Consider the following 136,429-nt stretch of genomic DNA (forward strand, 5'->3'; position numbering starts at 1 on the left):
TTAATGAAATTAGAAGATTTCTTGAATATTTATAATTAAAAATAAATGCATATTATAATTAATGTAATATTTAATTAGTAGATATACATGCATGACAAAGATAACCTATCTTTGTTATACCATGTCTATAACCGAAGTTATCGATTGAAAATTTTGAAATATTTGTAAGCATATTGGTTTTATTTTACTGTATTTGAAAATCACAAATACATATTTATGAGATTTTTGGCTCACAAACATGAATCGAGTTGAGTTCTTATAACACTCACAAATCACATTTCATCGATTCAATTCTTATTTTCCATTTACATTAACTTTAATTGTTAAAGATAAATAAACGCACATACACACTAGGGCCACACTTCATTAGTTTCAATTTTTATCACTACAAGAAAAGTGACTTTCCATGACATTTCTAAAGAAAATAAATTGAGAGGAGAGGATAAACCATTGTCATAATATTTGAAAATGCTTTTTTTTCCATGACAGTTATTTTGTGTCATAAATAGGGTATATGATTTTTTAATATAATTTATTAAAATAAAAAAAAACCCAATTTTATTAAAAAAAACACATAAAATCCCTAATTTTTCTCTCCATCCACAACCCCACACGCAACTGGCCGTCTTCCCATTCTTCGACCAACCCAAAGTCGGCCGACCACGACTACAAGCTTCATTATTCCGCAGATGCAAAGCCGGTGATAAGGAGTTAGGGCTTCCGATTCTTCCACAAACGCAAATAATATATTTTTTATTTTTACACTGGCTTTGATTGTTAAAAAAACAGAAACCAACTAATGGTATAAATTTTTAACTTTCTTTGTGGTTGGTTTTCGCTACCTACTGATGTACACCTTTACTTCTTTTAGTGTTTTCAATGCTCTATTATTTGACTTCCATCAACAACTACATTTGTCGCACTTCGAGAACCAATTCCGACAACCACTTTCATATGCTCAACTATGTGCGACTAACTTCGACAACCAATTTTGGGCCCTGACAACTTTAGTAACCACTTTTGTACAACCAACTCCGACAATCCATTTGTTTGTTTCTATTATCTGTAAACATGCAAATAAATTATAACGACAACTTTATATTTTGTGCATGTTCAATTCTTTCGTTTTATACTTATTAAAATGTGTTGTATGATGGTTGTAGGTAACAAAATGATGGATTAAAAAGGTTAAGTAAAAGAAAAACAAAAACTCAAAATGATGGAGAAACGTTTGGAATAAAAAGTCTTGCTTTCTCAAGCTAAGGTTTATTGGTCCATAACTTTTGAAAGTGGTTTGTATAATTTCCATTTTATATTTATATAATAACTACCGTAATTGAAGTTTACATGTATTATTTTTAGTTTCGTCGAACTTCCAAAACAATTTTCTAGATAGAAATCAATAAACAAAAAAGAAATCCAAACTCCACAAATGTTGAAGGAAATTTGATCAACGACTAATGTCTACAAACTAAATTCTAAAATGATCTCGTATATATAAAAGTTGGATTGCCAAGGTTCTTTCGTTTCAAGAATATTGAAAATTATCATGATAACAAAATATCTCTATACATATTAAAACAATAATAACATATCTTAAGTTTGTAAATATTTTCGGAAAATACCTCCAATTTATCACTTGATTCTAAAATCATATTAACAAATATATCATATATTTATGGAGTTTCTTTTCTTAAAAAGTAGAAAAATTTTAAAACTATATTAACAAATATGTCTTGATGGAGTTTTTCTTTTCAAAAAATAGAAAATTTTTAAAATTAGATCAACAAATATGTCATATATTTATGGAGTTTTTCTTAAAATAAAAAAGTTGACAAAAGACAGAAATTATTATATTTTATTTTTATAGGAATGGTAAATATTTTACCCTACGTTATATATATATATTTTTATAATTTTCCTATATTTAATCCTTTTCTTTTTTTGCTTCATACTTAAACAACAAAAAAAAAAAAATAATTGTGTATGTTTTCACTTTATTACAATACCCAATTAAAATTAAGCTAAACTTACAAATCTAATTCATAAAAATTTAATATAATTCACTAAAATTTAACAAAATTAAAATATTTTTGTTTTTTATTTTTTATAAAAAGCTGCAGCTTTTAAAATGCAATCCCCCTGGAGGAACCAATAACAAACGAAAGAAACAAAGCTGACGAATGAGTTGAGTGTTGTCCACGTGGCCGCTGAGGTGTCATTGACTGGTGGAATTTCGGTCCAAATTCTTTCATTTTAGTTGAAAGAAAATAAAAAACACAAATATCATTCAATTCAACACTCATTTTCTTTTACAAAATAGCTTCGGTGCAAAATGCAAATATTCTTTCTATATGAAACCCTATTTTAATTTTTACCCTAAAACCCAAAAAGGAGAAAAAGTTATCCATTGGCAATTGAAGAATAAGAAAGAAACAGTTTACCATTTATATATTTTGTATTTTATCGATCTTTTCTTACTTCCCTACGGAAAATTGTAGTTCACAATTTGCAAAGCTTAACCAACTGACGCCGCCTTCTCCATATCCCTCAACATCATTTCTCCGCCGGTGAGGAGAAATTTTCTCTCCCTTTTTTCTAGCTGAAGACTTGTATCCATGGCTGCTTCCACCGCAGCTGCGTTGACCTCAACTGCCTTCTTAAGCAACAAGGTCCGTATACATTGGGATCCAACTCTTTTTCTATTAAAAAACTCATTCTGTGTTCTAACATCATTTCTATCCATAGAGCGTCTATTTCTTTCAGTTTCAATCTACACTGGCTCAATCCATATCTAAACCGTCCATGTTTTGTTTGCGTTTTCAGAAAGATTTGGACGTCGCTGCTTTTTCGTCGTCGTTGCCGTTTTCCTATCGGAGATGCGAGAGAACTGTTTCGAAGAAAATATGTTCGGTCATGACGCCACAACAATCGGAACGCAAGCCCAGCGCCACTGGCTCTGTTGGGTTTTCTTCTTTGTTTCTTTATTTTGTAATCGGGATTAAAGGCAATGTTATTGATAATTACGCATCGTCTATTGATTTCAGGTCAAAACAGCCATGACCATGACAGAAAAGATATTTGCTAAAGCTTCTCAAAAAACTGAGTTGAGCCCAGGTGAAAATGTTTGGGTTGATGTCGACGTTTTAATGACTCACGATGTTTGCGGCCCTGGTTCTATTGGAATTTTTAAAAAGGAGTTCGGAGAGAACGCAAAGGTATTTTACTTCTCAAATGTTATGCTGGATGTTCACGTTTCTTCACATGAAGTTTTACTATTAAAAAGGGTACATAACAATGAAGGGTAGGGGTATCCCGGTGTAAGTAAAGGGTAAATAATGATGAAACTTAGCTTAATCAGGTCGTCTATGTTGAGTTGGTCTTTTTGGTGCTTTGGAGGAAAGTGAAGTCTTTTACTTGGCAAGTTTTACATGGGCGCTTTGACTTCATGGATCAGCTTGCAAGGATGCTTCCCTCACTTGGTCCATTTTGTTCTATTCTCGGTGCGGAAAGTGGAGGAAAACTTGGATTAGGATCTCGTTTGCTCAACATAGGGTTAATGGTGATATAATTGGAAAATTCCTTCTCCATCTGTTTTTTTCGTGGGAACGGGGACTTCTTATGGATGACTGGGCTGTGTGCTGTTCTTTTGGCGGGAGCGGAATAACATGTTATTTAGGTGGCCTTAGAGGAGTAATTTTGAGGTTTGGTCTTTGGTTAGATATCGTGTTTCTCCTTGGGCTTTGGTATTAAAAACTTTTGGTAACTACTCTTTAGGCTCTATTTTGTATAGTTGGAGTCCCTCTAAGATTCTTTCCACTTTTGCTGGGCTTGGTTATTGTCTCTGTTCTTTCATTTTTATTCCAGTGGAAGTTGTTTCTATAAGAAAAATAACAATGATAATGATAATGATGATGATGATGATGATGATGATGATGATGATGATGATGATGATGATGAGGAACTTACGACTCGTTGAAAGCAATTTTGTGGTGGCATTGGATTTGCTTGCATTCTTGCCTAGCTTAAAAGTTCTTCACTTATATCTAGATAAAATTTAGCCAGAGAATTAGAAAATAGAATGGAGAAGAAAGTGAATTAATTTTAGTTTGAGGCGTCCGTTAATGGGAACAAGGTTTACTCTATGCTTTATAGATATGGTTGGACCAAGTAACAGGTTTTATAACTTGAGTTCATAGTTTTAGCAGAATGGACGTTGTTATTATTATATTCATTTTAATAATCCTCGAGTACATGTGTATCATCCTTGTTTGAGCTTTTATTTCTACTAGAGTTAATGTGCTCATTGAATGTCATTGTCTATTTTCCTATTGAAGGTTTGGGACCGAGAAAAGGTTGTGATTATACCTGACCATTACATATTTACCAGTGATGAACGTGCTAACCGCAATGTGGACATTCTGAGAGACTTCTCAAAAGAACAAAATATCAAGTACTTCTATGATATTAAGGATCTTAGTGATTTTAGGGTATGAAAATTTACCGTTACTTATTTATCCGTAGCTGTTCTTTCGTGCATTAAATAATTGAAGTTCAATATTTTTACCAGGTGAACCCAGATTACAAAGGTGTTTGCCATGTTGCATTAGCTCAAGAAGGTCACTGTAGGCCTGGGGAGGTTATACTTTTGCCTATGGTTTACTCTTGTTTGTGCTTTTACGATAAATATCAAATTTGGGATGGTTGATGTCTTCAGGTCCTGCTTGGTACAGACTCTCATACCTGTACAGCTGGTGCATTTGGTCAATTTGCCAGTGGAATTGGAAATACTGATGCAGGATTTGTTTTGGGCACCGGGAAATCACTTCTTAAGGTCTGCCAAAATTTTAATTATATCGTTCTGCTTCTAGCATTGATGTCATAGGACCACCCTTGTTGTGCGTGCAAATTGTGTGTGCTCAGTTATATACTTATATTGGTGCTTATGTGAGTTACATAATGTAGTCTGGTTGTTTTGGAAATGTAAATTTGATTATTGAAAACCGTAGAACATGTAATTTTTAATTGCGAATGGGACATTGTTGAAGAGGTGTTCTACTTATCCGTCAAAGAGAATAACACCCATTCGATGGCACACTTGCTGCTTGGACTCAAAGTATTAAGAAACCAATCAATTCCATGTATATTTTTTGGAACATAAAACTAATGTCGTTGTGAAGTATTTGTGACCGATGTGCTTTTAATATCCTGCGATCCTTCACATACCATTCCCACATACTTGTATGATATTCTTTGAAGACTTGCCATTTGTATTTGAAGTATTGTAATATGTCCCGACAGTACATAATATTTGTTGTCTTTTTTCTGTCTTCAAATTGCAGGTCCCTCCAACTCTGAGGTTTGTCATGGATGGAGAAATGCCTGATTATTTACTTGCGAAAGACTTAATTTTGCAAGTAAGTTGAACCATACTGAGATATTTATGTTTCTTTGGATTGTCATGTGCCACCATATCGTAAGATACGGTTTCTTTACACAATTTTGTTCCTATAAGTACAATCAGGAGTTGTCATCTTGGTAGAGACATATTTAAAACAGGTCTGCACTTATATCATCGGTTTACAATTTCTAAAAAACATTTACCTGACCTATGACTACGAACTACTGTGAAGGGTTAACTTATATGTGGTTCATATGTACACATGTCAACCATATCATAATTTTAACTCCACTGCATGAGAGAGCAAGTAAAATGAATGTACTATGCTATTATATTGCATTTTGAAATTCTACTGTTAAAAATTTATATGGATTTTTTTTCTTGAAGAAATAACGTTATACTATTTATACATATGTTCTAAATGAAAGAAAGAAAGCACCGAACAAAACTATACCCTGTTAGTTACTGGAGGGGGAAAAAGTTAACGCACCACATATGATATGACCCACAAATCATTGTAATTCCTGAGAAATGTTTGAAGAGACAAGCTCCTCAACTTCGGTGATCGCATTATCTGTAGTAAACATCAGTACACTACTCTTCACATTGTACGTAGTTTATATGGATTTAGAACAGAAGTTTTCATCAACCACATCTGTAGTGTGAGAATAATTTAGTATTAATTTTTTTATAAGAGAGAATTACATAATTTAATACTAAATTGAAAATGAGATGAAATTAAGTTTGAAATCTTTCACGATGTTAATGGAGATTATATTATTCAGTAATTCATGTAAAACGTAAATACTTCCTGGGATTTCATATTCAGGACCATAAAGTTTTCCTCTCCAGTTCCAGGATTTGAATAGATCTCAAACTTTCACTTACATAGTCTTTTCGCTTATGTTATATAGTATCTCCTAGCTTTCTTTCTTTTCATGTTGCACTTATAATTTTGCCTACTATTTGCACCTTACAGATAATTGGTGAAATATCAGTATCTGGTGCAACATACAAAGCCATGGAATTTCTCGGCACAACAATTGAAAGTTTAAATGTGAGAACTCTACAAATATTTTGGATGCTACTTGACAATATTATATTATACATATATGAATTTATCTTATATAAGAATTTGGTGATTAGATGTTAATAAAAGGGTAATTTGATTGCTTGATCCTTTCTTCTGGTAGATGGAAGAAAGAATGACATTGTGCAACATGGTTGTTGAAGCTGGAGGAAAGAATGGAGTTATTCCTCCTGATAGTACTACATTCAAGTACCTTGAGGTTAGTCCAGAGAGGGAAATAAAGTTTATGCTGAAATAATTTGACGTCTCTTGGTTAGGCTATTAGCATGTCTGCAACATTCAAATGCCTCGTGGTGAGTGCAAAAGGAGTATTGAAGTTATTACAACAATCCTCCTCTTTTTAGCATGTTGCATTTCTGCTTGCAAGGAACAGTAAAGTGATACATCAAAGCATATATTAGGCCACTCAGATGTTTTCTTATGCAGCTGATGCATAGGGCATGACTGCATGGATTTATCATTTGGTTATCTAAATGGATGATCATTTGTCCGATGCATGCTGTTTACATTGATATTGAAGTGGTTTTAAGTTTCTGTATGTTATTTAAAATTTTCTCTCTTTTTATATGATATTAAGGAAACTTTAAGTTTCTTTATGTTATTTAAACAATCCTGTCTCTCTTTTTAGCTTGTGATGTCTACTGGAAGGAAGGCACAAGGTTAATAGGATGTTCTTATTAGATGTTTTAATACTATTCATTTTGTAAAAATATATTGATTATCTATTGGGGCTTCTTGTGATTATTCTATCACGTGTTTTGGACAGGATAAGACAACCAAACCCTTTGAACCAGTTTACAGTGATGAGAACGCAAGGTACTTCATTTTTCTATTGTGAATATTCTTATATTTGCAAGGATGTCCAACTAACACTTACCTTGGCATTATACACATGCATATACTTCGTTGTACCTTAAGTGCATATGTTAATTCATGCATTTATATCGATCAACTGAAACTTTATGGCTTATGATATACGAAATGATATTAAATCTGTTTTGTAATAAATAACCATCAATTTTTAGAGAAATGGAGGGTCCGGAGGACTGAGGAGGGAATAGAGATTCTATACTTAATGCTACCATTGGTCCATTTGAAATTGCTGTGGTAGTAGAACTAAAGCATCGTGAGGAATTTTGGTATTATTCCAGAAGTATTTTTAGTTGGTAGAAATCCTTGCTTGATGGGTTCTCACACTTTAAAATTATGGTTGGACATGCTCAAAGTATTTTAGTAGGTAGAAAATAGAAATCCTTGCTTGTTGGGTGGGTGACGTAGGTTACTTGGGGAAGTGCTTGCTTTTGCTTGGTTGGTATAGTCTCGTCTTCCCAATTGAATCAATGAAAAGACTCTTGTTTCTTAAAACGTGATATTGGGTAGAAATCCTTGCTTGGTTTTTGCTTGGACATTTTTCCCCATTAAGTGATTTTTTCTATTTCTATAATTATATAAAAATATTTGTTTCCTACTGAGGTCCATTTATTACTGATTAGTTATTATGTTGGATTCAGATTTCTTTCAGAATACAGATTTGATGTGTCAAAACTTGAGCCTGTGGTAGCTAAGGTTGGGGATCTAGATTGTCCTAATTCATATATTTCTGCCTATGTTTACTTGTTTTCTTTACTAAATTTTTCTTTTTTGTTTTTTCTTCCTTTCTTTCGTTTTTTTTTTGTTTTTGAAAATTTGCAGCCCCATTCTCCTGATAACCGTGCTTTAGCAAGGGAATGTAAAGATGTGAAAATTGATAGAGTATATGTTGGATCTTGTACTGGGGGAAAGACGGAGGATTTTCTGGCTTTGGCTAAAGTTTTTGTTGCTGCAGTAATTACCTCAACTCTTTTACTTGTGAATTAGATTACATACTCTTGCTTGTCCCTGCCCTCAATGTTGCCATGGTGTATTTTCTTTTAAAAAATTTTATATTTGCTTTTGTTCTTTTCAAGTGGTGACTGATTTCTTCTTAAAGAATGCCATGCGTGTTCTGTTGCGATTGTTTTTTACTTGTTAGCTTAAATGACAACTGGCTTTTTTCCTTACTTTACTATTAGCTATGTATTACTGCTCTATTGGTTTATGTACTGAAAAAATGAGGGATGTTTCTGAGTTTTCCCATTGCCATGACTCTTATTTTGTGCTAATATTTTAGCATCTGGATATATTTTGGGAGGCTCATATTATAATGTAAATCTTATTTTCAGGGAAAGAAGGTTAAAGTTCCTACATTTATTGTCCCTGCCACGCAAAAGGTCTAGAACTGTGTACAATTCTATGTTGAAATGCAATTTCACAAACTTGCAGTCAGGATTTTATATATGTTCATGTTTTTTTTTTCTTTTTGTTTTGGTGGTAAAAATGAACAGGTTTGGATGGATTTATATAGTATCCCAGTACCTGGAGCTGGTGGTAAAACTTGCTCTCAGATATTTGAGGAAGCTGGGTGTGATACACCAGCAAGTCCTGGTTGTGCTGCTTGTTTAGGTGGCCCTAGGGATACTTATGCACGGATGAATGAACCACAGGTCAGTCACACTTTTCCTGTAGTTCAATTTTAGAATAAACTTAGAAAGAGAAAAATATGGACTTATTCACGAGGTAGATCTCTGTTATTGAATTCTGGCTACCGGTTCCCTGCTGTAATTTTTTCACGAGGCAGTAATTGGATATAAATTAAATATCCAGCCATATTTTCTCAATAGTAATTAATTTCACTCTACGCAAAACGTTCTAATTAAATTGATCTACGATACTTCAATTTTTAATTTTAACAATTATGGTTTCAAGCTTCTAATTGAACTGAATGATCGAGTGTCTGACTTGTTTCTTCTTAGTTAAATCGTCAATAGGGTTATGCATCTGAGAATTTTGTGACCCTTCGGTCTGACTTTTATTATCCTCTCCTTTTGTCTTAAAACTATCCTTAAATTTCTCTTTATCGTCAGCTGGCTTTCATATGGATTATTTTGGGCTTTTGGCCAAGAAAACCAGAGTGTTTTTACAGATATAGAGAGGGGTTTGGACTCTTGTGAGGAGGTCTAGAAATACTAAATTTTAATGTTCTTCCATGTGGGGTTTTTGTGCCCAAAACTTCAGTACTATTTGTTTGGAGCTTCCTTCATTAGCCAACTAAAGCTTAGCTGCAATGGTTAGGGAACTAGAAGTATTTCCTTAGGTTTATAGTTCTTATCACCTCATAGTTGTAATCTAGGATGCGCGGACCGCTTGTTGGACATAGAGAAACATGGATGTGCTCCGGACATGTGTCTAAACTAAATTCTTTCCCCTGATTGACACGGCTTGGCCGACATGGCTATGAAAGATATTTATACTAAAAGTTAGCCAGAAAAGTAGGGTTTTTTCTTATAGGTGAAATCCTTTTGTTTTGATCAAACCTGAAGTATTAAGATGACATCTTCTCTTCCTCCAGTCATAGTCAACTAAATCTTTCTCTATGATTTAAGATTTCAAATATTGGTAATTGATTTAATTTCATATGTTTTTAGTGAAGTGTATTTTGGTTTATGTCAAATCTACAAACTTTATCTGTAGAGAAGTCTTAATGTATCCATATATACACACATTTTATTAATAAATTAAGTTTACCCGGTAGTGTCCAATAGTGGCTTCGTGTCCATGTTGCATGTGATTTTCTACTACCAAAAGATCTTAGTTTTAGATACAAGGAGGAGTTGTAAAGACTTTTTGTAATTATCGTTCCGGCAGTATCTTAGTTGGAAACCCTTTTTTTGGAGAGGTTTTATGGGCTTGTTTTTTTCTATTTTTCCCCCTTGTCTTCTTTTTTATTTTCTTAACCAAAGCGACTTTTTTTAAGGAGGGATCAAGATTTTGGGATCCAAACTAAACTTTATAGTGATAATATGTTATCAATCATGTGCTAACCATTTTGGAAATTTAAGTCGAGATTGGAATATCTTCTGCCATGAATAATGTGAAATAACTTGGGGGAGGGGTGTTTGATTGCATTTGCAGGTTTGTGTTTCAACAACGAACAGGAACTTCCCCGGTAGAATGGGACACAAGGAGGGACAGATTTACCTTGCTTCTCCATACACTGCTGCAGCCTCAGCTTTGACCGGATATGTCACGGACCCAAGAGAGTTCTTGCAGTAGATCTAACCCAATTGGAGATTACAATAATATGTATGCCCCCTGTATTATTTAAGTTGAAATAAGGCTTCGTCATGTCTTTGTTTTGTATCTTCTTAGAGCATGATTAAAAGGAAATGGTCATATCTCGTTTCTAAGTTTCATGAGATTTTGGTCTATATTAGGATTTTGAAGAAATGGATTGTTTAAATTAATTATTATCATTAACAAGTTATCTATAATTATAGATAAATGCTACGTTACGAACGCAAAAAAGAATTGAAATTGAAATGTTGAACTCTTATAATTTCTATGTTATAGGATGGGAAGGGGTGGAAATTTAAACTTCTAACCTCTCAATGGAGAATGAGAATGTTCTAAATCACTAATTAAATTCTTGTTTTCTTCAATAAACAATCACATTATAGGATGGAAAACTTAAAACAGTTTGAAGTTTCATTCTTCTTTGAATTAAACTTTACAAGTCTTGAATGAAGCATGAGACAATTCATATTCTTGTTGAATGCATTTATCTAAAGGAGGAATTAAAAGATTAAGTTTCACTAATTTTTATCATTATTAAAATTAATTTTATAACTATATTAAATTAATTAATAGATCATAGTAACACTAAAACTTAGTTTAAAATGTAAAATGTAAATCTTGAAATCTAAAGATGGAACATATTTTAAAACTTAAAAGTTAATATCAAACTTGAGAAACCTAACAACTAAACAAAAATGACCTCCTGTGTAAGCTTTTTTTAACAACTATTTTCAATCCATTAAAAATTACTTTGAAGTTAAATGTTAGAGATAGGGGTTTCTTTTGTGATTTAAAACTTGTTTTTAATAATTTAATTTTGACTTATGAAATTTCTCTTTTCGTTTTCAAAGTGATGTCATGCATCTTTGTTCCATAAATACCATATTTGAATTGGGTCTATGGTGATCAATACTGACCAAGTTTTGAACCCCCAGTCTTAATATTCTTCGTATGGATATTATATTTAAATATCTTTTTTCTTTTCCAAAAAAAGAAGTGAAACTTCAATTTAAAATGTATCACCTAATATCTTTTGACTAATCAACTTTTTCTATTTTCTTCCTCTGCCTTAAGAGTTGAACAAGATGATATTTTGTTATAAATTAATAAACAATAAAACGACATGAGTATTGAAATAATGACATGAGTACCTTCTTTTTTTAAAAAAATAAATCAAGAGTTTGTCAAGACATGTTTGGTCTCTTTTGGTTGAATACAAAAAGAAAAAAAACAAATAAATGTATCAATGTTGTTTGGTATGTATACATATATATATATATAAGTGCATGGATGTTTATATACATCAAGATTTTAATTAAAAATACCAAGAATAATAACTTAAAACAATGTGGTTGTGAGATCATGGTTTGTGAGGATTATTTGAAGTACATTGAAGGCAATAATTAATTAGGTGCATTTGCTTTCTATTTTTGCTACATATTAAAAAAAGTTTGTCATGGGACACCATTTTAGTAATGTGCAGAGTTTGCACCAAAAATTTCTTCATTAAAAAATTACGTAATGGAGTGTTAGTTGCTATTATTTTGATTTTTTGTTGTCCAAATTAAAAATAAGTATGATACCTAAAGTTCAATCTAACAAAACACGCTCTAAGAGATGATAAACTACATATAAATATCACGAGTTTGCATCTATATCCTATTCAATACAAACCATTTTGGAACATAATAAACAAAACAATTCAATTTCCTTTTTTAAAAAATTATCCCAAGACGAATTTTAATTGGATAATAGGTGGGCTCTCCAACTTACACAAGAATATTTGTTGTACCACAAACCGTTGTTACGTACATAAAGTTATGGACAATTGAGTTACTCTCTTTAAAGCATCTAAAGAACACAAATATATCCCATCATCTTCGCGCCACATTCATCATTCTTGTCAAATCAACGTTTACCTTTTAGGGATAAAAATATTAAGCTAGCTTTCACCTTTTTTCCTTCCAACGCTTCATGAGCATGATATTAATCTTATATTTTCATTTTATCGTAGAAATATCCAAGAAAGATAACAAAATAAGCAAATATCATGTCAACTGGTTTAAAAATTCTAAAATGTTAATTTACTAATATAAGATCTTCACTTTATCATATTTTCATCAATATTTTTGTAAAATTAGGATCTTGCTTGGCAATATCAACGAATGGATACACAAATAAGTAAGAATGCACTTTTTGTTTTTCTTTTTCAAAACCTTAATTATGATCCGGCCAATATGCAAGTGGAAGATTTTTTTAATTCCACATCTTAATTATCATCAAGCCAACACACAAAAGTGGACAAAAGCCTCTTGTTTCTCAAACCCAAATGAAACAAAAGTATACATATAAAGTTGAAAAGGGAACTTGATATTTCAAGGTAATTGTCAAATATCTGGTGACAAACACAAACACTAACACTAAAATTGACAATGCAACTAATTACACAATGGGGGCTAATTATATAATTAAAAGAACTTTTACCCTCTCTTAAAAATTTGTGAATGCTTTACGACTCAAATACATTATTTTTCTTTATTTGTAATTTGAAAAAGAGAAACAAAATGAAAAAAAAAAGAGACTTTGATATCAACAGATGTATTTATTAAGATTAATGGTCGGAAAGCCAACAAATGTATTTATTGAAAAAGTTAACCTAACCGGTTGTTCTCTAGAGTTTTGAGGTCTCAAGTTAATTAGACAACCTACTTGGATCGTGATTACTTATTCTCATACGAGTAATATCGGGTCATTCTTTTATAGATTACTTATTCTCTTCTTTGGAGTAATCAAATTGAGCTATTTATTAGCATGTCCTCTGATATAGGATTATGGTTACGTGTGATGATAGAGATGTCAAAACTTTTGAAATGGTCAAAGTTGCATGATCAATCGTTTATTTTCTATTGGTAATATATTTATTGACTTGATCGATTGACCTAAAGTAAAAATTCACCTTACACAATTTAGGCAAGTAGATATGGATACTTTGAGGGTGGTGGGTGGTGGTTGCTAACTAATTATTATATATGAGAAAAAAAGGCAGTGGGGGATAATATATAATGGCATCATATTGTTAAATAATTTGAATAAAGAAGAAGATGATAATGGTAACCAACCATTAACCAACTCTAAAGAAGGATCTTAAATAATTTAAAATTGGTTTCAAATTATTTTAGTTTTTAATAGGGTGGATTTATACGGTTAAGACCATTTTTATTATAAAAAAAAATTATTTACAAAATATAACAAAATCTATTGAATTTTCTACGGTTCAGTGAGAGAATGTTTGCTATATTTTGTAAATAGTTTTAATTCTATTTTTTTCTATCTATAACAAATTTTTATTTGTTTATTTTATTAAAAACAATAATTTCTTCGTAATTTAAAAAATGATTGTGTACAACAATGTACAACTTTATTTGGAATAGAGACGTACTGTTTAGTAGGATATGCAGATGGATAAGGTGGGTGTGCAATAATCATTTATCATCATTGAAGAAAATATTTTTTGTATCCCACGATACTTGTTTTGAAAATATTCACAATACTTATAAGAGCTCTCCATTGATTGATGTAGTCGATGATATGCTCTTCCTTTTGGTGGTTTGTATTTGCACATCATGCTTACACGACTAGTGCTATAGAATCGGTTGAGGAACTCTCTCTCTAGTTGTTCCCAACTATCAATCACTTATGGCTCTAGGTTTGTGTGTACCACTCGAAACCATTTTCTTTCAAGTTTTGAACAAATTGCCTAACGAGTTGGTCTCATATTGATCCTGCATTCTTGCATGTTTTGACAAAGTGAGTGATGTGCTACTTTGAATTGCCCTTTCCATCAAATTGCTGGAACTTTGAGGTCTAGTACCCAAGCGGCATTCTCAAGTTGTCGATTATTTTGATGTATGATTTAGAGTACATGAAAGAAGTTTGGGAGAGGCCTCCATACTGAGCTCTAATAGATTTCACAACCATATCCTATAACTGTTGAATTGAGAGAGAAGCAATAGAAGCTGATTATTGTTGTTGTGGTTGATTTTCCTGCACCCCATTCTTCCCTTTGTCATTGGCTTCAACAACAAGAGTTTGATTGACTCAGCAATTTCAATATTCTCTCTCAAAATTGCAGTTTAGTCGTCTCGTTCCCCAACATCTTTCACTAGGAGATTAATTTTCCTCTCCATCTTTGCCATGACACACTTAATTGTTACATCAACCATCAATGACGAACATCACATCAGGGTGTGATTCTCTCTCCTTGACCTACTAGAGACAAAATTAGAATTATCATACAGAGGATTTTCCTTGATGTCAACTCCAACTTTAAGAGATTCCATCAATTATTTGAGGACACTTCATGTGATATCAGAACCTTGACCTTGTTTCTAGATGATTTCCTTTAAACGACTACAGATGACAGATCTGTATATACGCTGTTGCTCCTAAATACAAGTTTGAAAAAATCTACAACAATATGAAATAAATCGGAAAGTTTATATACTAAATTCGTAATTATAAAAATTCATAAAGGGTTAATAAATTATAAATTCTAAAATTTTAGAAATTAGTTTGTAATTTAACCCTTTTTCCCCTCCTTCCTTCTTTCCCTTGGCAAGAAGGTGACCGACTTTCACTTTTTCCAAGTAAAATTGACTTTTGATATCCAAAGTTAGGTTCTTAAATAACTTTTTCTTTTTGTTTTCATTATTTTAAAATAACACGCTATTACATTTTCTTAAGTCTTATCACATCTTCATATGTTTGTTCATTTTTTTTTCTATTTTGAAAATTCATCTACTTCATACCTCCTTTATATATCACACAATGTATTTAGAAAATTGTTTTATCTTCCAAGTAAAATGTCAAATACTTACCAACAACATTTATTAAGGTGTCTCACTGTTCCTATACCATTATTTTATTTTGTTGTTTTAATTTACGACTTTGAACTAAATTATTATTGGGTTAGGAATTAAATTGTTTAAAATTTACCCATCGAGAAAGGTATTAAAGTCAAAATGAAGGTCTTAAAGTCCAAAAAAGAGAAAAACGAAGGTCTTAAATGCAAATAGAAAAAAGAACAAATAATAATAAATGGTAATTAAATGTTTTTTTTTATTTATTTATTTAGAAAGAAAAAAGGGGATGCATGTGAATACGTCTTCTTTTCGTCAAAGCAAATACCCAACAATTCCTCTTTTAACCGCTCGCCATGCTTAGCTTGCTTCCTGCATTTGGCAGCTCAAATCCATGGAAGAAACTAAGGTCTCTTCTTCCTTTTTCACTCATTCTTCCTTTCATTTACGTCCTCGATTTTGTTTCTGTTCCATTACTCTTTCTATCTAATGCTTCTTCTCCCGTTTTCTTCACGCAATCTCTTCATTTCATCAAACATCCCGTTTTTCCATTTCAATCTCTGTTCCTCTGTATCTGGGGTTTCTTTGTTTTTTTCGATCGTTTGCTTCGATTCTTTGTCGCCTTCTGATTTTTCTGTTTCTACATTTTTTAGAATCCAAGTTTCTAGTTGGGTTCTCCCTGTTGATAGATTTTAGATAGATTTTTTTGGCTTTTGGGATTGGTAATTGAATTCCGCGTACAATTTGACTTTTTGGGTCTATTGGGTACCCTTGTTTTCAATTTCAACTAAACTACGAGTGAGTTGTTTGTTGTTTGAGTTTCTCCCGGCGGTTTGAGTATGGGTTGTTTCTTCAATTTACATCGCAAAACCAAGATTAAGAGAGGGGGAGATTCGGTGAAGGAGCTTAATCGAAGTAATAAAGCGGATCGTAAACCTACCAATCGAGGGATTGAAGCACTGGAAACTTTGCCTACGCCCCGGAGTATACCTGAGTTGTACAAAGAAAAAGAGCATACTCTGAGAGTTTTCACTTTTGAAGAGCTCAAAATTGCGACTAATGGGTTCAGCAGGTTGCTTAGGATTGGAGAAGGTGGATTTGGGAGCGTATATAGGGGGCAGATTAGGCTTGAAGGTGATCAGGGAGAGGAAATTATAGTTGCTATCAAGCGACTTAAGTCAAATAGCTCACAGGTAATTGCTATTTCTTTGGTACAGTTAGTCTTTGAAAGAGCTTGAACAGGGTTGAAGATGATCGGTTAGTCCTTGTTTAGGATATATTTCTACGTTTCAGCTAATCTTCATAGCGTTTTTTTTTTGTTGTTCAAGGGTCACAAACAATGGCTTGCAGAAGTTCAATTTCTTGGTGTTGTTAGTCATCCAAATCTGGTAAAACTTTTGGGATATTGTTCAGAAGATGGAGAAAGAGGGATCCAACGACTGTTGGTCTATGAATTCATGTCTAATGGAAGCTTAGAAGATCATCTCTTTAGCAGGAGTAGGACTCTTTTGACTTGGAAAACTAGGCTACAGATTATCCTTGGTGCAGCTCAAGGATTAGCTTATTTACATGAAGGATTAGAAGTCCAGGTACAACTCATTTCTATATGTTTTCTTTTGGGATAGAATCATTCTTTCGATGCATTTGAATCACAACTGCCATCTGACCTTTGCTTCCGTCTAGGTTTTATGCTAAGTTGCATATTGTTTGTCTTTGTTTCCAGTTGAATATGCTCTTTTGAAGTGCCAATTCACATATCATTCTAACAACCTAATCCCTAGTAGTCCATGCTCTTTCGCAGCGTTCGTCGAATGACTTATCGTGTTGCACAATATTCAATTTTTCACCGGTAACTTGACATATTTTTGCTTTCTCTGAATGAAAAGGTGATTTATCGCGACTTCAAATCATCAAATGTACTATTGGATGAAGAATTCTCTCCTAAACTTTCGGATTTTGGGCTTGCTAGAGAAGGACCAACTGGTGATCACACACATGTGTCCACTGCAGTAAGTTCACTACTTAAGGAGTTCATGTCTGTCTTCACGAAAAGCCATTTCTTTGAGCTTCTGTTCAATTTTCACATCTAAAAAGACAAAAGTTCGCAATTATATTCTATAGAACTAGAAAACCTATGATATGATGTAAAGAACATGCGTAATATTTTTCAATGTGGTTTTCCCTCGAGGATTTTGTTAAATTGTCTTCTGTAATTGGGAAAATTGAAACATGGTTGTTTTTTTTCATTCCAAGTTACTCAAATGCTTATTCATGTCTACTCACCGGAATTAATCTTATTAGATTTTAAGAAAAGAACTAAGAAGCATCAATGTTGTAGATTAATGAGTTTGTAAAGCTGATTTCTGCTGGTTGCTCGATCACAGGTGGTTGGGACATATGGATATGCAGCACCTGAGTATGTCGTCACAGGACATCTAACAATGCAAAGTGACATATGGAGTTTTGGAGTAGTGTTGTATGAGATCCTAACAGGCAGGCGAACTCTTGAAAGAAACCGCCCAACTGGAGAGCAAAAGCTACTGGAGTGGGTGAAACAATTTCCTATAAATAGTAAAAGTTTCAAGACGATAATAGATCCTCGGCTTCAAAATCAGTATAACCTGGCAGCAGCTCGAAAAATTGCCAATTTAGCCAGTCAATGTCTCAACAAGACTGCAAAAGATCGACCAACAATGTCGAAGGTCGTTGAAATCCTGAAGCAAGCACTAGAAGAGTCAGAGAAGAATGTTCAGTTATGAGGATTGCTGTGGTGTTAACTGAAAAAAAAGCTGAAATGGTTGATGATGCTGAAACTTGTCATCTAAAGTCTCAACAACAACAGTCACAGAATAATGAAACAAATTGGTACTTGCTATCACTTTTTTGTATGGAAAAGCTTAGGGTAGGTGCCTAAGCCTTCTCTTCTTTTGTGCCTGCCAATTATATTACTCTTGAACTGATTGTTCAACCATCTGAACAATTACCTTTTGGTCTTAGCTCTTCATTCATCATCTTAAAGATAGACGAGTACTAAGGGATAGGGGGAAGTAGAAAGATTAGCTGATTGATTGATTGATTTATTGCTGTTTTAAGATGCAGAGTTTATGCCGTACATAATATAAAAGTTTAAGTTTGTTTTTGTTTATGTTTTTGTGTCAATCCTCATTCCTAATTTGATTGTCAGAACATAGATTTGATGTCTACAGTTGGTTTTGTTCCCTTTTAATAAAGTATCCAAAAGCAACTGCCACATTTACCCTTAATTTATTTTTCTTGGACTATGTGGAGCAGTGAATTGAACCTCCAATTTTGGCTTGAATTAGTAGTCAAGTTCTGTGCACTATGTTCATTTTTGGCATTTATTTCCCTGACATACCCACATTTAATATGCAATCTTATCATTATACTTTAATGGGTTAATTTATCTGATACAAGTTGGGATGCTAAATATATTATTATACAGTATGGGTAAGGTGCAATAGTCGTTGTTGAGCGATTTAATTTGTTTTGTCATCAAATTTATAACGGTGTTAATGATTATAAAAATCGTAATTTAAACTTCATTCTTTAATTAAATTTGGAATAAAAATAAATTTATATTTTGAACTCTGCGTTTAGTGAATAGATATCAATTACCATCCCAAATATTAGTTGACTCACCCTGGCAATTCTGAAACTTAGAAGGAAAAATTAAAAGAATAATAGTATATTTTTTAGAGAGTTATAAAAAATAATAAATTTGACAAGCTATTTAAAAAATATAACAAAATTTCTAATAATATCAATAAGGGTGACATTGAAGTTTATATTTTAGTTTATTTTGCTATCTTTAAAAATGTTATATTTTTTTACCTAATAAATTTAACACGTGAGAGTTATGGATGTAAGAATAAAAAAATTGACTTTTTTGGTCAAAGTAGAGCGATGGGTACTATAAGCAAAGGGCCTATGCTTCTCGAAGCCCAAGCCAGTCCATTTCCTAATGGGCCCAATCGACTTTTGACTTTTATGGGCCGAAGTGTCAAAAGCCGAAAACGATGGTCTCTGTCTGGGCCTAAACAAGTGGAAGCCCAAGAAATGAAAGAACCTCCGTGTTTCTTCTTCTTCTCTGTATCGGCGGAGGAATTCGGTGAGAGAGAGAATTGAAATGGGGAAATCCTTCACTCTGATTCAGACAATTGCGACTGCCGGAGCCTTCTCTGCGATTTCATTCTGGTGAGATTTTACTTCTCTTTCTTCCACTTACTTTTCTTGATATTCCTAATCTAATTCATCTTCCTCCATTTTTTTTTGTCAGGTATGGTTTCATGTTTGGAAGAGAGTCCGCTCGTAAAGACTTGGGAGATTTGATTCAAGATCTACGCCGAGGAGTCTCTAAATCCGATTCTTCTTCCGAAACTCCTCAGTCTTGATTTGGTACCTTATGTCCTTTTCCTCGATACGCTTAGGTAATGATTTTGGATAGGATTGTGTTGGAGAAGTCTATTGTGGATTAATGAACGAGAAATTTCACCTTCTGGAACAAGGAGATCTGTAGTTTTTGATTTGAGGCGTTTTGTGAAGTATCGATTAACTTAGATATTTGGAACCCATATCGATTTTGTACACAGATCAAGGCGTTTTGTGGGTCTCTCTTCAATCCTTCCATTTCTTTTTTGTTATTCTCATCAAATTTGCAAATTTTATTTTAGATTTTTTCTTCACGTCGATGTCTTTTTCTATTTTGGACTCACTCTCTCTGAATTACGGTCGATCTTCTTCCATCTTTGATTCCAGAAAGAGACCAAACCAAGACGAATGAAATGGTTCACTTGAAACCGTGACATGATGTTATCGCTCCTCCAAGTCGTATATAAATGTGTATGCAACACACATATCATATTCCAACAAATAGCAAAAATGTGACCCACCAATATTAGGCTACATTACACGTATATGTGCGCATAGATGATACATGTTTACGGGTGCAACCGATCATCTTCAAAACGCGACAATTTTATAGCCGAAACTATTTAATTTTTTATTGAGAGTAAAATAAAGTCTAAATATTTTAAAGTATACTGAATGAAACTAAATAAAGACTAAAACAATAGTTTAACATCTTCATTAATGAAAGGTATATTGATCAACTGTTTTTAAAAAAAGAGAAACGTGCTTGATGATATTTATTCACAATCTCATCTTTCAGTCCCACTCTTTGATTCTCCATCTCTTTTATCTTTTCCATGAAAGGTAACATTAAATCTCAATTCTAATTCAATTAGATTTAAGTGCATTTGCTGTCTCATTAGTTTAATGTTATTAGGGTTTGAATTTTCATCGACAACGTAATAGCAAAATAGGTTTCAAGCGAGTAGAGGGAGAATTGGGAGTTTAGAGAGTACCAAGATCTAATAGATAGAATAAAGTAATGAGATAGGGTTGAAACAAAAGTTTTACAAAAGTGCCGAATTGTATCTAGACTATTTTTTTTTTGTCCAACATTGCCTTTTAACATAGTAACATATGGGTAGAAATCTAAAAATTGATAGTGAAGATCGCTTTTGCAGCTAGGTTATGAGCTTATCATCTCATATCACGACATGAAAAAGATGGTAAAAGAGGTCACAAAAAGATGACTAGACTTGTTAAGGAGGATCATGTTTCAATGATTCGTGAATATGGACAGTTTCCAACAACCCTCTAATCCAAAATGGACAATATAGTAGATGCCACGAGTTTTGATTCGAATGGAAAGATAGTTGAATTCTCCATAAAGAGTTTTTGTAGGTGATAAGATTGTGTGACAGTCATCTACTCAACCAGTTCTATAAATAAAATCGTTTAAAAATTGATATAAACCAGTTTTTTAGAACCACAGAATTTTTTCTATAAGAAAAAAAAAGACGGGAAAATCTACTACCAATGAACAATCGAAGGAGGTATTATGATAACATTCTAGTCGAAACTGTCAGTCGAAAATGAAAGAAATTTGAAAGAAAGCTCAAAATAAATCAAATACAAGTTGTTTGTTAAATGAACAACCAATTTACAATGTTTTACAATAGGCACAAAAAATGATGACAAGAAACGTCGACTCTCTGTTATTTCTAAACTTCAATTTTATAGAACAAATTACACAATCTAATACAAAGGGAAGATAAGATTCTGGAGACTCAATTTCACAAACTCTCTTCCTCTATTTTTTTCTCTTCTGTAATGGATTCTAAGCTTCTAACAAATTTTCTATAGGGTATAATATTGAAGATAGAGTTGCAGAGAGTACGATGAATTTACCAGCTGTGTTCGACATGTTGTCTTTATTGATCTTGTACTTTGTGCAAAAATGATCTGCTTGACTGCAGAAGACGCTGTTCTTATAATCCTTTGTGTGATGGCTGGAAAAGTAAGTTTCGTGGAAGAGATGCAAATTGGAATATGCAATTTCGAGAAACAGCCTTCTTTGTCAACCAAATTGGAAAGTATTGGAATTGTAGAACTGCTGTGCAACCGTCAGTGATTTCCTGAAGTTGGTAACAGACTGGGGGGTTTATCTAGAACTCTCATAGGCTTCCAATCGGATTCTTCCTTGCTTTGTCTGAGAGCGACGAAATGAAGCGCATGACTTTGAATTTGGTAGATATGACACGCCCAAGGGTATGCATCTGGTGCTGACCAAATCTTCTGCTCCTCAAATACTGTCTCCTCAGTAAGAGATTCAGCCACACAATATACCAAGTTAGGCTCTGGCTCAGCAAAATCCGCGACTGCGACACATCCTGGAGCAACAAAGCCTTCTGGAGCCCTTGGATGCCAGATTGATACAGGAGTTATGTAGTCGTCTTGGCAGTTTCTCCATACCTGCACACGTTTCAAAGTCGGATCTACAATATTCAGAAGGAATTTTCGCACATTTTGTTGTGATGAATAGAATAACTTCTATTATTATGATTCCTAATAATGACTATCAAAACTGTGCATCAATCACAAATATGACATTCTTTTTGAACACTATCACTAGCAATGACCAGAGGATAAATTAAAGCATATTCTTTAGTTGCATTTTAACTTCTCATGGTCAAAACATTGGCAGGGGTTTTGACTAAAATTTCTTACCAAATCATAACCTACTGGCGGTACAAACATTCCTTCCACGTGCCGGTAAATAGCAGCGACATTTGGAGGATGGCTGCCGAGATGAGCTATATCCCCAATGGAAATGTATCTGAAATCAAACAAATCTCTATTGTATAAAAATAGAATCATGGTCTCTGTTAGCATTATCATTAATATGTCTACTAGCAAGAGGAAGGCAGAACAAAACTCTGCTTTTCTTCTCATTAATTGTCACAGAACTTTAAGTTATTCAAGAAATCACTTTTTTTTTCCACTTTCACTTTTTGCTCTAGCTAACATTGTTCTGGTCTTTTAAGTAGTGTAAATGTATCAAGCTTGGGAGTTGGTGCAGCATTGCCACGATAAAGCCCGGTGAATATTCTAAACAGAAATTTAGTGAAGGTAGGAAGCTGTCTAGGTATAAATACAAGTTTGTAATTAGTGCCAGTCCAGATTTGTGTCCATGGAATATTATGTGGTTGTCATGAATTGGTGATTTTTTTTAAATATATAGATAGAAAGATCACGCCAATTATGGTTTAGTTAAACTCACTTTGGTACATTCTCAAACAAACATAAGTAAAAACCATGCTAATTGGACTGCGACTTTGTAGGGATACCCATTTATCATCATCTCTATGCACCGTACATAGATAATTTCTTTTGAACCTAACAAAGATCTGGTTATAGTTTATTAAAAGTTGGTGGTAGTTTTGTAATTGCCAAAATGGGAAATTATCTTCCTTTTCTTTTGTGTTATTTAAAGATTGATTTAAGAGAGGTTATTTTCTTCTATTATTAGGTTCGTTTTTTTTCTTCTAGTATTAGGTTTCTTTTCCTTGTATTTAAAATGTGAAATCTTGAGCCAACTTTGGGAATTCTTGAACTCTTGAGTCAATCTTGCTGAAGATTAAACCAGGTTATGAAAGATGAAGGAGTAGTTGAAGGTTCTTTCTTTCCAGAGGGCGTGGAATTTCTAAAGTCAATACAAAAAACCCCTTCATTCACAAGAAATCCTTTCGAAGCGGTAGAACAGGGTGTTCGAACTTTGAAGAAAGCATACCTCACCGACGCTGGAAAACGAACCCTCCTTTCGAACAACGGTGAAACTCAAACTGGTTACCACAGAAAGTAGTGTGAACACGAGTAAAGAAAACGAAGAGACAATTAAGGAGAGGGAAAAAGAATTTCAAAAGTGAAGGGAATAAGGAAGAGAAAGTTGAAGAGGAGCTTTTAGGGTGGAAAAAGAAATCCGGCTGAGGTTCATTCATTGCTTAATAAAAATCCATGACTCATTAATGATGCAAACATGCTCTTAAACCCCACTCAGCCCAATCCTTCGATACAACTGTGAAGTCTATACAGCCGGCATGTGACCCTTCACTTGTTGATCCAATTTTCTCCAACAGCAGGTCACTTCCCATTACTCCTCCAAGGCCTTTGGTTCCCTTCTCCAAGGTCGGTTCCATGCCCACTAAAACTTCTTTCGGAAAAGCCCCAAATACCAAATCTTCCTCCACTTTGCATTTTTCTTCATCCCTATCTTCCTTGGCCAGATCTGGGTCAAGATCCAAGTCGAAAAAACATTCAAAACCAAAGTGTTAGATATCATATTAGATCTTCAGCTTAAGCTTTTAGGTTAAGTTGGTGAGTTAAGATGGTATCTGAGCAGGTAGCTTCAGTATATCATGGGGTTCAAGCTCCTGCATATTATTTCCTCCTCAATTAAAGTGGATCTCCACTTGTTGGACCTTTCAAAATATTTCCAATCCACAGGTGTGGTCTGTGTTAAATATTATATTCAACTTGTTTTCACACATTAGCTTAAACTTTTGAGTTGAATTGGTGATTTAAGACCAAGAAACTTTTGCTTCTACTCAAGACATTCCCAAAGCACTTTGTTAGAAGAATGAGGTTAAAGGAGGCCTCAAAACAATCTCAGAAAGCAAGGTTGATGTTAGATCAAAATCCGGATTTGTTAGAGGCAAAGTGTACCCAATTTCAAGCCCCATTTCATTCAAACAGGTCAAACCCTTAGAGATCTAGCCATCCTCAATTTAATTACTCAGTTTTTTCTTTACCAATCAAAGGTATAATTTTTTAGAGACTCTCCTAGCCAAACTCCACTCAGTGTCTTTCCAATTTTGAGTCCCCTTTTAGTGTAAGGAGTGGGGAAGCCGACCATTTGTTGAAGTTAGCTCACAAGGAGGATCAATTGCTAATGCAGGTCCCTATAATTCTATCTCAAACTTAGCATTTTGAAATTCCAGAGCATTTGAAGTTTTGTTGAGAAATGTGGAATAATTAGGGGGTTGAGTCCTTGAAAGAGGCTTGTTTTGAGCATTAGTCTCATTCATTATCATTAATAATGGTTTTTCTTTTTTTCTCCTTGCATAGTTCCCTTGTACTTCGAGCATTAATCTCATTCATTAAATGCTCGTTTCCGTTGAAAAAAATTATAGAGACAATCAAATGAATCAATCGGAAATTAGAAAAATTTCAGATCTCAACGAATAACCACCATTGAAGTACAAGAACAATAAAAAGAAAATCTGGAAGAATGATGAACTCAAGGACACGAGAGCTCCCAGCCAATTCGAGTGAGCTGGTAAACTCTCCCTAAAGACCTACTACTCCAATACACAAATTCCCAATATGACCATTGACACTATTCTGCTGATAAAAGGAGTCTCATTACCATAAAAAGCTGACAAAACACCACCCACTAATTGACCGTCCGGCGGGTGTACAAGAAAAATAATAAAGAAATAAATGAAGGAAAATAAAAGGGTTGCAAGATATATAACCTAAACAGATATAATGAAGAAGAACGACATAATGACAATGTAGGAAAAGTATTATTTCATTGATAGGGGCATTACCCGTCAGGACATATTGGTCTCCATATGGTACATATCCCTCCTGCTTCCAGGGCCTGAAAACATAAATTTTTAATCAACAGTCATTTTCAATTTCATTAACCATATTTGTCACTTCACAATCTAAACATACACAGGAGTTACTCTCTTCTAACCCATTGACTTCCTAAATGGAATCCAATCCTTGTCTAATATGGTATTAGAGCAAATACACACAGTCTAAATGAGTACTCTGTCAAAAAGAAAAAAAAAACTAATTTAAAAATGGTGGACACACATTTTAAGAAAGTATGTTGAGCATCCTACGTTGAAAAGGTAAGAGGGACCTCACAGTTTTTAATGTATACATGAGTCACTCGTCTCATGAGCAGTTTGACATTTCTGAATCATCCCAGTCAAAATCTTTGTCATAGTGTTCTCTTTTTTAAACACTATTAGGATATTAATTGGAGATGAGTGAGTTATTTTTCCTCTCTAATTATGTTTACTTTATCCCGTTAAGTTTGTACTTTTTACTTTTTTTTTTAAAACCTTGGAGCATCCTTCTTTTAAATTTTATTTTAGAAAAATGAAAGGTGTGATATAGAAAAAAATAATAATAATAAAAAAAACAATTAAAAATGATGAAAGAACACAAAGCACCTGCTTTTTGCACAATATGCAACGACCTCTTAACTCTAGGTCACTGCTCCAAACCTTTGTAAAGTTCATACTGTGTTTCACAAATCTTCCCTCATCATTTGAGAAACTGGATGACAGAATCTCCCTCGATCTAATAATAGATTTGTTTAAAATATTTGCATCTCTCCCATCAGCTTCACTACAGGAAAAATAAACATGCCTCTGGCTCGAGGGAACCTAAAATGTTCAGAAAGAATTTAGTCAAAAAGCTCAATGTTCACAACAATCAAGTGGATATAACTGATGATACTGACCTTCAGTTCAAGGCATTTCATGTCAGATTGATAATCTTTGCAGAATTTACTCACCACCGAACAAATACTAACAGCTTGAGGTTCTCTTCCCGAAATTTCTTCAATATGACACTTTATAACCCGTACAAAGTTTTCTGTCCTCTTGAAACTTCTTAAATGGATGATTAAGTGAGAAGGCCGACTGTTGGACACTTTTGCTAACTCCAGTGCCATGAGCTCTTCCCATGGAACGTCCCACAGAATCTTGCAGGGTTTCTTGTCCAATTTTCCTGGATCTGAGCACTAAATAGTAGCAAAGGAGGGCAAGTATCAAGAATGGAAGAGATTCTATTAAAACCATCAAAGGGAACAGAGCAGAGGTATTCGCAAACCTGTAGCAGCATGACTCTCTTGTTGGTCACCAAAACAATTCTTTGGTACGGTACAATAAAGTGTTCTTCATAATAATCAGAAAATGCAAATTTCGAAGGCTCCTTGAAAATTTCAGTACACCCAAAATGTGTACTTCCTTCCGCAAGATGAAGAACCATCTAACCCACAGAAAGACAAAGGAAAAGACATCATAGTTAAAAGAGGGCTTGAAATAAAGTTAATAAACACAATCCACACTCAATTTTTGAAAGGAAACAAGCTTCAATATTATTAATAAACTCTAAGTACAAGAGAGTTATACATTGAGAATAATAGAGAAGCCTAGAAATGGGGAAGAGAGAGAGGATCGGTAAGTGCACCTGAACATCTCAACTAGATTGACACCCCCATAGCACCCTCATCATATCCAAAATACAAGAACAATTTAAGGTCATGAAAAGACCAAAGTAAACACCCAAAATAACAATATAATCTACCTACGTAAGACAGAAGCAAAGTTGAAAAGTAAAAACTTATCGGTAGAAATACATATTAAAGCCCGTCAAAACTAAAAAACTTACAAAGCAATAGCACCTCTTGGTTTAGGAAGCTTTTTGACACGCATTAATCTTTGGGTTCTTACATTATGCTAGTATTCATAAAGTTTAGATGACCTTGACTAAGGTTGTCCGCATAAAAGAGTGGTTTGCCCGCCTAACCAATCCAAGCAGCTGGAATCCAAAATGTACGTCAAGTTGTGAAAGATCTCTGACTGGAATTTGATCAGTTGCAGAAGAAGTACGAGGATATTCAACAAGCCCGAAGGGTTATTGCCATTGCACCAAATAGACCATCATATTCAGTTAAAGGAAGGAACATATCCCATCAACACAAGACCCAATCGATATCCGCATGCTCAAAAGAATGAGATTGAAAAGTTGGTCAGTGACATGTTGACAACCGGCATTATCCAACCAAGCATTAGCCCCTTTTCCAGTCTGGTTATCTTAGTCAAAACAAAGGATGGAAGCTGGCGTTTTGTGTCGATTATAGGGCTTCAAATAGAGCCACAATTCCAGACAAGTTTTCCATTCCAATAATGGATGAATTGCTTGATGAGTTGAATGGAGCTTGTATTTTTTCAAAGATAGATCTCAAGTCAGAGTACCATCAGATTTGGGAATGAGATGAGGATGTGAGAAAGACCGCGTTCCGAACACACAAGGGCCATTACAAGTTCCTTGTAATGCCATTCGGATTAACCAATGCACCAACTAACTTTCCAAGCACTAATAAATCAAGTTTTTTCGGCCTTATTCGCACAAATTCTTATTAGTATTTTTTGACGACATACTTGTTTACAATGCTGATGTGGGGACTCATGTGGAGCATCTCACTACTGCTTTGGGAACACAGTTTGTTTGCCAACAAAAAGAAATGTCCGTTTGCAAAAGACAAAATTGAGTATTTGGGTCACTGGGTGTGAGTAAAGGGAATTGAGGCAGATCAAGAGAAAAATTAGCGCTACGGTTAAATAGCCTCTTCCCCAGACAGTGAAGTAGTTGAGGGGTTTTCCGGGTTTGACTGGGTATCACCGGCGTTTTGTGGCAAACTATGGCACCATTACAGTCCCGCTAACACGTTTGATGAAGAATAATGGATTTCAATGGTCTAAAGAGGCTACGATGGCGTTTGGAACTTTTCAAAAGGCTATGGTAACATTGCTGGTTTTGGTCCTCTCTGATTTCAACTTACCCTTCGAAATCGATGCTTCAGGATTTGGGTTAGGGGCTGTTCTTTCGCAAAATAAGAAGCCAATTGCATATTTTAGTCAGAAACTGTCTGTGGAACTTTATTGAAGCGTAGCACTGCGTACCACCCTTAAACTAACAGCCAATCGGAGATGGTTAACAAATTTCTGGAACTTTATTTAAGCTGTTTTTGCAGTGAGAAGCCTAAAACTTAGAGTGAAGTCTCGAATCACCAATTGACCCAAAAACTTAAGTTGATGGGTAAAGGAAAATTTAATTATATATCACTAACACTCTCCTTCACTTGTGGGCTTGAAATATATGAAAGCCCCAACAGATGGTAATCAATTTTAATTGGGGATGAAACAACAATGCAGAGACTTGAATACGACTTTCCTGAACCACTTGCTCTGATACCATCTTAAATCACCAATTCAACCCAAGACATCTAAATACCATCTTAATCAATTTTGAGCTTAGTTTGATAGTATGGGGTCTCATCTAAAAACAAATTGATAATGTGTAGCTTATATAAAAACACTTTGAGTCCCCCAAATTTTTCCATTGGGATCCTCAACATCTCAATATGCCCCTCAAGATGGTGACTCTTTCGGGTTCATCATTGTTGCTTGGATCACAATTTCGTTTTATTGGACCAAATACCCTTTTGGACTTACTATCTTAAATCACCAATTGACCAAAAAGTTTAAGCTAGTGAAGAAAGGAAAATTTAGTTATATATCAATAATATTCCTCTTCACTAGTGGGCTTGAATATGAGAAAATCGCAACAAGTGGAAATCAATATTAATTGGGGAGGAATAACATTGTAGAGATTTGAACACAAGACCTCCTCGAATCACCAGCTTTGATATCATCTTAAATCACCAATTGACCCAAAAGCTTAAGCTGAAGGGTAAACGCAAATTTAGTTATATATCACTAACAATAAGCTAGCTTGCGCAAAATATTGGTATATCATCTTAAATCATCATGCATCCATTAAGACCACTCCTTATGCCGTGTTTTATGGGCAGCCACCCGCTCCCATCATTTCATATGGACAATCTCAAAATATTCCTAATGACTCCATAGAACGTCACTTACAATACCGAGACAAATTGTTGCGACTTTAAAGCCACACTTAAGCCACACCCAATAATAAATGAAAAAGTTCGCCGATCTTTATTGTCGAGATGTAGCATATGATGTAGGGGATTGGGTCTATTTAAAGATTTGACCATATCGCCAGCAGTCTTTGACTAAGAAGTGTTATGAGAACTTGTCTCCTAAATTTTTGGTCCTCATCAAATTTTGGGGCGAGTGGGGGAGGTGGCCCATAGATTGGATCTACCAATAACAGGAAAAATTCATCTAGTTTTTCATGTATCTCAATTGAGAAAAGCTGTGGGAGACAAGCATCAGGTGCAGCTAGACATATCGCGATTGAATGACCAGGTTGAGTGGGTTTTGGAACTGAAAAAGGTGGACCAAATGCAATGGAATGAAACAGATGTTTGGGAATGTTTGGTATCTTGGAAGAACCAACCTGCCCATGACGCTACGTGGGAATCGTACGCTGTCCTTAAGGCCCAATTCCCTGATTTTCATCTCAAGGACAAGGTGACTCTTCTCCCACCGTGGGAGTATTGCAAGGCCTCATATTAAGCAAGTATATAAGAGGAGGGGTAGAAAGGGGTTTTCACCCCGACAAAAGGGTAGTTGTTGTTGTCATATGGTCTTACATGGCAAACGGGAATGCTAGTATATATTTGAGTGTTTTGTGCTAGGGTTAGTTATTTTGGTTTATGGTTTTTGTGGATGAACAATAGTTCATTGTGGAGAGTACAACCCCCGAGTTTCTTGATGTATTTTGTGCTGGAATTCAGTAGACATATTCCCTCTATTACTTGTGTGTGTTCTTGTGCTTCCTTTGTACAACAGGTGAGGCCTTGCATAAAATAAAAAGAACAAACATGCAAGCAATAAAAACTTCTCCTTTACAATATTTGAATTTAATTTTATGATGAAATAGAAAAATTAGTCCATTACTCGCACCTTAACTAATCTCACGGACCAACCTACCTAACCCTACAACATTTGGTTGTCAAAAAACCTTTAGGACATTAAATCCTAGGAAGGTGGACCCCATAGATTGAACCCATGACCCCTTATTCCTTTGACCATTTTTTTTTCCCACGACCACCAGACCAACCCATGATGGTTCAATTATTGTTTTCTTACGACATATTGCCCATGAAGTAGGGAGAAACAATGAAATGTAGAAAATAATCAGCATTACACGCAAAGCACATATATAAGTATACCTGGCCAACAGCTTCTCTCTCACAATACTCTCTAAGAATACTGTCAGCATGGATGGCTCGAGGGTTTCTAACTCTTTGAAAAGGAACCTTCTTGTTGAAAACCTCTAAACACTTGGAACAACTTGCACCAATTCCATCAACAGTCAGTGAGAAAAAATCTAATGCTCCACTGACAGGTTGTACAATGAATCCAAGAAACGCACGTCCTAATCCATGAGCCAGACCAAGTAAACCATTTTGTCTAGCACTTTCCACAGGCTTTGTTACCACGCCTGACACCCCAAAAGCCACACCCTGAGCAAGAGCTTCTGTGCCTTGGATTATACCATCACGTACACCAGTAATTCTCCGTGACCAGACCTGCCCCAATTATTAGTTAATCTTTCAATAAAGACCTATTAATTGCAAGTTACAAAATTAAGATACCTGCTTCGACCGTAATTGCAAAAACTGGCCATCAGTTGAAAGTTCAGCAAACCCTTTGCTAAGGGAAGCCAACGTTGAACTTGCCATGCCAAGTACATCTAATGAAAATATTAGGTGTAAAGGATTATGAATAAAGTCCCTCCAGATACGGTTTCCAATGGCAGGAACAATTGAACTTTCACGCATGTATCTATCCCTGTGCATCACTCTTCTTAGATGAACCTGAAATGACATGCAGCAGTATATTTTCACCATAGGATTTCTTGCAACTGTCTCACAAGTAGATTTACGAATGAATGGTGGAATTACTTTTTACGATAGTTAATGACTTTTCAACATAGAACTATGGAGGAAGATTAACTCAACCTGTATCTTGAATGCATTTCCTACAGCTGACAGTATGGGGCTCCATATGCCTAAAACTCCATGGGGTCTTTGTGCTGGTGCCGGCTCCAGAACCACTTTCAGCTTCACTTCAGAAATATCTATTAGGCTAAAGAAGTAAACAGAACCATTAGAGTCCTGGTAGAAAAGGTACAAGAGTTTTTAAAAGACAAATACAAACAACTAATATGAACTTGGATCGAAAAGAGGAACTAATAAAACATAAACTAATTTGTACTACTATGGAAGGTAAAAAGTTAAATGATTTATTTAGTCTCCCTAAAATAATCCCGAAATCATGATAAGAATAAAGCACGATAGAGATATGGTACATTTAATTATATTAATACTTCAATGCTCTCACTCATTTGTGGGCTTGAAAATATGTCAGAGCTCAACAAGTGGAAATCAATGTTAAATGGAGAGAAAACAACCCTATAGGCTCTCAGACACAAGACTTGATCCAGAACTACGTTAAATCTGTTAGTGATATAATTTATCTTTACCCACTAGCTTAAGCTTTTGGGTAAATTGGTGATTTAAGAAAATCATAGTCCAAAAGCTTAAAAGAATGGGTTACGAACTTACGATATATTTGATTATAACTTTGATTATTTCCTTTTTTTTTCTTTTTATTATTAATATTTTCAACAATTAAAACCACATGCCTACATCCTCTTGCAGGGAAAAGAATGAAAATCTTACTTGATGCGTATTTCCGGATCAACTTGGGTGATACTAGAACTTTGGGGTAAACGACCTAGCTGAAGATTATTATAAAACTCAACGACAGCCCAAATGAGTGGTTCGTGAATGTTAAGCCTCCAAGATTTCTCTGTAACCTTTCATGACAAATAAGGTTTTAATGAGATAATGAAGGATTCTTACTTCATGATTTTAAATATTAAAATCATACATTACCTGAACACAAATGTACGGGAAAACTCGGATTCCAACAATATTCTCATTCTGCATTTCTATTGTCATTCGAAATGCTGGGTGATTTATATCTGTGGTCTGCTCAGGAGCCAACAGCACTGGCATCAATGTCAGGGGGAGTTGATTATCAAACTGCAAATGACCAAAAATAATCTCGAACCTGCCAAGTAAAGTTTTGTCAGTCTGATTTATAAACCTTGTAACCTAAAACATTGTCACCTGAAATTAAAGACATCATCCACAAGTGTTGAGTAAAGAATAACGCACAGAGAAATCCAAGAAAGCTAAGAATACATGTCAACTAAACAAAAAATGCACAAGGAAAGAAATGTCACGGTGCAAGATTAGGTCGCCATTCCCAGTTAACATGTCAAAAGGGATTATCATGAAGAGGATAGGAAGAAAGTGTTCACATACCTATTTGTTGTTCCACCATCAAATCCAGTTGAATATGAGATAAAAACTCTCTCCAAGTACATATAAGCCAGCTCTTTTGGCCTGTGGTCTATAATAGAAATGCCCACAACTCCTAACTCAACTATCAGCTCAGTAGGTGCTGCTTCACTATCCTTCACCGGTTGCTGCATTTGAGACCTCCAATTTCTTGCCGCTGTTAAGTATCCAATCTCTTCATGAAAGTCAGATTCGAAATGTTGACTGTCTCTGAATCTAACTACTTTAATATCACCCTCTTTCGCCACATAGCAACATAATTCTGTTTCACCATCCTCTAAAGAACATAGTCCAGTGCTCATATTAAGTTTCCAAACTCCAATACTACCATCACTACCAATTTTAGTATCTAATAAGTGGTGACTGTACGGATCCTCCCAACAAAAATTTGTTGTTGAAAGGGGTGACAACATAATCCAAGCCTCTTCACCAAACCCACTCTGACGTAAGCTGATTGTATTGTCGGTTCTGTTCTCGACCCTGATGAATCGAAGTTTTAATTAGTTAGTCAATATACCAGAAACCAAAATATAAACCTTGACACAACTATTAAGCATGTAAGTGCCTTATCGGGCCATCTGCGGATCCAACGCGAAACACGACGATAAAACGTGATCCTTCTTCATAGCCACGAATTTCCATCCTCAGAAATCTACGGATACCATCATATCTCCTCAAGACCAAAAATATTGTATCTTCTTTCATAATTTGAAGAGGAAGCGACCAACTGGTATCGTCTAAACGTACCTATAAAGCCAACCCGAGTAAAATCAATCAACAAAGCAATTTTATTACATCAGTCAATAAGAGTATTACAGCTATTAGATTCTGAATTAGTACGCTACCTGGAGTTTATCATGTCCACCAGTTTTCCGAAATGCAAACGAAATTCTTGAATCACGCGGATGAAGAACTTTTGGTTCATCTTCGTCGCTTAACTTAATGAAGATGTCATGCCCAAGCCGATTCGTAAAGGTCATGAACGGACGGACTAAAATCACCTACAATACAAAAGACTTTGTTACACTAGCCCTGAATTCAAGCCATTTCATAAGTTTCTAGCAGCTTCAACCCAAGAAACATACTATCAGCAGCCCAAAACAGATACGATGGTGCTTGTTTGTCCCAAGTAATACTAGCTGTAATAATCATGCATTTATATTAATTGTGTTCTCCTTTTCTTTCATGCAATGCTTTTATTAAAATCATCGATTGACTCAAAAGCTTAAGCTTGTAGAAAATTTAGTACTATATCAACACTCTAACACTCCCCCACATTTGTGGGTTTGAAATTTGTTGAAGACCCAATAAGTGGAAATCATTTAGGGGTATTTGAGGTGCTGTGTTGAGTAATGAAATTTGAAGTTAATATGCCTATGGAGCAGGAAGTTTGTGTTTGGGGGTGAATAGTTAAGTTATTAAGTTAGGTGCATGTGGACAATATTTTTGTAATCTAAAAACATATGATTTTCTTGTGGTTATTATTACTGTTATTATTTGCCTTAACTTTTTGTTTAACCCTTCAATTGTGCGAAGCGTGCACACACACACATTTTTAAATTTTTTTAACATTCAATTGAGATCTCTGACTTAAATCTTCACATATATTTTATAATTGATTACATGTAACCTTTGGACTTGAAGTTTCACACAAACAACAAAATTATAATATACTTTCACATTAGTGGAAAGTACGAGTTTAATATGCACACACAAGAAAAGGCAGGCCATTAAGGGGTTTAGGGTGGGGCCTTTTATAGCAGATATATCAAATTAGGTTAGAGACTATTATACATATATGTTGATGATCAAAGTCTCACATTAGCTAGATAATGAGATGATCATGAGTATATAAGAAAGAACAACTATCATCAATAATATTGAAGTCTTTCGAATGAAACCAAAAGTGACGCCACATGAGTATAACCTACTATATAAGACAACTATTAAAAACCATGAACTGATAATTTCAATTTTTGAGTATATGTTTGGTTGAGTTGGTTGTTAGAGTTGTTGAAGATGATCATTGAAGCTGATGTTTAGAAGTGGTCACTAGAGGTAGTAGTAACGAAGTTGACTGTTTTTTTTTAAACAAAAAAAAAAAAAAGCTTCTTCATCAATAAAATGAAATGACACTAACGGTGGAGTTGAGATATTTAATACTGACTTGTGAAGTTGGGGGACCAAGCAATGAGTTGAGCCAACTCAAGTCAAGTCAATCCTCAAAACACCCCTTTTAAATTAGGAGGAAATAACATGATGTTAAATCCTTGATTGACAGTAATTATTTCTCAATGTAATATGGAAATACAGAATCTTAGTGATGCATTCTCCTGCACTCCAACAAATAAGAAGTGATATGATATATATTTATATTAATGTCTACTATCATAATTGTATGTACGGTCTAGGGTTTCTTTGTTCTCTATATATATATATGTAGCTTTACTCTAATTCTAATGAATGAAACATACACTTTTCTCTGAATTCTTGAGTACATGGTATCGGAGACATTAGGGTTTGGAATATCGTAGTTGGTGGCTTCCTTCTCCATTAGGGCTTAAGTTTAGGTCATCTTCGAGTGGCCGTTTGTCAACACCTCCCAGTTCATAAGAAGAGCCACCGTGTCTACCGTTGCCGATCGTCGGGAAACTCCGCGCATGAGCTTCACGTGCCGACGTATGGGAGTGCATGCTGCCTCCATTTTAACCTCCGTCTTTTGGGCTTGTCTCGAATCCTCTTTTCCGGTTAGTCTGTGCAGTTGGGTCCATCGAAGATCATTCGGGTTTGACAAAGATTGAAGGCTACGACCTCGTTCTAGGGTTTGTGGTTGGTTTTGTTCCAATTTTGCAACTCTTTGGATTGATTTTTTTTGTTTGTGTGGACTACAATAAGTGTGTGCCTCCGGTATGGCCAAGATAAAAAATTTGGTAGTTTCTAATGTCATTCCCTTAGTCTCTAAGATCACAGAACATAAGTTAAATGGACCTAATTATTATGAACATAAGTTAGATGGATGATCATATGACCGAAGATCCCCAGAAGATGCAAAGAAGAAGAAGGATTGGCTTCGTGATGACGCTCGTCTATATCTTCAGATCAAAAACTCCATTGAGAGCGAGATAATTGGACTGGTTGATCACTGTGAGCCTATTAAAGAATTTTCGAAATTTTTAGATTTTCTATATTTAGGTAAAGAGTAAGTACATAAAATGTTTGAGGTTTGTATGTAGTTTTTTTTGTGCTGAACAAAAAACAAAGTCTGTTACCAACTTCTTTATGTGCCTTAAGAAGATAACTGCGGAGCTTGCTTTGTTGTTACTCTTTAGTCCTAATGTTAAAGTTCAACAAGCTCAACGAGAGAAGATGACTGTTATGATTTTTTTGAATGGACTCTTACCTGAATTTGGAATGGCGAAGGCACAAATTCTCTCTAAGATTCCATCATTAGACGATGCTTTCACTTGTGTCCTTCGCATTGAAAGCTCTTTGACAGGTGTGTCTATTCCTCAATCCGGTAGTGCTCTCATTCGCAAGAACAATAACCCCATGGCACCTCGAGCGATAGATAGCAATTTTCAGAGGAATAGGTATGATAATTGAAAACCAGATTCTGTAGAGATTGTTTATAACTACTGTCGTAAGCTAGGCCATACGAAACGTGATTGTCGGAAATTGTTATATAATAATAGTCAACGATCTCAACATGCTCAGATAGCTTCCACATGTGATATGCCAACTAAATAATATGGATTCAACAACTATTATCTGAGATAGGCTTCAGTATTACAATGCCAGCTAAATTATGGTGTGATAATGAAGTTGCACTTCACATTGCATCGAATCCAGTATTTCATGAACGAACTAAACATATTGAGGTGATTGTCACTTCATTTGTGAAAAAATCCAAGAATAGTTGGTGTCCACAGGATATGTGAAGACTGGAGAACAATCGGGAGATATTATGACCAAAGCTGTAAATAGAGCAAGAATAAGCTATCTGTGCAACAAGCTGGACATGATCGACATATTTGTTCTAGCTTGAGGGAGAGTGTTATGATATATATTTATATTATATGTCCATTATCGTAATTGTACATACAGTCTAGGGTTTCTTTGTTCTCTATATATATATGTAGCGAAATGAATGAAACGTACACTTTTCTTTGAATTCTTGAGTACAAGAAGCACCAATTTAGAGTGAGGCTGTGCTGCAAGTATATGGGTAAGATTCTTATAATATTAGTAAGGGGTCCTAGGTGGTCACTAGGGTGTCTTGGTAATAAATAGAGGGTGTCAGGGACTTTAAAAGTGTGGATCATTTTAGTGAAAGTTCCCATGGCAGGACTTCGGGAGAGAGATAGCCCTCTCCAGAGACTAATGGTATATTATAATTTCTCTTGATATTGCAATATATTACTATCTTTGTGTTCTTGGCATTTCTTTGTAAGGTGGTATCCTAACAAATGGTGACAGAACGCACACATTTTGAAGCATCAACAGCCATGGATTATGGACGTGGTGAAGAGCTTAGGTTGACTATACGGATTCCTTTGGCAGAAAGCTGCAAACGCTTCAAAGAAGAAATGCAAAAACTGACGAAAGAATTTCGTTCATTGTAGTGAAGAAAGAGAACAGAAACACGAGGCATCATACTCAAGAAAGGAAAAAGAAGAAGAGTGAACAAGTAAAAGAAACAAGGTAAGATTCCGTTGATGGGGTGAGTGAGAGAACCAAACGGAAAAAGGATGACTGGGTCTAAGAAATACAAATTCCACTCAAGTTTTAAGTCTGTTGAGAAGGAGAGTAGCAAAATGTGGAGGTTGGAAGGCAAAGGAAGTTTAACAATCACAAAAGGTGGGTCAGAGAGAAGTAATCCAAGACAGGTCAACTTGTATTCTGTCGAATTTCAGAGATCACACACAAATGGACTGATAAGATCTTTGACACGCTGATGATAGATCCATGATAATAGCTGAAAAATTGCTAATGAAAAATAAACAAACAGACAAAAACATCACCATGAACAAGTGGAAAGGTAAAAAGCGTAGTGAATGAGAAAAATTAGAAAAACAAGTCTTTGGGAAGGTGATGCAAGAGAGGTGCGAGCTTCACCAGACGCATCCTCAAATCTAGATATTACCTTAGTGGGTATAGATTGATAGGGACATGGTTTTGTTGAAATGAAAAGCTGCATACGCTTTCCCTCATCATCATCACAAGCATAGAGATCTAAGGATCCATCCTGCAGATAAAATCAAATAAATAACGAAGTCCGTTCCATTTGAAGAAGATAATAGACTCATAATTTGAAATACTTACCATGTCGCCGAGAGGAGATAGATCTTCAACAGTTACACATTTGTTTGTCCCAGATTGATTAATTGACACAGAGAGGCCCAATGAATTGAAGTTCAGAGCAGAAGCGATTGTATAACCTTCGTGTATTTCTTCTGCAGTTATTTCCTCAAATGTGTCGGTATCAGTGTTGGACTTAAACCGGTGGTAAATCTTTCGGGATTTTTTTCTCCCTGATCTGTCTACAAGATGGAGTGTGAGAGGAGGGCATCTAGAAATAGAAAACCAGTAGGGTGCATAGAATCTGATGATCTTCTCCAGAAATGGATGTTCCTTATTATGATTTTGTTCAAGAATAACTTGAACAACCCTGCACAAACCACATTCACGTTGGTCTCCATGAAGATAAAATGAGAGACAAATAGGGCAGGGATAAAAAATGGAACCTTCCAGTAATTGAACTTCTCAAACTTAATGTTCTTGATGGAACTCCATGAGGATGGGATATAAGAACTGCTTCCTGTCAAAAAGGAAAAAAAAAACAGAGGTTTAAAAAAAAACCCATGGATTCAGCAAATTCTCTCATAAACAATGTAGCAAGATGAAAGAGAACTAAATTTACATGTACAGGAAGCCATCCCCTCTGTGGGAGGAGTGAAAAGAACAATGGATTTCTGATATCAGCATCGTAGACCTTCACAGTTTTCCCTGGATGAAGGATTGCTCTGCAGCAATCAATGAAATGGCCACTTTTCTGTTTCTCTAGAACAGAAAATTCTGTAACAAGTGGAAGGTAATTGGCAATAGATAATGGAGCCTTGATAACAAGATTCCAGTCCTGAATGGGGTCAGAGTGTATATCTTTGGCAATTTCCAATGCTTGTATGCCTAAACAAAACCATAATATATGGGAACTACTTGATGAAGTTCCACTTGTCTGAACACAGTACAACAACTCCTCAGATTCACTTAGGGTTGAAATACATATTTCAGAAAGAATATCAGGCCCATTAACATCTTCTTTATTAGGTTTATCTACAACTGAACTCCAAGAGTACTCATCACAATTATTAAGAGTCGCAGGCCTAAAATGAAAGATATAAAGTCCAGAATGTTTCAGCACTGATAGAGGTAGAGGAACTGTATCACCTGGCTTCAACTGCCCAATGAATACTTCCTTCTTTATATTGTTTACGATCTGTCTCCTATTTCTGACCCACCTCCTTTGCCTTGCATGGTTTACAGATTTTGTGTCAGAGGAATCAGGCCATTTTAAACTTTTGACATCTGGAGCATAAACCCAACCATCAGCAGCAGTATGAGGTGTCTTGTCCAAATGCCAATCATCGATCCATTCCCAACCTGATGGTAGCTCAACTCTTGATGTTATCTGTTCGATTGAACAATGGATTAAAAGGCATCAAAATAAGGGATATGAGCCATACGAATGTATATTGACTTTCAATAACCAGAAACAAGAAAGCACCAAAACGTCCAGAACCATTCCTCAAGAACAATCAAGGGAAAAACAGACTTCTATAAATCATGATGCAAAACTGTTATAGCATTGAAAAAAGGTTAGATCGCAGAACTGAACCAAACATTGAATATCAATAGAAATATTTTCTCGAGACAGGCCTTTATCAAGTCAGCCCAAATATATGTATAGATATGTGTTACTTCAAATTTCATTGATATTATGAAAAGAGACTAACGCTCCAAAATGCAAAATCACCAAATAGAAGACAAATATAAGAGAGAAACAACTGAAGATGAAGAAGACTACAAGCCAAATAGGACGAAAATCCATCAACCAAGAAACTGATGATTGTAAATAAGAGAATTAGCTGTAAAATTACCAAATATTTTATTCTATTCTAATCGTAATTCTTTCCTTTTATGGTTTGAGCCTTTCTCCTATATAAGGAAGCTATGTATCTTAGAATTAGATGATTGGAATACAAAAATACTAGATTCAATTCAAACTTAGAGAAACACAAAAATTTAGAGAGAGAGCCCTAAAAGATCTAAGTGACAGACTCAACCAAAACACACTACACCAAAATCAAGTGAAACAACAAACCAATAATTGACAATATTGCATGGCGAAAGGCCAATAAACCATCATAAAAAGGCAACGAGACCCAGGGCAAAAGGGACGACACAAAACTTGAAAGAAGAGAACTTCAAACAATTCATAAAAAGGCTATTATCATCTCTAAATGACCAATGATAAAACCATTAAGGTGTAACTTTCAAAAAACTAGAGAGAATTGCGCATAGCTGAAGACCGCAAATCTCGACTAAAGAAGCGAATCTAGTATTTTTGTATTCCAATAATGTGTTCCCAATGTGCCGTGTAGTGTCTAACTTATTTGAAACTTGACGTGTCGCCGTGCCAGTATCGTATTTGTATTATGCTTCTTGGTTTTTTTTTTCGTGAGTGTTTGTTAGTTAAACACTCAGAAAAATTTTGCATAATGAACTTTCATTGGGAAGGCCATGTGTCTATGTTTCTTCGGTGAAGACGGAAAGATCTTCCTTTGCTTGTTATCCTCTTTCTTATAGCTGAAAAACAAGAGTTTTTTTCTTTTTTTTAAGAAACAGCCTCTTTATTAATATATTAATAATAAGACAAAAGCTCATGGTACAAGAGAATTATACAATGAGTGTACAAACCATAGATCAGGAGGTGCATCTGGATATCTCAACTAGGTTAACACCCCCATAGCACACTCATCATATCCAACCAAGCTAAAAACCAAAACAAAGGAGTAATGTCCAAAAGAAAAACAAAACCAAAAGAAGTACAAAGAACTACAAATAAAAAGACTAAACAGACTAAACATCCATCTAAAGAAAAGGCAACCGATTAGGCTTATATCTCGCACTGGGTCAATCTCGAGATCCTTGGAGAGGGAAAAGCACGAGAAGGCTAAAATTTTGTTGACTCCATCGAGGTCTTACGCTGAGAAGCTTGCTCTGAGAAAATCTCTAGATTCTTCCCAAACATAATTCAGACACAATACAAACAAGTTGCGAATGAGCAATAAAAAATGAATACTGTGAAGAGTCATAGCGGCAGTCATATAGTGCAGATTGAAGGAGACAAACAGTGATTGTACATCTTCCATTTTAACCACCCTGAACTCCAGAAGCCAATTTCCAAATTAGATTATTGATTCGACATGGACTTCTGTATTTCCATAGTGATTTTTCCAGCTTTTTATTCAGAGGAATGAATGAACTCAAAATTTTTTACAGGACCAACGACCACTATCTTTGGTCGAATATGTCCCTTACTTTCCTGTGTGACTAAAGTCCCGTAAGATTCTGAAACTCACTCACTTCTTCAACCAAAGATGAAAAACAGGAGTCATCTACAAAGAAACATTAAGAGTTCAATTCCGATGCTTTGGAGGAGTCTTGGACATGTACACTATGAGCAAATTCACGTCCAGTAGACAATTCACATCCTTTACCTTTTGGTTCAAATTTCAGCCTGTCCGTCATTCCAAAAGCAAAACAAAACCAAAAGAAGTACAAAGAAATACAAATAAAAGGACCAAAAAGACTAAAACAGACTAAAGATCCATAGAAAGAAAGCCTGTCCATCACAAAGCAGTTTATACTCATCCACCTCCTAAAGATAAACTCTCTAGTTACAAATCTGATGGACACTGTGTTAGCAGCAAGGATATTATAGACTCTCTATAACGTTTGTTGAGGAGAATTCAAAGGTTTACTTTGCAAGTAGTTTAAACTCCGTTTGGCAACTATTTTATTTTTTAAAATTAAGCCTATAGGCACTACTTCCACTTCCAAATTTGTTCTTTATTATCTACTTTTTACTAAAAAACCAAGCCAAAATTCAAAAACCTAAAAGAAGTAGCTTTTAAAAACTTATTTTTGTTGAATCCCCTTTTGTAAAGTCCCAAGTTTCAACCCATCAGCCGATTTGTTTTCTTTTTCTTCCTTCTCTTCTTCGGCCAAATCAGAGAAAAGAGCAAAGGCTAAAAGACATTCAAAATCAAAGCTTTCTCTGACCCTTTTAAACCATTTCCGAAACACTTTGTTAGAAGAAAGACGTTGAAGGAGGCTTCTAAAAAGAGATTTACAAAGGTAAGTTGATTGCAGATCAAAATCCTGCCCTGTTAAAAGACAAATTGTGCACACCTTCAAGCTTCTCTCCTTCAAACAGATCAGTTATTCAAAACAAGTTCCATCCACATTTTAATTACTCTGTCATTTCTTTTCCTAATTCAAAAATAAAGTTCTTGAGAGGCACTCCTAGCTTATCTCCGGTTCCCTCATCAATAAAGAAGCCTGCTTCAGAATTTGACCTCCACTTAGTGTGAGCAGTGAGGAAGATGATCATTTGACAAGATTAGATGAGAAAGAAGATAGTTGAAGGACCCCTTAGAAACCGATCTAAATTCTTTGTTTCAGACTTAGGAAGATTTAATTTTAGAAAAACAGACCTCAGGGATTGCCTCCCAACCTCAACAATATGGTATTCCAGATCACTTGAAGTCCTTTTATGAGAAATGTGGGATAGTCTTGGGCTGAGCACTGAAAGTAGACAGGCTTTCTGGTTTTTCAGGCATGTATTCTTAGAAATTGTATGAATACAGTGATTCTCAGGGCGTATTCATGGGGTTGTTCAAGCAAGTTAAAGATCTTTGTTAAAGGAGAGATTTCTTGTTTGGCATTTTCCTTTATATTCCTGTTTCTTCTTCCTCATTTCAGAATTTTAAGTGTAGCTTTGATGGGTTTCTCAGCAGTACATGTGCAGTTTTTATTGATGATATGAAAGATTTCAGTGAGTCTTCCAGGGCACAGGATTACATTTTTATTCAAGTTTGAAGCAGCAGGTTGCCTACTCTTGGTGTCTTCCTTCCCATCCATCCATTAAGTTTTTCAAAGCAGTTTGTGATCTAGTTTTCAGTTTTCTTGGGGCTCCTTGTTGAAATTTGTTTCATTTTGCCATGTTCTGCTGGGGTTTTAGAGGGTCCTGCTCAGCTCATTGTAACTTCTTTATGCTCTCTCTTGTCTTGGATTATATTGTATTTGTTCTCTTAGTCCTTTTTGCTCTTGGTATACCTCTCTTGTACTTTGAGCATTAGTCTCTTTTTTATCATTAATAAAGAGACTCGTTTCCATTTTTTTAAAAAAAATTATTTTTGTGTTGTTTTAAAAAAAACTTATCTTTGTTTTTGAAATTTAGCTAATAATTCAAGATGTAACTCATGGTAAGAAATAGAGACGAAGTGGATTTAATTGTCAAAAACAAAAAAACAAAAAAACAAAAAACAAAAAACGAAATGGTTACCAAACGAAGTGTTAAAAGACCTTGTTTCAAAATGGTGAAAATGTGCCAGCAGAATTTCACCCATAATTATGCTAAATTCTCTGATTTGATTGAAAAATGTGATTTGCAGATAAAATCAATTCTACCTCAATCTCATTCAATTAAAGTTTAGCTCGGTGGTTTAGGCTAGGAATTGAACTATTATTGTGGAATTCTTGTGTTTTTGCAACTAAGTCTTACTGTTTCGCCCTTAAGAAGTTGCATTGTTTCCTAGTAGTTGCAAGCTTGGAAGTGACTGTTTAGAAATTGGTTTGCTTTGTGGTTTGATCCTCGCACTCTTTCAGTCCTAAAGGACTTCTTTCATCGTGTCTTCATTGGTATTTTGTTGGCTTTGGCTTTAAATTATGTGTAATCTAGCTTTGGTTTCTTTTCTAGAGCTAGTTTAGCTTGTTAGGTCTTAAGTGTTTGCTTTTTGATGTCTTCTCTCCTTTGTACCTCAATGGTATTGCTTCTTTTGTTTTCTCAGTTTCTCTTTTCTCTCGAAGGTAAACGTACGTTTGAGTATTAATCTCTTTTCATTTTTTCAATAAAAACTTTGATTTCCTTTTCAAAACAAGTTGTCAATAGAAGTATCTCTACACCAACTTGAGGGGATTACATTAGCTGTAATTAGAATGTAATTATTGTGGTGGGATTATTTCCGTTTATGTTTTAGGTCCTTCTATTCAAGATAGACCTTTGTGTTCTTCTAAAGTAAGAAAGAGGAATTATTTAATGAAATTCAAATTTTATCAGTCGCACAACAGTTGAGTCCTCCCACGGCCAGAGATTATAGAAGAGTGATTCATCCTCGTGTCAATTAAGCATAAACAAAGCATTCTGACAAAGAAATTTAGAAGAAAAATACAACACATACATCACTAGATATTAATATTACTAATTAAATTATACTAAGTTTTAAGGGCACAACCAGCTAGAATTCAACCAAACACGTAACAGATGAAGTTCTTTTTAATAAAATTATATGAAAAAAGAAAGTTCTTCGTTTGATTTTAACCATTTACTTTTCTAGATGATCATAATTTGAATTTATCTTTACTCTCTTAGAGAGTACGATTATTACCTCCGGGATAATTCCTTCTGAAAAATCCCGACTGAGTTTCAGGCAGCTAATCCAGCCAGCAGTGGGGATGTACTTTTCAGTTTCATAGAACTCTTCTACAACTACCATGTTACTACCGGTGATTGAACCATCAGAGTTACCAGTTTCATCCAGGAGATGTATGCCTTCCTTGTAATGTTTGGACATGAGGCATACATCAAGTATAAAATCAGTATTGTTCTGCACTGAGACAAGAGACCTTATTGTCACGTATCGGCTGCTATCCTTGACAGTCACTTGGCTGGCAATGACATCATTCCCCAAGCGCCAACAGGCAGCTGGTGTAGCATAGTTTAACCTAACAGTAGTCCAAGGCCCAGTCCTGCTCGGACTTATTTGAATCGATCCAGATTTTCTTCCTCCTTTTTTAGATTGATAAATGTTCTCAAATTCCGGTTTGGGCGACAAAAGCACAGTACAATTTAATCTTCCACTCCACTTGCCTAGTTTCCCCTGTGATATAATTTTTAGAATTTAAATTAGAAATTGTGATAGTAACATATTGGCATTTGACAATTAATGTAACACTTCCAGATGGAAGGCAAACAGTAACATATCATACAGGAAGAACAAGACCTATTACCAATTCTGGTGAAGCAAGTTCTATACTGCTTATCCTATTTACGTGATCATGCAAATGAAATTCATCCTCCAAGATCTGTGCTATCTGTATTAAAGGGGCAGAAAAGAATCCAGTAGCATCCCCTGTAGAATTGATATGGAGGGAAGATTACAGTGACCTTGGTAAGATTTCATAATGGTTTACCACTTGAAAAGTACAAAAAACTTAAAAGGAACAATACTCTTCAAAACATTTTGCTACCAAGCAAATGAATAAAGCAGAATCAGACAAATTAAATGAAATGTGACGTTTTAGTCTACAAAATATTGCTATCGAACATTAGGAACACCTGTATTTTTATTGAAAGTTGAAACAATGATACTTACTAGAAATACGAGTATAAAACTAATTGGAATATAGGATACAATGTACACATGCACTCAACTGACAACCCTCCTGCACTATGACCCCCAAACAACCAGAAATATCTCTATCTTGTTGTCATGATCCTTGCACCTCAAGTAATGGGCTTATTGGATCATTTTAGAACACTGATCAATGGAGATGGGGTGATGCTCATGAGGTAGCAAGGTACCTTCTAGGTGTTAAGTTCTACATTTTTAATTCATCTTTCCCCTTCTATTTCGAATTAAAAAAATTTAGATAAGAAGGTACCATGGTTTATTTTTTAGCATTGCTACTATGTGCCGTGTTATATTCTCAAGTGAAGAAAAAAAATTAAATCAGCGCATTAATGTGTGCAAGAATTTAATTATACATACCCGACACTGTTGTGATATGAATAACAAATAGAACCAACTAGAAATAAGAGTAAGTATCATTGGACGAAATTTGTAGGTCATCCCTTCATTCTTCTATTATTTAAGAGAACTACTAGCACTCTAAGGTACCTTTTCCAACATCCGTTACCATCAACTCCAGCATATACTTTTCCTGTGTAATTTGAAAACCGTGAATAGCATCAGGGAGGCACAAAGAGATGGTATCAACAGAAACCAAAAGCATCCATAAAGCATCCACAAAGTCTGGAAAAATTCAGAAATCTTCTCATGCTAGGAGAAAACTTATTTCTTATTGAGTTCCTTTCATATGAAAAGATATTTGGTATTAGATACGTAAATCTTAAAACGTCGATAGACCCTAAAGCTTAAGTTGATAGGTAATGGCAAATTTAATTATATATCATCCAACTAACACTCTCCCTCACTTATGGGCTAGAAATACAAAGAATACCCAACAAGTGGAAATGATTATTTATTTCCTTGTAGGGGCTTGAACACAACATCTCCCTAGATCACCTGTTATAATACCATCTTAAATCGTTGATTGACCCAAAAACTTAAGTTAATGGTCGAAGACGAATTTAATTATATATCATCTAACTAATAGTAAATGTCACAGATTTTTATATAGAAGTGAAAATGTCCTCGGTCATTATTTTAAGAATCAAGACTGGTAATTTAGTTTATAAACAGCACCCAAAAAAGGATTATAAATAACAATGAATAAAACTATGGAATAGGCATTGATAACTATCAATTCTTCGAATACTTGTACAAATGGGGTGAATAAAAAATTGAGATAGAAAACAAGAGTCATCAGCATAATTGTGAATGCATAAAATAAAGATAGTCATGGGTAGTCCATAAAAAATGCAGACATGTTGAATGAACAAGTCCATAGTACCCACCGGTGATTCAACTTTGAAAAAGAATATTTCGTTCCAGTGAACTAAGTCAACCTCAGCGGATAATGAATGGTCTGAGCTACTTCTGGATGTTCGTGCACTCTGCTGATGTTGCAATTCAGCAAAAACTCCTTGTACGGGAGTAAGACGAACAGCTACAGTATATTGGTGAACAGCTGGTCCTTCAACCCTTGGCAACTGTATCAAATTGTCCAAGTAAAAGATGACCGAGTTTGAATAATTGTTCATAAATGAAACAATATATGGAAAGAAATATTGAGGAAAGAGTCTTCACAAAGTAGTTGATAAAAATTATATGTTATACCTGTCCATCAGAAATTATTATCGTCACCATTCTCCTATCCTTCTTAAAACGTTTTCCTTCCAAATGGGAATCTAACATGTTCTTTGAAACAGGAACTTTTAGGGGCTTCATGTCCCCTGAAGGCATCCTAATTACATTTTGAAGACCACGTATTTCTGTAGCTCGGATGTAAATGTCCTGCCCAAGTTTGTTTTGTGGGATGATGAAATAGTCTCTCTTGGCATGCACATCACCGATACTTTTTCCACCAGAAGTGGAAAACAACGAGTCCTAGATGACAGCTCCCAGAAAAAAAGAAAAGGAAGAGTTGATCAGCTATACATTACATAACACGTTAACTAAATGTGATCTTGACTACAGAGGTTATCATCCTCAAAATTATCATTAGAAGAAGCAAATGTACTCTTGTTTTGTTATGCTCCTGAACATGCGTGAGGTTGATCCAGCTTGCATATGCTTGAATAAGCATATTGATGCTAGATGCTGAAATATTCATATTTAAATCCCTAGCGGTGGTAAGATGCAACTGAGAAGCTGATCCAGGGGCATTTTGATCGTAGTGGTACCTGAATGGAACCAAATTAAGTCAATCATTTAAACGAGCAAACTTATATTACTAAGTGGAGACATCATCCTGATTTTAATAAAATTGTGTGAAAAAACCTTTTCTTTTATTATTACTTTTTTTTAACAAGGAAACAAGCCTCTTCATTAAGAAAACGAATAGAGTAATGTTTGAGTACAATGAAGGGACGAGCTCAAAGCCAATAAATGCACCCGTACATCTCAACTAGGTCGATATCCCATAGCACTCTCATCTAAATTATAAATAGAAAGACGAGCTATTTCTTCTTTCTTTTATTATTATTATTAGTTTTATTTTTTTATTAAAAGGAACAAGAGCTATTTTATCTAAAGAGAGCAAAAGGGGGAGCTAAAAGAAGCTCTCCAACTAGTTTGGGTAAGAAATAAAACATATTTACGAGTCAAGATTCAAGAGCCCAAATAATGTAGTAGGAATGAACAAATGATTAGTAGTTAATCTTGGTTAATTCCTTGTTTAATTATTTTTAGTTCCCTTTTAGTATTTGGATTACTTTGTTTTAAATTCTCTAAAAATATAGAATTCCTCTCTTGTATTCTACAACCTTTGATTCATAATAAAGATTGGTTATATTGAGAGTTATATCTATTATGCTAGACCAATTTGGTAGTAAACCAACCATCTAGAGCAATGTTGGCTAACACCGGTGGAAGATGGGAAACTTTGGTTGACGACTAGTCTCAAAGGGAGCTTCACAAGTTGTGGTTATTACTCAATAGGCTACAACAATTTAAAAAGGGGATACCTTCTAGAGTATACTCCTTCAAGATTTGAGAATAAATTTCATGTACATTGCAAGATTAGGTATTATATGATGAGAGTGTTTTGGAGGTTGCCAACCTAGTTGAGATTTTCAAATGTACCCACTGATCCTTAGACTTCAGCTTTTGTTTCCTCATTGTATTCTTATACACTCTGTATTGTCTCATTTCATTATGTCACTTGTTTCCTTTTTCAGTAAAAATAAATAAAACAACAAAAAGGTCCCGGAACATACGCCAATTGGTAGAGACAAAATATCACAACACAAATTCAGTTAGCCTTGGACAAAATTATCACAATACAATTTCAGTCAGTCTTGGAATTTCAAAATCCAACAATTTACAAAAGAAATCCCAGCACAATAATTCCATCGATGCTTGACCATCATGAAGTAACTTTTCCTTTGAATTTGAATCACAGCTGATGGAGGTAGAAATTGAAGGAAAAGCTATCAACACAATAGTTCCGCCAATATTTGACCTTTACACATGAACTTTTCCTTCGAATGTGAAACACAACCAGTAAAGGTTGGGAGTAGGAGGACCGATGGTTGAAGTTGGAAGAGATTAGGAAAGGGTTGATTGACATCCAGTGGGTAATGGGACATTTAGAATGCTGAATGGAGAATCATGTAAGCAAAATTTTAAAAACTAAAAGCTAGGATTTCCAAAACCAAAAACTAGCGGGTTGCAAAAGAATCAAAAGGTTCGCATCTTCCACACTTTTACTATGTGTGTAGCACAATTTGGATTAGTTCTGAATTATATAGTTTGTGTTGTCAACAACCAAGGAGTGGGCTCATTAAACATCTTTTGAGTTCCCTGAACCAAACAGACCTAAAATGTACTTCAAAGTTTTAGAAATGTTATCAATTCTAGTGCAACAGGTGCAGTGCATACTTATACTTCAGGCTATCCCTAGTTTCATAATCATTTTGTTTCATGAAAGAACTGGCATAAAAAGAAGCATCCCCAGGTTGTTACCTCAGAAATCCATCTACTGGTTCAACAAGTGGCTCCCAAGATTCGTACTTATCATTATATGATCTGGCAGCCAAAAAGAAGTTCACAACGGAATTTAAATATCCCTTTCTTCCATGAAGACTAAATCCCAGCCCGCTAAGCGATATATTAAATAATGGAACCATCTGCCAAAATCAAGAAGAGAAATTATACAAATAAATCAATAAAAGAAGTCCCTATGTATTTACAATCTATAATAAACTAAATGACAATACAAGGATGGTTCATACTTCAAAATGAAAGAAAGAAGATTAAGAAAGCTCAAAGCTTTCTACGAGGGTAATGGAGTGTTGGTAGAATTTCAAAGAAACAAAATTCCAAGGTACGTGCTAAAAGTGGCACATGATGGGTCATAGGGAAATAAAATAAAAGCCGTCAAGGAAGAATTAAAACAAGAACGAGAGGTTGCACAACAATCTCAAATGAGGGGTAGAACACAAACAATATGTTGCACAAAACTCTCAGATGAGGGAATCCTACAGGATCTGCCAACTCTCATGTATATGTACTCCATAATTTTATAATCAAATCAATCCATCTCAGGTGAAAGAGTTTTTTCATTGCATGAGGTTTCATTTAGATCCTCTTCAAGAAAGAAAAAGATATATAAGAAAAATAAATGTCAACAAAATGCAAAAAATAATACTAGACGAACATTTTTATTATTTAACAAGAAACGACTTCATTGATATACGAAACAAAAGAACAAAAATTTGAGGACACTAAATCGGCTATCATAATGTGTCCACCTATTTGAAGCTCATTAACCAGGTGACCAAAATAAATATTTGTTTTAGAAAGGGAAACAAGTCTCTTTATTAATAATGTGACAAAAGCTCATAGTATAGGAGAATTATACAATGAGCAAATAATAAATATCTAATATTTATCCTTCAATAAAACTAAAATGGAGCAGTTTTCTTACCAAACCAGCATAGTCATCAAAGACCGCTATAGAAAGTGTTCTCACTTTTGCATCAATTACAGTGTTATCTGAACCACTTGTTACATGTGATTCTGCCAGCTTAAGATTGAAGCTCCTCTGAGGCCTCTTAGGCCCGCTCCGCACAACAAAGGTCCCTAACTCAATACCAACTATCCATAAGCTGAATGGCTCAGTTATTAGCTTAGCATCTGAAGAATCCCAGGCACTTTCCTCCATGAGCTGATCCCATGTTACCATATCCATCCGCATGCATCCCAATGCACTGAAGTCTTGTAGTTTAGGCTTATGTTTGCATGCAATACAACCCAAGGAAACAAACCCTGGAGGAGCTTGTGGCAACCAGAAAGATATATCTTCCATTCCTCTTTGATTCTTGATTTGTCCCACAAGTTGGAAATCTAGTGGAGACTCGTACAACTCTTCATCTCCAGTATGATGAAGAACAATAGACGTACTTGGACGCTCAAATCTGAGTCCAGATGAAAACCACGAGTTAACCATGAAACTTAGACTTTAACATACTGACCAGAAAATAGAAAATGAAAGACACAGACCCTTTGATAGCAACATCACCAAAAAAAATCTTTCCCTGAGGAACAACTGGACGCCATATTGATAGTTTCTTCTTGGAATTTGATCCTCGATTCCACCATATCAACTGAAAGTCAGCAACAGCCTCAAAACGCTGACCAGAAGTTACTATAGGTGATTTCTCCAAATGTGAGGTCTCAGTTTGACCAGGCAAAGCATGACTATCTGAACTCTTAGTCACTTCATGATACACATCAGGAAACCCAAAAATTGTGCGACGCAGTTCATATGCAGTACCTCTCACACTAAAAGTTGTTGGATCTGCTGGCAAGAAAGATCCAGCAGCATTGTCCACACGCCATAAAGCAAAATCTGAATGGCACCTGCAACTTATAAACAAAATTGTATCAAAAATAATTTTAGAGCAACAAGTGCCTAAATTTAGTCAAGATAAGAGATACAAAAATTCACTGAACTCTTTTAAATGTGTATGGGATTGAAAAGTACACATGATATATTAAATAAGAAACCCGTTCAGAATACAGCTCCTAGCATATACAAGACTTATCCAATACAACCATCAATGTCCAAATGGGAATAAAGGTGGAATACTCCCAAGATTTATGTGCCGCACAAAATGAACATAAGAGAGATTCATTAGTTTGATATTTGACATACGGTACACTGGTGCTGATACTTATACAGTCCCTCAAGGAACAAGCAGAAACTAAGGAAGAGGCAATGCAGAAAACAGCAGATACTGGCGGTTGCGTATTTCCATTGGAGACAACGCAACCAAGTGCAACATATCCTTTGGGTGCTTCAGGAAACCAAATGGAATAAAAGCAATCCTCTTGTCCCAGATTATCATCACCAGGTGAAGAATCATAATTGTTGATGTGATAACTAGAAATGTCTTGAGAAGCTACCGGTGGCCATATTAGTCTGAAAGATATAGGTCGCTTTAGCCTTGCAAAGTTGGTATTTACAGCTAGAACTCCTTTTGTTGGTGGTTTTTCACTGCCATTTTAAGAGTGTTCACATCAACATCAAAAATCAACTGGCAACATAATGCCAAGGAAACAGTATACAAAAGAGATTACTGACGATGGTGTAACATAGTCGCCCAAAATGGCAAAACCAGGTGGAGCCTTAGGCCTCCAAAAAGAATATACTTGATCGCTGTTCAGACCTGGAAAATGAAGATAAGTGCTGAAAGGATTCAAATTAAGATATTTCTACATATACTGGCAATAAGATAAATAAACAGTGTAGTGCATACTTTTGATTGTTCCGACTTTGTCAAACTCGGAGCATACTACAGTCATTTTCTTCGACGTCATTCTTAGAAATGCCACAATGTCCTCTTCAACAGCTAAAAACAGCCTCAAGATGCTGAATGAAAAGTTTATAAATATATCTGAAACAGATAAATGTATATTCGTCTTTCCAGAAGCATTCGAATAATTTACTGAGGAATCAAAGGGCTCCAGAATCCGGATTCCATTACTCTCCATGGTCAAACCGAGTGCATTTGCACTAAACTCAGTTGTATCACCTTTCAGAAGAAGCCTATAGGCATGATAAGCATGTAGAACATTACTAAAATGGGAAACCGTGAAATAATCCATAATGATGCAATATATATAGATTTTTCAATGAAAGAAGATATGCATAATATATGACTTTGCACTAGCATTTCCTTCAAGTGGGGATGCATGTCGGTATTCTTCATTGTTCTTTCAGCCAGATCAAGCTTTCTGTTGAGTGTAGAGAAATTACATTTACCTGCAATATACATCCAGTTGAGCATGCAAAAGTTGGTTTTGGAGGATTGTTGATTCCCCTACTTCCCTTGACGTGTTGTAGAAAATCAGCTCAGGGCCAATTGCCTGCACGGAGAACATAAATTGAGATGGGCTACAAATGGAAAGTATGAGTTTTTGCAACATAGTGAAAACAGTAACTTAAAAGTAGTCGTCTATGACAAGCACATGCTACATAAGTCTTCTTGGTGGAAACAAACCTCCAATATATATACAGTGGTATGATATTGTCCACTTTCGACATAAACCCATATGGCTTTTTGCTTTTGGTTTCACCCTAAAAGGTTTTATGATCATCCTCCTATTCAAACGATGTGGGACTCTGATCGCAATTACAATAATCCTCCCCTCAAACAGAGACCACTAAACATTCCCTCAAATAGTCACTCATCCATCTAACTTTTATCTAGACTAACTCCCCTTCACCAGAGCACACTGCCTATCCAATAGAGTTCAACCACGAATCACACCATAACCTACTTTTCAAGGCTCCATTACACCTTTGTTCAACACCTGATGATTCTACTGACATGACTCAGTTAAGAACATGGCTTTGACGCCACTTGTTAACAACAAAGACTCTCCAAATATAACTACAATGGTATGGTATGATATTGTCCACTTTGATCATAAACCTTCATGGTTTTGCTTTTGGTTTCACCCTAGCAACAAGGGAATCAAAATTGCATTAGTATCACAATAATGAAATATTCAGTCAATAAATAAAGTGAAAAGATCATGTGTCTGAAGAAAAGCTCGTGCTAACATATCATCCCCTTAACATAAACAAATATGGGACCTGAAAATTCTGGACTTAAATCCCTGTAAAAGCCTTTTTTCCACCTTTGGATGATCCAACAGGAATCACTTTCAATACATTAAACATCACGGTCTTCGACAAGGGCCTGCATTGGCCAAATGATAACATGGTCTCCCTCTTAATCCTAAAGCAAGGGAGCTATGTGTCTGGAATGTTAGAGTGCCTCTTTTCGTACCTTTGATATTTCTTCACATAATGAAGATAACTATGTCTAAGAATGACGGTTTTGACCATCTTAGCACTATGGCAGGTAACAGCAAGTATACACCCGCTAATAGAAGCAGTGCCAGTGAATGGGCACTTCTTATCAATGTAGATTCCTTCAATCGCATCTCTGGGAGTTTTAAACCCCAAACCAATGCTCTTCCAGAACTGATTTCCTTCTTTTCCTGTCCTCTTTCCTCTGCCCGATTTCTTTGAGCAAAGGAACACCTTAGGCTGCTCCAGGAAAGCCTTCTCCATTTGTTCTGCCATTGTTAGGGTTTGAAAATCCAATAGAAGCCAAAGCCGTATTCTGATACGAAGTAAGAACGCTAGAGGCAGTAGAGGAAAGCCCCATACCAATACCAATAAAAATAGTTGTCTTCATTTATATACCATGATCATCCCCTTATTTGATCGATGTAGAACTTTGGTCACATTCCCAACAACCCAAGATAAACCACTGGCCGATAAAGAAATTTGAATGGGGAATATTCAAGATCATCGACATGAAACATAGAGCTTATGTTATGCTCTTTGAGTTTGGACAAATTCACAATGCATGTTTTATCATTGATCGTTTTTACTTTTAGGTTTAGGCAAATCCATGTTTCTTATGTTTAAACTTTGTCCATTTCAACTTAAATTGCAAAAAAATAAAAGCACGACAACAAAAGCTCAGTCCTTGATGTATCTTATTCTCCTAAGTCCTAAGTTTTACCAGAAGCTTCCATGCAAGTTTTCAGCTCGTAAATGTTCAAATAACTTCTATGTGCATTGTGCATTTCTAAATTGTTCAACCATATCAGCTACTTCAAGCATCAGCCAGAGGGGAAAAAAGGCAGATCCAAAGCTAGATCAAGGCAGATTCATATAGAGTAGTGATGTGCTCCAACTATGTCAGCTATGTGCCCTTTTAAAGCATCTACCTGTGCCACCATCCTGCCTTACAATTTTTAAGGACTCCAGAACATGAAAGTCGCATGTCTTTATTCTATTCAAAGAACTTCAGTATATTATATTCAAATAAGTAGGTTTCAAGGAAGTAGTGCAAAGGCAAAAATAAGAATACATAAGGATAGATCACAGAGCAAGAAGGAACTTATCAAGATTGTTTAGTACTCAACCTGCAATTCAATAGTATACTCAGTAGACTTGTTGCTGGTAATATCTTGAGATTGTACATCTTGAGAGCTTCGTTGGACAACGTTATCCCCCAACTCCAAGTACACCTTATCTTGCTTAGATGCTGAATAACTGCTGTTGGTACCCATAAAAACACAGGAATCCAAAAATTGTCCACCCTATAGTAGTCAAAAGCATTGTCACATTAACTATGAATTTCAATGATTAACAGAAAATTATAGGCATGGAATCATACTTTGATAGTGATGTTTTTGAACTGCAATTTCTTCCCATTTCCGACATATATCATTGCCTCCTTGCTAGGTGCTGAAAGATCAACTCCGTTTCTATCCGTTAAATGCATTACTCCACCATTACCATCATAGATGAAATGATCAAAATTTTCATCATCAGCTACTAACGGTTTTCCTGGAGATATATACAGTTTGGATGATGGCTGCCTATAAGGTGACTGATCCAAGATAACAGCATCAGTAACATGTAAGTAGCTCTTATCTTCTTCATCTGACAATATATTGCCAACAGTTGGAACAAAAAATTCAACAACGGCCAGGAGAAAATCAAGTGCGACAAGAAGTTGAGGTTTTTGAACTGATAATGAAACAAATGTTGACAACTGTGTGAATTTTGCATCAAGGATAAGCATTGCAGGAACTGCTTGAGAAATATTTTCTTCTATGCTACTTGCATCAGTTGAAAGTTGATTGGGCTTATCAGTTGGTATCTGCAGCCAAGCTGTACTGATGCTGTTAGCAACTCCAATTGCCCGCCTGAATTCCAGTTCAGTCCCCTCACGGTCATCAAGAACAGTGAAACCCTTGAGTGTTGCTGAAAGAAAACCTTCACCATTTGTATTGGAGTTGTACAATACCCATGCATTACTAGCCTGGAAATGCAATTTAAAAACAGAACACAAAGAAGAATTCCTAGTTTAAGAATTGAAATATAGAATATCCTTGGGTTACTAAAGGAAAAACTGAAAACTTAGACGTCTGAAACAAAATAGATAGAAGAGCAAAAGAAATACTTGATAGATGGCCCTACATAGCGTATGTTTTACTAAAAACATAAAGGAGTGGGATATATTTATTTTTTTCTTTTTAAAGTAAGCTTTCTAAACAATAGAATTTTGGTAGCCCTTGGATATTTTCCTCGTGGACTTTCATTTTGTTGTTGTTTTGTTGGACCGTTGGGACTTATTAGTGCTGTAGTCCCCAGATCCTTTAGTTTTTTGGCTAATTGTTTCTGACTTTCTTTTTACATCTTTCTTGTTTGTCATGCTCTTGTTCAAGCTTCTTGTTTAGGGAGTTTGCTCCCAAACATTTCCTTGTTATTTAATTAAAAAGCTTTTTCAAGTTTAATTTGTTTATTTATATTTTTTTTATTTTGCTAAAGCTTGTTGTATAGTTAGTTCATTGTCATCTCCTATAAATAGACAAGGATAGTCTCTTATACTAAATATTTTGAACACTGCACAATGCCTACAGTGTTTCCTTGTTTGTTCCCTGCTTGACCAACTCATGGATGACTTTATTATTTTAACTACTTTACAGCATCAGGGCCCAATAATAAAAGATGCTTTGTATTTATCCCTTTTCTTTACACCTAATCCTAACAAGCTAGCGGACCCTTGTATAATTGGCCAAGTCTTCAACTTATTTTCTTTTTTCAGTATATCATCGAGTTTACTTTCTAAAAAAAATAAAATAAGGATTTTGAATACTGCTTAAATTACAAGGAATTGAAATTTAGCTGCAGGAAGGAAAATTCAGTTAGGGATACAACACCTGCACAGTGGCTAAAGATGCATCTCCGGATATTCCTGCACGCAAGCACAACTGAACCAGGTCAATAATAACAGAGAGTTTCATTGACACTGAGAATGGTTCACTTGTTTCAGGTTCCGTCCCATTTAGAACCTGGTGAGTATCAGGTTCTATTATATCAGTTGAAGCAGCAGGAATATTTTTCAATGGAGGGACAACATTTGCTGTCTCGGAGATATTTGACATTGCACATTCAGTGATGATCTGGTACTCTTTGTTTGAAAGAACTGCTTTCAACACTCCTATCTGATAAAATGACAGCCAGAGAAAAAAGGGAACGATTCAATTGCATCTGTGAGCAGACTAATTGTAGAAGCACAATGAGAAATGGAATAGTTATATGGCTACCTGAATTCCAACTTCTAGACTTGGTATTTGATGCAACAAATCCCGAAGTGACCTGCGGATGATCACTGAAACCCCCTTAACATCTTCAATTATGCTGTCCCCTAATTCCGCTCCCACAGCAACATTTAAATTGATGTCATCAATCTGAATATCATAAGGTGGTCAGACAGATACATTGTAACAAACTAACCCTATTCAAAAAACCAATTTTTTTTAAGAAAACAGGAGTTTTCATTGATATAATGAAAAGAGATAGGCACTCAAAATTACCAGAAAACGAAAATAAAAGACGAAAAAGAAAAACAACAAAAACACTATAAGCAACCACAGTCCAATACAAATCAAAGATCAACCATGAAAGAAATTGTTTCCAATACAAACAAAGGACTTGAAAAAGAAGACACAAAAAAGACATAGAAAGACAACACCAAGCATCCTTTCAAACCACAAATCCGAAAATTTATCATTGCAGAAACCTTTTGCCATTCCAAAATTAGTTCAAAAGCCATTTAACACATAAACCTCATCCTGACCAAAAATGTCTCAACCAAATCCCTAAAGGTTCTCACCAGAACAGTTAAAATTTCCAAATGCACAGCGCTCATGTCTGTTTTACTCCCCGAAATCCACTGAAATGTGTTCTGAATGGTAATATGGACAATATCAAGCTTCAAATAACTGCCGAAGAAAAATTAGAACATGCAAATAATTATTACCAAGGAAAGATAATGCCCGCTAATATATATACATGTCATACAAAATTTTAAAACGATTACATATCCATTAAAACTCACTCAAGACTGTCTGTTCTTCGGGGCATTAATATTATAGGCTTTGAAAGAGAAAGATCCAACTTCAAAGCAGGCGAACCTTCTATTTCAGTAGTGGTAAACCACTTCTCTGAATTCGTTACTTGATCTTTTAACTTCACAACACCCTCAGTATTTTCAGGGACGAGACCCACGAAGTAACTAACAACCTACAATAATTTCACAGTTTTATGAATTATAAAATCACATAAAACATTGAATGAAGAAAAGACAATAATCAGTATAAAGATTACCTCCTGGACAAATCGATTCAAATATACAATGCGTACTTCTGAAAGCTTCCCCAGAAGACTGTATTCATAACCATTGTAATCTTCATCATCGACATTGAATGAAGAAAAGAATAGCTGCAATATGTAGCAAACTTCAAAAAGAGAAACTTCATAATTTGTACAAAACTTCAACGGTAAAATGCAAGAAAAAATTTTCATACTTGCATTAATTTCTCAAAGCACACACTAAATGATACAAAATTGAAGAAGTCAGAAATCTACAAGAAAACATCTTAATTGTTGCTAATATCTTGAAAAGAATAACCCGCAGACGCTTAGAAAGAGAATTCCAGCGAGATACGAGTTCCGTAAGCACACCAATGATATTTAACTTGCTTTAGAATCCTATGCTATAAATTGTAGTTTAGGTTACTTTCTTCTTTTGTCACTTATACCTTTTAATGAAGAATACAATTCTTCTTTATTCCAAAACATAAATATCAAAATACAAAATTTCAGGGTAATACCCACTCGTACTCTTGGTTTCTTCTATTCTCCTCAACACCTGTTAACTTATTTCCTATTCTGAATCAATTTTAGGAAATTTAAAGTTAGAATCCTATGCTTTACAAATAATAACTGTGAGATGTCTGTTCCCTAGCTGCATATAGCTCAAAGACGTTCAATCCTAAATTCTTTTTTTGAGGAGAAATATCATAAATGGAAAGAAAAATCACAACCGTGTAAATTAATGGAAGGCCAGAAGAAAAAAAAAGAACAAAAAGTCGTCTCACATGACAATGCAAGTTTACCACTAGTGAGAGAGAGAGAGAGAGAGAACCTCAACAAAAGAACTGCCACCAGGATTTCTCATATCACATGCCCAATAATACATGTGGCTGCTTGAAAGACTATCATCACTTATTCTCAGATTTCCAAGAGCAGCCTCTATACTAAAAGAGGACGGAAACACCTTAAAGGGAGAAAATGAGAGATTTTAATAAGATTACAATTTTAAGATTCAATATATCTAGTAGAGTATGGTTAAGATCATGAAACAAAACCTTGATATTTGCAAGCAAGTTGTCCTGAAACAAACTTGCTAGATTACTTTCATTTTCCTTCACTAGAAAAATTTGTGCACGAGACATCTTCAATTCTAAACTGAATACAACTCTAGACCTCCCTTTTCCTAGCAAACCTTTCACAATGCCATCCTCCGTGTTCTTTGAAAACTGTTCATCATCTTCCATTTGAATATCATGCTTTATGATACCTGATGATGAATGATCACTGAATGACTCACAACTTTCTTCCTCCAGGTTAATGGCATTGGCAAACTCAATAAGGGCTAAAACTGTAGGTCTACGACAGAAAAATGACAATGTAGCCAAGGTAACAGAAACCTGGGACAAAAATTCGATATTTTAAAATCAAAATCCTTGTAGGTAAAATATAATTAAGCAAGAAAGATGGGGCACACCTGTTTGTCTACATCATAGTATCGAGGAGAATTTTGGTCATAAAGAGCTATTTGAGCTTTTATAAAATTATCTAATGTAACAGATTGCTCATTATCCACACTATGAGTTTCAGAGCCACCAGGTGGAAGCAGACCAGCAATGCGTGAAAAGCTGGGGGGTGCAAAATTTTTCAATTGGAGCGAACTTTGAGATTTTACATACTCAAGACCTTTTCTGGGTGATTGTATCTGATAATCAGTGTAGTCAACCAAGGTTTCGGGTGCCTCAAAGAATTTATCATCACCTTCTATTTGAGTTAAATCACTGTTATCAGAACCATGGTTTTTTAACAAAGGTGTCTCTTCCCCATGAACAAATGATCTTGCCAAATAACAAGATTGGGAATTGGTCTTTGAACAAACTAAGTCTTCAATTTCCAAGGACTTCAGTATAGTGCCAATAAACATGTCATTTGATCTCATTGACAGCTCGACCTATATTGCACAAATTACACTCAGAAGAGAATCCGAAAAACATACAAAGAATCCAAGTATAAGCAGTCAAATTAGCAATCTGTACCTGACCACCAATTGCCCGGAACTCAATCAAATTTCTTTCTTCTGCAAGAAGGACCTTCTCAAAGTTTTGGCCATGCTGGAAAGGCAATAGAATAACATATGTCAAACATGTAGTGAGGGAAATTCAAAAACAACAAGTTTTTCTAAGGTACCTGATTACTAGAACTGAAACAGACTTTAAGTTCATCAAGAGAACCAGTCAAAAATACACTCTCGATAGATGAATCCATGGATCCATCACTTTCATCCGGTTCCATTTCTGAGTCCTCAGAGTTTGAGGAAGTTTCAGATAGACCCAAAATAGGAGCAGAGGCCTGCATAAATATTAAGGTAAGCACTTCTGAAATATCACTATAAGTTCACTTCAAAAAATGAGAAAGTAAACTTCGTAATATCAGTTGATTTGTTTTGATTCACTGCTGATTTAGATATTGTTTTAGTTAATTGGTTGGCTAGTTGGTTTTTCTTTAACCAAATAAATTGATTAATGAAACAGAACAGATAAGAAAGTTGGAAGGCTGTACCTTCTACAAGGAGTTCCAAAATTTAAAATAATAATAAAAATAACTAAATAAAATAATGTAGGCACTATACAAGTTGTTTACGGTTCTAAGTTCTAACCTTCCCTGCACTCGGTAAAACTCAAACAATCCAAGAAATAGGGAAAACACCCTCTGTAAATAAACTCAACGCAAAGGGGAAAATAAATTAGTCTTAAACTCCAAAACATGAAGGTTCACAACACCCTAGGTTAACCAAAAAGAGGCCCCTACTTCACCTAATATTTTGATGCCATGTTTTTTTGACAAGAGATAGATACTTTTCATTGATGAAACGAAAAGATACCAATGCTCAAAAATAAAAACTACATAGGGAGTGAAGATAAAGCAATAAAAAGGACAAAAAACCCTAGTCTTCATAACCAACAAACCCACAAACCCCTTCTCCTCATTCTCTCCCAACAAACCCTAGTAATTCACAATCTCCACATCACCTCTTCCTCATCCAAAACCCTAAAAAGAGACTCCATGTCCGAAATTCTAAGAACACAAAGGTCCTAACTTATTTAGAGGATGCATTTGGTAGGAACTTTGTCCCAAGAATCTGCCCCTCACATAAGCTTAGATATGTAATATTTCAAGTAGAAGCTTAAGGAGTGACTAATCCCATTTAGGATTAGTATAAATAGGATCGAAGGATCTAAGGAAAAGGTTGTTATTTTGAGATTTACTAAGAAAATACTACGTGTTGACCTGATTGAGGAAGTCACCAAGCGAGAAGAAGGAAGCTGAAGTTAGGTGTTCAAAGGAAGGAATGGAACTTAGTGTTTTGGTGAGTGATTTTCCAAAGACAAACAAAGATTTTTAAAGCTTTCTTTCTAGAGTCTCATGTTGTCCTGTACTGTTGTAATACATGTGAACGTTAATCAGAAAGCATGATTTCTAAAGAAAAGCTTTTAAGATATGTTTTCAAGCTAAAGTTTCATGATGGTTGATTGTATGAATTGCTTGTATGCGAGTAAACCATTAGCCTTATTCCTATCAATGAGCTAGCTATTATGTGCACATAACGAGTCAAGACAACCATGGGTCTGTGGAGACATGGCTGTAAGAATTTGACCAATGCATTTGAGTTAGTCTGAGCAACAGGAAATTCTCTATGGGATGTTGATGATGATGCGGTCATCACAATAGTCTATGCATGGGAATGGTTCACGTTCTTGGTGAAAGGAATAAGAGAAAGCAAATGTGTGTTTACATTTTGAATGAGGCGTTGTGAGCATGTTTTACGAAAATGAATTTATGTTTTAAGTTTCCCTTACCCAGGTTATTATGCGTTGAGGTCAAGTTGAGAAGGGTAAGGCAAGTTGCTACGCGATGAGGCGATGGCAATGCATTTAAAATTGTTTCTAAAGAAGCTGCGCTAGGCATTGGAAGCCTTTTCTTTTAACTTTGTGATAAAAAAAGCATGTACTTTGTATTGGAACACATCTTGATTAAGTAATAAAGAGAAGTTTGTGTTAGTATCTTGCACTGTGAAAATTGTTTATCGCTTAGTCGTTTCAAAGTTCAAGTTAGGCATCAAGAGTAAGGGCTTAAAGTTGTAAGACCGAGTGTTCTGGCGTTTCATTTGCATCAGGGCTGCTCAAGTCTCGTTTTCGTGCCGCAACGCGAGGGCCACGACGCGTTGCGGGGTGAGGTGTGACATCTTTCCACCTCCATTTCTAACTTACTCGCCGGAAAACTGAAATCTAAGAGGGTCGGAAGAGGACGGGGGGAGAGAGGAGAGAAAACCCTGTTTCCTTTTTTTTAATAGGAACAGAACTTTTCATTAGTGATGAAATGAAAAGAGTGCAAGTTTCCATCTTTAATCGAGCTTTGTGGTCTACAAATGCAGGCAATTCCTTCATTTAATTCCAAACAAAACTGCTAAGAAGATTCCCATGGAATATTTGTGATTCAAAGAAAATTTTGTGTCGGAATGATCATGGTTTCCCCTTTGGAGTATGCTGTCTGGGGAAATCTTCTTGGTTCTTAAATCTCTTGATATTCCAGTCGTCTTCTTAACTGGGATTTATTGACTGTCACTTTCCAAAAAGCTCTTTTGCAGAATAATTACTGAAAAGTTATAGAACATTAATTTCGCATTGTTTCAAAGTAGAACTAATTATTTCATTGACATTGTTGAGGAAGATATTTGGCTGCACTTTTCATCAAGGCTTTCCGGCTTCAGTCTTTCATCAAGAAGTTATTTCGGCTTGCCTTATTTATTGGGATTTTTTGCTTCTTTGCAAGGCAGAATCTGTTGAGGCTTTCTCGTCCAAATCAAGGCAGCATTGTTCTTGCTATTGGTTCATGATAGTATTAATTTGGATCATTGAAACTAGCAGAATTTCTCTCGATTTCTCCATTTGATACTGCATTAATTGAAAAAATTTATCTTTTTTGGAAGTTCAATTTTTTTTTTTTTTTGGCATTTCTCCTTTCCATATATATTCCTTTCAAGGAGCTGTGCATTTAATCTTCCAAGGCTCTCTTCTGAGAGTTATTTTCAACATGTCTACCGTAGTCAAATCGGGAGGAGAAGCTTCTTTGTCAAATAAGGTTCCTTAACAGGAAGATTCAGTAAAGGTTTGTGGTATCTCTATATTTCTTCCTCCTTTCTCACTCCTTTTGGAGTTGGGAGTTTGTATCCTTTGAGCAATACTCTCTTTTCATCTTTTCAAAGAAAGTTATCTCTGGTTTAAAGAAAGATGATCTAATCTCCGCTCATCAACCCAAATGAAGGATAAACACAAGTAGTGACAAATAATAACAAATAATCACATACCGAAGCACGATATATGGCTCCTTGCAAGCGGTTTTGCCAAACTTTCCTTGAGTCATCGGAATCAAACCTCAGTATGAGGGCACTAGTATCCTCCACAATCTAAAAACCCAAAGACAGTTATAAAGCTGAGCGAGCATGATTCTCAAAAGAGCTTATTCATCTACACAAAGCATAAGACAAACATAACCTTGCTATTTGCTCGTGACGCATCGTAAACAGCCAAAACATGTTGCACCTCGCCAACCAACTCTGCCGGCAGTTGAATGGTTTGTTTTCCTCTTAAGCTTAACCAGATCAATGAACAGGACTCTTAATCAGAATATGTAACTTTATCAAATAAAATTAAAGACAATGCTAAATAATATAGCTAGTTGACTGTTGCATGAAAAGGCAACACCAATAAGCCTGATATAAATGTACTTTTCCAATCAGTCATATTAAATATTAAAGACCGGGAAACAAGAGATTTCCCCTAAAGCCGAAAACACCATGCACTTCGTTTCTTCTGTTTTTTTCTTTTTGTTTTTTTTTTTTTTTTCAAAGGAAATAAGTCTCAATATTCTTAATGTTTAAATATAGAGAGACAAAAGTTCATTGTATAAAAGGGTTACACAATGAGCAAACAGAGAGACAAGTTGAATCACTTATTTAGAGGAAATAAGCACAATGCCCATACAGTACATATAGCGATACAAACACCATGCACTTTGTTGAATCACTTATTGACATAAAAGCTTATGCATTTTGTTTCTTTATCTTTCTACCATTTTATCGGTTCGATTTACATTTATTTTGGGCTATAATTCTTAGATTGGAGCTTCTTCGTCACATATTGTCTATGGATTGTAGAGGCGATGATTTCTCTAGTTAGGGAGCAAGACTTATGTATATTTCTTGAGATTTCATAGTGAATGGACTGAATACTTGTTCTGCATGCTTCTTTGAGTCTATTTCAATTTCCAATTGCATATCTGTGTGGCTTTTTCTTCATGAATATGCGTTACCCTTGCTAATAGATTGATGGCTTTGTCACATGCATTCTAGGATGTCTAGCTATAATCGTTTGAACAGCAATTAGTTAAACATGTGTTTTGTAGCCTAGCTTGAATGCATGCAGCTAAAATTGATGAATTGATTCAGGGCTTACCATTAGCTAATCACACAATGGAATCCTAAAACTTAATGCACATGTCGAAAATTTTGTATGATCTCTTTTTTAACCCAACGGGAATAAGATGTATAGTTTAATTAGGGTTTTGCTTAATTGTCTTGGTTAAAGTTAGGATGCTTCCTTGGTTTGCTCTCACTAGTTGTCTGCCATTGTGGAGGCTACTTAAGTTGAGTAAAGCAAGTCGTTACGCATGAAGTGTAAAAGTTCAATCAATAATAACGATGATAGATTGCATAAGATCCCTCTTGCTCTTGAAACAAGAACTTCTAAGAGGGCAATCTACTATAGAACATGCAAACATAAAGGGTTGAAACTGTATATAAGATAAGTCAACATCATGTCTGAGATAATTCAAAGATATCTATGACATTAATTAGACCATTGAGTTTTTCGTCCATTGACAACTAAATAGAATGGGATCATCTTTCAACTAGACCATCATTGGTTGGTAATTCCCAAGTCCCGAGAAGTAAAAAATTGTAAGTTCGTATTTCATCTCCCATTCATAGTCTACTCATTCAGTTTGACTGTAGTAATCAGTCATAAATGATTTTCCATAATGAATAAAGTTCAATCAACTAGGATAAATCGTTGACGTTGCAATAATTTATGGGGCCCACAGCATCAGCATGGAACCCTTACATATTGCAAGCTTTACTCTCAACTTTACTTTACAGAATGATTCTTGTGAAAACAAGAAAATCTTGGTCAAACTCAAGTGATTTTTCAAAAATACAATAAACATACAGATTTGGGGTTCTTAAAAACAAGCTGATTTTTCTAAGATGAGGCTAGATACTCAAAACAGCTCCAAAGAATTACTACAAAGACATCGCAAAATCCATCATCCTTTCTCGAGTTTTTAGATCTCTTTTGGTTTTTCTCTCTGCCTCTTGAAGCTCTCTCTCTGCATCTTCCTCTTCCTCAACCTTTTTTTCCTCAATTAATCATGCAAAAGTGCGCTCAGCAACGTTTTGAATGTCTTAATTGGAAATACTTCCCAACAATTGAATATCAAATGTTTTTAACTGGTAAAGTTTCAAATAAAAAAATGTTTTTAACAGGTAACGATTGATGAGGGTACTAAAGGGGTGTCAACCTAGTTGAGATGACCGGATGCACCTCTTGATCCTTTTTTGTTCTCGCTTTTGCTAATTGTATAACCCTCTTGTACTATGAGTTTTTGCCTTATTCTTTATTAATATACAAGACTGTTTCCTTTTCAAAAAACTGGTACGATTGAGATACATAACACTCTCTGAGAAACCAAACTCAATACAGATAGCCATTATCAATTCACAGCTCTTAAAAATTTAAAATTATATCTTAGATGTGCACACAGACAGTGATAACCTAATTAGCATAATAGATTATTTGAACCTGAGATATTGATTGTATGATTTGGATCCTGGGCTTTCAATTAAGTAGAGATAGGGCCCTACTAGACAACAATATCGCCGTTGCCATTCAGCCTCCCTATTTCCAACACCCTGTTAACAAAATGGGAAACAATGAAATAGATTAAAGCTTGATAAATGAGCAGAATACAGGAGCTAATAAATAAAGAGATAGGAAGCACAACCTTCCTAATAAGAACGGATAGCCACCCCTCAAAGTCAGCTTGATTCCACGGTTGAGGAACATCTGAATTTGTATTATCCTCCTGGAAGATCTTCAAAATTTTTAATAGTCGATGATACCTTGCTGGCGAAAAGTGAAACCCTAAAGAAGGCAATCGCACTGCAAGTCTTGTTGAAGGGTAAGACGGATTCTCCAACCGAATCTACATAGAATAAATCGTGTCAATTTTAAAAGTTAAGTATGCATAATGACAGCAAATATAACAGGCAGTTCAGAAAAGAAACGCAGACAAACTAGACGAAGATTACCTGTTGCAGTTTTAAGATAATCCCACATTTATCAATAACAGGCATGATGTTAATTTCTGTTACACGGGGAGATTTGTGAGTATCTTTGCCAAAAATTTGATTCCAGTTGTAATCCCCATCAACTAAAAAGGCAGAGACATCACTCAAGACCACATCAAATTGCAAATACATATCCAACTCTTGAGAAGACACGTTTTCCAGGTCATCCTGCAGACACAAACCAAATGTAAAGACAAGTAATCAAAACTGCAATAAAATAATTTGCCTATTCAAATAGTGCATGGTTTTTATGACAGAAAAGGGTTGCTTCCCAAGTTCGCAAGCGAAGTTGTCAGTAGATGTGAGAAATGCCATGTACAGCGTGCTTGGTGTCACAATCGTAACTTCTCAACACGATTGTGCGACACTTGTTTAGCTCGATCAACAAGTCAGCCGTTCGAAATTCGGAATCCGCGGACAAACTCGCGGTATGACGTAGCCTCCCTTCACGTTCTTGAAAAAATGGTTTTATAAAATGTGAGAAAGAAAATAAATTGTTGAAAACATCATAAAAGTGAGCATTGAAGACTGTCAGTTGCAAAGAAAAAGCTTAGTTTGCAAAGAGTGCGACAAGGCTCGGCGGGGGTGCGACTACTCATGTACCCCCTATAGTACATATTGAGATTTTTGGCCTTGGCAGACTTGCATATGAAAAAGCCGAAATATCACACTGTGGCTCGACGACACGAAAACGAAAGAATTAACCTAAACTACTTTCAAGACATAAAGATAAAGCGATTTAGGGGAATTCGGGCATACGGTCATAGATAAATAATACCTTGGACAAGTATGCCCTTGACATTCTCCCCCACCTAAATGGTTGACGTCCCCGTCAACTGGTGAAGCTTGAAATCTTCTATCTTCTACTTTCACGCTTCAAGATCTTCGACACGTTCCCAGCTGGTCTCCTCCATAGGAAGGTTCTTCCACTTTACCAGATACTCGTGGATCCTTCGTGCGGGTCTTCTGCCCCTTCTTACTCGCTCGGCCAGAATTTCTTCAACATCTTTGTCTTCCTTCTGACTAAAGTCGATAATTGGGCGAGTTACGATATTCCGTTGCAGGTCCTCAGTGTCTTGATGGTACGGTTTCAGGTTACTAACATGAATTACTGGATAGATTTTCATCCATGTGGGCAATGCTACTCTATAAGAAGTATTCCCTACCTTTTTCAGCACTTCAACTGGTCCTTCGTACTTCCTGACGAGACGCTGGTCTTTGCGTCCTCGAAACCTGACTTGCTCTGGTCGTAGTTTGATGATTACCTGGTCTCCCGCCCGAAACTCAAGAGGCCGTCGCTTCTTATCTGCCCACTTCTTCATCCGCTTCGACGCTTTTTCTAAGTACGCTCGGGCGATGTCGTTTGTTTGTTTCCACTCCTTCGTGAAATTGAGGGCTTGAGGGTTCTTCCCTACATAGGGATGATCAACAAGGTGTGGCAGTACTGGTTGCCTCCCAGAAACAATCTCAAACGGGCTTCTCCCTGTAGATGAGCTTGTCTGAGCGTTGAAACAGAATTGGGCTACGTCCAACAGCTGGACCCAGTTCTTTTGCCTTGCGTTTACAAAATGGCGCAAGTATTCCTCGAGTATGTAGTTGAATCGCTCAGTCTAGCCGTTGGTTTGGGGGTGGTAGCTTGAGGATATGTTCAGACTTGTCCCCAAGAAGGAAAATAACTCCGTCCAGAAGGAGCCAATGAATCTACCATCCCTGTCACTCACTATACTTGTCGGGACTCCCCACAACTTAACAACATGCTTAAAGAACAATTGAGCTGTCATTTCTGCTGAACACTGCTTGGTGGTGGGGATGAAGGTGGCGTACTTTGAAAAACAATCAATGATGACTAAGATGGCTTCAAAGTCGCCTACCTTAGGAAGATGGGTGATAAAGTCCATAGAGACACTCTCCCAAGGTCTTGTTGGAACCAGTAGAGGGTCAAGAAGTCCAGCAACCTTCACTTCCTCTACTTTATCTTGTTGGCAGATGAGACACGTCTTAGTGTACTGCATGACATCATCTCTCATATTCGACCAAAAGAAAAGGTGATCGATTAGGCTTATATCTCGCACTGAGACAATCTCGAGATCCTTGGAAAAGGAACACCACGAGGAGGCTAAAACGTGATACAATTACCCTCCTTAGGAGAGGAACAACAAAATGGATAAAAAGGAAATGACACCTGTGCTGAAACCAGCCTCCAAAAACACCAAAGATGGGAAGATTGTGGTCAAGACTCCAACAGTTTCCAAGAGGAAACGAACTCCTGTCAAAGAAAAAGAGTCTAGAACCAGGGGTTTTGATGAATCTTTGGTTGGTTCAAAGATAAAAGTGGTGGCCAAAAGATCGCATGTTTTATGAAGGTCTAGTTGAATCTTTTGATCGGGGAAAAAAGAAGCACAAGGTATTGTATACGAATGGAGACCAAGAGATACTAAATCTTAAAAAGGAGAAACGGCAATGCTAGACCTCCAATCACCAAAGTTTACCAAAGGAAGGGTAAGAAGGGTATTTCAACATAGACAATATGGTAGTTAGTATTGCCAGTGGTCCTAACATTACGTGGCAGCAGCAGCAGGAGGATATATATTTGGGTGTTTTGGGCTAGGGTTGGGCATCTGAATATTTTGGGTGTTTTTGTATGAACATGGTAGTTCATTAGGGAGAGAGTATCTTAAGGAATTCTTTTGTGGTTTGATTATCTACATTGAATATATATATATATATATATATAGTATATTGCCTCCTCTTATTGAAGTGTGTTTGTGTGGCTGGTTTATTGTTCTGTGTTGTGTGCTGGATTGTGTGGTGTGCTGGTTGTATTTGTAACAGGGACCATGAAGCTTAACAGGCAGTATATTGATGACGAGTCTGAATCCGAGTAGGAGGAAACAGCAGATTTAGTGAGGTCAGAATCTGCAGTAGAGACACCTCAAAAGAAAAAGGCAAAACTAAATGCCAAAGAGTCTGCAAGCGAGGAAAGATGGATGCTTCACCCAAAAAGGGTGGAGTGACTTCCTCCAGCAAATCCAAGGGTGCAGCTACAAAACTAGCAGGAGTAGTGGCAGTAAAGTTGAAAGCAAGTCGAAAGAGAATACCCCTAAGGTTGGAAGACAAACAGCTGTTACAGGTAGCAAATCAAAGGATCAAGGCTCCTAAAACTGGAAGTAAACTTGGTAGCACAGCTCCTAAAACCGCCGGCAAGTCGAAGAACGACGATGCTGAATCCAACGAGACTAACAAATATAAGGATGATGAAACATCCACACCTGCCGCTGTTCCAAAGTCCAACAAGCAAGATGTATCGGAGACGGGGAAGTCCAAACAAGAAACCCCAAAAATTCTTGTTTCTTAGAACTCAAGGATATTGATGTACAACCTATAGAACAGATCCTGTTCAAGTAAGGTCGTACCGAAAACTCCTGTTTCAAAAGGCAAGTCAACCAAAACAGGCGTTAAGTCTAATAATACCTCTCTCTCCACCAAGGTTAAGTTCACATCTTCAAAAGCAAAAGAAAAAGAAAGTGGAGATGTGAAGAATTCATCTACTTCTGGGAAAACAATGGAGGACTCAAAGGGAAAGTCACTAAATTCATCCAATTATCAGGGTAGTGAATCCAAGTCAGGAAAGAAAAGAAGAAGAGAGTCAAAAGGTTGATCACCACGTCTATTCCAAAAAGGTTGGAGTTGTCTGTTTTTGCCTCGGTTTGCACCGCATATTTGCAAATTCTACAATGAGTAGTTCTTGGCAAACTTGATCTCTGGATCTGATAATCTCATTGGCACATTTTCGAGATTGTCGAATATTCTTAGTTAGGTAGGTTAGCAGCAGTTCTGAGTATGGCAGTTCTCTTTGTAGTTGTTTGCCGCTATTCATGTAATCTGTGGGAGGTAATAGTAGAGGATCCTTAAGTTAACTTTATGTATTACTTGGGCTTTTCTGAAACAAAGATTGCCTTATTAGAGAAAGGAAAGCCATCAGATTTAGAACTAAGGCTTTTTTAGGCCTTTCTGAATTATTTTGTTGTCTTACCCTTTTTAAACTCCCTGGGTGATTTTCAGAGTAATTGTTAACCTAACATCATCATCATCCCGTATTTGATTAATCGTTTTGGAAGCTTAAACTTATGGAGCATTTGGGTCTGTATAGCTTATCTTAATTAGAATGCTTTAGTCTGTCCACTGTAACCAAGTATTATTTGCCTAATTTTGCTTATTTTGCCATTTTCTCCTTCATTAGTGATTATAACTTTGAGCATTAATATCTTTTTATTAATCTTAAAAAAAAAAAAGGTTTAAATAATATTATACAAGAGCGGAGGCAGAGGTGTAACAGAATAACAGAAAATTAAATTTTTGCCCTTCAATTCTTTAAGTAGGAGTAAAACGGACCTGTGTTCGTATCAGCAAATTACCCAAATCAATCAGAAGCTTTATCGAATTGATATCATCAAGATGAAACTCCGCAGGAATTGTAATCTTAGGAGCTGCAATATCCAAGTCCAGCAGAAACCTACAAATAGATAAACATTATATGAGATAAAGTTTACAAAATGGTCTGACGCATCCATAGGATAACTTGCATCTAAACAATTCAGCAGCATTTGATTTAGACATCCCTATATAACTCTCGGTCTTTAATTCTTTTTTTGAAAAGGAAACATAACTTTCAATTGATAAAATGAAAAGAGACCAATGCTCAAAGATACAATTACAATGTTCAAGGTAATTTTTCATTTTCCTATTAAATCACTACTCAACTTAAAAGTTTAAATCGACTGGTTGTAGTATATTTTATTTTCTTTTTTGTATGACAATGAAAAGGGGTTCAGAGATCAATTACCCTCCTTAGAAGAGAAGAACAACAAAATAAACCAAAAAAAATAGATAAGTGAATGCTATTTCACATTTTTAAACATTGCACATGATAATTCATTAAAATAAAGAAAATTTTAAAACATGGACAAGAAGTCAGTAAGGGACAAATTCAACTCAAAGTTTTTCGCTAACCTCGAACGATCTTTCAATGCTCTATTCACTTGGTGCTGAGCACTACGCTTAACTTCATCAATTGTCATCTGCAAAACAATGAAATAGTTAACACTCACATAAGTAGGATGGAGCTTGCTAGGGATTTATCCAAGATATGAATGACAAGCTATGAAGCACAGATAGGATAAGAATACGTAGGATACTACGATAATAAAATAATAAAAAAAGAATCTAGGATATATGTAAATTTAGCATAGAGATACTACTACATGTAATCCACTAAAAAGCATAAAATGTCAAGTTAATGACAATAGCACAAAATACAATACAATACAAAAATAACATCAAAGAAATTGAATACAATCGTCAATAGAATAAAATAGAAAAGGTTGGTGGCACACGGATGTCCAATTGATTAGGGAAGAAGATTAGAGGCAAAAGTACAAAGATAAATGAAGAACTTCTTTGTTAAATTGTTGAAGATATTCAAATGAGTTGTTTTTTACATGACATGGTGGGGACTCAAGCGTGAAGATGAAGATTAGATGATACTGGGATTTAGTTTTGGGCTAGAACAATGGGCTCTTTAAATATCTTGCTTTGTAGGTTGGGAATTTATTTTTTTATGAAAAGGTCCACAGTGACCCCTTCACGTGTTTGGAAGGAGATGTGCATATAAGATATTTATACATATAAACAAAATAGATTTGCCAATTCTGTATCAGATACATATCTAGAAAGCATCTAAAATCCCAAAAGAATATCAATTAAACACGTAGCTTCCAAATAAAGATTTGTGATTGTATATGAAACTGTCTTTTTTTAAGGAAACACACTTCTCTTGTTTTGAAAAGGAGACTAACCTCAAAAATAATTTCGAAAAGGAGACAGCCTCTTTATAAATATCATTTTTGAAACGGAGACAAGCCTCTTTATTAATAATAAATGAGACTAATGCTCAAAGTACAAGAGTAATATACTAAGAGCAAAATAAGAAAAAGACAAAGTCATCCAAACAAACTAAACAAAGATGAACACAGATAAAATATATGGGAAACGACCAACAAACGATCACAAAGTAGAGACAACGAAAGAACCAAAGCAACTAAGAGTTGAGACACTAGTAAAGATCTTAATACAAAGAAAATATAAACTCTTTGATGAAAAGCACCCACTTCAAACTGAAATTTTGAATACCACATGCTTCAATTTGAAAGGAGAAGGAAAACCAAGAAGAGGCTTCAAAACTATCCAACCCAAATAAATTTTTCCAAAGACCTTTGCCCTCCACTAAAAATCATGATGACGAAGACAAAACGTCCAAGAACCTAAAACTTTTAAGCTAACTGCATTAATAAGAAATTTTTGCTCTTTCTTGAACATGAGAAAACTAGTTATGAATAAGTGTTCAAAAGACTTGAATCCCAACATGATGCCACAATCATTGACTAAGGGCAGCAGATCCTAAGGCAATTCCGAGGGAACTTTTATGGGAACAACACTGGCTTCATCAAATAGAGAAGAGAGATCAGCCCCATCAACTTCTTCATCATGCTTGAAATCAAAACCATTTGGAAACCCCAAGGACTCCTCACTGCTGACACTAAATGGAGACTCCAATGTCTTAGAGGATGGTTTGACAATGTCGGCACGACAAGGGGAGCCTCACAACATTTTGGTAAGGTTGCAAAAACCAATCTGGGTACATTAAGTACAGGTGGGAAAGAGGAGAGATCACACCCCTCGTAAAGCAAAGCTTCTTTTACCCTCAGCCGGTCAATGGAATTGTTATAAACGTCTTGTACACAGGAGATTTTCTGGAAAAAGGAGGATTTAGAAACTCAAAATCTCCAAAATGTAGAAATATGTTTCCCTTCTTTTGGTCAGAAATTTCGATCATTGAAGGAACGAATCCACACTGGTTTTTCTTGACCTTAATATGAGCTTCACTACAATTGGTAAAATTAAGGGTTTCAGTGGTTATTTCTATGAGTCCTCCAAAATGGTCTCCAATTGATTCGAAAATACTTCTACACCAGAAATCAAGAGGAAGGTTCTTCACTTTAATCCAACTTCAATAGTCTTTCAACACCAGTGGCCTACTATGTTTTGCACTGTCCCATTTTTCAAATTTTAGGTCGAAATTGCCCCATTCCTCCCATTTACCTACAACACCAATGAAGTCACTAAGGGAACCTTGATTAAGGCTGAAAAGGGCGTTGTCATCATAAAGGGGGTTAATAACAATTCTGAAATGGAATTTCAATTCTAAAGATTTGCGGATCAATCCCCGACCATTAGAAGCGAAAAGTTATGATATATCCAGAGGTTATCAAAGTTAAGCTTAGCCACCTCATGGTTTTTAATCAACAATTGTTTTTTAATTGAAGGGGGATGACGAACTAAGTCCTGAGAATGAACTTTATGATTGGAAGTCGGGCGAGGTTCCATTTTTCCTGATCTAGGTACTGATTGGTAGGAGATTTTGGATTTAACAGTAGCTTGTTTTTCCATCGAAGGTTGGAAGGGAGCTTTAATAGAAATGGCTGAGAACAAACGGGAGTAGTCTACCATGTCTACATACTTTTCCAGCATTCTACAAATGGAGGACCAAACTTGCATATTGACTCCTAAGCAAATTTTAAGGGTAAAGTGACCTCCTGAATAAAGTCAAATGTCACAGCTGAGGATCCACCCCGAGTTAGCTTGGAACTTGAAGATAGGATCCGAGTTGGCTTGGAACTTGAAGATCTTCATTCGCCCTCTGTCAATTTCACCATCTTTCTTGAAGAAACAGTCTACTGGATTATTGAGGAGATCAGAAATAGAATGCAAAGTCCATCAGAGTTGAGCTTCGGAGATTGATATGGATTTGTTAGCTTCCACATTTTCACCGATAAAATTTTCTGTCTCTTTCCAAATACAATGATGAGATTGATTAACTTTGCAGCTGGCTTGCGAAGCTTGCAAATTTCCATTTTGCACAAAATATTATACAATAACTTTGCAGCTGTTTCCTTTTCAAAAAAAAATAGAAACAGACCTAAATGCATTGTTTCAGATTGATGAAGAATTGGACGTTGAATTGAATGTCAACGGGTAAGTGTTAGGTCTGTTTCTAAGGGCTCCATTTGCAACTACCCCTCATTTCCGTCTGTTTTTTCGAAGTGTTCATATTCTTCACTACTCAACTTTGAATGGAGAATTGGAAGTTGTCTCGCACTTCGTTTTGGATGGAAGATTGGGATTAGGATCAATTTTTATGATTAATTAGGATTAAAATTTTCTCAGTTAATTAAGATTAGACTTAGTTTGTTTTCCAATTCTCTATAAATAACTGTTTTATTGTATTCACAACTTAAGATTCGTAAGAAAGACTTTGATTAGATTCTTGGGCTACATCACCTACAATTCCCTCGACACCACATTGTTTGGAACTATAAATATCTGAACTTTTCATGTCAATTAACATTCAACCGTACTTCAATGTCTAGAACAACTGATTTTCTCCGTTGCTTGTCATATTAATATAACATCTCGATTCATATTAGAAATGTTTTTGACATCTTCGACACTTTCTTATTCACGTACTTTTTCATCTAACCTCCCAAAAATGTGGATTGTAACCAATAAATTACATCTGCAGCAGTTTTCACTCAATTAAAACATATAGTTAGAAGCAATATGAACAACATTTAAGCCATTGGCAACGATCAGAAAAAGACCTGTAAGGCAGCTGCTGTTTCCAATGCCACAGTCTGACCAAGAGCAGTGCTGCTCTCGAAGAAGTTCATAATTTGTTCGATGGCATCTTTGAGATACTGGAAAAAGAGGCTAATGAGCAGAAAGACGTGAAAAAAGAATTAAAACTGCAAAAGTATCGAGCTGGAGCTTACAGTCACATAACAAGGAGAAGCCTTCGCAACCAAGCTCCAGTCCACTTTGGCATCAAAAGGCTTGTACCGGAAGACACCAACCAACGAATCATGAACAGCAGCACTCTACAAAACAAATGTTTCAGTGCTCCACTGCAATCAAGTTATTTTGGCGACCTTTTGGAAATATCAACTATTTGCAAGTAAGAGCAAGGGTTTGAATCAGACCACAGCAAGGAGACCACTTGGAGACGATAGTTGATATGACCCCAAATTGATGTCAAAAACTTTCGTTTCTGGAAAAAGTTTCATGGAACAGTTAAGGTCTTCACATGACAGTTCAGCAAGACAATGTTGGGCCTCATCGGTAAGCTTTGAAGCATTACGGTTCATGTGAACCTCCAAAGAAGTAAGAAGAGTGTCCACTTTGCCAACGTTTATGGACAGTGAATTTTCATCTTCCTTGTACCCTATAAATTTGTTCAGTTGTTCCCAGTCTTCTTGACTAAAAAATTGTTCTTCTTCATCTTTAAATGATTGATTATTCCTGGATAAATGCGCACACCAATGAATCACTGAAATATTTACTATTCTGACTAATATTGAACTTCTTAAAATGAAAAAATAAAAATGTACAATAATGGCCGGCTGTTATGATTACAAAGTGAGTTTTTGGTGGTAGATTCATTATATAAAAAAAAAAAAAAATTGTTTATGATTGTTCCATAAAACTCGAAAAAGATTATAGTAGGTCTATGAAAGATGTTATTTCAGTTATAAAGAGAGAACTAGATACCATCCAAATGGCCACCAAGATTTTTTCGCTTTTGCTTTCTTCAAGTACTGGTCAGATTCCACCGACTTTTGAACAAACTTGTGAGCGAGCATCCTACAAAATTAAGAGAACAGAAAATCTCATCAACAAATGAAGCTGAATAAATTACATAGACAAACTTTTCCTTCACTAAATCAAGAGAACTAATGTATAAAATAGAATTAGTTTGCCGGTTTCTTAAGAAGGAGAAGAAATAATCTTACAAATATAATCATATAGTAATAACAGCTGATCTTTTTTAAAAACGGAAACAACCCTCTTTATTAAAGATAAAGAATGAGACTAAAGCTCAAAGTACAAGAGCATTATACTAAATGCATAAGAAACTAAGAGAAAATACAGACTAAAACTAAAAAATAAAAGAAAATAAAAAAAAAGAAAGAAAGACAATACAGGCAGCATAAATATGAAGCCAACCAAAAACGAACCCAAACAGAAAAATAACAATCTAATCAAAGCCACTCAAAGACAATACGACAGCAGAAAGTTAAAAATGAAGCAGAACTTAATCGCTCTCTCAAAAGATCCACTCGAATCTAAAATCTTGAACACCCAATCCTTCAAGATGAAAGGAGAAAGAGACCCCAAGAAGATGCAAACAGCTGCTTCGAGACTAGCTTGCCGAAGCGATCCAATGCAAACAGCTGCCATGAACTGAATCAAAGCTTCTTATTTCACTTCTTCTCTGACATCGCAAATCAACTTAATATCACATGCTTCAATGAACGAAACCAGGTATCGGGGAATGCTGTTAGCCTCTGCCTTGCCCAACTCCTTTTTCTCTGGTGAGAGAAATAAGTTAGCAAACTCGGATCTAAAAGAATCTATGCCCTCTGCCTTTCCACTTTGAACTTCTGCTTCCTCTATATAAAAATCTTCTTCTGGCAATAATTCTTCACTACTTGCATTGAACACTGATTCTTCATCTTTGGACTCTTCCTCTGCTGCCCTTGAATTTGTTGAGGAACATGGAACACCTCGCACAAGAACACAATCTGAGCCTGGGATTTTGAAGGGAGAATTATGAAATTGATCATTTGAAGAGGAAGGGGACGAGCTAGCTGACCTATTACTAGAGAAACGGGGTGTAAGAATCTTCATGCAGCTTTATTCCGAGAGATCTGAATTTGCCTACGCTGTCCAAGCATTGCAGAAGGACGTGCACCCTTTTCTGAAGAACTTTAGGACCTGAAACTGTAGGGGATTCTTCTTGATTGAAGTCGAGGAAGATTTGTTGGTTGAGGTTTTTTTTTAGTACTAATTGACGCACTCTGGTTTCAGGAAAAATCAATACAAAGACTTTCAGAAATAATTAGCACTGAAGAGGTCTTTGCTAATGCTGACTCTTCATCTGTCCCGTTTGCATACCAAAACCTAGAGGTTTCCGCAATAAATGAATTATTGTCTGTGATCGAACACTTGGCAATTTTTGGGGACCTTGGGAATGTCACGCCCTACCCCGCACGCATCCCAAACTTCACAATGCGGCACGCAACGCAAGCTGAGTAGCCCTGACGCCTCAAGATGAGATGTCAGAACGCTCAACTTAAGTCTTTGTATTTGGCTCTATCACCTAGTCAAACTCAAGTAACCTAACAACCTTAAAAACTTAAACATTAGGCTATATGATATACGTATATTCACATCGCAGCGTAGAACAACAACTTCATTTTATTGCTATAATCATGCGGTCCAGATATACATTTACACAATACCTTAAATACAAGATATCTAAAATTTAGTTTAAATTGCCTTGTGTAGCTTCCTACCCTTCAAATGCCTAGATAGCTCATTATGGTTGCTTTTACTCATTATTTGCGCATAATAGCTAGCTCATTGACAAGAATAAGACTAGTGGTTTACTTGCAACATAGTATACAATCATCAAACATAAAACATAACTCCGGCTTTCTTTAGAAATTCTTTCTTTTATAAACATTAACATATGAAACAACATTACAAGTCAACAAGGAACTAGAAGAAAGCTTTAAAATCTTTAAACAATTTTAGAAAATCACTCATTAACTAATCCCTTCTTCAGAAGGCCTGGTCCCCCAAAACCTTCACCTCGCCTAGCTTCTTTTCAGTAGAGTAACTTTAAGATTTTCAGCATCACCTCTTTTCTACCGGATTCCACCCCTTTTTGTACTATTCCAAAATTAGATTAGTCAGCCTTAATTTTCCCTAAGCTTTTCAGCTCCTACTTGAAGTAATACATGTGTAAGCTTATTCATGTTTTCAAACCATGTTTAACCTTAATTTTAAACATAAACAGCTGTCAAATCAAGATTAGATGCTTCCTCGCCTAACTTTATCTTGCATTGAACTTCAAAACGCCTAATTATTTGCATTGAACGTGTGTTCCCTCAATGCGTCGCCTCACTTCAATGCCAGCCTTAAAACACATACTTCTTCTCAAAACGCCTCTTCTTTACACTTAGTCAAAATGACCCTTCTATTCCAGACACGGGTCTCACGGGGAACTTCTTGATTGGGCCAAAACGTTGACTATTAGGATCAAAAAAAATTTTGCAGAATTAAAGCCTTGGTCGCCTATATTCCCTCTCTTCAAATTCCCCCTTAAATGATCATCTAAAAGAAACGGTTGGGCTTTATCACGAGCTTCAACTAAAGGCACCTTTTGCATCTCCTTCCTTATTTCCGACTCTTCCACTACCAGACTTCTCAAAGAAGAATCAGGCGTTCTGAGAAGCTATCCACCAAGGCTTTGGATTTACCTTTCAGCATCAGCAATGAGGAGTCTATCGGTTTCCTTAATGGCTTTGATCACAAGAGTAATGCAGAAATTGAAGGGGCTGACCTTACTGCCTTATTTGATGGAGCTGTCCCCCTTCTAATCAAAGTCCCCTCGGAATTGCCTAAGGATCTGCTGTCCTTCGTCAACAACTGCGGCATCGAATGCGGCATCATCTTGGTTTAAAGAGACAGCTTAGTCTTAATTTCTCTCATCCAGCCCCACAAAGATCTTTTCTTGGAACACAGATTGCTGCGAGGGCCAACAGGTAGTTCCAATCAAGTTGAATTTTGGTGGGCATGAAGGTGCTGGACAGTATATCTGGTACAGGACAAGGCATAAGCTGGAAGAATCTGAACTAGGGGACTTGTAGAATTCTTGCGAAGACGCTGTCATATGTGAAAGGATGCTAACATATACTCCATCTCTTGATAATGTGGGGACATATTTGTCCTTGTATTGGCTTCTCACACAAGTAGATGGCAAATGTGGAAAGCGATTAGTTGCAATTTCAAGTTCACCTGTAATCTCAGCCTTACCAATGATTTCTGGTGTTCGTGTCAAAGAATTGTCATTTGGTACTTATTCTGAACAAGGCAAATATTTTGGTGGTTATGTGGGAGCAAGCCTCTTTAGTTGGTATCTAGAGAAGATTGATGGAACGATCGTTCTCATTAAGGGAGCAACATCTTTGACCTATAAAGTCAATGAAGCTGATTGTTACTGTCATTTGTTATTTGAGTTCACACCAGTTCGTTCAGATTCTCTTGTTGGAGATCTTTTGTTGTATACCAACAGGCATTATTCTCCCAGAGCTTCCTAATGTGGAAATGCTTGCTCTCACTAGAAAGGAAATCGAAGGTGAAGTCCTAACTGCAATAAAAGTGATCCCAAAGGGTGACCATCAGCAATTTGTCTGGAATAAGTACATAAAAGAAGTAAAGTACCAACGGTCCAGTTCAACTGAAGTAGGAGATACCAAGTCTTTAGAGGTTTTACCTACACAACGCTCGTGTTCTTACAAAGTCCATCTTGAGGACATTGGTCATTGATTAAGATGCGAGTGCATTGTGATAGATTCCTTTGGTAGATCAATTAAGCCACCCTATGCTGATCAGTGTTACCCAGCGTCCCTCAGATTGATAAGCTGGAGATAGAAGGCAGAGGTTTTCATACCAATTTAAGCAGTTTGTGGCACTTATATTGGAGGAAAAGAAAGGAAGAGTAGAATAGAGAGGCTTAGGTCCACGGTTGGAAGCCCTGATCTTATCTCTATCCCAGAACGAAACTTAGCAGCTTGGTGCTCTCGAACCAAGGAGTTTGTGAATTACTCCACTCAGGATCTTTGTCTCAACTGGTTAGTCTTTCTCTCTCAACCAGTCCCCTAGGCCTAGTTCTTGTTTTGGTGACTTTGTCTGCACTTTTACAGCTTCGTATTTCCCCTCTTCGGCAAGCTTCTTTGGAGCATAGCTTACATTTTCATTTTGTTTTGTTTTCACAGTAGCTGTTTTGTTTTAGGCTCAATCTTTGTACTGTTCTGCTTCTATTCTCTTCCTTTTCTTTTCTTTTTTTTTTTTGTAGCTTTTTTTTCTCTTCCTTTATTTCTCTGTCTCAACCCTCTGTATTAAGCTAGACTTTGTTTCATTATTTGGCTTAAATTTTATTCTTGCTTTATTTTGGGATATGTTGTTTTGGTGCTAAGGGGGTGCCAACCTAGTTGAAATGTCTCGGGTGTACCTTCTGATGCCCTTTGCTTATCGCTCTCTAGGCTTTTCTATTACGCTTATTGTATAACTCTTTTGTATTTAGCGCTAAGGGGGTGTCAACCTAGTTGAGATGTCCGGGTGCACCTCCTGATCCCTATAAGACTCTCTTGATTACTACTTCTTTATTGCTCTCAAATCTCTTGTACCTTGAGTTCTTATTAGTAAAGAAGTTTTTGTCTCCGTTTTAAAAAAAATTATTAATAAAGAAGTTTTTCCCCGTTTCAAAAGAAAAATGAATTAAAGAACACTTGATGTTTCGGTTTTGTCCTTCATGAGGTATGTCCACATTAATCTAGAATGGTCATCAATAGAAGTTATGACCAACATCAAGAAGGCCCTCAAATATCACTGTAGATCAATGCAAAAGGTTTTGAAGATTTGTAGGGCACACTTCAATAAGGATTCTGGGTATGTTTGGACAGTTGGAAATTTTCACATTAAAAACGACTCGATTTTTTATTGATGAATGAATAGATGAGGAATCAGCTTTCCAAGATACAAAAAAATGGACAATCAAGGCAAAAATACCATAATGTGAATTGATTTTCACTGGACAAAGACCTAGAACTGGAAGAGGACTCAGATTGGATGAAGAATCACACCTAAGGTTGAAAGACGAAATTGGAAGATGTTTTTCTTGTAAAAGATACGAGTCACCCGGCACCCGGCTGCTTAGTAATCCCAATCACCTTTCCCAAACCTAACTCCTATAACTTGCAAAAATTTGAATTAGACTTAGATATACAATTCAAGTCACTCACACAAATTTGAATAAGACTTGGTATACAATTCAAGTGACTCATAAGTTTGCTTATCGACAGTCGACACCAAGTTACAACTCGATGTAGAAACATAAACACCATTGGAGAGTGGAAGTCTACCACTGAATTTGCCTTTTCTTGTCGTCTCCACTCATTTCATTCTGTAGCTATTAGTGTGGATGTCTACCGCTGAATTTGGGTTTCTAATTGAAAAAACACTACTTTTTCTTTGTAGTATTTTCTCCCTTTTGGCTCGAGATCTAGTTTGGCTTGTTTGTATTGTTTTATTTTTATTCATCTTTTAGTCATCCACTCCTTTTTGCTCCTAGTATAATTCTCTTACACTTCAAACATCAGTCTTTTTTATTATCATTAATAAAGAGGTTTGTTTCTCTTTCAAAAAAAAAGTGAAGAACATCTGAGAGTAAGAGATCATTTAATAATTTCATGATTTTTATCGACCATGTTATCTGCAATTTAAACTGAGAAATAGTAGGGTCTGTACCACAATTAATGATAAATTTGTAAAAATGTACCTCCATTGGAGAATCAGCTCAATATCCAGTTCACGATCAAGTTCCTCAATATGTTTGTCATCATCAACAATTGCACGAGTAGGATCAGATTTAAGCAACGAAGCATATAAAGAGATATATCTCTTACGTAAGTTGGCAAACTTCAGAACCTGCTCCCATGACATTTTTCCACTGCATTAAAGCAAAGAATGTAATTGTAGAAAAGTAAAAGAATTCACAGCCTCAAACAAAAGATTAAGAATTTGAATAAATAAATAATAAGAAAATTATTTTAAACGATAAAACTGCTGAAAATATTTACAAATATAGAAAAATATCAGATACATATATAATAGTTTATTGTCGATAAACTATGATGTCTTTTGCTATTATTGAAAAGAAGAAAAGAAGACGAACACAAGGTATACGTGGAAAACCTTAGTACAGGGAGAAAAAACCACAATAAAAGCCGCTCTTATTATTTTCTAATAATCAAAAGAGTACAAGGAGGAATATATAGGCTAAATAAGCCCTAACAAAAAAAAGAAATAAAACTAAGATACAATAAAATTACACAAATATCCTTGGGCTATAAACACTCCACTAGCCCCCAATTTCCAACACTCCCCTAGCGCCTAATTTCCAACACTCCCTCTCGAGTTAGAGCGTAAATGTCAATTAAACCCAACTTGCTAACACAAAAGTCAAAGCTCTCCTTGAGTAACACTTTGGTGAGAACATCAGCAATTTTTCTACTAGAAGGAATTACGCGATGCAAATACTGTCATTGTCAATTTTCACCTTTATAAAATGTATGTCTACCTCTACATACATGTTTCATTCTGTCATGTTGAACTGGGTTATTGGCTATGCTTATAACAGTTTTATTGTCACAGAAGAGCTTCATAGGTAACTCACAGCTCCGGTGAAGATCAGGCAAAACTTTCTGCAGCCAAATCTCTTCACAGAGTAGTTTGCAAGAAAAGGAACCCTTTTAGTCGCTAGTTGAGCCATCAAGTTTTGAAAGTCCAAAATCTCATTGTCTTTAAGAAGCCTTCTAAAGACTATGAACCAAGAGGATGTCAAGTAATCCCACTGAGATGCTATAAACCTTTTGGTAAGAGTGCAATCCTGATGGATATTGAGTGCAAAGGGGAAATGCCCTATCCAACCATCTGAATCCTTGTACCATCACCAAGTTTAAAAGAGGCTAGGGTCTCCACCTTCCTCCACACTCCTGAGATACTAATACAAGGGCCTTTTAGACTGTAACCAGAATCTCCCATTGTGTGTCAGTTGAAAGGTTCTTTTCCGTGGATGCTTCATGAGATTTATCTCCATAAAGAAGTTTCTTCATTAATAAACCTCCAGCCCCACTTAGCAAGTAGAGCCGTGTATTTTGCAGCACTTCCAAACTCAAACCTCCATCAAGTTGAGGCTGAATAACTTTAGCCCATTTTACTAGATAATTGATTTTGCTTCCTGTGTGCCCTTCACAGAAAAAACTCCTCATTAATCTCTACAAAGAAGATGCTACATTAACCAGCATTGCAAACAAACAAAGGTTACCCAAATCGATTGTCCGTGTTAGTAGTGAAGAGTCAAGTTGGATTCTCCGAAAACAATGGTTCCGTAGCTTTTTTTTTAGAGGAAATCATTGACCATTTCCCTTTTCAAATTCCATCCAAGAATTGAAAGGAATTCATTGATCATTTCCTAAAACACCATCCAACCTTTTCTAATCATGCACAAATTTTGCTTCCTCCTGTGGAGGGTCAAACAGAACTCTCAAATTGCCAGCTAAGAGATGATCCGAATTTCAATAAGCGGATGACACCAAAATCATTTCTAAATTTTCTTTGAAATAAAGAATGAACTAGAAGTTTAAGAAATTCAACTAAAGCACTTCACAATGCAGAACATCGTGCTTATTTGGTAGTATTCTTTTGTAGTTCACTTTTTTTTTTTTTTTCCTTTTTCAACTTTTCTACTGCTCATTTTAATGAAATGATTGACCACACATTAGCAATAGCGCACAAGTTATTTACTTAACCAGAGAAAAAGGAAAACACCTAGTGTTCCTATACATTCAATCATCTTTAGAAAAGGTTACATGCAACTCAAATAAAAGTTCCATGAAAACACCATTCTACTTTTTTTTCCCACGGAAAAATAACTCTTCATTAAATTAATAAAAAGAGATTAATGCTCCAAGTATAAGGAAACAAAATATTCCAAGTAAAACATGAGACAAAAATAATATCAAGAACAACATTCTAAGACTTGGCATAAAATAAGCTAAGCTGAAAACACAAGCACCCCCAATTCAAACAAACATCTTGGATGGAAAAATTCGCAAAGAGCTTAGAAAGAGAGCACCAAGTAGAGGCATCGATCCTTGCAATATCAAATCAATCTCAATTGAACATACTACACATCATCTAACCCAATTCAAAACTGTACCTTAAATGTTTAAAACCATTACATTTATTGTCAAGAAAAGCAATTTCAAATTGATCTCAATTAAACATACAACATACCACCTAACTTAAATCAGAACTGTATCCTAAATGTTTAAGATATGTAAAAATAATACATTTATCATTTTCTCGTGCTTCTTGTATCACATGAGAAGATTTTAGTTCAACAAAAGGCGACGCATCATTAAGAGAAAACAGCACAACTAGTCCAATTACCTTCCCTTCTTCAACTGGTCAGAAATTGAATTAAAAGCATACTTCCACCAGGAACTAGGATCAGTTTTCACAGAAACGTGAGGTCGATAATGAGCATACTTCAATCGCTGATTGAATGCAGCAAAATTATCGATTAACTTTAGAATATCCCTATACCCGTTCTGCAAAAAGAAATACAAAATAATCATTCATAAAGACTGTTTCTGGTTAAATTTTTTCTTGTTTTTCTTTTGATATCTCTCTAGGCTTCCACAATAATAATAATAATAATAATAATAATAATAATTTTTAAAAAATAAAAATAAAGAAAGCAAAACAGAATGATCCCCTATCATATTAACAAAATTCCTCTTTTGAGTTAGGATTGCTAATTCCGACAAGCACTAAAGCATATCATCAGTTCTTTCATGTCCAACAAACTTTGTTTCAAATCCAAAACTAAAGTTTAGGAGTTCCAAACATATATTTATAACCTTTGACAAACAAAGTGTCACGTCATCCAAATATACTGATGCTTTCTGTAGAGGTTCATGGCTATCTGCAAGATCATTTTCCCGCAACTTTGTATACCTTGCATATCCAGACACTGGTTGCAAGATATACCCGTGCTTCTTCGTAAGACCTTCAGCCGGTTTCCCATTTTTGGTACCGAAGCGAAATACCTAAAAGGAACAGGATATCAGAAATGCAATACTAGTCCAAATTAAAAGATACCAACACTAGTGAGGAAGGGCAAGAGGAGTACTTTGTCCCACTCCGATGGATGTAAAGCCTCCCACGGTTTATCTAGATACCAAGGGGATATATCACAATCAAGGTAAACTGCTAACTGGTTGAGTTCAACAAACTGTTAACAAGAAACACAACATAAGCAATAACTGAATTAGAAAAAATGGAAACAAAAAATAAAAATTCAGAAGTTGAAAAGAAAAAACAATTTGGCCTGAATCAATGTGCAAGTTGTTGTTCTCAGGCTGAACTAAATCTTTTATAGTGCTATTGACACCATACCATTCTATTTGGCCATGAACCCCAGGCCATTCTTGTATTATGAACTTTATTTAATTAAACCATTGCAAGCACCAATAGAGAGGCAATATATTGATAGAACTTTAGAGATGACTATGAGCTTAGAGTGCATGGAAAATGATGGAACCAAGCATCAAAAGAGAAAAATCTTGATAATCATTTAAAAAGGAAACATCTTGATAATCATTTAAAGGGGTTTTCTATTATTCATCATTCATCAAAGGAAAAATCACTCCTCTCTCATCCCTGGATGGGCCGGGGCTCAAATCCAGTGAACCTTAGGCATTGTTTGGGCCTGGATGGTGTTAGCCCAACCTTCACATAGCCGCAGGCCCATAACCCAAAATGCTTGACAAAGATTTAACTAAATACTTTCCTGAAGAATCCAGTGCTCAAATGCGAGAATCATCACCAGCCTCCATTTGCTTTTCTTTTCTTTTCTTTTCTTTTCTTTTCTTTTCTTTTTTTTTTATTTGAAGGGGAAACAAGTCTCTTTTATTAGATAAAAATGAGACTAAAGTTCATAGTACAACAGAGTTATATACGAACCTAAGAACTAGTAAATGCACCCAGACATCTCAACTAGGTTAACACCCTTTGACACCCTCATCATATCCAAAATAAACGATAGCAAGCATGACTAAAAGAGCAAACGAACAGTCTTTACAACATAAGATACTAATACATGGAAAATAAAGAGACAATCCTTGATAAACAGAAGACTATCGAATCTGTTAAGGGAAGATCAAAAAGCAAGCAAGACGACCAATCAACACCAATTCATAATTAAGCTTAAGAGATAAAAGCACTCCAATTTAGTTTGAACTCTGAAATGTTGAAGCCGTCAAAATCTTTAGAGAGGATACATCACGATGAAGCATTTATGTGAGCAACTTCGTAACGATCTAGCCATCTAAGAGATTTGTCATGAAAAACCCTTTGATTTCTTTCAAACCATAGTTCCGCCAAAATTACTTCTACCGCATTAAACCAGATTAATCGTGAAGTCTTATTGGAACATGGACCTCCTAGAAGCTGCCTTATCAAATCTCTACAGACCTCTTTTAACACCCATGACATATTGAAAACAAAGAACAAAGATTCCCAAAACTTGGCAGAATATGGGCACGAAAAAAAAAAAAAGAGATGAACCGAGTTTTCTCCATGTTGAAGGCAAAATGGACAAATTGAGGTAGAAAGGTAACTAGACAGCAATTTGCGCTGCAAAACTGAAGATGTATTCAAGTCCCAACCAGCAGAATCCAAACAAGAACGTTAACTCTTCTTGGGCTGTTAGAGTTCCATAAAGCAATGGGCAGCACCTTATCCAGTGGAGAGGATGGGGAAAGATGAGTTGTCTGAGATTCTACTGAAAAACTTCCACTACTCACTAAGGACCAAATTCTTTTATCAGAAGCCTCTGAAAATTCTTCATGCTGAAATTTTACCAATCAACATGATCAACACGATCGAATGCTTTTTCTTCTTTTTTTTTTTTGAACAAAAGTTAAATATCTGTTGTTTTATGCTTTTTCAAGGTCGAGCTTTAGGAACATCCCTTCTTCTTTTCAGCCCTATACTCCTCTACCACCGCATTGGCAATTAGGATTCGATCCAAGATTTTCCTTCCTTCTATAGATGCACTCTGAGTCTGAGCAATAATGGATGGCATTACTTTTTTCAGTCTCTCGGCTAGAACCCTGGCAATTATTATGTAAGACAAAGTAGCTAAGCTTATGGGTCTGAAATCCTCCACGGCAACTGCTAACTCCTTTTGAATTAAACAAATAAAATTTTCTTGGGCACACATATCCAATCTCCCATTCTGATAAAACTCTTCGAAAAGAGATAGGAAGTTTGCCTTCATAAGATCCCAAAATTTCAATAGGAATTCAGCTGTAAAATCGTCTAAACCTGGGGCTTTGCTTTTACCAAGCATCTTGATCGCTGTCTTGATTTCCCCCTCTGAAAACTGTGCTGTGAGTGCAGAATTCGCCTTGGGGAAACACCATTCCATTCAAAATTCTACTTAAGATTCTCATAGAAATCCAGAATTAAATCTTCAATCTCTCTAAAGGATTTAGTTGGCACACCTTGTTCATTAACCAATTCAGTGATCAAATTCAAATAGACAACTTCTAGAGGCCGTGCATTCCCTTATGATTGGCAATAATGTTCCCAATATATTTTAGGGAGAAGCCATTCTTACTGCAATCCAAGAAATTCAAGGTTTGAAAAGAAATACTCACCAAGCCTCCAAGGTTTTCAACAATGGCTTCAAAAGTAGAACAAGTCCAAAAAGGCAAATGTAAGTTTTTCAGTGAAGACAACCTCATAAACACAATAAACTTGTGGTTTGAAAGGAATCAGAGTCTTCCACATTTAATTCCATTGGTTAGATTGCTTTGAGCTTGCTCAATTAAATGCATCTTCTTGGTGGACGCTCTTCAAAGGTTTTTGAAGGCTACTCAATACAAGAGCTCAATTTGAATTGGCTGGCTTCCATCTTACCTCCACAATAATCACCAGTTTTATGTTTACTTTCTAAATTTTTTTTAACTTCAGGGTCATTTTGTATTTGTAACACTTTTGGATTCTCCTCAGGTTCTTGGTCTCATCGATAGCTTAGTCCTTTATTTTGGTCATTGCCTGTATTTCTTTCAGTATTTTTCCTCGTAATTATTGAGACTAAGTCTCTTTTCGTTGTGTTTCCTTTTTAGAAATAAGGATAAACTTCGGATGAAAATGTCCTTTGTTTTTTTTTCTGAAAAGGATACAGGCTTCTTTATTATTAATAAACTCAAAGTACAGGAGAGTTATACATTGAGAATAACAAAGAAGCCCATAAAGGATGGGAATGTCCTTTGTAAGACCAATTTTCAGATTTCAAATGAAATATACCGATTTCCTCCATTGTCCAGCAAAGTACAGATCAGCAAAACTATGATCAAGTTTAAATAATGCCTTATCGGCCATAAAAATCTAGAAAAGCAATAAAAATAGAAGATTCAAGAATATCTTTTTTTTTCCCTGAGAAGGAGACGGTCTCTTTATCAAGATTCAAGAATATCTTTGGATAACTTTGATATATTTTTGAAAACATGTTCATTTCTCTCTTCCCAAATCTTAAACAAAACCGCACAAATAAAGGTAGTTGATAAGTTTTCCTTGTAACCCTTGAAGGGGTTGTCCAAAAACATTAATGGATCCAATCCATAGTGTTATGAAGGTCTCTTTGCTGAACATTCATTTTTAGTAATATGTTCATCTGGTTTGCTTTTAATTATTCTGAAAATTTGTCTCTTTATCATAATCTGGTTTTAGCCTTAGATTGGTAAGTTCTAAGTTTTTTTTACTTCTGTTTCTTCTTATGTACTTTGAGCATCAGTCCCCTTTCATTTTTTCAATTGAAGTTTTGTTGCTGTTTAAAAAAAATAAAATAAAATAAGAGGGAGACAAGTTCCATCTAAAAGCACTGAACTGAAGAAGTTGTTTCTTCGATGAAGGGGTGGTCCAATAACATGAATCAATCTGTTTCTGGTTAATTAATTATTCGTTTATTTAAAAAAACACGCACACACACAATAGTGTAACATCGTACTTACTAGTTAAAAGTTTGTTTTCCTACAAACAAATAAAAATTAAAGTAGAAATGAACAGTTAACAACAATAAAAGGTTTGCAAATTGAATGCTCCAGACGCAATCTGTGTATTGGATCTTATCCAATAGTAACACAGAGATCTCATTTCATGACCGGTAACAAAGAGTTGAAAGGGTCTAGGACATTAGAGAAATGAAATATGTAAGAAGCAGACCTTCTGAATACGATCAAGTGCACCACCAGTTATGAAAGTCTCCTTCCCATCATCATCTACTGTGACAGCTGAAAGTTTTTCTAAACTTACACCAGCTGCAAATGGATGTCCAGGATTGCTGCAAATGAAAACTTATGTTACAAAACAGACCAATCAAGCGAATGAAGTACAGACATTTATTTTTTTACCTTTCAATATCCTCATATCTGATGTGAATATTTGATATGGAAAGCTTTAAATTTCCAATTATTGTGCTGACCAGTGATCCCAACCACGAATTATTCTAGAGAGAAGAAAAAAACCCAGAAGAAAAGAGAAAGGGCACTAGAGTCATGCAAATCAAAAATATTTCCCATCTGGTTGCACTAAAAATGATCAATTGAGAGGAAGGAAACAGGAATTTTGAAGCTAAGTTCAACCAGACACCAAGTATACATACTTGTTTTCACACAATTAAAAATGAAATAACCAAATGAATGTTCTTTAATTTTCATCAACTAAATAACGACAACCCATATTTTGAAGATATTTGAAGTTTGAAGATAACTGTATTTATGATTAATGTTGAACCATATTTTGAGTTCTATTGCTATAACTAACTACTGACCTAGTGACTTTTGATATTTCTAGTTGTCATTACAATTCTTTTCTTCATTGAACAAAACCTACATGCAATCCAATATTTCTACCAATATAGAACAATATTGTACTTTTCAATAATAGACAAAGGCCAGTATTTTAAAAGGCTAAAGGCCACCTTGATAGTTTTTCTCTTGAAGAGGCGAGGCCCTTAGACGGTACTTTCGTTGATATAGTGAAGTGAGACTAATGCTCAAAGTATAAGAATATAATAGGATAGGGGTTGCACCCACAAATCTCAAATAGCTTGACACCCCAATAGCAACCCTATCATGTCCAAAAGTAATTTTCAAAATAATATACGAAAATGTACTAGATAGAAACAACAAAACGACAATACAAAGGACAAACTCATCCTAGGCCGATTTCCTATCATGGACATTGTATCAACCTAGTTGAGATGTCCGGGTGTGCCTGTTGGTTCTTTGGTCACCCTATTTTTGCTCTTTGTAAAAACCTTAGGTATCTTGAGCTTTAATGTTATTTGTAAGAGGTCGGTTTCCTTTTCAAAAAAAAAACTCATGATAGAACTAAACAAGACATCTCAATTCTATCAAAGTCACATAAAAAATAAAAAAAGTAGTAACCATTAAAATTGCCACAACTCAAACCTTTATATTTCTAAGCATGAGACAAATCACTGTTATTTTTCTAGCCATCAAACGAGGTGTAGAGATTTTAAGCCTTAGTGTGTTTCACACTCTCACTAAAGCGTAAGGGGGTGTCAACCTCTCCTGATCCCTCTAGGACTCCCTTGATTACAACTTCGTTATTGCTCTCTTTGTATCAATCTCTTATACTTTGAGTTTATATTAATAAAGAAGTTTTTATCTCCGTGTCAAAAAAAAAATGCGTAAGGGGATGGCATCCTAGTTGAGATGACCGAGTGCATCTGCAGATCTCTTATACTTTGAGTTTATATTAATAAAGAAGTTTTTATCTCCGTGTCAAAAAAAAATGCGTAAGGGGATGGCATCCTAGTTGAGATGACCGAGTGCATCTGCAGATCCTAAATTTCCTTTTGCTCATTGTATAAACCTCTTGTACTATGAGCATTAGTCTCACTTATTATTTTTTGAAACGGAGACAAGCTTCTTTATTAATGTAAAACTCAAAGTAAAAAAAAATTATACATTTAGAGAAGCCAAAAAAGAGAGAGGAGGGAGAGAGGAGGGGATCAGGAGGCGTATCCGTACTAGCTTTAATCTCACTTATTATTAATAAAAGAGACACCGGTTGGCCTAATGGTAAAAAATGAGACATAGTCTCGATAACTAAGAAGTCATGGGTACAATCCATGGTGGCCACCTACCTAAGAATTAATTTCCTACAAGTTTCCTTGACACTCAAATGTTGTAGGGTTAGGTAAGTTGTTCCGTGAGATTAGTTGAAGTGCAAGTAAGCTGCCTCGGACACTCACGGATATCAAAAAAATAATTATAAAAAAAAATGTTTCCTTTTCAAAAAAAAAACAAAAAAATTAAGGCTTAAGCCTCTTGTGTTCGGCGAAGGCGAGAGTCAAATTAAAAGTTAGAGTCTTGCCTCGAGGCATAAGCCTCAATAGCATTTTAGAGCATGCAAAGCCATTTGGTATGGTGATGGAAAGGTAACTTTGAAATATGTTCCAAAGATTTTGTTCCGTCTTCAAATACAAATTTGAAAATATTGTCTTCATTCAAATGAAAAAATACCCATATTTGTATACTTTGTGGACTTCCCTTTGTGGCTTATTTTCTTTCTCCACACACAAACGCAAAAAAGGCCATATAAGTTAACAGCTGTTTCTTTTAGTGTTAACACCTGAAATGACTATACTCCAATATCTTGGAAGACTTGGGTGTGTCTTCGTGTGCCAGTGTCGATTAAAGGAAAACAAAGGACAGAGTTTCCTTCCTCAGGCAAATGAGCTGTTTCTACTTGTTCTTCATATTTTTTTTATAATTTATACTCTGGAAGTGGGTTTTTCAGGTGAACTCAGCAATATTTAACCACCATGGGCGTGAGCCTGACAAGTAACAACCAATATATAAATAAATCACAATATAACTTCGACATATTTAGCATGAAAATTAATGCTTGAATGTTTTTATACCCCTATTTCGGCTAGGAACTTTATTGTCACCCGGCTTCAAAAAACATTGCAGCATTAATTTTCATGCTAAAAGTGTCGAAGTTGTATTGTAATTTATTTATGTATTGGTTGTTAATTGTGAAGTTCACAGTCACAGCCATTATGATTAAAAAAACTCATCAGCCTTAATGTTTAGTCGACACACATTAGCAGATTAAAATTCACCAATCCCTAGTGGAGAAAATTCGATCAAAACTTTTCATAAGAAAAAAACTTGCATCCCCTTTACGTCACTGGTGTAAAAGCTTGCAACCACCATATAAGGGGAAACGAAATGACTCCTAGTGCTTATAGAAGACTTACCATTTCTGTCTTTGTTCGCTGCATCCTCTCCAAAAGCTTGATTTCCATTTCCTGCTCCATGTTAAGAGTGAAGAAATTAGAACTCCATTTGTTTACCCCCCCCCCCCCACCCCACACACACACACACACACACTGACACACACACAAAATATAATAATAAAATAACTTACACGAAGTCTAGTTTTCTTGACCTCTTGGATAACATCTTCGCTGTGTCCTTCAACTTCCGTAGCAGGCTCAGCTAATAAGAAAATTCGATCCAAATACACTATGACAGGATCTTGACCAAGTCTGCTCCATGGAACCTGGTTTGGAAAAACGTGTTAATGACATAAAAACCTTGTTGCTCTAAAACTCTAAAGTCAAAGTGGAAACAAAATGACAAGTACTCTTTCAAGTAGCAGTAAAGCTTAACCGAGAAAGGTAAATGAAAAATAACAAATAAAAAAACTTTCCTACAATATCCATCAATACCAATATTTCGGTAAATTTGAGAGCTTCACATTTTCATCAACAACATTTCCATTCTTGTTTACAAGATGTTGATCACAATATTCAATGGTGCATCCTAACTCAAGAATGATGGAAATGGAGGATGGCTAACAATACAATAAACTGAAGCAGTCAAGCTGCACCAGCCATGGAAAGGCAACTCATCCATGACTGCTGCACATGTGCAGAATTTTGACAGAGCAGATTCAGCCAAAAAGTTATGAACAGCTTCGGATTATTTCATCCATCAATAAAATTGTTTCTTATCTAAAGTTTAACACGACAGAGAGTGAAGACAGTAGGTCAACACACCCAGGAATTTATTCCCTAAGCGCCAACAATAACTCAGCACAAGTTGGAAGGCAACAAATAGGTAGCTTACACAAAAGAAAATAGATGTGTCCACTTGACAAGCTAACTGAATCTATCACAGCAGCTCAAAAGGCAGACAAGAGAACTCACTCAGACCACTACAAGGTTCAATTAGGTCAAGAAACTGAATTCCAATCTCAAGGGTAATCTTGAAAACCAAAAAGATTCCCGCATATCCAGAACTCAGCATTTCACTCTGATAGCAAAAAAACACTCAACTTTTGCAGTCATACTCAAAATCAAGCACCAAGAAAGAAGTCTCGTATAAGAATTCAAACAATGGGAAGAAATTTAGATGACAAGCTGACACTGAAAGAAAATAATATTCCACATAAGCATTTTACAAAGCAAACCACAATGAGGAAAGTGAAGGCAGCGAAAGAAAGAAGAAATAGAGTAGCATTTTATTTTTGCAGAAAATAAATGCTTTCATCGAGAGAAGAAAGAAAGAATACAAGGGCAAATTCAAACCCCCAAAAACCCCAGAGAAAGGGATTCGGCAATGTAAAATATAGCCCAGGGAATAATTACAAAAAATCTTTGAAACCAAAACCCAACGAAAAACATGAAGCCTCGCCAGGGACCAAACCTCACTAGGTCTCTCTCCAAACCACAAAACACTATGGATATGTTTGGGGTGGGGTTTTAGGGGAAAAAGGATTAGAAAATTGGGTCAATTTTTGTTGGCCCAAGGGTTATGATAAATGGGGATTAGGATAACCCTAATCCCAAATAACCCTATCTTCTCTTATCTTCTCCTATCTTCTCCTATCTTCTTATGTCATCTCCTATCTTTTTCTTTCTTACAATCCTACATTAACCTATCCAAATAACCTAATCCAAATTCTATTATTGTTTTTTAAATTACTACAATCATAATCCTTCCCCCAAACACATATTATTATAACACTATTATCATAATCCTTCCCCCAAACACATACTATCATAACACTACATTTCATATTTCTTCCCCAAATACATATCACCATAACACTACCAATAATAACCTTTCCCCCAAACATATATTATCATAACGCTAGAATTATCATAATCCTAGGTTTATTATAATCCTTTTCCCCATAACTCTTTCCCTCTCCCAAACGCACCCTATGTTTTTCTTCTCCCTCCAAAGATCCCAAAATAAAGCACAGACTCCCACAAGCCAAAAAAAAGGGTCTCTCTTTGAAAGGCAAATTGAGGAGCAACTCCTTGGTCATAGAACGAACATCCCTCTACCAAGCATGCACAAAATCAAATTCATGAAAAAAGTTATTCCACACAAATCTTGCCTTTTAACACTCGCAGGGAAGGTGATCCAGGTTTTCCTCTACCTTCCAATAAAGGATGCAACACAAAGGACCGATTAACGAGAACATTTTTCGCACATCTGTCATGTTCGCACATCCAGCGTGGGGTTCTCAACAATAAGGAGTTTTGGTTTCGTGTTATTTTTTAGTTGTATCTTGGTATAAATGTTCTCCTCTCCTTCACCGCTCTTGACTCTAGGTATATTTCTCTCATTATCAATTGGAGAGGTCTTATGCAACTCCATGTGGGCATTGCCCTACTTTGGTACTTCAAAAGAAAATCTCAATAGACTGAAATTAGAAATAGCTTAACAAACTTTCTTAGCAAATATATTGATGATTAGTTACAGCCAACACAAATGGCAATAAAAGCTTCTCAATTCTATTATAAGCAGATTTAATAATTCATCTTTATGACTTTGCCCCAAAGTTGAATTGTGGAAATAAGTCACTGAGTAACACTTTTTATACAAATAATTAGAACACAGTCTTGATGCGTTGTTTGAAGTCCGCTTTTCTAATCATTTCGAACTTTAATGACCATGCAGTTGAAGTACAAAGTTTTTAAGTTCACTCTTCAGCTTTGAGTTCCCTTCGTTTCTGATAAGTAGGTTTTGGTACATAACCTTTCCAAACTGGGAGTCAAAATAATTGTAAACATATTTGAAGCTATTCAATTTTGTATGGAAATCCCAATGTGAAACATGATCATAGACTGTCCTGGTGGAAATTTCACAAACCTTAATTTTGACTGATCCAAGAAAGCCGGCTTTAACTTTCACTGGCAACTTCAATGCATTGAGTGCCTCTGGCTTCAGCTGCATGTTTGTTAGCTCGACATCACCTAAGAGGCAATAACATAAACAAGGTGAAAGCTCAATCAAAACCAAAGGAGTTCAAATACATATATTGTAACAAATAGAGTTCGCACACATGCAGCTAGACAATGCAGTGCCCTATAATTATTTTGATAGTATTCAAATCCAGATATTTTGTGGAAAATACTCAACCCATAAAAGTTTCCAGCTCATAAAGAATTCATTATGCTCTCACTGGAACCCATAACCTGATGCAGGCAGAAATCATGTAGCTGACCTCCTCGCCCACCTTTTACGGTTAATATTCATAATAACACTTAATCCTACTACCGTACTCAACAAGTCAGTTCTCGTTTTTATTTACATATCATTCATGTTAGTGATATATAATTAAATTTGCCTTCAACCAGCAGCTTAAGCTTTTGGATGAATTTGTGGTTTAATATGGTATCGGAGCAGGTCCATGGAGGTCTTATGTTCAAGCCCACAAGTGGATAAAATTGATTTCCATTTGCTGAGCTTTTCAAATATTTCAAGCCTACAAGTGAGGGAGAGTGTTAGCGGTATATAATTAAATTTACCTTCAACCACCCGCACTCGAGCCGGATGCAACGCCTTACAAGTTATATCCATAGTGGAATAAAAGTTATAACTCGCTAATCATCTTCCTAGCAAACTACATACTATCCTCTTGCACGAATATGAATTACAATTTTTTTCATATTGCACGAAGTTAAACTCAAACCACCTAATACTAAAAGCTCAATATTTGTTAGAAAGTTAGCAGAACTTCAAAAACTAACACTCATGCGATGGAGATAGCAGAAGTAACAGGAAGAAAACGAAACAACAAGTAATGCAGGAATTGAAATGAATCCAACCTTGCCATACACTGATCTTCAGAGCCTCCTTATTGAGTCCTCGTACATAATTCCCAAGGTACCTCTGCAATAAGTACGCCACTTGATCCTCCAACATTTTTGCTCACCTCTCGATCAAATTCTTGTTACGTTAATCTACAAACCAAACAGCAAGCAGAAGAAACTTAAGATGAAGAAGAAAAAAAATAAGAAGAACGAAGAGCAATTCACAATCAATTCAATATTCATTCTCAGAGCCGGAATGATCCGTTCCAGTCACTTCTTCGTCTCTGTTGAGTATCTAGAAGAAGAAAAGAAAAAAAATCGCCATTGTCGACATGTCGAATACACATTTCCTTATGGGATGATCATTACAATTGAAGCAATCGAACGGATTCTGAGTACTTCTAACAGCGTTTTCAGATCAACGCCACGTGATCTGCACGTGGTCAACATTTAATGGAAAAGTCAAACCTAATGGTAGTGTTAGTGGGTCGTAGGACGGAGCATATTGTGGTTCCGGTTGCATGTGATTTTTATCCGGATTACTTGATCGTTACTCCTGAGACTCAATATATTGAGTGAAATTACGCAATTGCCATTTAGGAAAGGCGGTGAAGGTTGTCGACGTGGGGAAACGGCCCGAGTCCAGTCCGAAGAACCGAACGTATGTGGATAGTTTTCTTTTGGCCCTTTTAGATTTATGCGTGATATGCACGTGATGGGTTCTAATTTGTTAGATTTATTTATTTATTGGGGTAATAAATAATTAAGCTTATGATTTAAATTCTACGTTAGTGTTTAAAAAAAAAAAACAAATTTATAAGATGATGCTTAGCAACAAAAACTTCATTTTATACATTTTCCCAGCGAAGATTTTGATTAGTGTAACAAATAAAGATTTTGATTGCAAACATGTATGGTAACATTGCCAATTACATGAGTGAGAAACGTGAAGTATTATGAGCAACAACAGAAACATAATTTGTTTTTAACAAAACCATTCCAATCCTTAGAACAGTGAAGGAAACGACGTAGAAACAATAAGATAGAGAAGATTCAACCTACCTGTACTTTTTTTTAATTCTAAAGTTTCACCTCACATGTTTTATTCTCAATTACAATGAAATTGGTATTTAGTTTTTTGAATCGATGGTGACTCAAAAGTTATATATGTTGAATTAGTTAAAATATAGCACCATGAACTTGAAATGGACATGAAGAAAAGTGTCTATTTCAAAGCTCGAATTAACGTATTTGAAATGTGTCTTAACCTCGCTAAATGGATAATAGGACGCGTATGACCCAAAGTACACTAAGATTGAAATGGACCCATAGGAAACTCTTTAGCCTCATTCAAGGTTGAGGTTAAACCTAACCAAATAAAATGTGAAACAAGACATACCCTACAACATGATAAGTTATATGACATCATTAGAAGCAATGGACAAATTCAAAACCACAATGTTACACAAGCAATAATATGGAAAGTACTTAAAGTATAGATTTGCAATAAACTATTTGCGAAACATATGTTTTAAAAAATTGATATAGTTAGAGGGTTATTTGTGGTAGTGAGTAAGTATGAATGCATGGTGTTTGAATTTTCAGACTTACTCTGAACGAAAATTATACTTGTTAAAAAAAATTTATAGGTGTAGGCTCTTGAAAAATTAAAAGTCTCCGAAGCTCTTTTGATACTTTTTAGAGACATTTCATCTCGTAGAACGACTTGTATTTACCCTCTTATTCATGTCATCTATCACTAAACAGAAGTCTTTCTTTTTGAAATGTCCTAGAAACATCATAAATCAATAAATAAAAAGCAAACTGTCGATTGTTTGATACATCTCAACACAAAGAAGTTAAGTGCACATACATATAAATTTAGGATAGCTCTATTTTCAAAATTTATCCGAGAAGAAGATAATACATGGTTAGAAGAAGATGGGAACATGTGCATGAGATTTTTGCTATAATATCATGAAATCTTAATTTCTTGTCATAATTTAAATTTTGTTATACGATTCAATTTTAAAAGATTACAAACCACGTGCCACGCACGTGTGAATGGTTTTCAAACATAACCCTCAAAGGCCAACCCAAAGTCCCATCTAGGTAAAGCCCAAAACCCTTATAATACTTGCAAAATTAAGGCCCAGATATTTGAAAAATAAAGCCCAAATACCCAAGTATTGTGGTAGAACTAACTTTACTAAAACTTCCATTTTATTCTCTTTCAGGAATTTTATTTCTACCAAATATATACACTTTTTTTTATGAAAATAAAAAAGTAATATTGAAACTTTGTATTTGAAATATTTATTTTTCATAAAGTATCATAATAATAGAAACTTTAATTTCATAATTTTAAATTTCAATAATTTAGTCTCCAATAATTGTATATAACAAGGCAAACAACTCCATTCATTAACATGTTTCAATAATTCTTGAATGATTCAATAACCAGTCAATACATTATTAATCATATTATTCACGCATCAAATTATCTAGACATGGAAATAATTATTTTTTTTATACAAAGTGGTTGTTTCATTTTCAAAAAGAAATCGTCAAAAAAAAAAAAAAAAAAACCTCAAACTATTTATCCTTTATATAATTTTTTTTTTTTTTTTGTCTTTTAATAGTTTTTTGTATTAAGAGTAAATAGTCTGTGTTTTTTTTTTTCAATTTCTTTTTGGAAAAACACCTATTTTAAGTAGAAATGAACTAATAGAAAACAAAACCTAATGCATTAGAAACATAATTTAATATCAGTTAAAACAATATCACACGAAAACATATCATTTTAGAAATATGGAACCAACCACTTAATTTGCAATTCTAAAATTTTAACTCCATATCAGACATAAATTCCTCCTTTATTTCCTTTTTCTTTTGAAATCATAATTATATTACTTAATTATTGTCTAACAAAGTAAAACAACTTTATAAACGCATAATTTTTGAAAATTAGAAACAAAACTGTCATATTTGTAACCTCACAGTGTAATATAGATTTGAAAAAAGAACTTAACGACTAAAATCAGTACAATTGTTCACAAATTTTAGCTGTGGAAAAAAAATCATTAATTTCAAATAATTTCAAATTAAGTGAAAGTTGAACATAAAATAAAATTTAAAATACTTAAAAAACACTCCCAAAATTAAGAAGTTTATTAGATACAATTTCAAAAGAATAAACCTCGTAGTGAGAATACAATAAACTCAGTTCATATATTATTTTATAACAAGATTTGGTGATTACTTTAATTGTTCGAAGATATTTTATTTGCTTAGATACTCTATTAGAATATTTCGTCATTTTATCATTAATATTAGTTATAACTTCCAAGGCATAAATCTATATGAAAGGGAGGAAAATTCTCCCAGAAACAAAGAAAGAAAAAGGAAGACATACTCCAAAAAAGAGAAAATACAATAAAACTAACTTTTCAAGAATGGAGGCACGTTTTAGAAAAATACAATTAGTCAGAGAAAATTTATACTTTCTTACCATTTTTCTTTTTATCTCTAACACTACTTAGTATGAATTATGCTACTTAGTTTAATTTAGAGTATTAAGTAGAATAATATTACACCTAAAACAAAAATTATAGATCAACATAAATAACTATTTTATTCTTTATTCCTAGACAATTGAACACAATCTCTCTTATTTTATAGAATGGGAAATCTAATCTCTGAATAAAAGGATTAAATTCGACAAATCTATCTTTAAATAAATAAAGGAAAATTCCTACAAAACCAAACATTAAATTCTTAAACAAGTTTAGAGGAAGAAACAAATAATCTTAGTCTTAGAAAATTTATATTAATTTGGCAAACATGTTTAAAAAAAAGAACTAAGCTTGATTTTAAGAGAGATTTTCTTTACATATTTTCGGATCTTAGCAGCATGTGGTATAAGTAATTCTTGACGTTAAACTCTATGCGATTGAGAGGGAGTTTTTCTTTCTTGTAGTGTCCATCTAAAGAAACCAATACAACAAAGGTAAATGAAGGAGAATTCATAGGAAACAAGTGGGCAAAAAGCCAAATCATATTGTTTTCTCATTAGTCATTTCATTATATCATAATATACACAAAAAAGAAAAGGAAAAGGAAAAAAAGAAAGTGAGCAAATCCGAGTAAAAAAAAATGAACACAAGACTTCCTCACCACCATCGACACAACTTAATTCACAGTTGCATAGTTTTCTCCCCACAATTTAAAACCTCCAAATAAAACAAATGCAAAAATTATAATCAAAACCAACTCTCTGCTCTTCCCGCTTCTTCTTCCTTCTTCAAACTTCACCTCTTTCCCGGGAATGTTCTCTATATATATATATATGCGGTTTTTTAATATATATATATATAATGATTATTACTTGATCTACGCTGCTGCCACCGTACCGGGGCGAAAACGGCAGTCGTGGTCGGCGGTGGATTTTCCCGGAGAGGTTGATTTTCTCTGATCTTTTTTCCTCATTGCTTTAATGGACGATGATAGATTCATCTTTTTCTCTTTCGCTTCGTCCATATCAATTTGCCTTTGCCTACACTCTTCGCTGCAAAATGGAGTGTCTCCTCTGCAGATCATAATCATGAACAATATAATCAGAATCAAATCAACCACAGTCCACAGATCTAGTATTCATTCCTCTTCTTCTTCCCAATTGAAACAGATCTCGAAATTTTCTAAATATTCATCAAATATAAGAAAAGAAAACATTATTTAATCAAAACACATCGATTTCTATTTCTATTAGGTTTCTTTCACTCAAATCAAACCATTAACACAGATTCTCCGAAATCATAAATTCAAAACTCAAAATCTCCACAATTAAGATTTAAATAAATAAATAAAAAAAAGAACTAACCTGTACATGAAAATGTCTTTATTATCAGACAGCGGTTTCTTGCAGAGAAAACAAGCTTCCAAGAAATGGTGATGGTGATCTTCAAATCTAGCATCGTAAAACCTCGGAGAGATTCTGGAGGAAGAAAACGAGAGGTTTCTGGTGGTTCTCCGGTGAGCACCGCCGTGACAAATGATCTTAGGGCGGAGAACGAAAGGGTGAGGATAATGGTTGTTATTGTTGTGAAGGTTTCCAGAAATTCCAGCTTCCACATCGATCAAAGAAACCAATCCATCGTCTTCGTCAATGAAATACGGCCTTCTTGCAGTTGCAGAAGAATCCATTGTTCCTTCTTTCTCAATCTGGAGAGCTAGAGAGAGAGAGAGAGAGAGAGAGAGAGAGAGAGGAGAGGGGGAAAGAGAGAAAAAAGCGAAAAGAGGAGAGTTGGAAATGCGAAGGAGTGGAGCGGAGTTTTATAAAGGGAAAAAAGTGGAGTGAAGGAGGTGAGAGAAAAATAAATAAACAAATACAAAAAGCGGTCCACAACCAACGGCAGGTTTTAGAGGAATCCATTGGAACAAAACACCTCGGCTTAAATAATAATAATATTTTTAACAATTAACTTTATACATCTCCCCCTAATCTTGTTACTAATTACGGTTTTAACCTAAGTAAGGTACTATGATTTAATTACAAATTTGGTCGTATTCTTTTTTTAAAAGAAAAATAAATTTAAATTTTTATAATTCACAGTCAAGAGTTTAACTATTAAACCTAAGGAGTATTTTATCAACTTATAAGGATTAATTTATAAGCTCTAAATTTGTAGAAACTCAAGCTTCAACTCTCTAAAAATGTCTAATTTAACCTAAATTTTCAAAATAAAATTTCAAATTTAAGCAGTTTTTTTTTTTTTTTTTTGATTTTATATCATTTCCTGTATTTATAGGTATTTTGATTAAATTTGTCATTTACTGTGATTTTTGAATGCTTAATATTTAAGCACAAGTTAAGGGTTTAACTTAAATTAAGGGAGAAACCTTGTAATTAAAGTAGATTTTGGAATTAGATTGAGAGAGTGGTGTATTTTGTAAAATTGCGGTAGATTAAGGGTAAAATGGTAGGGAAAAGTATTGTACCTTAGGGCAGCACCCACACGTCGCTACCAAACGGGAAAGACTCTTGAGCTCCAAGTCGAGACGTCAATATTGTTAGAATAAAAAGGCGGTGCTCACGCTCCCACGAGAGAGTGGATCTCGCTCCATACTCTTTCTTATTTATTTATTTACTATTATTATCATTATTTAAAAAAATTAAAAATTATTTTTTTATTTCTTATATCAATTATGAAAGATTTTTTTTTTTTAACTAATTCAATTAAATATAAAAACATATTTTTAACGTCTAATTTCTGCAACGAACATTACATTATTTTGATATAAACATTTTGTAAGTTCTGAATTGAACCTCAAAATTCTTTTAAGTGTTTTAACCCAATTTTTAAATACAACTTAATAATGTTTTGGACTTCTATGATATTGCGTCAAACTTATAAATGCTTAATTGAAACAATTATATTGATTAAATTTTGTTACTAAAGTTTAAAAGAGGATATTAATTGATATGAATTAAAATGCAATCCTACAACTTTGAATTTTGGAGATGTAAATTGATTTTAAAAAAAAAAAAATATTGAAACAAGAATCTTTCTTCTTTGTGGAAAATCTCCATCAAATAAATTCAAATATAAATTTAAGAAAAATTTGTAATGAAAACTTTGATATTCTCGAAAGAATCGTTAATTTACATATAGAAGGAAGGTCTTATTAATGATATATATTAGAGATAATATAATTTGAGTCCTTGTAAAGATAGGAATATTATTCGTAATGGGTCATATTCAAATAAGGACTTTATTTTTAAATTAGATTAGGGTTTCATTTTTAATATGTATCTTATGCATTTATTATTATAATTATTATTTGGCATCGAATATATTTTAGTGATTAAAATATCAGTATATGTTAATTGTATCTTCGTATATCTAATGTATTAAAAAAGTTTTAATATTCTTTTTCATGAATTAATCAAACTATTTTCTTTACCTAATACATGAAATAAAAGTTTTATTTTTCTTTTGACATAAATGATCTAATAATGTTTTCACGATTAAATAAGGAAATCCTACAAACCCTATAAATTATACGTTACTAATAATATAAAAATAATTAATAAAACTCAACATTTAATTAATTTTCATTCATGAATTTAAGTACAAAATGTTGCACTGTTATATACTAGACCAAATCTTTAAAATTTTTTAGGTCTAAGTTAAATTATATAACATGCATGTTCCGATTATACCACTAATATTGCGAAAGAAATTAAATTTTTATTATTTCAACTTAAAAAAAATCTCATAAATACAAATAATGGAAGTTAAAATGATAGTTGACGTGCAAAATTAGTTCTTATTTTAGAGAATGTTAGGGTTTTATCTTTTTTCTTCTGGTTGTTTTTTTAATTTTAAAAGTCGGAATTTAATATTTTTAATTTGATAAAATCTCACAAGTAGTTCATACCTCCCTGCTGCTAAAGGAAACTTAAACTATAATTCAAATAAATATGTTATTTAACTATTTTTAAAGGTAAAATTATAAATTTAATTTTATAATTTAATCATTCAAGTTAGATAAAATTAGACTCCGTAAATAGTCTTTTTTTTTTTTATTTTCCTAAATAGTTTTCAGATATAAAACTACTCAAAGAGTCCAAAAAAATTTCATGACATGGTTTAATTTACTCAAGATGAAAAAAATTTCATGATACGGTTTAATTTATTTTAAAATCAAATCATATAGATTACAAATTTTATCAAAAATAGAAAACAATTTAACAAATTACAAAACTACTAAAACTAAAATTATAGTGTAAATATTTTATTTTTGACAATTAAATCTTAATTATAAAATGAATTACAACTTTGTTTAAACGTAGGACAAATGTTAATTTAATTTAGTTCAGTTAATTATAATTTATAATTTTAATTTAACCCGAAAAAGCTACTCCAACTGGAAGGAAGAAAGGTAGGCGTGTGGAACACGCGCTTTAATACGAGGGTCCCCACAATCCGGCTAACAATAGTGGTCGGATACCTCCCTCAAACCCACGGTTTCTACTACATTCCTCATAAAAGAAACCCGACGTCATAAATCCACCTCAAAATTTATATCATATTAAAACTACAAGATTCTTTTGTCGTTTTGCTAGTCACCACTACTACTACTAACTACTACTTCTTCTTCCCACGGCCCAGCCCAGTTTCCTAAGTCATTGAATGTGGGACCCACTTAAACGGCCCTTTTGGAGTCTATTATTATTTATTTATTTATTTATTTTTAAATTACGAGGGAAGCTCGCTTTCCGAGGTTCTTGTCCCCTCTGCCCATGAATCAACGGGCAGAAATGACACAGTGCATTTTGCTCTTTGCTTTTTGTTTACACGTGTGGACTTCTTTCGCCCCCTCCGTGGCGTTTGGCTTCGATGGTAAATCACTGCCACGTGCCACCATTTAACCCCGTGTAAAAAATAAATAAATCAAAGCTACCTCTCGTTAGACAAATTGGAACGCCCCATCCTGATTCGTCGTCGTTTCATGTTTTTATTTGCCGTCCGATTCGATGAATAGTCTATTTTTAATATTAAATTAAAGTATAATAAAAAAAAAAATTAAGATTAGTGATTAATTTTTTTTTTTTTTACTTTAGTCAATTTTAGTTTTTTCATTTCAAAGATATTTGAAAAAAATTAATTTATCTATTAAAAATCAAATAGAAATGAGCGGAAATTAAAAGAAATAAAGTAAATATCTTTAAGTTTATAAACTAAAATAAACCAAATTTTAAAATATATAAATTAAAACAAAAAAATATATAATAAAGACTAAAATAGGATTTAAACTTGAAATACATTTTATATAAAATTAACAAATTCATGTAAAATTGATTTTATCGGAATATTCAATAAACTAAAAAATTGATTTTTAAGTAGTAGGACTTGCAAAACAAACATAAAAAGTTAAAAGAGTAACACTAACAACTCTATTCTTCCAAATTCTAACTTTTTCAGGCCAAAATACCTTCCATGTTTGAGAAATAAAAATCATCTCCAAAAATAAAACTAAATTAAACCCGTAAATAAAAAAAAATAAAAATAGAAGAGGAAAATAAGAGAAAGAAAACACATATACCCTCTCATCGTAGTTGTCATTTTCCAAATTAAAAAGAAAGAAAAAAATATTTTATTAACAATTTTCTACACTACTTTAGTAATATTTGTATTATATATACAGCCACAGTCGTGAAAGCGTGGCTGAGAGGTCGATGATGAAATTTCATTGGCCGTTTCTACTTTCTGTTTACATCGAGATAAAATGGTAAACAACAAAACTCATTTAATTTAATTTTAATTTTTTTTTTATATATTATGGTAGTAATTTATTATATGATATTCCATGTTCACAAAATATTAATTTGGTCACGGAGAAAGTGTGCAATTATTAAAGACGTGTTTAGTACGCAATTGGAATTAACCAAATGTTTGCATCATACCTTCATTATTTTATTTTATTTGTTTTTAGAAGCAACATATTTGTCTTTGAAAACCGTCGAAAATCTAAATATACAACGTGTTCACAATTTAAATTAAAATTTTACGGTAACTATATCATTTTTGAATTAAAATATGTATATTAACAGTTAATACCATTTTTAATCTTACGAACAATGGTAATATGAAGTATAATTTTATTTTTTTTTTCACGGAGATTATTGTTTTCATTTTATTCTTATCTTACCAATTAAGATTGTTTCAATTAGGAGGCTCGGTAGCTTCTTGTGTGTTTTCTTTCTTATATCCTTTTAGTCTTTACAGACGACTAGACGTTAGAAGCTAGATATTGATCGATGTAGTTTGGTTGGTGAAGAATTATTGTTGAGATAGACTTGGTTAGATTACTGTTTGTGATCATGCGGTTGGGAGCAAGATGATTGTTGGTGTGGTTGCAAATTCATCCAGAAGAGTAGGGTAGGGTTGTCACTGTGTTAGCTTGTGGGAAGTCGAACTGATTTTGGAGGACTTACATACAATTGATTCGAAGTGAGATATGATCATCACAATCCAATTGAAGTGTAGTAAGATTAGTTGGAAGTCATTAATCTTCTCAACACAGTAACTAAAGATCCTTACCGAAATCATTCTTTTTGTTGATAATAATGTTAATATTGATTTATACGAGGAGATTTTGACATTCACTTATAATGATTCTTTCATAAGTAAATATGTTTTTTAAATATTGTTCCTCTCCTCTTGCTTATTTAGTTGTGGTAATTAGACAGTTGGCCATGGTGCTTGTCAATTGTTTGAAGAAAAAGAGCTAAAAGAGATGGAAACGATGACGTTTTAGTTTTGATAAAAGTAGTACACTAACTATTATTGGATATCACTTTCTAAACCTTCTTTTTCTCCTTTCATATTCTAAAATAAGAATTGTCAATTAAATTGAGAGGTTAGTTTGAGAAATAATATAAACTTTTGTGGCATGCTCTTAGAAAGTGGAAAGCCCATTCCATGGTTTGGGGCAACCTCATTGCCTCCTCCCATCTTTTAGTTGTTTTCCACTTTATTTCTTTACTATTTTTATTCTTTCTTTTTAATCATTGTTTCAAGGTGAGTTTATTTTCCATTTTACACTTTTATCAATTCCCTTTATTCTTTCCTAAAAGAAAAATATAGTGGTTACTTGTCAATTTTTTTTTTTGACTAATTTCGAATTTGAACCTAAAACTTCCGATGTGTTTGACGTATCTTAGTTCTTAGGTTTTATGAATTTTGTTTCAATCTCATCGTTAGGTTTTATGAATTTTGTTTCAATCTCATCGTTAGGTTCAAAACGTTTGAATTCCATTTATGAGATTTGAATTCTTTTTTCCAATTTAGTTTTTTAAATTTTAAGGATTTATATTTATGAATTTTGACTAAAGACTCGCTTTTCGATCTTTAGTGGGAATGTTTATTATCTAATTTAAATGAATTATAATCAATTATATTTCACTATTTTCTTCGCTATTAAAATTAAACGTAAAATTTTATTTCATAATTATTTTGAAGTCCCTCGCGAGGTTTGAAGAGATAGATGGGAGAGGCATCGAAGAGAACTCTACACTCTCTCCTCTATGGGATGACTTCTCCTGAAATGTTCTATTAAAAGTCAAATACTGACATTGCTGTATGTTATAAAGATAAGCCAGTTATATAGTTTTCTTGGATCTCTAAAGATTTACAAAATATAAACTATAATTATACGTTGTTTTTTAGGCCAATTATCTAATTAATTTTGAATAAGAGCTTGATTTGATCACATGCTAAAATACATGTACTTTGTAATCGATAAGCTTACTATACCAACATGAGGTTTAGAATACACTATTGTGATTGCTTGAAGGGAGAACTGACTAGTCTTGAGAAAAAGCCAACCCATACTTAGTTGAGAGTGCACTTAATTTAATTGAACAAAGCTCTTTAGGTAGGTCATTCAACTCGATGCATCAATTCACGTGTCAAGAATATAACATTTAATTATTTCACGTATGCTTAAGACGATTAACTCATTGAAAACCTTAAAAAATAAACAAAATGAAAGAACCAAATAGTGATGGTGATGGTTGATATAATAAGTGAGATAAACACCCAAAAAACTTGTTAGAATTCTAAACAAAAAAGTCTCTCTATGTGCGTATAGGTGTAGACAAAGAACCACCCATGGATTTACAATTTAATTTACAAGAATATAATTGGCAAAGTAGGTGAATCACCAAATACCATCATATATATATATATATTCCTGCTCTTTATTTTGGGGGAATTTTATATTTTGATTTCTTGAATTTTTTGGGTCTTGTCTTTTCCTCTCAATAGCCCTTTCGAATATTTTGCCCTTCATTTCTTGTTTTGGGTTCCCACGGTTTCATTCCAATCAATTGACGATTCCTTCCCATAATTATTCCTTCTACCAAACAAATATAAAATAATTGAGCTATTAATTATTTCCACATTTTAATCTTCCTTCCTAAGTAATTATATCCATTTCTTATTTTCTTAGCCTAACATGCTCTCTAACATTCCAAATTATGCTTTCAAAATTTTAAACTAAATTTAAATTAACAGTCGCAAAATGATGCAAATTTACTCATTTTTTTTATCATTTTTAAAATTACTTTATAACATGTTTTAATAGTTTAAATTTAAATTTGATAATATAAAATTACATTTAACAACATAATTAATTTTTAAAACGTGTTTTAAAGTGATTACCAACTTTAACTAACCATTTTGAAAATGTGTACAGAAAATTCTTCACTATGGAAGAACTTCATGATTTGACCATGCAAAATGGACATTTTTTTGATTAAATATTACGAGATATTCGATTTATTGATATATGTTGAGAAGATCTTATTCTAATATATATATATATTATATGCGTCTGTTTTTTAAAAATTCAATTTAATTTAGATACAAAATTGAAACTTAATTTAGTTTCATATTAAACATAAATTATATAGAATAATAGTTAAATGTATAACAATAATTATAAAAAAAAATCAAATATAACAAAATCTATTGAATTTTATTTGCTATCTATTTTTAGATTTAAGAGTTAAGGAATATTTTGATAATTTAACGTAATAATTTTCAGTTGAATTCTATTAATTGTTAAGGGTTTCATTTACTTGGGAGGTTATAGTTAAAATTTTGAAAAAAATTACCTTTTTGATCAACAAATTTTGAGTAATAAGTGAAGTTAGTTCGGATTTTATTTAAAAACTCTTTATTGTTGCAAAATTATTTGGGAGCTTAATTAATAGTGTCCCTTTTGCATATAAATTGTAGAGAATAATATTATCATAAATTTACAATCGAAAGAAAGAAATGCCATTCTTTTTATTGAAATTGATTTTGGATTTTTCTTTAGACAATCTTCAACATGGATTAAAATTTGAATTTAACTTAGTTTAAAGTTAATCAAATTCAAAATATCAAAATTATCTTTTGATTTAGATGCAAATCCCAGATTACTAAACCTTTCTTTAAATACATCAATGAAGTTAGACATAGCGAAAGTCATTCTTGTTGAGTCATTTTGTTCAATCTCCAAATTCTGTCTAAAAATGTAGTCCTTGAGTTTGGTAAAATTCTTGTATTTTTAGAAAAATAGGTTCATTTAATTTGTCTTACCTGATAAGAATGTATTTGTATTTTACCATAATAAAATTTAGGTTTAGTTTTGTAATTTGATCTTTAAATTTTAATATAGCTTTTATTTAGTTTCCAAAGTGTCTGTGGCAATTTTTTTATAAAATATAACCAATTATGAATTAATGTATTAGCATCTATTATTAATAAAATATCTATAATTAAATATTTGAGTAAACTATATAATAATAGTGGGAGTGGACAAACCTCGTGATAAAAGCGATTCCGAATCACATTTTCTTTGCACATAAGAAGTAAGATGCATAGAACTTGTCCAAAAATGACACGTGGACAAACAGTACGTTCCCACGTATGTTTCCTTACGAACCAGCATGTCCCCTAAATTAAAGGCCACCCTTCCCTTAATTATATTTTATCTATTACTTCTTATTTTAATACACATAGTAAAAGTATTACAATATGTCCTTAAGCAAGGGAGGCGTCAGCGGCAAAGTGCCCTAAAAAGAATAATTACAATAATTTAAAAAGGGAGAAAAAAGAAAAGGTAAAGTAGAATAAATTCTCTCGAATCATTATCATTTTTTTTATATATAATTTATAGATAAAAATAAATGCTATATTTATTTACTAATAATATTTGATTCCAATTCCAAGATCAGTGCCACTTCCGTCAAAGTCTACGTGACACGTTTTGGGGCTTTTGAGACACGTGTGTGTGTGTCAATTGGCACGCTGCACCAGGAAAAGTGAAAGCAAGTAATAAACTACAGTTCCGAATCTAAGCACTAATTAAAATGATTTCTTTTGTCTATAATTTTAATTTCTATTATATGTCTCTCACTCTTATTCTTTAGAAATTTTCATTTCAAACTCTAATACATTGATGTGTTCATCATTTCAAGAAATTAAATAATTATCTAGGAATAGTTAAAAGTACAAACCTTATAAAAGAAACATGACCATCTTTCGTAATGTTAGAAAACATCGTTGGAACTAAAGCCCCAATATCTTATAATATTTACACACAATTAAAAATCCTCATTTTAAATTAATACGATGAAAAATATAAGATATTTTAAAAAATATTAAACTAAATATGAAAAGCATTTAAAGGAAATTAGTATTAAACATTTCTCTCGTCCTTGATTTTTTTCAAAAGAAAATGAATGATAACGCTTGAATTTTAAATTTTAATTTTAGGTATTTTTAATATTATTTTTCGTCAATTTCAGTTTATGCATAATTTAAGATATTTATAAAAAAGTTTTTACCGATCAAATTTTTTATACTTAATTTTTCTACATGATAAATTTTCGTTAAAAAATGAGGTATATACGAAGTAAAAAGAAAGCTTAGGGACGTTTTTGTAATTTACGTTATTTATTTCGTTAGCCACGGATCTTGTTTATCATTCATGAAGAAGGGCCGTTGATAGACGGTAAAGTGGAAATTCCAATTATGGGCGGTGCTTTTTTCTTTTCCTTTTGTTTATTTTTTTTATAAAGAAATTATTTATTTACCTTAAAGAATAGTAAATTTGGTAAATTTGTCAAAAAGTGCTTTGGTCATTGATGTGACAACTTTTAGTCATTGTTAATTTAAGAAGAAACGAGAAATTCAAAAAGGTAAATTTAGAAAAAGCCGGTGATGATGCCAATAAATTACCATTCATTTATTTCACCACTCCCCCATTTGTTCAACTTCCAAGTCTTCAACCCTAATGAGCAAACAAAACCCCTAATTCTTATTTATTAGGAAAAAAAGAATTGTAAAGGAATAAACTTTACTAGGGTAGGGGTTGTAGGGTTGTGAAATGTCACTTTTTATATTAATTTCAAATCAATCATCATTATTTGACGACGATGCTTTTGTTTAAGTCCGAGTGTAGCACCTTCTTACGACCATCGTGTTAGTTTATAATAATTAGACCATGTAGCAATTTTGATAATTTTTCCATTAGTTAATTCATAATTGAGCAAACTTGTATACAACGACAAGTCGAGTAGAGTCACATCAGTATCCTATCATATCTCTTTTCTCGGTTGTCTATCACTCCTTAAGCCAACACACTTACCTTAGTCAATTGTAGGACAATAGATCCTTGAAAGCTAATAAAAGCTAAAATAAAGTAATGTGCTTGAGCTTGACTAATGTTCATAGATTTAGACATGATTCGTTGAGGTTCGTCCATAGTTTAATTTGAAATTACATAAGCTATAGCTAGATAGCTAGCCAATAAAGAGTGATAATTAACCTTTGGTTTATGACTAACATTTCAAAATTAACTCATTATTACTTAAACCTAGCAATTTATACTTAATTTACTAAAAATACAATTAATTAGTATATATATATATAAAAAAAAACCAACAAGGTGTTTTGTTTCTAGAAATAGAAAAGATTAATTATAAAGTACCTTTTCAATGAAATAAAAAATGAGAATAAAATAATCATAAGTGGTAAATTCGAATCTCCTCTTGCTATATATATATATATATATATATATATATATATATATATATATATATATATATATATATATTAAAAAAATGTAAATAGAATCTCTAAGTAAAAATTGAGAAATAAAATAATAATAAATCAAGGACCTACATTTACACATCCCCATATAGAAAATATCCAACATAATGGGGATATAGATGTTTAAAAATATTGATTTGATTTAATGTGAAATGTATAGAGTATCCAACTCCATTATAATGCTCGATCTTTTGTTTTTTTAAAAAAATTCAATTCCTTGTAGCAAATAATCATGTTCTTAATTAACTAGACACCACTATAATAAAGATTAGAGCTTGGCCTAGCTAAGCTTAATGATCGCTACGTACTTAATTAGGCCTTTTAAAATTTAGTTGATTATTATTATTGGTTGTTTATTATATTGGTTAGGTGGAGATCAACTACTCTTTATTCCTCATTTCATTTCAATAATGCATCTTTATATCACCTTTGTTTAACCTAATAATCAACATCAAAACTCAATTATAAAGCTAAAACCAAACTAGATAGGGCCCTAAACCCCTATGCCCAACCCATACACCTTTTAGCTTTGTCATTATGTCTATTCAATATTATTTAATTCATTGCTCTTTAGGTGGCACCACGTAAACACTCCCTCGTGGTTTGATGTTTATTGCATATTATTATATAGTTTGCATGCATCACACATATGTGTATGCCTAAAAAGTTGAAGTGATATATCATACAATTTCTTTTATAACGTGTGATGTTAATGTCTCTGTTGATTTGGAATGTGGTTTATAAATGGTTAAACTATTCTTGTTAGGTTTAGAATTACTTTGAAATATGTCAGAAATATATAGAAATTCATGAAATAACAATAGAAATATATTAGTTAGTAAACTAAACACTATGAAATAAAAGATAATAAAATACTCGAAACTTATGTATTGAAACACGTTGATAACACTGTTCATATATTAAGAATATATGGCTTCACTGCACTCCAACCCAATATGAGGATACAACGATTGTTTAAGAGGTTCTTAATATGATAAAAATTGTGATCTTAATAAATATATATTAGTAAGAATTTTTTTTTGATCTTAACCTAAAGAGAGAAATACTAAAAGTCGTAGAAAAATGAATGGTATTGTTAAAAATAGTAAATAATAAGGATGGATACTTAAAAGTATATACTAAAAAAACCCTAATTTTAAATATTGAAACCAATTTTGATATATGAAAATCAAATTTAAAATGTGTAAAATCAAACATTATAGTAATTCAATAAATTTTTTATATTCTCTTCTTGGATGTAAATTTAATATAAACCTATTTAATTAATTTCCCCAAAAATATATATTTGAAATAAAAAAAAATGTTTCGAAAATGGGTTCAATTTATTTAAAAGGCTGCTTTCTCACAAAAGATTAAAAAAAAAAAAACATTTAAAAACATATAGTGATGAATCCAATTGAATTGGGTGTCACCAAATTAATATTAAAGACAAATGAGAATAAAAGTCTCTCAGATTTCAAGATCTATAATCTTAATTCCTACACTAAATGCTCCCTAAAAGCCAATAATAAGCACATGAAAGTGATTATAATAATATTTATCACTCAAGTGGGCTGCGGTAGACAGCTAGGAAACAACATTAAGTTGTGCAAAATACATTATGATTAGTATCTACTCATACACTATATATCATAAAATATATTTTCATTCATTAACATTATAATCATTTTTTTTTTCTGTGTCTAAAAAAGTTCATTTCCCACTATCTCCAATTATTACCATTTTTTTTTTCATTATCGTCATTATTATTATTTTCTTAAATGAGATTCAGTTGACAAAAATGGTAGAAAAGAAGAAGAGAAGAAAGTAGTCCAATTTTCCTAAAAATAAAATAATTTCACAAATCTTGGGCTTGAAAGGCCCACAATAAACATGGGCCTCCAATGACCCAATTTCTTTGAAACAGATCTTAGCTAATATATATGGCCCAAATGGCCTTCTAAACTTTTCCCTAGGACTATGACTTTTGTTTTTCTTTTTCTTTTTCAAATGTACTTTTGGAAAATACATATACTATATAATATATATTTAGGAATGGACATGGTGATAGAGGAAAAAGAAAAGAGAAAAAGAATAGGTTGAGTAAACTTACACTGATTATAAATAAAGAAAACTTAGATTTAGTTTTCTACCGTTAAAGAGCGATTCGTATTGATTTAAAATATTAGAAAAATTAAGTTAAAAAGGAGCAAAAGCGTCAAAAGGGGTACTGCTTTTTTAACTTCATTTTCTAATACTCTCTCTATTTGGCAAATTGTATAAATGGATGAAGTTCAAATATTGAAGCTCAAGGGACGAAGAACAAGATTCCAACTGCAAGGTAAAGACTTCAAAGTTTGTGAGGAAAAACAATAAACAATTCAATATATAAAATGATAATGAGAGAAAATAGAGATCAAAACTACTCTAATTGACACTTAGTAATATGAATCGATTACGAACATATAAGTTTCTATATTCACTACTCTGTTGATAACTTGATAGGTTTGAAGTTTGCCTAATTACATGATTTTAACTAGGAAAACAAGAAAAAGATAGACTAATTTGAATCACCCAATACATGAATGAACCAATAAAGAAATATTATATATCTTCGATCACAATTTGACCACTATATATAGATTAATTTGTAATACAAAAAGATCAAACAAAGTCTTCTTTGCTTCGGAATTGTTAAGATACATGTTTTGTTTTAAAATTTTTTCTCATACTTTATTGTTCTTAAAAGTATGAGTCAGATTTTCATTACCCTCCCACATTTTATTTATCAAAATTCAAACGACATATTTACTCGTACTCAACCAACAACATACGACATTGTAAAAATGTTTAAGTCTAAGGTCTAATGGAGATTTCATTATACCATTTCTTCTTGTTATAACCTATATATATATTTTAATTGAATGATGTAGTTTAACAAATTAGAGGAAGGAAAAAGAGCATAAGGGGACATTGAAGAAGAAAGAGAGGAAAAAAAAAAAGAAAAAAATGTACGAAATATTTTTAGGAACAAGACTGAACGAAAATTTGTATGGATCACATAAAAAATGGTTCAACTGCTTGTGTCAACCGTGGAAAAAAATACATAGTTAACTCTAAAATGCATGCAAGGTCAGAACTTCCACGAATCCTTGATAATTTCTTTCACTTCGAGTATTTTACTCTTGCACTTCGATCTTGCTCTAGCACCTTCCTCTCGCTTACTAGTCTCACTCTATCTTTGGTCATGCTCCAACTTCTTCCTCTTGCCTAAATTTACTCTTCGTCTTTGAATCAAGAGAAGAAGAAGTGCAATGTAGTCGAGATGCCTCTGAAGACAAATTGGAGGGAAAAAATCAAGTGCAAGAGAGAGAACGGAGAAAAATGTCGATTGTCAGACCATCATGCATATTTTAAAGGTAAATTAGTACTTTCACGTGTGACTGACATTAACAAAATGGTAAATTTCATTTGTTTTTTTTAACATTGGGTCAAAAACCATTTAATCCTCTCATAAAGGTTTTCCGTAAAACTTTCCGAAAATAAGAGATCTAGAAAAGGAAATTATTAAAGTATAATTGTATAGATGAATAGTAAATTTAAAATGAACATTCAATTCACAAGTTCTCTCTCTTTTCATTTTATGATTGATTATTAAAAATATTTATGATTTAAGTAATAGCTACTTAGCTTGATAGATTTAAATAATCACTTATTTATTTATAATTTATTTTGCAAAACTTATCTTAGCTTGGAACATTTTCAACGGTAGAAAACTAAATCAAGATTTAGCAAATTTTCAAATTTTGTAGATTTTCTATTGATGTTTATCGTTTATCTTTATTAGAATTTAAAATGTTATTATATTTTACAAATATTTTAAACATTTTTTTCGTTTACAATAATTTTTCTTTTAATTTTTATAATTTGAAAGTTTTTTTAAAATTTTTTTGAACAATAAAAAAATAGAAAGAATAAAACATGGTGTTGCAAAAATCTTTGTTGGCAACAACAATAACTTTGTTTCGAGGGGGGAGAAATGTGACTTGCAAAACAAAGAAAACTAAACCATTATTATGGTGCTAGCTACATACACTTTGATACTTCAGTTAAAAGAGTGAAATATTGTATAACTTCTAGGATTTGAGAGCGAAAATTGAATGAATTATATTGAAGCTATAAATGACGTATTTATAGGAGTAGTTAAACTCATAAAGGTTTGGGTTTGGACTACATTATGATAAGGAAAATTATTTTAGATTATAAAACTTCTGAAAGTATCTACAAACATAACACAATATCACAATCTATATCTAATAGAACATGATAGATTACTATTTGTGTTTATTATGACATGGATAAACATACATAAATAGTAGTCGATCTTGGATTGTGAGATTTTGCTATATTTTGTGAATATTTTAATTTATTTTATTATATTTGAAAAATAGTTGTTATAATGACTCTTTATTTTCTCTAGTCGAGACACATACCATTTTGCTAAGCTCGTCCTCAATCATGGTTGTGAACAATCTTCACTGGGACCATTTTGGTCTTAAAACGATGTTCCTAATGAGGAGCATTCACACACGTTCCATTAAGCATTTTGTTAGGCTTAGTATTAGCTAACTTTTAGGTTGGATACATCGACTTGTTCCAAGCTTAGCTAGGCTCGTTTGGCCCTAGGATACTACATTTGACTTTTTTAATTTATTTTCCTAGCATTGTCACTTTTGTTCGTATTTTGTCAAAATTTCCGACATCCAAAAGCACTCTATCAAAGCAAATATTTACAAAATACCCTAGTTTGACAAAAAAGAAAAAAATCATTAGATAATTGGAGTCAAAATATTTTTGATAAACATTTAAAAAGTCAATCGAAACCTGAGACATGCCATGATATTGTATAAAACTACAACACATTGTTTTCCATTTTTTGCTTATGGTAAAACAAAACATTTTTAGGGTAGAATATTTTCAAATATAAGAAAAAAAACAACTAAAATATTTACAAAATATCGTGATAAACATTTATAGATTAATAGTATCACAAGTTTTGTTATATATTTTATTAAATATTTTCAACATTTTTTATTTTCCCTCCTAAGCTCTCTCTCTCTATATTTTTTTTTTGGTAATGTCGTCCACTTTGTACCGTTGTATAAAATCCAAGTAAATTTAAGAAACAAACCCTGTGAAAATTAGGAGAAACAAACACAAAATTTTAAAAACAAAAATTAAAATAGTTATTATAATGTCAATATCTTCAAAGCGATGTTTTAAATGCTCGCCCAAAAATAGATGATTTTGGAAAAAGTTTTAAAAAATTTATTACCTAAATAACTTTACACATCAAACATCAAATAGAAATTAATGTAAAACACAATCGAGATTATATCTTTTCGATCTCCATTGTCAACTAACTGAGTTTGGAAAATGAAAAAGAAACCAAATAAATAAAGAAAAATGTGGCCTAAAATAATTATTATGGATTTTCCATTTCTGAAAAAAATTGAACAGATAAATGAATGAAATTTCATAAAAGTAAAAAAAAAAAAAAGGGAAATCCACAATGTGGCCAATGTACATTACTTCCATGGAGATTTCAAAGAAAAAAAGAAAGAGTTCTCGGTTGGTCTATGAGAGTATTTCTAAAAAAAGAAAAAGAAAATTTGATAATAATAAAAAGGAAATGTAATTCTTTTATTACTTAAATACTTTTTTTAAAATTTTATGAAAAGGAAAAAAGAAAAAAGAAAATCCAAGCCCATTGATCTGTCCGGGCCAGTTAATGGGCCGGGAGAACCTGAATTGGGGCGTGGGCTGGGCCGTGAATTTGGGCCCTAAGAGAGATAGACCTCTACACTGGAACTTCGTTTGGAATGGCATAACGGGCAAGTCTGAGCCACTTGGTCACAGTCTGCACAGAGGCAGAGATGACGGCACGGCAAAATCAGCATCGAAGCCAACCGTTTTCTACACGCTTTGCAACTCGGTCCCGAAATCACGACTCGTTCCGGGTCAATATGAGCCGACTCCGCGTCATCGGCTTGTCCTTCCACGCCCACGGTTCCGCCGTCTCCTCCGTCGCATCCACCGCCGGACATCGCTTGTTGCAGTTGTGCTTGTAGAGATACGGCGGTGGCTTCCTGTGCCCTAGCCTTTGCTTGCCAGACCTGTGCCTCGACACTAAGCTGGGCGGCGCGTGCTTCTAACTCGGCATTTCGGCGCGTGGCTTTCTCCACCTCCGCCTCCCTCTCTCGTAACCTTCTGGCTACCGATTCCTCCACCGCATCGAGGAGCGCACGATAGTGTCTCTGTCTTTTCTCTGCTAATGTGCGCCGTAGTTGCTCTTCCTGTGACGGATGGAACTCCTTCAGAAATTTAAAATCAAGACGGAAGATGAAACTGGTTGTATGTTAGGGAGTGAATTAGCACCTGCGCTTGAAGGAATTGGTCTATTTCTTCTTGTTGCCGTTTGAAATTTGAGGCGAAATCCTCTGTTAATAGCGGTAAGAAAGCGGATGATGATTGACGAACGAGATTGTGGTTGTGATTATGTTGTTGCTGTTGCTGTTGCTGTTGGTTCTGTTGATGATCACCGGAGGAGAGGCGGAGGCCGGTGGAGACGACATTGTTTTGATGGTTATGGAGCTTAGCAAGGTCAACAAGAAGAGGAGGATGAGGCTGGTGCTGTAACGGAGATAGATTGATTGGAGTCGCGACGGTTGTAGTAGCAGTAGAGATTTCTCTTCCTCTCTTCCGAGAATTGCTTCCTGGTTTCATCAGAAATCCAATTGATTAATTGATTTCTAAAAGGTACATCCTCTTCTCACAACTCAAATTTATCTCAATACTTTTGTCTGATGTTTCATAACTAGAATAGAACAGCACAAAAACCTAAAGAAATCCATCCATCCATCCAAAAAAAAAAAAAAAAAAAAAAACAATGTACAAGAAAACTCACCTATATTATTGTTGAACATCATATGAGTCTGGTCAAGAAACCCCCCTGGTTGTGGCTGTAATGAATAATCATGCCCTTCTTGACCATTCCTAAAATCATAACCAAAAAATCCAAAAAACCCATTAAAGGATTTGGAAAAACTTAACAACAAAAACAAGAAAAGTAAGTAGAAAATGTGTAAATACACACACCTGTTCAATAACAAAACATTAGAAGGATATTGGGCCTGAACAGCCATGAAGAAAGGAATGATTATAGATTGAAGATTGAAGAAGATAAGGGAAAGAAGAAGAAGGTGGGTGAGGCAATGTGAAGAAGATTAGGAATGAAGGATAACAATAATAATAAAAGGTAGCATAAGAGAAGCATGAAAGACAAGGAAGATGCTCTTCTTTCAAGTCTTTAGACTAGACGGACTCTTCAATAAGAGAGAGAGAGAGAGAGAAAGAAGAAAATGGGAGTTTTGTTTGTTGTAACTTTGTAATGTAGAAAAGAAAAAAAGAAAAGAAATGAATTTATGTCTGGTAAGAGGGCACCACCATTTTCATCTCCACCTTCTTCACCTTCACCATTTTTCTTGCCTTCTTCACCATCTTTGTCACCTACCCTTTTAGTTTTTTTTTCCTTAAAAATTAAATTATTATTATTTTTGAATGGTAATTAAAAATTTTGTCTGTGATATAAATAGAGTGAGAGAGAGAGATGCGATTGAAACGAATCAGTCCAAGAGAGAGAGAGGGAGGGAGAGAGAGAGGGAGGGAGAGGGAGAGGCAGTGTTGCCCTTATTATTCTGCTTTTTTCCTTTTTTTCATTTCCATCTCCTTCTCTTCCTCTCTTCTCGTGGGGTTGGAATCGGTGTTGGCTTTTCTCGAGGATGACTCTCTTTCATCTTTGAAAAAATCCTCTTTTTTTTTTTCCTATCTATTTTTGGAGAATTTTTTTTATAAAAAGGTGGTTGATGGGCGTGCAGCAGTGGTTCTGTAGCCATCTACACGTCTTGTGTTGGAGTTGTTTGTAAATGGCCCATACCCTTTTTCCCCCCCCCCCCCCCCCCCTTCTCTCTTCTTGTTCTTGTGGGACAATGGCTTGGCAAACTGTGCCAACCATGAAGGTTCTTATTTTAAATTGGATTTGTACCTTTTGTGTCAAATGAGTTTTCTTTTCTTTTTTTACCCTTTCCTTTACCAACAATTATATTTCTACTTCTTTTGTTCTTTCATTTTTAATTTAGTTTTATTACAAATTTGGTCCGTTTGTTCTATAAAAGTTAAAATTTAATTCATATAATTATAAAGTTGGGATTTAATTTCAATAATATTTTCATACGTTGTCTCTACCCAATGGATTGTTTACGAGTAATTTATCCAACAATAATAATAAATCATGTGAGCTAAATTCTAATTTTATCTAATTTTTAAAGACCAAATTTCTTTGTATTATGATCCTTTAAACTTTTAATTTCTATGCATTATCATCACTGTTATTTTTAGAATATTACTTTTAGAAAGTAAACTTACGTGGAGATTGGAACTTATAATCCATTGGAGGAAGTATAGCTCCAAACTTGTATTTTCTAGTGATCGTGACTTGTTAGACTCTTATTACTAATTTGAGTATAGTTTAATTGGTTTATTACGTTGACCAAAAAATTTGGAAGTTCAAATCTTTTTCAATGCACGTTGTATGCTATTGAATCAAGAAAAAAAAAACGAGTAGAGAATATAAATGTAATGCATAAGGTTAATAATTATTGAACTGAATAAAAGTTTAATTTCATAAAATTCATTTGCTAGGTTGAAAATTAATGTTTTACCTAATCTATGTCAAGACATGGATTTTAAATGAAAGTAAGAAAACGGTAACGAAACTTTTAAAAAAATGTAGGGTTCAAATTGAAAATATGACCAAAGTATAGGGATTAAAGTCAAAATTTAAGCTTTCTTTATTTGAATCATGTTCATTGAGGAGGGGGATTTTTATTTATATATTTCTTTATTTATTGCTTGGTTATGAAATTTTCAAATCTCCTTGAAAATCTACCTTTGTTTTAAACTTTCCATTTTGCCTATTGTGAAATTGACAAGACAATAAACACACTATTTATGGCCTTAGTGGTTAATTTCTCTTTTTGAGGGAAAAGTAAAAGAGAGCTAAGTGTTTGATTAGGAATTCTTGTCTAAAAAGAGAGCTAAGTGTTTGATTAGGAATTCTCTCCACAAACTCAACCAAAAACAAAATTAGCCAAATAGGTTGCTATGATATTTTTTTGAGGTAAATAATAAAATTGTTGAAAAATTTAATGTAATGAATAATTTTATTAATTAGGATTTAATTCCATTATTCAATGACTTTTCTAGTCATTGATATTTCTTATCTTACTTTTGATGACAAATTTTGTAAATTTTGATTTCTTGATGAGTGGTTTCTTAAAGTTAAAAATGCATTTTCTAATATTTGAAGTTTTATTTAGCTAACATTCTTGTCTAACAAATAGTTGGCTCGTATAAATTCTACGAAAAAAACACTTATCGGTTTTTAGGTTTTGAGTTTAGTATCTATTTGGTCTCTAAGTTTTAAAATGTCACACTTTTACTCTTGATTTTTACATTTCAAAATGTAAATTTTTTATTTTTAAGTTTTGAGTTTAATCTTTATTTGGTTCCTAAAAATCTATATCTAACACTTTTACTCCTTTAGTTAATTTGTTAAAATTAATTATGTTGTTAATTAATTAATAAACATTAATTCAAATAAAAAATGAGTATGCATGAAAAATCAAGGTTAGAAGTTTAAATCTTGATGTCCCAATATCAAATTTAACCAAAATTAAAAAAAGTTAAAAGGTAAAATGTAATGGAAACCATAGACTTGAAAGTATTATTTAACATGAAAGTATATATATATATATATTGGTTTGGATGCATATCCTTCCAACTTGTTGAGACATATTGAACAATTGACCTAAAGTATTATTCAACATGGGGCGATCATAATAATACGTGTTATATTAGTTTATTAAGGGTTATTAAATTTGTACAAGTTTAGAAATTATATTGACAACCAAGATTCAATTATTACATTTTTTAAATATATGAACTAATCTTGAATTAACAAAAAAAATCTTTCCTATATCAGGTATTTTGAAAAGATTTACACTCGTATTTAGGAAATCAGAACTTGAATTTATCATTCCGATTTAAATTTCATTTCATGATAGTCAAAACTTCAATTTGTTGTGTGCAATTTTTATTACATAATGAACCATCATTTCTTCTCTTCTAAGCATTACCTAACTGTAATCAAACATTTATTTGGTATACTTTTAAATAACTTTCCCTAAATAATTGGCCATATTAAAATTGATTTTAAGTGTAGATTATCAGATTTTCTTTTGTTTATAATTTGATATGTTCAATTATATCTTATATCTTTGTACTATATTTTAATTTTATATATATATATATATATATATATATATATATATATATATTTATTTATTTATTTATTATTTTGTTGTGTTTGAATTATATGTCGACACGCATTAAGAGTAGGGACTATGAAAATATAGACATAATTTTACTTTATAATGATCGCTTTTTTTTTTTTTGGTTTGGGGTGGGGTAAGAATTTTACATTGTATACTATTTTATTTATGGATATTCTAAAATTGTGTGAAGTGCGAGCTTTTGCTATCGTTAGAACACACTAAAAGTGAGCTACTTATCCTTGCGATGAAGGTTTAGGGTTGTGAGTGTGCATGAGTGAGTGTAATAAATTTTACCATAAGAGTATTATTATACGGACAAACTTAAATTTTACATCCAATAAATGTGTGCAGGGTAATACAAATAATTAACACACTCTTAGTGCGTTAAGAGACAACGACAAAGGTAATACTTCATTATTTTCAAATTTTAAGACAAAGAACTCCATGATCAGGAAATTTTGGTCATCGGTTGAAAAAGAAAAACCTATATTCAAAGTTGTTTAAAATTGATATATATTAGATTTAGGGGATTGTATTATATTGGTAAGACAAAAGACGAGGGAAGAAATGGAATAAATCCACCAAGAAGAAAAGCATAGAAGTTGGTGTGGTTGATCTTTTCCAAAACCCATTTTGGGAGTTTTAAACCTAACTTTGATTAATAGATGTAAAAAGACAAAGAAAAGAAAAAGAAAAGAGGGATTAAAATAACAAAATAACAACAACAACAATAATAATAAAGGCCACAAAAGAAGAGAAGTGAAAAAACAAGTGCTTAGAATTGGCCTTCAAGCATTTTTGTCTTTGCTTAGACCCCACCAAAAAAAAAAAAAAAAAAAGGTCTCTTCTTGCAGGCCAAATATGACTGTTTTTTTTTTCTCTCTCTCTCTCTCTCTAACTCATCTTCCAACTCACACCCCATTGTTCCTCTCATGAAATTTCCTTTAAGACAGCCTTTCCTTTTCACTCTATTCTCTATGAGTTGTATTGCTTTGGTACCATTTTTTTGTATTGTTTTCTTAAATGGTTAAAGAGAGAATGAGAGCCCTTGTTTGCTTCTCACTTTAGTTTCCTTCTCATTAATAATTTCAAAAAATAAAAAAAAATAAAAAAAGAAAGAAAAAAAAAAAAAAGAAAAAGAAAAAGAGGAGAAAGCTCCAACGTGTGAAATACGTTGATAGTTGCAATTATACCCTTAAATTTTTAATCGTAAATATTGAATTGTTAAAATTAGACCCTCAAACTTATCTAATGTATGTTTGATAATTTAATTTTTACACTTAATGTTAATAGCAAAAACCACTCCTATGATGAGATTTGCAATTATATCCTCAAACTTTCAATCGTAATAATTTGGCACTTGAACCTATACAAGTGTTGAAATTGAACTTTTAAACATACATGATTATAGAAATTGTAACAATCGTATAAATTTGAGGGTTTGATTGCTATTATGACCATATTTTCGGTGTGGTTTTTGTAATTTGCCAAAAAAAAAGAAAAAGAAAAAGAAAAACATCCCTTTCCCCTCCCTCTCAAACCCTATATCCTTTTCTATCATTCACTAGATCAATCTTATATTCTCGCATTACTATTCCCCTAAAGCAAAATATTCCTTCTAATTACCATGCCCAAATTTCTTTTGACCATTTATATTGTATTTGGTTTCAATTTCCATCCCTATACTTCAGATACATCTCTTATATATGAAAATGTGAAAATATTTCACCCAAAATATATATTATAACTTATTGAGATATTTTAGAGCCAGTTTAATTTAATTTTTATTGTAAATTTAGTTGGGAAGGTTTTAATTATAAAATCATTGCACATTAGAATCATTGGTGTAACAAAAAAATAAAAATAAAAAAAATAAAAGAAGTTATAGGAAACATACACATCTGAAATTGTCAGAATATTATTATTTGTGTTTGCAGGCAATTATCTTGCTTTTCTGTACATTAATCCCATTTTAAAATTTATTTATTTTTAATGTGTATTTTGACCAAATGGTGTCTATAATTTTATATATGGTCCACATTATTAATTGCATTATTAAGAATCTATTGAAACCCACACAAAGCACTATTTTTCAGATCAAATCTCTCATTTCAAGCACTATATATTAATGTTAAAAAAAAAAAAAAAGGAAAAAGAAGACAAATTTACTTTTAATACAATAGATGCTAATCCACTAATTAAGCATCTTAATTAATCTTTCTAGTCAATTTTATCAAACACTTTTATCATTTTTATAACTTATTTATAAAAATTTTAGATTGTAATTTTTTCTTTTCTTTTCTGGAAACATCTTTTCTCTTCATGAAAATACAAGAACTACTTTTTTAACCATGTCTACATTTTTCCCCCCTCTCTGCCATTAATGTCAGATATTAACAAAGTGCTCCCTGCAATGTTTATGATTCTTCCAAAGAATGGCTTTGTAAGTGGGTCATAAGTGCAAATTTAATAAATGTTTGGGGGTATAAATAAATGGGATAGATTAATATTTAATTAGAGAGAGTGGATTAAGATGTTGATTAATGTTAAATGGCACTCACTCAATATTACAACTAGAAGCATCCAAACATCATTGACCTAATATATTTTTGACATTTTCTTCCATTTTGTTGTTGATTCATTGGTGAAGCACACATTGCACAATGTGAGAGGAACTTTTTCTTAATTAAAAAAAAATTAATTTAATAATAAACTTTTAGTTTTAAGCTAAATGTTTGTCGTTCCCAATGAAAAATAGATCAACTAGTATAATGCATATAATATCACGCTCAAATTAGAGGTCAATTTTCTCTTTACAATACTTTACTTTAAAACTTATAACGATTTTAGTTTCTATTGTGAAAACTAGTGTTAGATTTTGAGGAATAATTGATGAAATAAAGAGTTAGGAAGTGTACAATACATACACCCCATTAGTACTTTAGAGAACGAATTGAGAAATTGAAGGTAAATTTTAATTGATATTAACTCACATGATTCAAGCCATTGAAAGATATACACAAGGAAATGGAATATCATTGAAAACATGAAACTTGTAATTTTCTTTTTCTTTTTTTTTTTTTTTTTTTGTAAAGAAACATTATAAGGAGGTTGGGATGTATTTATGATGTGTCAGAGTAAAGGAGCCAAAGTACTTTTGGTGGTTTGTGATAGTGAATTTTTTTTCTTTCAAATTCCAATAATAATGATAATTTAAAAAGAATAAAGAAAGAAGAAGAAGAAGAAGAAGAAGAAGAAAGAGAATGGGGGTAACATAAGAGTGTGGGTGAGTTGTTTTGGTATTTGGTTGTGAAATAACAATCAAAGCTAACTCTTCAAATCCCCATTCCCCTAAACCTATATTTATATATATATATATATATATATATAATGTCACATTTTGGGCACACAAACTCACACACACTAACTTTGGAGTCTTCTTTCATTTCAATCTCAAGTGGGTTCCACTCCAACCCTTCTCCTAATTTTCTTCTTAAACCTCAGCATTATCAAAATATTATATAAGGAAAAAAAAAGTTTATTTATGCTTTAGAGTTTGGAGTTGTATGGTTGGTTTTATATTTACTCTCACTTTCTAATAAAAAAAATTATTAGCTCATAAGTCATTAATTACTTAAATAACATTAAGAAAAAAAATATATCATTTGCTAGTTGGGTTTAGTTCTAAACATTAACTCTCTTTGAGTAATACAAATATCAAATACTATATACTAAGCTAAGCTCAAATTTTAGAAGTAAAAATACCCGTAAATTAATTTTAATTTTTTTTTCAATTATAAATATTTTATTATTACTATTTGTTTTTTTTTTTTAATGATTTATCTTAATTTTGATGGTAGATAAAAGAACTAAAATAGAGATTTTATAAATTTAGAGATAAAGTTGAGGAATTAAAAGATACACTTTTTCTTTTCTTTGAGAAAATTTAAATATACACTTAAAACCTACAATCAATCATTTTCTTTTCCTAATATATATATATATATATATATATATATGTATGTATATTTTTATAAATTAAAATAAAAGGAACTCAAAAATAGAAACTAGAACAGTGAACACGTGTGAATTGAAATTTAAAATTAGAACTTTTATTTTCCTTACGTGTTGAATTTAGAGAAAATAATGTAATTGAAATTGAGAAACAATTCCAAAAAAAAAAAAAAAATTCCTTTTCTTAATTTTCTTTTAAGGATAAACAGAAAATTAAAAAAAAAAAAAAAAGGAAAAGGAAAGACAGAAATATTGTTTTCTAAGTATTGAAAATATATTATTATAATAACAATATTAAAAGTATTCACAAACCATTGTTTTATGTATAATTTCAATACTAATTTTTTTCCATTTTTGTATAAATTTTGGTATTTTCAATTTGAAGCCAACAAATTTTTCTTATTTAAATTGCTCCTTCCTTTCTTATCCACATTTCGTATTGTTAGGGACTGTTTTTAAAAAGAAAAAAAATAAATAATAATAACTTGTTTCGAAAACTATTTTCCAATAAACTTATTTTCTCATTATTCTTTTCTATTTAGTAATTTAACTTCTATGAACCATTTATTTGCAAATAATAACAACAATAACAACAAATTTAACTATTTTCGTACAATAAGGGAAAAGGTTTTTAAATGTCATTTTGGTTGGTATTTGAGTTTCATTCCATTTTGGTTCATATAATCTCATTGGTCTATTTTATATTATTTTGATTTAAAGTCTTTTTAAAAAATAAAAAAAATTGACCGAATATTTACCCTTCAAAGAAAAGAATTACTAAAAGACAAAATTTATTAAACTTAAAAATATTTTTATCAAAATGTTTTATTTTTTACATTAAAAAAAACGTAAATTAATATCATTCATAACATTTTTCACTTATTGCTGTTTCTTACAAATTATTATTATTACTTAACCAAATTTAGATATTACAATTTAAGATTTATTAAGAACATATGTATCAAAATTAAAGTATTTTAGATTATTTTATTTATTTATTTCATTTTATAAAAAATTCACAATAAACGTTAGGTGTGAGATGAGAACTCTTTACCTTTCTATTTCAAAATCAAGAAAATTAATACTAAATTGATCTTGTTCACAAACTAGGGAAAATGTCTCGTGGTAAATGACATTGCCTACCTAGATTGATTCAAGAAAAAAAATGTTTTTCAAAAATTTATTTTTATTTCAAAAATTCAAAAATTCATTTGAAGATCTCTACTGGATTGCAAAATTATAGATAAGTATTATTATTCCAAACTCTAAATTTTCTAATGTTACATTGGAAACCGATAGCAAGTTTGTCCAAATCTCATGTTATTAATAATTAATTATCAAATGAAACATGATACAGTTGTTTTGTTCATTTGTCTTCTTTGGTAGAAGTGTGTGCTCTAAAAAAACTATACTTTCACGTTGGGCTCTTTGAGCTTAGTTAACAATTAAAAAAAAAGATAAATCATGAATTCTAGTGTGAGAGTCAGAGCTAACGATGCACGTGAATTTGAACTTAAAAATTAAACTAAATGCTAAGGAATAGACCAACGAAGATAAATCTAAAATGAAGTGATAATGAACTCAAATAAGTTCAGGTAATCAAATTCAAATTCTAAGATAAAAAGATAAATTTAGGGTCATTCTTTCTGTAAATATATTATCATGACTTTTCATTAATGATCTTAATATTGATTTTGAACTTTATCTAGAATTGAAACTTTTTACTTAGATTTTTACTATTATCATTTGACATTAATTTTTTTTAAAAAATATTTTTTAGGTTCCAACTCTCAAATTACAACTTTATCGACAGTAAAAGTTATACATGTTTTTCTGTTTTTAAATTTTGGTATGAACAGTAGTGATAAAAGAAAAAAACGTGTGATTGTTATATTTGAAAACAAATAAATTCAATATACTAAAAACCCACTATAATTCTATAATTTAAGTGGAGATAAAAGAGATGATTAAGGTGGTTTGAAACTAGAAACTATAAAAATCATAAGAGAGAAACAAGTTAAGATTCTAACTTGGTGAGCTCTTTGGACCATGAACTCATCCTCCATAATTAGTTTTTGATACTATAGGCCACCTATCTTGTCTATAAAATACTGTCCTATGTCCCCTCATAAGTTATTAATTTTTGCCTCCTTTTTCTTCTCTTTTGCATTCAATATATAAATTCACAATAAATAACTAAGAAACATAAGAAAATTAAAAAAAAAAGAAAAAAAAAAACACAACAATTCACCGTTTTTGCAACCTAAGTGTACCAATAAGTGGAAGTAATGCTTTTACGACGAAAGCAAAGATACGATCAAAATTAAGTACCCTAGGTCCGATGCACGCATGTAAAAGGAAATCGAAGGTGTACCTATTCTTTAAAAAATGAAAAGAGAAAAAAACGTATAGTACTAAAAACTTAAAGACTTTAAATACGTAAAAACAAAACACACGTATTCTTTAAAATTGAGGAAGAAAGAAAGAGAGTAGGTATGAAAAAGGGATTAGGGTTGATTGAAATGTAAAGTTGAAGAGTATTCCTTTCTGATGTAATTGGGAAGGAGGAAAAGAACACTAACAAAGCAACCTCACCACAGCACAATCAATGCCAAGCAATTTTGAGCAACAAAAATCAAAATCAAAATAAATAGTAATAATAATAATAATAATAATAATAAAAACAAAAATTAAATGAATAAATACATAAGATCAGTGGTCCCCTGATCCAACGGATCACAGCACAGGTTTCACATCACTAATAATACTACTGCACCCATCACATCACTATCATTTTTTTTTTCTTTCTAATTAATTTCCATAGTTTTTTTTTTTTGTTGAGAAAATGGGTTTGAGAATTCTCTCATTTAGTTGCCAAATTTGATTAATTACCCTTAATTTAGGGCACTTAATTACCATTAATTGCAACTCTAATTGGCCCCCACTATTCCAAAAATCAAACCTTTCCCTATTAATTTCACTTTTATTATAACTACTAATTCCCTTCTACCATTCTCCCCTACCTCCAATTTGACCAAATTTTAGGGTTTAATATTAATATTGTGGATTGAGATTTGAATTCTAAAGTATATGCACGTGTGAGAGTAAGATGTTAGATGATATAAATATTAAATTTATTTTCACCAATCAATTTAAGTTTTGAGTAACTTGATGGTTTACGATTAGTATTAAAGCACATGGTTCGAGAGAGGAGCTATTGTATCGGAAAAAGCCTATACAATTTTTAATGCAAGAAATAAATAGGAAAATAATGGAGAAATTAAAATAAATCGAAAAAAACAAGAATTAACATGAAAAACTTCGAACCTGAGAAAAAACCACAAGTCCTAAAGAATTTATTTTGTGAAAAATTGTTCATATAATCACAAAGAATAATTCTCTCTTTCGGTCCAATTACAAGAACACACTCACAAAACTTTTATGTTACTTTTTTTCTCACTCTCAGACTAGTTAGAGAATACAAAAGAGAATTTAATCAGAGATAGCAGACTTAAACTTAAAAGAAATATGCTCATTTTATAATATTTGAAACCACTTGAACGTTTTCGTTGTAGGATAACTGCATTTCTAATAATTTATCAAAAAATTCTGACATTATGTTCAAACTCGTTTTAGGTCATTTAAGGTAAGAAAGTACAATTTTTTTTTTTTTTTGTAGTTCATGTGGTTACCTAATATCATGAGATTAGTTTGATTGTTATTTTTATCATTTTTAGGGTAATTATAGTTAATAAGGTTATTACTCTTATATATATATGTGTGTGTGTGTATGTGTGTATATATATATTTATTGATTGAAACATAACATAATTTTCAAATTTAATTGTTGTTGGTCCCAACTATGGCAATTCAACAACTCTTAGTCCCCTCTCTTCATCTAGGGTTTGTTTATTTTGAAATCCAATGGAAACTTATAATTTAACTTTTAAAAACAGAAGGTTTTTGTACCTTAGATTTCCCTCCATTCAAATGAGCATTTTGGTATAACAAAGTCATTAGGTTTATTCAAAAATAGTGAACAAACACTTAGCTTAGAGTACAAGCACACACAACAAAGTTCTAATTGTTTCGATTCTTGACCAAAAAGATAAGAACCAACAAATTAAATTAAGTTCCCATTAGATTAAATCTTTTTGACGTTGTATGAAAATTTTGACGTGTTTCTTTGAATTTTTTGTGAGTTGAAAAAGGGTTTTCTTATTTTTGATGCTTAGGGACCATGTAGATCAAAGGCAAAAAAATGGGTTCGCATTTTTCTTTTGGGTGGAATTGTGTCAATTATAGCACAATTTTTTGACTTTTCGAAATCTCGAATCATAAATCGTATAAATTAACAACCTTGTTTTGAACATTTTAAGTTGATCCCTATTCTTCTTGTTCAAATCGAATTCCTTTTCTAATACTATATTTGATCAATTATGTGAGTTATTTATATATATATATATATACTACTCTCTATAAGGAATATCCCATGCATACCACCACCAATGGTCAAAATCATTTAGGAACAATTTTCTATTAGATTATGAAAACAATTTCTATATTTATTAAAGTTAGAGTTGGGTATTATTTGTAGAGGCAAGATGATAACAATTTTGAAAAAAAGAAAAAAAAAAAAGGGAAAGGCAAAAGCAACAAAACCACAAAGCCTTTATCTAACTTTTTTTTCTTCTTTTTTGTCTATATTGAGAAAAAAAAAAAAGAATTCCTATTCCTTTTCCATCAATCATACTTAATTTAATTTTGCTACAATCATACTCATTTTTGTATAGGTAGGGATAATCACACCCACTAACTTTTCTATGGCAGCCCATTTTGCTTCAACCAATCATAATCTTGATTGCTCTATAAATATTTATATATATTGAAGCAAAGCAACTACCTTGAAGTTTCAAGAAATAAATTTTAAGTTCTTAAAGAAATATTCAAGTTATAATATATATATAAATCCCTGTTTTTGTACTCATACTTTACATTTATTGTAAAGATTTGGTTCTTCATCTTTTTGGATTAGGTTTAATTCTTCTTAAAAAAATATTAAACTTTGTTTGAAATATTGATTATTCAAAGAAGAATATGAATTTTGTATAGAGAGTATACTTCAACTAGTTTAGATTATATATTCTCGACTAATAAGATAAAATGTTCAAATGTCTTCAACTACACACATTATTAAACTTATTAAAAGAGGAACTTAATTCCTTGTTTAATTAAATGAGATTTGGTTCCCATAAAGTTTTTTTAGACTACAACATCGTTGTATGTTAATTCAAACATTGCTCAACTGATTATATAAAATTAACTTTGACTACAAAGTTAGAGGTTCAAATCTTCATCTCTATGTATTGTTGAACTAAACAAAGCAAGCTAAATTATTAAATAAGTTAGTAGAATACGAAAACATTATGGAAATTTAAGTATAAGTACAAAAAGTATATCTCCAAAAATTACAAGAACGAAGATCAAATTTCTTATTTTAAAAGAGAATACATGTCAATTATCGTTCAGCTAAGTTAACTTTAGTTTCTTAACTCACTTTGACACACAAATAATTAAACCCTAAAATCACTCATTTCTCATCAATATTCTATTACATTTTGAAGAATCACACAAAGCAATTCCATGGATGCATACTCTACATGTTCCCTTTAAAGTTAAGAAAAAAAAGATATGTATAAATATAGAATATGTTATATAAATAATTAAAGCAACAATAATTAAATTAATGTGAATGTGTGCATAATTTAATTAATTTGGTTGGTCTTGATAAGATTTGGAATTGGTAAAGACCAAAATGGGATTGTGATGTTCTTCAACTTCTCCAATCTTCAACTCTAACATAGAAGATTCTCTATCCTCTCATTAGTAAAATGTGCCATTTTTTTTTCAAGTGGGACACTAAAGTTTTATTCCTTTTATCATCTTTAATTTTTATACATATGTTTGGCCATGATTGAAATTTTAAATATGGAGAGTTTTAATCATTTAATTAGTAGATAGCTTGTTTTAAAATCACAAGCCACTCTATATTCACATGATATTTCTTTATATTCAAACTTATCGTTGGGTTAGCAATTTGATTATTAACCACAAATAGAATATGAATTGAGGATTAAAGATCACTTTTCAGAAGAAGACGATGAATTAATTCTATGAATTTCATTTTCATACGTAAGTGTCTGTACTAAAATGATTGCATATCATTGACATAAAATGTATCTATTAGATTAAAGAGCATATACATTTGAAGAATCATGTCTTATGCCGAAGATTTATATCCATCCCGTTGATATTAATTCACCTATTGGGCTCAATAAACACGTACCCTCGGAATAGTTATATTCTATTTAGAAAGGGTAAAAGAGGAAACAAAAGATTCTTCTTCTCTAATTCCCCTATATGTGTGTTCAAAATATGGAAAACATCGTCAAAATTTCATTTGTAATTTTGAACCAGTGGTGTGTTTTGATTTCGTTTTTTGTTTTTGTTCTTCTCAATTTTCTAATTGCAGTTGCATGTTTGTTAAAAAAACACTTGGAATTTCAAATCAAAATCTAAAGGAAAAAAAAAAAAAACAAGAATCTTGAGAACTATTTTTATAGTTTACAAAATTTGAGTTGTTATTCAAAAAACATGAATAGAAAAAGTAGATAACTAAACATAGACATTCCAAGTAGTGTTTATAAGCCTTATTTTCAAAATTAAATGGTTATCGAATGAGATAGAAAAAATCAAATTATAAATACAATCATTCAAATTTAAGGATGATTTGTACTTAGTCAATAGATTATGATCAATAGGATCTATAATGAATCATTCAATTGTATATCAAATTATAATTTTTAAAACATTTATAACCTTTATATCTAATAGCTCATTCACACATTCTACAAATTTTTAGACTATAAATTTAGTAGACACAAGTGACATTTACGAAAGATTCAACCAAAACATTAGCAAAACCTCAAATAAGGGCAATAAATAACTTCATAGCCACAACGTCCACCATCTTGTTTACCCATTTACTAAGTAATGAAATTTAGGTTAAAATTTCTAACTCTTTTCGAAGGTAGCAACGTCATTATTGCACTTTAGTCATATACTTTCAAATGATTTAGTTTATATATATAAATTTATAAAGAGTTTGTTGAACATATCTCAATATGCATGGAATTTGGAACAATAATTTAAATAAAGAAAATAAAATTAAATCTTTTTATGTTCAAATATATTCAACAGCTGATTTAATCAATTAATCAAATCAAGGAGAGAGCCACAAATTTGATTTAATAATCACAATCTGATAAAAGCTTAATTAAAAGAGACACATAAGATTTGGTAGCAAACTCATCAGTACACCATTTTTAATTGAATAAAGAATCAAAAAGAAAGTTTGAAAGCACACACAAACATTTCTTTGGGAAAGCTATAAATTGCATGAAAGAAAAGATAGTGTAAGGTTTGATTGAAAAACAATTCATGAAAACAATTTTAAAAGATTTTAACTTTTAAATCCTTTTTCCAGGCCTTGATAGTAAAAGTATACTTGGGTTGTGAATTAATTATAATGATTGTAACAATTTTTAAAGGCATTATTCAAGTCATAATTTTTAGGATAATGATCAATGAGGGAAATTAAATGAATGAAAACAAAACGTTATCAAATTTGAAGTGATAAAAAAACTTCGTTGATAATTTTTTTGCATTTTAATTTGGTCTGTTTGTTCTCATTATAAATTGAGAAGGTTCTTTCTAATCAAAGATTGATTTTCCTTTTGTCTTCCTTTTTCGTATATGATGATTCATCACTTTGGAAAATTATTTTCTTTGCGAAATTTTGTCAAATTTGATGCTTTTTAATTTTAAATTTTAGAATTTATTTGATACCCAATGTAAATATTAGTGTAGAATTCGGATAAATGTAGAAAAAAAACTAAAAATATCTACGTGAAAAAGTGATTGGTACTTTATTTATTTTTTAAATAAATTATTTTCCAACTCAAAATTACATCGACCAATATTTAATTTTTTTATAAAGATTAATTAGGATACTAATGTTAGGTTTTTTTTAAGAGTATTATTGAAATGTTTGAATGAAATATTTATAAAGTAAATAATATTATTGAAACTTTTAAGATTTCTACTTGTAGAGTATATATATATATATATATATATTTTATAATTTAGGCATCAATTATTTTTTGGGGTTATAATTAAAGAATTGTGATATTGTAAGAGGTAGATTGATGAAGATCACATGCATCCCTTGAACCAAATAAGAATAATAATAATTATAAGAACATATATATATATATATATATATATATATATATATAAATTCCTCTTCAATGCAATTACATCTCTTGACAATATTTTTACGTATTATGAATTTATGAATGACGTGTCAGAATTTTTTCTTTTTCCTTTGCCTTCACGTTTTCTTGTCTTCTTTCATTTCTCTCTCCTTCGTCGAATTTCATATTTACTCTTCAAATTGTTGTGTGTTTTGATCTTTTTTTTTTTTTTCTTTTTTAAAATCTTCTACTTTATATTGTCTAAATTTCAAAAAGTTATATTTAGTTGTTTATGTTTAAACTTTGAGATCTGTTTTCTTAAAATTAAAAGTTAAAAAGATACCTTTGATATAATTTTCAATGTTATTTACATGAATTATCAAAATTATTTTAACAATATTTTTCGATTAAATAAAATAAATAACGGTGACAACATTCTTAATTTTTCTGTAAAATATTTGTATAAATAACATTACGTATATTCTTTAATTTTTACGTATCCCTACCATATCAATTTTTATCATTTAGTTTAATGTAAAAAGTTCATAACAAAATTTCAAAATGGAAAGTAAAAATGAAACGTTACGAAATATATGTATATCATTCTATATCCTAAAGTTAACGATATTTGGTAACTTTTTAACTCTTTTACAATTTCTTCAATATGTTTTCCATTTTGATTAATTGTCATATTGAACTTAAACATACAAATGAAAGTGTTATTGTTGTTATTATATGTTTTTCAGCTAAGGATGTGTAGCGATGATCGATCTAAAATTGAAAACTATATATATACTAAGTTGAAGAAAATTAAAATAGAAATTTTGAATAATGGTAATGATTTAACATCATAATAATAATTATAATTGTATCGATTATCAAATTAACAATTTTAAATTTCATACTTTCTTTTCTTTCGAAATTAATCGTTCGAGACAAACACAAACACAAATGAAGAATATTTTATTCAATTAATTAAATTTATTGTTAGAAGAAGTTAGGTTTAATTTAATATTATTCCATTTCACATGGGCTATATGTTTGAATTGAAAAGGA

General features: G+C 33.3%; 6 protein-coding genes, 1 long non-coding RNA gene and 1 pseudogene across 9 annotated transcripts; 3 read left to right on the forward strand and 5 right to left on the reverse strand.

The window, feature by feature from the left end:
- The first annotated feature begins 2,367 nt into the window (after positions 1-2,367).
- On the forward strand, positions 2,368-10,765 carry LOC103503487 (3-isopropylmalate dehydratase large subunit, chloroplastic). Its single transcript, XM_008467688.3, has 15 exons — positions 2,368-2,672; positions 2,827-2,961; positions 3,048-3,218; positions 4,338-4,490; positions 4,571-4,639; positions 4,718-4,834; positions 5,343-5,417; positions 6,381-6,458; positions 6,595-6,690; positions 7,258-7,307; positions 8,003-8,057; positions 8,184-8,315; positions 8,693-8,740; positions 8,855-9,013; positions 10,482-10,765. The coding sequence occupies exons 1-15, from the start codon at positions 2,619-2,621 to the stop codon at positions 10,620-10,622; spliced, it is 1,533 nt and encodes a 510-aa protein (XP_008465910.1). The 5' UTR covers positions 2,368-2,618; the 3' UTR covers positions 10,623-10,765.
- Positions 10,766-15,764: 4,999 nt separating this feature from the next.
- On the forward strand, positions 15,765-18,647 carry LOC103503488 (probable serine/threonine-protein kinase PBL19). The gene is made up of 4 exons (XM_008467689.3): positions 15,765-16,695; positions 16,831-17,091; positions 17,389-17,511; positions 17,887-18,647. Exons 1-4 carry the CDS (start codon positions 16,342-16,344, stop codon positions 18,259-18,261), a joined length of 1,113 nt encoding a protein of 370 aa, XP_008465911.2. The 5' UTR covers positions 15,765-16,341; the 3' UTR covers positions 18,262-18,647.
- A 679-nt stretch (positions 18,648-19,326) lies between these two features.
- LOC103503490 (uncharacterized) lies at positions 19,327-20,205 on the forward strand. The gene is made up of 2 exons (XM_017048071.2): positions 19,327-19,717; positions 19,800-20,205. Exons 1-2 carry the CDS (start codon positions 19,650-19,652, stop codon positions 19,912-19,914), a joined length of 183 nt encoding a protein of 60 aa, XP_016903560.1. The 5' UTR covers positions 19,327-19,649; the 3' UTR covers positions 19,915-20,205.
- Positions 20,206-21,491: 1,286 nt separating this feature from the next.
- Positions 21,492-97,295, reverse strand: LOC103503494 (uncharacterized). Of its 2 annotated transcripts, none has more exons than XM_008467693.3 (64): positions 96,935-97,295; positions 95,976-96,079; positions 93,235-93,369; positions 93,065-93,115; positions 90,180-90,274; positions 89,992-90,109; positions 85,892-85,993; positions 85,620-85,808; positions 85,147-85,307; positions 82,472-82,642; positions 76,615-76,707; positions 76,047-76,365; positions 75,840-75,944; positions 75,669-75,764; positions 71,962-72,029; positions 71,344-71,464; positions 66,913-67,119; positions 66,606-66,806; positions 66,404-66,513; positions 64,040-64,136; positions 63,853-63,951; positions 60,675-60,836; positions 60,524-60,598; positions 59,965-60,438; positions 59,546-59,887; positions 59,323-59,454; positions 58,503-58,616; positions 58,234-58,418; positions 58,009-58,117; positions 57,440-57,583; positions 57,053-57,337; positions 55,501-56,151; positions 55,247-55,423; positions 53,061-53,164; positions 52,555-52,844; positions 52,380-52,464; positions 51,951-52,292; positions 51,296-51,655; positions 50,721-51,210; positions 49,757-49,920; positions 47,811-47,973; positions 47,408-47,677; positions 47,086-47,280; positions 46,286-46,328; positions 45,396-45,517; positions 44,774-45,265; positions 38,962-39,729; positions 38,786-38,859; positions 38,364-38,709; positions 38,185-38,286; positions 33,887-34,042; positions 33,607-33,788; positions 33,006-33,521; positions 32,571-32,748; positions 32,355-32,491; positions 31,632-31,758; positions 31,266-31,487; positions 30,840-31,199; positions 26,783-26,941; positions 26,412-26,693; positions 26,119-26,334; positions 25,480-25,532; positions 22,598-22,706; positions 21,492-22,342 (listed from the first exon to the last, which is right to left on the reverse strand). In XM_008467693.3, the coding sequence occupies exons 1-64, from the start codon at positions 97,029-97,031 to the stop codon at positions 21,995-21,997; spliced, it is 13,044 nt and encodes a 4,347-aa protein (XP_008465915.2). In that variant the 5' UTR covers positions 97,032-97,295; the 3' UTR covers positions 21,492-21,994. The 2 variants fall into 2 exon arrangements, with proteins under 2 accessions (XP_008465915.2, XP_008465914.2); XM_008467692.3 differs by having other exon boundaries at positions 51,296-51,661.
- On the reverse strand, positions 53,177-55,230 carry LOC107992226 (40S ribosomal protein S11-2-like; annotated as a pseudogene).
- LOC127149008 (uncharacterized) lies at positions 78,562-82,432 on the reverse strand. Its single transcript, XR_007820179.1, has 2 exons — positions 80,408-82,432; positions 78,562-80,281 (listed from the first exon to the last, which is right to left on the reverse strand). It is a non-coding gene; the product is annotated as an uncharacterized LOC127149008 (long non-coding RNA).
- A 3,663-nt stretch (positions 97,296-100,958) lies between the features above and the next one.
- On the reverse strand, positions 100,959-102,330 carry LOC103504340 (FCS-Like Zinc finger 2). The gene is made up of 2 exons (XM_051083466.1): positions 101,799-102,330; positions 100,959-101,507 (listed from the first exon to the last, which is right to left on the reverse strand). Exons 1-2 carry the CDS (start codon positions 102,119-102,121, stop codon positions 101,312-101,314), a joined length of 519 nt encoding a protein of 172 aa, XP_050939423.1. The 5' UTR covers positions 102,122-102,330; the 3' UTR covers positions 100,959-101,311.
- A 15,942-nt stretch (positions 102,331-118,272) lies between these two features.
- On the reverse strand, positions 118,273-122,642 carry LOC103503495 (BOI-related E3 ubiquitin-protein ligase 1). 2 transcript variants are annotated; one of them, XM_008467694.3, is made up of 4 exons: positions 119,749-122,642; positions 119,558-119,646; positions 119,029-119,366; positions 118,273-118,946 (listed from the first exon to the last, which is right to left on the reverse strand). In XM_008467694.3, the coding sequence occupies exons 1-4, from the start codon at positions 119,793-119,795 to the stop codon at positions 118,434-118,436; spliced, it is 987 nt and encodes a 328-aa protein (XP_008465916.1). In that variant the 5' UTR covers positions 119,796-122,642; the 3' UTR covers positions 118,273-118,433. The 2 variants fall into 2 exon arrangements, with proteins under 2 accessions (XP_008465916.1, XP_050939424.1); XM_051083467.1 differs by having other exon boundaries at positions 119,558-122,642.
- Between the last annotated feature and the right edge of the window lie 13,787 nt (positions 122,643-136,429).

This window comes from Cucumis melo, chromosome 4 (assembly GCF_025177605.1).
Source record: "Cucumis melo cultivar AY chromosome 4, USDA_Cmelo_AY_1.0, whole genome shotgun sequence".
Classification (NCBI taxonomy): Eukaryota; Viridiplantae; Streptophyta; class Magnoliopsida; order Cucurbitales; family Cucurbitaceae; genus Cucumis; species Cucumis melo.

Coding starts and splice junctions, on each gene's coding strand:
- LOC103503487 (XM_008467688.3), top strand. CDS start 2,619: ATGGCTGCTTCCACCGCAGCTGCGTTGACCTCAACTGCCTTCTTAAGC. Junction 2,673..2,826: donor CTGCCTTCTTAAGCAACAAG/GTCCGTATACAT, acceptor TTGCGTTTTCAG/AAAGATTTGGACGTCGCTGC. Junction 5,418..6,380: donor CGAAAGACTTAATTTTGCAA/GTAAGTTGAACC, acceptor TGCACCTTACAG/ATAATTGGTGAAATATCAGT.
- LOC103503488 (XM_008467689.3), top strand. CDS start 16,342: ATGGGTTGTTTCTTCAATTTACATCGCAAAACCAAGATTAAGAGAGGG. Junction 16,696..16,830: donor TTAAGTCAAATAGCTCACAG/GTAATTGCTATT, acceptor TTGTTGTTCAAG/GGTCACAAACAATGGCTTGC. Junction 17,512..17,886: donor ACACACATGTGTCCACTGCA/GTAAGTTCACTA, acceptor GCTCGATCACAG/GTGGTTGGGACATATGGATA.
- LOC103503490 (XM_017048071.2), top strand. CDS start 19,650: ATGGGGAAATCCTTCACTCTGATTCAGACAATTGCGACTGCCGGAGCC. Junction 19,718..19,799: donor TTCTCTGCGATTTCATTCTG/GTGAGATTTTAC, acceptor TTTTTTTGTCAG/GTATGGTTTCATGTTTGGAA.
- LOC103503494 (XM_008467692.3), bottom strand. CDS start 97,031: ATGTTGGAGGATCAAGTGGCGTACTTATTGCAGAGGTACCTTGGGAAT. Junction 66,514..66,605: donor TATCCGTTCTTATTAGGAAG/GTTGTGCTTCCT, acceptor TTTTGTTAACAG/GGTGTTGGAAATAGGGAGGC. Junction 51,662..51,950: donor AGTATCAGCACCAGTGTACC/GTATGTCAAATA, acceptor TTTGTTTATAAG/TTGCAGGTGCCATTCAGATT.
- LOC103504340 (XM_051083466.1), bottom strand. CDS start 102,121: ATGGATTCTTCTGCAACTGCAAGAAGGCCGTATTTCATTGACGAAGAC. Junction 101,508..101,798: donor AAAGACATTTTCATGTACAG/GTTAGTTCTTTT, acceptor TATGATCTGCAG/AGGAGACACTCCATTTTGCA.
- LOC103503495 (XM_051083467.1), bottom strand. CDS start 119,795: ATGGCTGTTCAGGCCCAATATCCTTCTAATGTTTTGTTATTGAACAGG. Junction 119,367..119,557: donor GATGTTCAACAATAATATAG/GTGAGTTTTCTT, acceptor TGATGAAACCAG/GAAGCAATTCTCGGAAGAGA. Junction 118,947..119,028: donor ACCAATTCCTTCAAGCGCAG/GTGCTAATTCAC, acceptor CATCCGTCACAG/GAAGAGCAACTACGGCGCAC.